This window comes from Hyla sarda, chromosome 1 (assembly GCF_029499605.1).
Source record: "Hyla sarda isolate aHylSar1 chromosome 1, aHylSar1.hap1, whole genome shotgun sequence".
Lineage (NCBI taxonomy): Eukaryota > Metazoa > Chordata > Amphibia > Anura > Hylidae > Hyla > Hyla sarda.
In genome coordinates this window covers 368,216,569-368,340,729 of record NC_079189.1, presented here as the reverse complement: position 1 = coordinate 368,340,729, position 124,161 = coordinate 368,216,569, and the positions used below count along the sequence as shown (strand labels likewise).

At 43.0% G+C, this 124,161-nt stretch overlaps 1 protein-coding gene and 1 long non-coding RNA gene across 2 annotated transcripts; one reads left to right on the top strand and one right to left on the bottom strand.

The window, feature by feature from the left end:
- Window positions 1-34,259: 34,259 nt before the first annotated feature.
- Window positions 34,260-96,634, bottom strand: LOC130275329 (annexin A1-like). Its single transcript, XM_056523195.1, has 13 exons — window positions 96,421-96,634; window positions 83,540-83,618; window positions 83,300-83,387; window positions 66,056-66,150; window positions 64,466-64,579; window positions 64,287-64,377; window positions 62,311-62,390; window positions 58,938-58,994; window positions 45,518-45,611; window positions 43,486-43,581; window positions 37,447-37,505; window positions 35,793-35,915; window positions 34,260-34,692 (listed from the first exon to the last, which is right to left on the bottom strand). The coding sequence occupies exons 2-13, from the start codon at window positions 83,603-83,605 to the stop codon at window positions 34,636-34,638; spliced, it is 1,020 nt and encodes a 339-aa protein (XP_056379170.1). The 5' UTR covers window positions 83,606-83,618; window positions 96,421-96,634; the 3' UTR covers window positions 34,260-34,635.
- On the top strand, window positions 71,039-85,985 carry LOC130275336 (uncharacterized). The gene is made up of 3 exons (XR_008844733.1): window positions 71,039-71,098; window positions 76,312-76,446; window positions 85,805-85,985. It is a non-coding gene; the product is annotated as an uncharacterized LOC130275336 (long non-coding RNA).
- Window positions 96,635-124,161: the final 27,527 nt, after the last annotated feature.

Sequence of the window (124,161 nt, the reverse complement as noted above, 5' to 3'; positions counted from 1 at the left end):
GTGATATCCAAACATCCCTCAGGCTACTTTCACATAACAATATATTGGTCAGTGTTTTGCATCAGTATTTGTAAGGCAAAACTAGGGGTGGGTCTAAAACATGAAAATGTAAGGTAATGTTTACACGATGGAATTTCAATGGGATTCTGCTGGACTGTTCACATAGCAGAATTTCTGTGCCAGAAACATCTGGTACGGAACATAAAATTGTGTCCGCAAAAGAATAAACATATCTATTCTTTCTGCAGCCTCAGCACAGAAATGGATTGCCATCTATGAGATGGCAAATTTCCGAGCAATCCTAATGCTGGTGTGTTCTGCTGGCGCTCTGCTGTCCGTGTGGACATTTCCCTGTGTAAACGTAACCTAAGTGAACTCTTTTATTTATAGTTTTCCTCTGTGATCGTTCTACTGCTGTATAAAAGTGGCCTCAAGTTTTTTGTCCACAAACATATTTCAATATACATCACTGAAATGACTTTCCCATGAATCCTCTCACTTTGCAGAGTGATTGGGTGAGGCTTTGATCATAACACCTGCTTCAGATTGCTAGTACTGGAGATCACCCAGGTGAACACATTAGATTCATAAGTAGGTTGGTGTCAGTTCACACTACATGGAGTTTTGATGTGTTTTCTTATATAAAGTGCTGGTGATGATGATGTCATTCTATAGTTCACAGGAATTTAGAATCTAGAACTTACCCCAGTTCTGGCCCATTAAGCACCGGAAGATTTGGAAAGTCAGATTGGTGATCCCATGACCAAGTTACTAAAAATAAGAAAGTTACCACAGCAATCCTTGTATGGTTTTAGAAAAGCTGCATCTGACTTTTATTGGTCAAAAGAAAAGCAAAAGTCAGCAGAACAGTATCAAGTACTTGATAAAGGCCGCACAGTGACAAGTGGTGGGGAGTCTGATAAGTACATTTCAACTAACTATAACATGAAAATATTGATTTTTTTTTCAGAATTTATTCTAAAAAATGAAGCTGTAGAAAAATTACATTTAATTATAAAAGTCCATAGAGGGTCTAAACATAAAATACCTATGTATATTGAGTCTGCTTTCAAAATAGTATGTGTCCTTTTTTTGTAAACTCTTGTTGCTGGTGCCAATGGTACCCCCATTCCCTCACTCCAGTTAATATACATAGCCTGCACCATGTCCCACTCAGATGGTCAGGTGTGTCCGCAGAAACAATCGTTTTTTTCCAGAAACAGCATTATGTCTGTTCATGAACTGTGTCTGCAATTAAAGGGGTGTTCCGGCGCTAAGACATCTTATCCCCTATTCAAAGGATAGAGGATAAGATGCCTGATCTCGGGGGTCCCGACATGGTCACGTACCCTCCCAAAGGCTTGCATTGAGGGTGGAGAGCGAGATGTCACACGGGGGCGGAGCATGACATCATTATGCTCCGTCCCCTTGATCGCCAGTAATCAGACTTCGGGGGCTAATTCTAACAGAGTGCGTTGTGGAAGATCACGGGGGTCCGCAGCGGCGGGAGCCCCGCAATCAGGCATCTTATCCCCTATCCTTTAAAGCTCAGCTCTATTGAAGTAAATGGGGTTGACCTACAGTACCCACAACCCCTACTGTAAGTTGTGACAGTAGTTTAAGAAGAAAGCAGCTATGTATTTCTTATTCTGTTCAACCCCTTTAACGTCTGATACAGCAGATTGTATTGTGTGAGACTGTGCCTGTTATTTAGGAAAAGGGTCTGAGCTGCAATCCTGGGAACACTCCATAGACAAGAGTGGTGCTGACCCTTTTTTCTAATTTCATACAACTCTTTTAATGGATCTCAGAATTAATTAAGAGGAATATATATATATATATATATATATATATATATATATATATATATAACCTTAAAATAATGTACACATAGAAAAACCTGTATTTCTCTACTTGCTAAGTCTTAAAAAAACATAATGATCTAATTCTGAAACAATGACACTTAGAGTTGTGGTAGTATGGGTGGAACTAAGAAACAATAAAGCAAACCAGCTCCTTATTTCTGCCCTAGGATTTCTAAATATTTCAACATTGCAATAGCATTCCTTACAATGCTTTTGTAGATGTGAATTGGCTGGATAGTCCTTGGGGACATTTAATTTATAATTGTCATTTGCTTCTGTGTCATAAAGCTATTGTTTTATTTAGTAGAATAGTACACCACGTGTCAGTGAAGTGTCACAATGACAGATGAACGAATTTACAGTAAGGCTAGGTTCACACTATGTTTTGTGTTACTGTTATACTGTTTCTGTTTCATTACAGTTGTGTTGTAGACTATGCTCTTGTATACAGCAAAAAAGCTAAAAAAGACTTAACGTGCAATCTGCCTTTGTTTATTTTTTGCAGACAGCAGCATTATTCTAGCATCCATTTTAGTTTTTTCTTTTTACCATAAAACGTATACATTAAGTGAACCCTAAACGCAATTCAGACCCAGCCTAAGTTCAGAATTGTTACTTTACTGAGCTGCTGTTACATTCTAAGGCTGGGTTCACACAACGTAAAATCTGCGTGATTTCCATGCATAAAATACAGTAAATAAAATACAGTACACACAATTTTACGTTGTGTGAACCCAGCCTAAGTGTTCTGATTGTGCAGATCAGTCTGTTATAATACTGTGAGGTCTCCAAAGACTGTATCATTAAAACTTACTCTAAATTGACCCATCTCTAGTCACAATATTGTTTTGACAGTGCTATTCATTTATCATAGTTATGACGAAAGAATTTTACAAGTAGGTGGTGGAGTTGGTAGAGCTAATAAATAATATAGACGAGTACAAAAAAGTAGAGTGCTATTGCTAAGGGCAAGCAACCACAGGCATGTAAGATGGAGAGATGTCCTATTGTCAAGAGGTTGCTTGCTGTGACCAATCTCAACAGCATGTGGCTGCCTTTAGCTATTCCTCTGTGGGCCTCCGTGAATTAGACTTGTCTTTGCAGCACATCCTACAAGTGATCTGGGGAATCTGGAGGCCATAGTGAGAGGGAAGCCAGCTTTCCAGTGGTCTTTATATAGTCCATAAGTGTCAATGCTGCTTACTGCGCTAGTCCTGGTCAGCAGTCGATTGATGGTTGGCTGCAAAAGATGTTTGGTCTTAGCTGAACCAGATCCACTTTGAAGTGTTCTTCAGGAAGTTGTAATAATAATGTAATGGTAAAATTTTAAAATATAAATAAATATAAGAAATAAAAATAACAAACAAAAACCACAGCTACAGCCCCTAATACAACAGCTCAAAATTATACCCCCCCCCCCCACAAAAATTACCATAACATGATATAAATTAAAATGTATTTTAATGTCGCTTTGTGAGATTATTTTCCTCTGATATCGCCATAAAATAAGCAACTCTCCTTTAGAAGGAACAATGCTTGCTTTAATGACACCTGTTTGAGGTAGCTTCCCTGTAAACTAAAGTCGACCCATGAAAAATCCTTAAGACATAATTCGGAATTTTCAGCCAAATCCGATAATCTTCTTTAAAAGGAAAAGTACCCAAGAAGCAGTACAAGTCCTATAAGACACAACAGTTTGGCCATCAGTGGGACCTGTCCTAATTACTCCTAACACCCCTCTGGCCCTTAATTTTTTTCCCCCAAGCTTTAAAAATTACTGTATAATACCTTTCCGCTTACTCACATTGTGTTGGCTCCCAGCAGGAGAAAGTGGGTGTTCCCCAGCAAGCGCAACATCACTGAAACCTGCGAGAGCTGTGCCTCGCCCTGCCCCACAAGCACTTCCTAAGTTTGGTCTCCTGCCAGTCTGTTCTGTTCTAACTGTTTGGGAACAGAACAGAGCCACCTAGTGGCTGTTTTTTAAATCACATTAAAAACATCAAGGTTGAGATGAACAGCAAGTAAATAGCAAAGTGTCTTATAATTACATAAGGAACAATATATAAAAAGTTTAGTTTTGCGACAGGTACTCTTTAAGTTTTATACACAAGGGCCTATTTTTTCCTTTAGACTATTCTTTAAAGGAAAACTTTCATCAGTGTCACCACACCAACCTGTTAGTACAAGCAGGAAGTGCAGGTGACACTGGTGATAACCATACATACCTGTCCCTGATCCGTGGTCCCATTGTCCTGCTATCTTCCTCCATTCCGGGGGCAGGCTTGGGGCACAGGCAGAGCTTCCTGATGTCACCAATGCTGTTTCCCCAAGCCTGCTTGCAGCGGGGACAAGCAGAAAAGCAGCAGTGATAACGTCAGGTAGGACCTCCCCTGCCCCAAGTCTGCCACCGGAACTGAAGGAATTTAGGAAGATAGCGGGAAAAGGGAACCACAGATCGGGAACAGGTAGGTATGGTTATCATCAGAATTACCCTCACTACCTGCCTGCATCAACAGGTTAGTGAGGTGACACTGATGACAGTTTTCCTTTAAGATCTTTTTTCTACTTTTGGCTGAACAAAATGGTTACAAAGCTGCTTAATTATGTATTGTATAAGTTATATTATTATTATTTATTTATTTAAAACATAGGCATAAAATAAAGTCTTGAAATTAAGCCAGGTCAGACCTGGCTTACAAAACTGCCTTTGGAGAGCACTTTAAAAAGTCTCACAGAAACCATACAAAATGGTGCTCTACAGTCATTTACAGTTTTCTTTGCTTACGTGGGCCAAGTTTATCAACCCCCCTTGATAGTATGATAAATGTGTGACACAGAAGCAAAACCAAAGTAAAAAAAAATGACTTCAAAACTCACTTTCCAAAGACAACAATAATAAATGTCTCCCATAATTTGACTATTGACTGGCATATACAGTAAATGACTATTGTTAAGAGTGTTCTGATGCTGGAGTAACAGCAACATAACAACAACCTGACTTTTTACCCCATCTGTAACTCTCAAATGATACAGTCTACAGGAATTTATAGCAATGGAACTTCTTGTTTTACCTATACAAAAAGAAAATTGACCCAAAGTTAGTAAGGGGCAAAAACCACTTTAAATCCAAACCCCAGGGCCAAAGCCCGGGGTAAAAAAAAAAAAAACCCTATGTGCACATCCCTAAAATATAACTTTTAATAGTGTCACTTAAAATATCACCAACGTGAAGGTTAAAACTGGCACATGACAGGGAAATACAGTGTAACTGTAAATTCAGAGAACAACTCTCTCAACATCCTATTTATAGAGGAAAGGTATGGACCTGTTGTAAGATTTTTCACTTTTTATTGCACACTTGCTATATAATATTATTTTGGGGCACAGAGCATTAAAGAACTCACAAAGCCTTATGCTTAAGAGACTTACGCATTTATAAGATTTGTGTCCAAGCTATTAACTGCCATCTTTGCTTGCACATAACGGCAGATAATTTTACCTGTAGTAAACAGTAAAGGGATAGAAGAACAGATTATCCTGTAGCACCAGACAGGTCAGATAATAATTGATCTTTAGTTGATCCTTATTTATCAAACTTGGAAGGACACCACTCAGTCTGACTATAAATATCTTTGTAAATAGATTAAGATCTGAATTTAGTAAAGATATCAGACGATGACTTGAATCTGAAGGGTCCTTTGCAGGTTTGGACACCGCACTACTGTACAAGTCCAACATATTTAAGGGAATTGGGGAAACAAATTTAATAAAGACTAGTGATGAGCAGCATTGGCCATATTCGAATTTGCGATATTTCGCGAATATATAGATGAATAATCGTCCTATATTCATAAATTTTGCGTATTTGTTATATTCGCATATTCGAGGAAGAAAACAGTGAGGGGGTGGGCAACTTTACTATTGGTTGCTAGGGATGTTGTTGATAACCTCTGACAAGTGTATTTACATCATTCTAATTGGCCCACAAATGAAAAGAAGGAATATGCAAATATGCGGAAAAAAAGTGATTATTCATAATTTTGATTATATAGCGAATATGTTCACAATATTACCAAATTCGCGAATTTGCGATATTCGCGATAAAAATTTGAAATGCGAATATTCGCGCCTAACACTAATAAAGACCATCTGGTCCTGGAAATGTTTGAGTTAACTGTTTGTAGCTCTGTATGTATCAGTTCAGGTACACCACAGGAATCTAAATAAGAGTGGATTTGGAGGGAGCCCATATTGTCAGGGACTTCGTTCTCCAGATCTTCTAGATGTCTTTGGGAATCATAGATACTTGCATGTTGTGCTGCAACTCTTGATTGCAAAGAGGAAATGTGTTGGTGTGTATTAATCATGATCTTTCTCTAGTGTTTCCATTCTTTGTGAGATGTGGTGCATTTATTGACATTTTGCAGCCAACTTTACCCAAAGAGTATCTTATGCCTGTGAAGAAATTGCAGAAGTATTCATTTGTGGAAAGGTGAGAAAGGGTATTTTTGCCATCCTCCTCCTTCATCATAAGGATCATAAGTGATCATCCATAACCGATCCAGATTTATGGAAAGACTAGCTTGATTGTCCCTGCCTTTTACATAGAGGTGAGGGTGAGCTGCCAGGATATTCGATATCCTAAGCAGATGTTAAAGATAGTAATCTTATAGTATGGTGAAGTTGATGTCTGGGGGAACTTTGTTCCTTTGGGATTAAGGTTTTACCTTTGTCTGTTGGGTTTCCAGTATGAGTTCCTTTTTTGTTGTTTTTAGTCTGATAAGACTGTCTATATCTGCCATGTCAGAGTTGATTTCATGGAGAAGGTTTTCTCTTTTCTCCGCTTCTGTGTCTTGTTGAGAGTCACTCATGTCAGAGTGTCTATGGAAAGCCTCTCTTGATGAGTAAGAATTGTGGTTCTAGTTAAGGTTCTAGTATATAAGCTTCAAGTAGGACAGGGGTGCTTTTGAGTGGCACGCGGGGCTCCGTGCGGAGTGGCGATCACTCCACTAATGGGGATCCAGGACACTTGTCCAGAATCCCCAGGCTAGCGAGTGCCGCTTTCAGCTTTGTGTGCACGCGCACACACAGCTTAACCCCTTAAGGACCATGGGTTTTTCCCTTTTTGCACTTTCATTTTTCCCTCCTTACCTTTAAAAAACCATAACTCTTTCAATTTTGCACCTACAAATCCATATGATGTCTTATTTTTTGCACCACCAATTCTGCTTTGTAATGACATTAGTCATTTTACCCAAAAATCTACAACGAAACAGAAAAAAAAATCATTGTGCGACAAAATTGAAGAAAAAACACAATTTTGTAACTTTTGGGAGCTTCCGTTTCTACACAGTACATTTTTCGGTACAAATTACACCTTTTATTTATTCCGTAGGTCCATACAATTAAAATGATACCCTACTTATATAGGTTTGATTTTTTTGTACTTCTGGAAGAGGAGATGATCCAGCGTGGGTCAATAGAAATCCAGACTTTATTAGAACTCACAGTAAAAGCAGTAAAAGCAACCAGCAGATCAGACGCGTTTCAGGCGCATGCGCCCTTCGTCAGTGATGTCATCCATCTGCACAAGTGTCAGTTAAATACCGACCAGGTAGTGGGTGGAGAGTTAACCACCAATTAAACTACACTTGGACCGCTGACAACGGTGCAGAGGAGGATACTAATACACAACATAGACAAAATGTTAGTAAAAGTACAAGAAGCTAAAAACAATACACTAATATGCAATTTTGCACAAATGGCTTGTACAACACAGGAAAATAACATGGTGATATGAAAAAAAAACATATAAAATGTACACCAGTTATAATCCGCTGTGAAAGTGGAACAAACGTGTGTGTGTGACTGCGGCGCTAATAATGGAACAGCAATTCTCTCTTTAAATTCAGACCCTTCGGTGCACTGGTGCCCAAAGTGAATTGCCAGAATGCCTCACGTTCCAACAATTTTCGCCGCACACAACCACCACGGGGTCCTATGTGAACACGTTCTATAGCATAAATTTGAAAATAGTTAATGTGGCCACCATGTACAGTTTTAAAATGTAAAGATGCTGCCGATCGGTTTCTTACGGCATTGCTGGTTATGTCATTGAGATGTTCCAGCGCTCTGACCCTAAGTTTCCTAGAAGTGGAGCCTACATATTTAAGTTGGCACTGCGAACACTCAATGACATAGACTACATTATGGTGGTTACAATTAATATAATCTTTTATCTGATAATTTTTGGTTTGCTCTGCATTGGAAAATTGTGTGCATAATTTAGCATAATTACAAGTTCTACAAATCCTACCGCCACATTTAAAAAATCCTCTATTACTCAACCAGTTATTTCTATTAACTGTGTTGGACAATACCAAGCTAGGGGAAAGAATATCTCCCAGGGTTTTTGCCTTTTTTGGGACTATGTGACAACCTTTAGATAATATTTTTGCTACAGTTTCATCCTGTCTCAGGAAATGGAGGTGTCTATTGATAATGTTCTTGACCTGTGTAAATTGGGGAGAATAAGTGAGTGCTATGACCGGTTTGTTCTGAAAATTAGAGCGACTGTGTTGTGAACAGTTAATAGGTGGAGAAATTAGACGAGAACGGTCCTTTTTAGCAACAATAGTTTTAGCTCTGGATAAGGTACGTTTAGTGTAGCCTCTATTCGCGAGCCTACGTGAAGCCTCACTGATTTGAGACTCGCAAGTAGAGGGACCACTACAATTATGCACCGAAGGGTCTGAATTTAAAGAGAGAATTGCTGTTCCATTATTAGCGCCGCAGTCACACACACACGTTTGTTCCACTTTCACAGCGGATTATAACTGGTGTACATTTTATATGTTTTTTTTTTCATATCACCATGTTATTTTCCTGTGTTGTACAAGCCATTTGTGCAAAATTGCATATTAGTGTATTGTTTTTAGCTTCTTGTACTTTTACTAACATTTTGTCTATGTTGTGTATTAGTATCCTCCTCTGCAACGTTGTCAGCGGTCCAAGTGTAGTTTAATTGGTGGTTAACTCTCCACCCACTACCTGGTCGGTATTTAACTGACACTTGTGCAGATGGATGACATCACTGACGAAGGGCGCATGCGCCTGAAACGCGTCTGATCTGCTGGTTGCTTTTACTGCTTTACTGTGAGTTCTAATAAAGTCTGGATTTCTATTGACCCACGCTGGATCATCTCCTCTTCTTGTTTGAATCCATGTGCACCGGGCTGGGTGCGGATCCGTGTCGGGGGCGCATTGGTGGAGCGAGCTGGATTTTTCTGAACTATACTTGCCAAGTTCTACAGCCATTCCGTGCTCACCATCTTCCAGAGAACTTCACAGGATTATAAGCAAGGTACTGTGTGCAACCCAGTTCACTATTGCGTTTTGCAGTCATGGCTAACTTGAACCGTTCTGCCAAAGCAGCCAATTTATTTGCTGCTACATGATCCCAGGAACCTAATCTGGTGAACCTTAAAGTATGCATGCATAATCTTGAACGCCTGCAATTCCAGGAAATGAAGCTATGGTGGGATCACACCACTCTTACGAATTATATAACTAAAGAAATTATTCCGAGAGGTCTACGGATCCGGAAAATTCCTAATGTTGTCTATTGTGATGAAATGCTGAATGAGTGGAATGAGGCTCTTACCATTTGTTCCAAAAGTATCATGAGGACTATTACTAAATTCGAGTCTCTTAGATTGGAGACCCTCACAGAGGACATTGATAAATTTAAGAGTGAAGCTGAATTGTATAAGGATTTACCTGAATATAAAGATTTCTTGGATAAAATAAATGAGCGCATTAATAAAATGGAAACCCACATCATGGAAACCAAAAAAATCAAGTTACAGCGGGACATACGGGACTATGAAACCAATCAAGTCTATGCGTGGGGCAAATGGGAATCAAGTGAACCCAAATCCATTCTCAAAAATAAAAATTATAGAAGAAGGAATCGCAACCGCAAACCGAAAGTTACATTCAGTTCATCTGAGTATGAAACGGAAGCCAATGGAGATAGCACAGAATCGGACACTTCACAGTCTTCAGCTGTTCAACAGCGTCATCTTTCAAAAAACTCCAAGCGCAAAGGAAACCCTCCCGGAGGGGGGGAAGAAAACACAACAGACGTGGCCACTCCCAGATTGAGAAGCCAAGTGACGAGAAATTAACAGTGTTAAATTTATCTAATAGGACACTCACTCCTGACCAAATCAGTGTCCTTAGTAGGGGAATGAATTTCTCCCCATCTAACGATCTGCAAATTTTTAAAATGTTATGTGAAATTAACAAGTTTGTACGAAATTTGACAATCAAAAAACATTTTTTCGCAGATGTTGTTATGGATTATGATGTACCTATCTCTCGTAATAATTATGTTAATGAATTTTGTGGATTACATTTCTCGGAGCAGGTAGCCTTATGCACATTACAAGATTTAGCTGGAGAACAATCAGATGCAGTTACCAATAGCAACCCTGCTCATAGAAATGCTAACCCTTATTTTTATCCTCTTCAATCTAGAACCAATGGTATGGATTTATTCCAAAATGCAGTGGAGGTGGATTTAATTGCATTGGGTAACAGTCGATTAGGACTGCCCAACAAACATCGCAACCTATCGCACAGTGAAAATGCCGCTCTCAATGAACTTGTTATTGCAGATGATATAGTCATTAAAATGTCTGATAAGGGCGGCACAGTCACTGTGATGGATAAGGCGATTTATATGCAACAAATTAATAATCTACTTTTGGATACAAATGTGTACAAAAAATTGGATTTTGATCCTACCGCCAAGTTTAAAAATGAGTTGGATAAACTACTGAGTGAGGGGGTTAGTTTGGGTGTCATTTCAAACAGGGATAGCGAATACATGCTGGTGGATGAACCCATTATCCCCATCATGTACGGCCTACCCAAAACCCACAAACTAATCTCACCCCCCCCTATGAGACCGATTGTATCTTCTTGCGGTTCCCTTTCAGAAAAATTATCCATATGGACTGATCAAATGCTTCAGCCCATGGTCCAAAGGGTCCCTGGGTATCTTAAAGATTCTAGAGATGTTCTTAGAGCTTTCGAACACCTAACATGGAGGCCAGAGCATAGTTGGTTAACTTGTGATGTTGTCTCATTGTACACCAGTATTCCCTGGCATGTCGCCATGGAGGCACTGATGTACCATTTGGACAACCACAGTGACTATACCTCTGATTTAAAAGAATTTATTAAAATGAGCACATGGTATCTCATGACACATAACTTTTTTTCTTTTGACCGCATGTTTTTCATTCAAACTAGTGGCGTTTCCATGGGCGCTAGACATTCACCTTCTTTAGCCAATCTGACTATGTCATATTGGGAATCCAAGTACCTCTTTTCCACATCCAATCCATTTGTTTCCCACGTGCAGTGGTATGGCAGATTCATAGATGATCTCCTCCTGATTTGGAGGGGTGATATGTCTGCCATACCACTGTTCCTGGAATACATTAATGACAATTCCTATAATCTTAAATTCACTCACCATTCACACCCATCCAGCATTTCCTTCCTTGACCTTGAATTCAGCTCAGCACCAGATCACATCATTTCTGTTTCAACGTTCCGCAAACCCACTGCAGGTAACACTATTCTCAGAGCTGATAGTAATCATCCGCCACATACCATCAGGGCCATTCCAGTAGGAGAATTCACACGGATAAAAAGAAATTGTAGTGGTCCCTCTACTTGCGAGTCTCAAATCAGTGAGGCTTCACGTAGGCTCGCGAATAGAGGCTACACTAAACGTACCTTATCCAGAGCTAAAACTATTGTTGCTAAAAAGGACCGTTCTCGTCTAATTTCTCCACCTATTAACTGTTCACAACACAGTCGCTCTAATTTTCAGAACAAACCGGTCATAGCACTCACTTATTCTCCCCAATTTACACAGGTCAAGAACATTATCAATAGACACCTCCATTTCCTGAGACAGGATGAAACTGTAGCAAAAATATTATCTAAAGGTTGTCACATAGTTCCAAAAAAGGGAAAAACCCTGGGAGATATTCTTTCCCCTAGCTTGGTATTGTCCAACACAGTTAATAGAAATAACTGGTTGAGTAATAGAGGATTTTTTAAATGTGGCGGTAGGATTTGTAGAACTTGTAATTATGCTAAATTATGCACACAATTTTCCAATGCAGAGCAAACCAAAAATTATCAGATAAAAGATTATATTAATTGTAACCACCATAATGTAGTCTATGTCATTGAGTGTTCGCAGTGCCAACTTAAATATGTAGGCTCCACTTCTAGGAAACTTAGGGTCAGAGCGCTGGAACATCTCAATGACATAACCAGCAATGCTGTAAGAAACCGATCGGCAGCATCTTTACATTTTAAAACTGTACATGGTGGCCACATTAACTATTTTCAAATTTATGCTATAGAACGTGTTCACATAGGACCCCGTGGTGGTTGTGTGCGGCGAAAATTGTTGGAACGTGAGGCATTCTGGCAATTCACTTTGGGCACCAGTGCACCGAAGGGTCTGAATTTAAAGAGAGAACTGCTGTTCCATTATTAGCGCCGCAGTCACACACACACGTTTGTTCCACTTTCACAGCGGATTATAACTGGTGTACATTTTATATGTTTTTTTTTTCATATCACCATGTTATTTTCCTGTGTTGTACAAGCCATTTGTGCAAAATTGCATATTAGTGTATTGTTTTTAGCTTCTTGTACTTTTACTAACATTTTGTCTATGTTGTGTATTAGTATCCTCCTCTGCACCGTTGTCAGCGGTCCAAGTGTAGTTTAATTGGTGGTTAACTCTCCACCCACTACCTGGTCGGTATTTAACTGACACTTGTGCAGATGGATGACATCACTGACGAAGGGCGCATGCGCCTGAAACGCGTCTGATCTGCTGGTTGCTTTTACTGCTTTTACTGTGAGTTCTAATAAAGTCTGGATTTCTATTGACCCACGCTGGATCATCTCCTCTTCTTGTTTGAATCCATGTGCACCGGGCTGGGTGCGGATCCGTGTCGGGGGCGCATTGGTGGAGCGAGCTGGATTTTTCTGAACTATACTTGAAAAAATCATAACTACATGCAGGGAAATTTATACGTTTAAAATTGTCATCTTCTGACCCCTATAACTTTTTATTTTTCTGCGTATGGGGCGGTATGATGGCTCATTTTTGCACCATGATCTGAAGTTTTTATTGGTACAATTTTGTATTGATCAGACTTTTTGATCGCTTTTAATTGATTTTTTTATGATAGAAAAAGTGACCAAAAATAAACTATTTCGGACTTTGGAATATTTTTGCGCACACACCAATGACTGTGCGGTTTAATTAACGATATATTTTTATAATTCAGACATTTCTGAATGCGGCGATACTACATATGTTTATTTTTATTTACAATGTTTCTTTTTTTAAATGGGAAAAGGGGCGTGATTCAAACTTTTATTAGGGATCTCAGGCACTGAGCAGTCATTTGGCAATCGGACAGCAAGGAGGCAGGTAGGGACCTCCGGCTGTCCTGTAAGCTATTCAGGATGCCGTGGCGATCCTAAACAGCTCCCTGAGCTAACCGGCAGTGCTTTAGTTTCACATTAGACGCGGCGTTCAACTTCGAACGCCGTGTCTATAGGGTTAATAGCGTGTGGCACCGCGATCAGTGCCACGCGCTATTAGCCACGGGTCCCGGCCATTGTAAGAGGCCGGGCCCGACCCGATTATGGAACGGGAGTGGACTCAGGACGTTCCGGTACGTCCTTGGTCCTTAAGTGGTTAAGCCTCCTCTCAGTGTGAGCCGCAGGACCTGCGGCTTCACTAAGAAGAGACCTGTGACCTCTGCCCCACGCAGTGCAGGCACCGATTATGTCACTCAGCGGGAGAAGAACGCAGCTAGCCTGTGCTGCCGAGGAGATCCCTGCATGGGAAATAGGTGAATAAAAGGTTTTTTTTTATAATCATCCTGGAATCTGAGCAGGGGAGGCAAGGTGATGGGGGGGGGGTGCAGGGTAATGATGATGAGGGGAGGGGGGTACAGAGTGATTATGATGATGATGATGATGAGGGGAGGGGGGTTCAGAGTGATGATGAGGGGAGGGGTGTGTGCAAAGTGATGATGATGAGGGAGGGTGTAGAGTGATGATGATGGGAGAGGGGTACAGAGTGACAATGATGAGGGGGGGTACAGAGTCATGATGATGAGGGGAGGGGGGTACAGAGTGATGATGATGAAGGGAGGGAGGTACAGAGTGGTGATGATGATGATGATGATGAGGGGTGGGGGGGTTCAGAGTGATGATGATGATGAGGGGAGGGGGTTCAGAGTGAGGATGATGAGGGGAGGGTGTGTGTGCAAAGTGATGATGATGAGGGGAGGGGGTGTTTGCAAAATGATGATGGGGGGTGCAGAGTGATGATGATGAGGGGGGTGCAGAGTGATGATGATGTTAAGGGGAGGGGGTGCAGAGTGATGATAAGGGGAGGGGGGTGCGAAATGATGATGATGGGGGTTGCAAAGTGATGAAGATGAGGGGGGTGCAAAGTGATGATGATGATGGGGGTGTAAGTGATGATGATGGTGCAAGTGATGATGGGGGTGCAAGTAATCATGGGAGGTGCAAGTGAAGGGGGTGCAAGTGATGGGGAGGGGAGTGCAAGTGAAGGGGGGGTGCAGGTGATGGGGAGGGGGTGCAGGTGAAGGGAGAAGGGGGATGCAGGTGACAGAGAGGGGGATGATGATTTGGATGTGAAGGAGCACTGGCTACTTTCCTACTTGGCTACCTACACAATTACCTGCCTGGCTACCTATCTTATTAATTTCCTGGTTACATACCCCTCTACTTAGCCACCTGGCTACAAACCTACATAGCTACTTACCTACACAGCAACCTAAGTACCTACCTACATACATACATAGCTACCCATTTACCTACCTTGCTACCCACCTATGAACTTACCTCCATATCTACTTACCTACCTGCATAGCTACCTTCCTACTTGGCTACATACCTACCTACCTATATCCAAGGAAAATCGTAGCTCACCAAAGTATAAAGTTCAGAATTCAGTGCAGTTTATTCCATTCCAAACAACCTTACAGAGCAGGCTACGTTGCCTCTCATATTTGATAAAGTCAAAGACAGGTTTCTGGAACGAAGCCTGCTCTGTAACACTGTTTAAAATGGAATAAACTCCACCGAATTCTGCTCTTCTGGAAAAATGCAGAAACTAAGATGTTTGTCCTGCAGATGCTGCAGTGATGGGTTTTGGCTGGAAGAAGTCGTCATGGTGATCTGAGCCAGATGGAGAAAATATATAAAATCAGCTTCTTTCCTTTTAAAAAAGAATAATGTAGAAAAAAGGAGTTATCCAGTGTCAAAAAATGTATCCCCTATCCACAGAGAGCCGGGGTGCTGGGCAGGAGATCGCAGTTGTACCCCACTGCACGATCACCCGCTGGCACCCCAGCTCTCTGCATTAATGCAGTGTGTCGACCATGGCACAATGCTATGGCCGACTCGCCCCTTGCATGCATCATTCATGTATTTCTGGCTCTCCCATGGAGATGTATGGGGGGGCGTGTCAGCCTCAGGTTTGTGCCGTGGTCGACACCCTGCATTCATGCAGGCAGCCAGACTACTCCTTTAACTATTAAAATATGTTGTTATTGATCCCGTGTAAAGAAAAAAAAAAGAAAAAACATCAGAATTGCTGTGTTTTGTTCTCATTATCAGAAAAAAAATCTATAAAAAGCGATCCAAAATTCCCATTTAAATGGACCTCTAGGTCTATTCCAGTGTGATGAATAAAGTGATATAGTTGTATAACTAAAATGGAAAGACTATATTAAACCTTTGGATTTAGTTTAATTGATGAGCTTATATCCCCCTTAAAATAAATTTATATGTACTTAATGAGAAAATAAAAGATAGGTATATACAAATAGACGTACTGAGTTAGCAGCAGCAGCACCCTCACTGCTACCCAGTAGAATATGCAGTTTAAAGCAATGAGTTCATATGTCTAGAAAATGAAATAGGAAATAGGAAAGTAATTGACCATATATTGTGGTCCACCTCTAATAAAAATTGCACTTACACAGTTATTAAGTCTAATAAAGTGCAATCCATGGAGCATATATGGCTAATGTCAATCTATGTGGATACTGGTTATGTCCACTGTCGGAAGGAAAGTACAGGTACAGTGCTGATTACTTCAGTGTTATATTAGAAATCATATATCTCTTATAGGGACCAGCCGTCATTGTTTAATGTTGAATCCTAAAAAGTAAGAAGCTGCAAGGAAAGATTATTTATAAATGAAATGTATCAGTCTGTTCCTGTGGTAAGATCACTGGTGTAAAGCAAATGTCTACTGTTCTTCTTATCTCCTATCGATATCCTGTAGTTGACTCCTAGGGAGGAGGAAGTATGGTACTATGCACCTCTCACCAATCCAATGTGCGATGTCCCTTGTCACTCTTCCACTTATCCCATAGCTCTAACTTTCTTGCACAGCCACTGCCAGTTGGCAGGTTGCCCACACTGGTAAGTCGGGGAGGGAGAGGTCCAATCATTGCAAGGTCCTGCCTGATGTGAAGACTGTGTCATTCTTCTCCTGTTGGGAGCACGTGCTTTTTTGGTGCAGTGGTGTTGAGATGCAATGGGTCAGCGCTGTAAGTGATGAACACGGGTCTCAAGGTTGAGCTAGATGCGTTTCAGGAATACTACTCCTTTCTTCAGTAGCTATAGTGTAAGAGGAACATATAAGCATTGGATCGAAACATTGGATGTTTCAGATAAGACATGTAATGGATCATCTTTAGGGAATCCGCCACTAATTGTGGCACGACTTAGTAAAGTTCCCCAGCATATCAGTTTTACCATAAAGTACACTGCATAAAAATTTAAGTCTCCAAAAGTTGCAAAATAATGTGTGTTTTCTTTTTCATTTCACCCCACAAATAATTTTTTTCAGTTCCCCTGCACACTTTATGGTAAAATGAAAGGTGCTGTATAATGCCAAAAATATCCCCAAACTACTGACCTACCCTGCTGCATTAGTCAGAGAAAAGACCATGTATAGAAAAGCAACTAGATATGTGACCTTAATTAGGAGTGGCAGTCTATGTTTCGTCTGGATGACAGATAATGTTATAAATATGATTTTGTATATGTTGAATTCGGGTCACTGTTTCCTTTGAATTTGTGGGATTTTTTTAATGTACTAAGAAAAGTTATATTGTTGATTTTGCAACTGGAGAAAAAAAATCTGTGATTCTTAGGAACCAGAGCCCGATCCATCTCTACTGTAGGATTGATATGCTTTGTCCTCAAGGCCCAAATAGGTTGGGTCATTTAAGGGTTAAAAGAAAACCAGTCTACTTTGTGATGTGCTTGATCACTGGGAGAACGCCTGAACTTGACCCCCCTCCCCCCTGCGCCCCCTTACCTATGTAGTTGCTGTGCAGCCAAGTTCCTTTATTGCAAGATATCTGCAATGTATTACTGTAAAACCAAGTAATGGCCTAAAGTAAGTGAGAAACCTCCTTACCTAGTCCTCACTCTTCTTGTCTGTACCAGTGCTGAAAGAAGAGTCTAATCAAAACATTGCTATCAGAATTTACTTGACAGGATTTAATTATAGACACAGCTTATAGGGTGTCACAACCAAAACACCTAGCTGAAAAAGTCCCCAGGGATGTGTTGGCACATGTCCACATTTTATTTGTGAAGGAGCACTAAATCAAGGCTGCCAAGAAAAAACCATGCCAACATTGTATACTGACTTATGTGTAGTTCCATTGTCCCCTTGCCATCAATAGGCACCAATCAATCAACAAAACTATGGAAGAGGTCACCAAAACTACTGTAACGGAGACTTACGCATACATGGTTACATAGTTGTAACTGTTTTTTTGTTTTACACTTATTGTGAAAAAGCTGAGGGTTTTGTGTCACTTTTGTGCACTTCCTAGGATGTCAATCCTGTTGCTACACCCCAAAATGGGAATAATTTTTCACAGCTTGTAAAAGCCATTGATTCTTCAGTTTCCAGACACAGAACCTGTTGCTACTCCCAAAAGGGATAATATTTGGACCACTTGGAAAAAGCCAATTCTTCTTTCCATACCTCTGAGTGCATATAAACTATGGCAGGAATCTGCCTCCAAAAAGGGATCATTTTTAGACATCAATTATAAAAACCATGAAAGTTTTGCTAGTGAAGTATGGTTTTATTCAACCTGTTAGTTACCACCGGGTACAATCCATTTACCTATAGCCATACAGGTTGCCATCATTTTGAAAATAATTTTACCTTAAAAATTGTTCAGATGTACATAGACACCTCCTGGATAACCTAACAGTGTTATACCAGTCTCTTAGGGCTAGTAGACAGTGTTATACACAAATTTTTGGGCTATTGGTAAAGTATAGGGTAGGACAGAATTAGTTTGGTCAGAAATAGAAATTTATGCCAGAATTTGGCAAACAGCAGAACCAAACCTTTGAAACGTTTGCTAATCTGTAAGGTTTCACATCTTGGAATAAGAAACTGTTGGCCATCTCACCCCTTCATAGTCTATAGTAGCTCTGCCACTGTGGATAAACAATTTCAAGACCTTACTGCAGATGATTGTTTCATTTGATCTATGAATTAAAGGGGTTATCCACCATAAAGTGATTTTAGTACTTACCTGCCAGACAGTAATGGACATGCTTATAAAGGATCCGTGCTTGTCTTGGGGCTAAATGGCTGTGTTGGGCTTCCACTATAATGCTGATGATTTTATTTTGTGAAATGGCTATTTCCTGTTGAAGTTCCCTCCCTCAAACTACATGTCCCAGAATTCCTTGTTGTAAGTGTGAGGTCAGTTTTCTCGCTCCCACACATCAGCCACCTCCCCCATTGAAACACAGGTGTGCTCTGCTCTTCAGTAATCAATAGACCAGTGTTTTCTGACAAGGGTGCCTCCAGCTGTTGCAAAACTACAGTTCACTGCAAAATGATCTCCTTCCCACCCTGCGATTGCTCCACCCATTGAAGCAGACAGGCTCCTTTGAACCCCTGACTTGAGATGTACTGTTTCGGGCAGCATTTCAACCCAGGAAAACCTGATATGACAGTCATTTTGTATGCTGTTAAAAATAAATATCATGGCAAAGATCACATAAGAATTACAAGACGACCATCACACACAGGTACAGACACTATATTATGAACTACACTAACTTTACAGCCCCTGTAGCATAGTCAATTAAAAAAAAATCCTGGAATACCCCTTTAAATTTTTAAGAACCCTTAGATCTTTTGACACCATAACTTATGAAGAGATCTGCAGGATCTCGAAAGATTGCTGTTTACTATCATGTATTTGTATATCAATTTGCAGTTACGAAAGTATCATAACTGCAAAACTAATATTTTGTTTCTCTACTAAATGTGAATAGTTGCATTCACTAACTTCATGCTTAAAGATTGAAGGTAAAGCACCATGTGATCATTTTCCTTGGCGTCAAATCTCAACATGCCAGTCCTCTTTATTATTGACAAATATTGCTATAGGCGTATGTTCTTTATCATGCATTTTATTGTGCAATTGTGTCATATGTAATTATTGCTAGGGAATATGTCCTAAGGGAGCATTCTGGTAGAAGCATACATAAATCAAAACTGGATATACTGCTATACCTCTTTTAGGCTATGCTGGGACAGCGCTGTGCTGGGAGCTGTCCCTGCAGAGATCGTGACTCAGCTGTGATGCAACTACAGAGCTGGGAGCACAGCTGATGGTAAGCAGTAGATATACGTCGTATATCTACTGCCCAGCAAGAAAGTGAGCCTGCGATGTGCATACACATTCATTTAACCCCTTTCTGAGCTGTGTGCGCCAGCCCAGCAAGAAAAGTGTTAACTTCCACTGCTGGACAGTGTAAGTTAACCCTTCGGGAGGTATACAGTATGTACAGCTCAGCTTTTTTTAGATAGTGTACATAGAAGAATACATTCACTTACCATCCTTGCTCACGTGCTGGCTTGGTCCATGTAACCCCACCCCCTAGTGATGACATCAGTAGGTGGCAGAGCTACAGACGGGAGCTGAGGTGGTAAATCTGAGGCTCTTGTCACATTGTACATTTTGTATGTGAACAGACCCTTCTGGCAGTGTCTTCCTAGGTTGTCTGGGGATGCTGGGAGTTGTAGTTTTGCAACTATTGGAGGCTCCCTGTTTGGAAAGACATTAAATTGTACTAGCTCAATTTTGTGTTTTTTTTTTTCTTCTCGTTTCAGATCCATGTATGCAGAGGATTACATGGACTACGGCAATGATCTGAATTTTTTTATATTAATAAAATGGCTAATGAGGGCTGTGGGAAGTGTTTTAAATTCTTTTACAATGTGTATTTTTTTTTAATGTAATTTTCAGGTTTAGTAGTGGAAGCCGCTTTATAGACGGTATCCATTTCTAAGCCGAGGCTTAGTGATAGCTCCAAAAACAGCTAGCGCTTACCCCAAAATATTACCTCAGTACCCACCACCAGAGGGAAACAGGGAAGAGCTGGTACCAACAGGCCCGGGGCATCAAAAATGGCGCTCCTGGACCTAGCAGTTACAGGCTGGCATTATTTAGGCTGGGAGGGGCCAGTAACAATGTTCCTTGCTCACCCTGGTAACGTCAGGCTGTTGCTGCTTGGTTGGTACAGTAGCGGATCCGTCTGCCCGCCCGCCCGCTCGCCCGCCCGCTCCCTAGCATGGTGGAGCCGAAGCTGTAAGCTCTCGCTACACCATTCACTAACCTTTCACACATGCTATGAGTACACAGCGTGTGAGCTGCGGGGATGCAATCCACTAAAGGCCGGCGCCTGGAGAACCTGTCCCCGCGGCCTGCATACTGTAAGTAAGAGTATGCTCAGGGTCCAGGGGATTAGGGAAACAGGATATGCGCCACTGTTAGGAGGAGGGGGGTCAGAGAAAAGGGAATATTTAATGAGGGGCTGCAGGGCAAAGCACAGGGGGCATTATATGTGAAGAGCACATGACAGGGGGGCCCCCTATCATGTGCCCTTCACATATAATGTCCCCTGTGCTGTGCCCCTCACATAATTCCCCCCGTGCTATACCACACAAATAAATTATATGTGTGGGGCACAGCACAGGGGGCATTATATCATATAATGCCCCCCTGTGCTGTGCCCCTGACATATAATGCCCCCTGTGCTGTGCCCCTCACATATAATGCCCCCTGTGCTGTGCCACACATATAAATTATATGTGTGGGGCACAGAACAGGGGGTATTATATCATATAATGCCCCCCTGTCCTGTGTCCCTCACATATAATGCCCCCTGTGCTGTGCCCCTCACATATATTGCCCCCTGTGCTGTGCCCCTCACATATGATTCCCCATCATGCGCCCCTCATATATAATGCCCCCATCATGTGCCCCTCACATATAATGCTCCTGTCCTGTGCCCCACACATATAATGCCCCCTGTGCCGTGCCCCTCACATATAATGCCCTATTATGCGCCCCTCATATATAATGCCCCCATCATGCGCCCCTCATATATAATGCCCCCTGTGCTGTGCCCCTCACATATAATGCTCCTGTCATGTGCCCCAAACATATAATTCCCCCTGTGCTGTGCCCCTCACATATAATGCCCCTTGAGGGGACAGGACAGGGGGCATTATATGTGAAGGGCGCAGCACAGGGGGCATTATATGTGATGGGCGCATGATGGGGGCATTATATGTGAGGGGCACACCACAGGGGGCATTACATGTGCGGGACCCATGATGGGGGCATTACATGTGCGGGGCGCATGATGGGGGCATTATATGTGAGGGGCAAAGAATGGGGGCATTATATGTGAAGGACACAGCACAGGGGGTATTATATGTGTGGGGCACATGACAGGAGCATTATATGGGAGGGGCACAGCACAGAGGGCATTATTATTATGTGGGGGGAACAGGACGGGTCATAATTATTATATGTAGGGGCACAAGATGGGGCATTATTACTATATGTGAAGGCACAGAGTATTTTGCCTTTCAGAAGTATAGTGTATATTATGAGGAATTTCTGGAGTGGTAAGTTTTTTAGGGGCCACAATACATTATGGTATTTTACTCAGAGGGTGCACTGCACAGCAAGTTATATTGAGAGAATGCAGTGTGTGATAGTATTAGATTTAGAGGGCACAGTGTGTGGTAGTATTATATTCAGTGGGTACAGTGTGTGATAGTATTATATTTAGAGGGTGCAGTGTGTGATAGTATTATATTTAGAGGGTGCAGTGTGTGATAGTATTATATTCAGAGGGCGCAGTGTTTGGTAGTATAAAATTTAGAGGGCACAATGTGTGGTAGTATTATATTCAGAGGGTGCAGTGTGTGGTAGTATTATATTGAGAGGGTGCAGTGTGTGGTAGTATTATATTCAGAGGGTGCAGTGTGTGGTAGTATTATATTTAGAGGGCACAGTGTGTGATAGTATTATATTCAGAGGGTGCAGTGTGTGATAGTATTATATTCAGAGGGTACAGTGTATGGCGGTATTATATTCAAAGGGTACAGTGTGTTGTATATTCAGGGGGTACAGTGTGTCAGAATTATATTCAGAGGGTGTGTGCCAGTATTATATTCAAAGAATACAGTGTTTGGCAGTATTATAATAATTATTGTTTTCATATAGAGGATCAGAATGCGCTGACATAGTGAAGTTCTGCAGAGAGAAGATTTAGCTGGAACAAATCCTGGCGGAATGTTCCAGCTGAATTAGATAAGGAAAGACTATAGAGAAGACGTTACCTGTAATTGTCACACCGAGCGCTCCGGGTCCCACTGCCTCCCCGGAGCGCTCACGGCGTTCCTCTGGCTGCAGCGCTCCGGTCGGTATTGCTGACCGCGAGCGCTGCTCTCTGGTCCCCGGAACGGACGCGATCCGAGGCACGGCTCGTGTCCGCCCTCGGGTCGCGCCCCGTCTCACTCACCTCACCCCGTCTCACTCACCATCTGCTTCCTCCCGGCGCGCGCGGCCCCGCTCCCTAGGGCCACAAATTGGTGCCTGGCCCAATCACTTCCTATCACTCCCTAACCTATAAAAAACCACTTCCCCTTCCTCTCCTTGCCGGATCTTGTTGCCTTCTGCCCTGAGAAAGTGTTTAAGTGTGTCCCAAGCCTGTGTACCTAGACCTTCTGCTGTTGCCCCTGACTACGAACCTCGCTGCCTGCCCTGACCTTCTGCTACGTCTGACCTCGCCTCTGTCTAGTCCTTGTGTACCGCGCCAGTCTCAGCTGCCAGAGAGGTCAAGTCGCTACTGGGGAACACGACCTGGTAGTTACTGCCGCAGCAAGTCCATCCTGCTTTGCGGCGGGCTCTGGTGAACACCAGAAACTGCTTAGAACCAATTCCCCAGTACAGCCCGCGTCATCGCCTCTCTGGTACAGGGAATCCACCTCCAGTGTCTTCACCAGCCACTAGTCCGGACCCTGACAGTAGATCCGGCCATGGATCCCGCTGAGGTACCGCTGCTAAGCCTCGCTGATCTCACCTCCGTGGTTGCCCAGTAGTCCCAGCAAATTGCTCAACAAGGACAACAGCTGTCACAGTTGACCGCTATGATTCAACAGCTCCTGCCTCCACAGCCTAAACCGCCATCTCCAGCATCTCCTCCTCTCCGAGCTGCTGCTTCTTCTGCTAGAGTCCGCCTGTCTCTCCCAGATAAGTTTGACGGGGACTCTAAAAATTGCCGGGGATTCCAGTCCCAATGCTCCCTGCACTTAGAGATGTTGTCGGACCAATTCCCCACTGAACGGTCTAAGGTGGCGTTCGTCGTCAGTCTACTTTCTGGGAAGGCCTTGGCCTGGGCCACGCCGCTTTGGGACCGCAACGATCCTGCCACTGCCTCAGTCCAGTCCTTCTTTTCTGAAGTCCGCAGTGTCTTTGAGGAACCTGCCCGTGCCTCATCCGCGGAAACTGCCTTACTGAACCTTGTCCAAGGAGTCTCTACCGTGGGCGAATATGCCATACAATTCCGGACTTTGGCCGCTGAGTTGGCCTGGAACAATGAGGCTCTCTGCGCGACCTTTAAAAAACGTTTATCCAGCCATATTAAGGATTGTCTGGCCGCACGAGAGATACCCTTCTCCCTAACCGAACGAATCCACCTGGCCACCCGCATTGATATGCGCTACATTGAGAGACGTCAGGAGCTCCGCCAGGAGAAAGATCTCGTTCGCACCAGGCGATATCCGCGCCTGGCTCCTCTCTTTCAGCATCCTTTGCAGTCTGTTACTGTGCCTCCCGCTGAGGAGGCCATGCAAGTGGACCGGTCTCGACTGACCAAGCAAGAGAGGACTCGCCGGAGGAACGAGAACTTATGCCTATACTGTGCGAGCTCTGAACATTTCCTAAAGGATTGTCTCAAAAAAGGTTTCATCAGGAAGTCTTCTCCTGCTGGAGCAGGATTCTTCTTTGTTGCCAAGAAGGATGGGTCTCTACGCCCTTGTATTGACTACCGCGGCCTCAATAAGATCACTATAAAGAACCGCTACCCTCTGCCACTCATCTCGGAACTCTTTGATCGGCTGCGCGGAGCAAAGATTTTTACCAAGCTTGACCTCAGGGGCGCGTACAATCTCATCAGAATTTGTGAAGGAGATGAGTGGAAAACTGCTTTTAACACTAGAGATGGTCACTTTGAATACCTGGTCATGCCATTCGGTCTTTGCAACGCCCCCGCAGTCTTCCAAGACTTTGTCAATGAGATCTTCCGGGACTTGTTGTATACTTGCGTGGTGGTCTATCTCGATGACATTCTAATCATCTCCTCCAACCTAGAGGAACACCGCCTCCATGTTCGCCAAGTGCTCCAGCGCCTCCGAGTTAACCATCTCTACGCCAAAATTGAGAAATGCCTCTTTGAACGTACCTGTCTTCCTTTCCTAGGATATCTGGTCTCTGGACAGGGCCTTCAAATGGACCCCGATAAGCTCTCCGCAGTCTTGGATTGGCCACGCCCCTCTGGACTTCGCTCTATCCAGCGATTCCTCGGATTCGCTAATTACTACCGTCAGTTTATCCCCCACTTCTCCACTATCGATGCTCCCATTGTGGCGAATCCGAGATCCTGGCCTTCCCAAGCAGAAGAAGCTTTTACTCGCCTTAAGGCCGCCTTCGCCTGCGCACCAGTCTTGACTAGGCCTGATCCACTGAAGCCATTCTTCCTCGAGGTGGATGCCTCTTCAGTTGAAGCCGGGGCGGTTCTTCTTCAGAAAAATGCTAAAGAAAAAAACGTCACTTGCGGTTTTTTCTCTAAAACATTTTCCCCTCCTGAAAAAAATTACGCTATTGGTGACCGAGAATTGGCACTCGAGGAGTGGAGGCATCTCCTGGAAGGGTCTCTCCACCCGATCACCATCTACACTGACCACAAAAATCTGTCATACCTACAGTCCGCTCAGCGCTTAAATCCTTGTCAGGCCAGGTGGTCATTGTTCTTCGCTCGCTTTAATTTCCAGATACATTTTCGTCCTGCAGACAAGAATGTCAGGGCGGATGCCCTTTCTCGTTCCACTGATGCCACGGAGGCAGAAACCTCTCCCCAACACATCATTTCCCCTGAGTGTCTGATCTCTGCTGCTCCGGCTTCCCTGGCACCAGTTCCTCCAGGAAAAACCTTTGTCCCTCCACGTCTTCGCCTCCGGACTCCTCCCACCTGGCGAGTCACGCTGGAAGCAAAAAATCCACTCAGTTGATTGCCAGACACTATTGGTGGCCTTCCCTTGAAAAAGATGTAACTGACTTCGTACGCTCCTGTACTGTCTGCGCACGTGATAAAATTCCTCGCCAAAGGCCCGCGGGTCTTCTTCTTCCTCTGCCAGTTCCTGAACAGCCTTGGTCACACATAGCGATGGACTTCGTCACTGACCTTCCTGTATCCCATGGCAACACTGTCATTTGGGTGGTCGTTGATCGATTCTCCAAAATGGCCCATTTAGTTCCACTCCCTGGCCTCCCTTCTGCACCACAATTGGCGAAGCATTTTTTTTTTGCAAATTTTTCGTCTTCACGGACTGCCTACGCATATCGTCTCCGATAGAGGCGTTCAATTTGTCTCGAAATTCTGGAGAGCACTCGGCACCCAATTAAAGATTAAATAGAATTTTTCCTCCGCCTACCACCCGCAATCTAATGGACAAGTGGAGAGAGTAAACCAAATCCTTGGTGACTACCTGCGACATTTTGTCTCCTCCCGCCAAGATGATTGGGTTGACCTGTTACCCTGGGCCGAATTCTCGTACAATTTCAAAGACTCTGAGTCATACGCCAAGTCTCCATTCTTTGTGGTGTACGGCCGTCACCCACTTCCCCCTCCCCATCCCCACTTCATCTGGAGTCCCTACCGTAGATGATTTGACCCGGGACTTTTCCTCTATTTGGAAGGAGACTCAAAGGTCGCTCTCGCTGGCCTCCTCTCGTATGAAGAAACATGCGGACAAGAAGAGAAAAATTCCTCCTGTCTTTGCCCCTGGTGACAAAGTGTGGCTCTCTGCCCTATATATTCGGTTCCGTGTCCCTAGCTACAAGCTGTGTCCACGTTACCTCGGGCCATTTAGGGTCAAAAGTCAAATCAACCCTGTCTCTTACAAGCTTCATCTTCCTCCTTCTCTTCGTTTTCCTAACTCCTTTCATGTTTCCCTTCTCAAGCCTCTCATTCTTAACTGCTTTTCTCCCAAGGTCACCGTTCCTGCTCCTGTCTCGGGCTCCTCTGACGTCTTCTCGGTTAAAGAAAGTCTCGCTTCAAAGATTGTCAGAGGTAAAAAAAAAATTCTTGTTGATTGGGAGAATTGTGGCCCCGAAGAGAGGTCTTGGGAGCCAGAGGACAATATTCTAGACAAAGAACTCATCTACAGATTCCTCGGTTCCAAGAAGAGGGGGAGACCAGAGGGGGGGGTACTGTCACGCCGAGCACTCCGGGTCCCGCTGCCTCCCCGGAGCGCTCACGGCGTTCCTCTGGCTGCAGCGCTCCGGTCAGCATTAATGACTGCGAGCGCTGCTCTCTGGTCCCCGGAGGGGACGCGATCCGAGGCACGGCTCGTGTCCGCCCTCGGGTCGCGCCCCGTCTCACTCACCTCTCGCCCCCGTCTGCTTCCTCCCGGCGTGCGCGGCCCCGCTCCCTAGGGCGCACGCGCGCCGACTTGCTTAAATTTAAAGGGCCAGTGCACCACTAATTGGTGCCTGGCCCAATCACTTCATATCACTCCCTAACCTATAAAAACCTACTTCCCCTTCCTCTCCTTGCCGGATCTTGTTGCCTTGTGCCTTGAGAAAGCGTTTAAGTGTGTCCCAAGCCTGTGTACCTAGACCTTCTGCTGTTGCCCCTGACTACGAACCTCGCTGCCTGCCCTGACCTTCTGCTACGTCTGACCTCGCCTCTGTCTAGTCCTTGTGTACCGCGCCAGTCTCAGCTGCCAGAGAGGTCGAGTCGCTACTGGGGAACACGACCTGGTAGTTACTGCCGCAGCAAGTCCATCCTGCTTTGCGGTGGGCTCTGGTGAACACCAGTAACTGCTTAGAACCGATTCCCCAGTACGGCCCGCGTCATCGCCTCTCTGGTACAGGGGATCCACCTCCAGTGTCTTCACCAGCCGCTAGTCCGGACCCTGACAGTAATCACTGATATCATTGTGTATTCTCCTCACTATAGAGAAGACATCACCTGTAATCACTGATATCATTGTGTATTCTCCTCACTATAGAGAAGACGTCACCTGTAATCACTGATATCATTGTGTATTCTCCTCACTATAGAGAAAACGTCACCTGTAGTCACTGATATCATTGTGTATTCTCCTCACTATAGAGAAGACATCACCTGTAATCACTGATATCATTGTGTATTCTCCTCACTATAGAGAAGACGTCACCTGTAGTCACTGATATCATTGTGTATTCTCCTCACTATAGAGAAGACATCCCCTGTAATCACTGATATCATTGTGTATTCTCACTATAGAGGAGACCCTCACCTGTAATCACTGATATAAGTGTGTATTCTCCTCACTATAGAGAAGACGTCACCTGTAGTCACTGATATAATTGTGTGTTCTCACTATAGAGGAGACGTCACCTGTAATCACTGATATCATTCTGTATTCTCCTCCCTATGTCCCATCAGAGCTGGAGTTACTTGTAAGTTCTGTAGTTATGATGGGTGAAACAACAACTCCCAGCATCCCCTTACCACTGCTTAGGTCATACTGGGAGCTGTAGTTTTAAATGGTAAAAATTTCTTTAGCACTTTCCCATTCTGTGGCAATTGGTATATTTGATTATTATTCTGACATATGAGCACGGCCTAAGAGTCTTAAACAAGGTTAGGACTGTATGATACATTTAATAATATTGTAATATTGTTCCGTAATCTTATTTTCTGTCCGCCAACACAAAATACTCTAATAGTGCTCCTCCCGAGACTCGACTCTGGATCTGCCCCTGGGTTGGTATCTGGCTGAGAATAAAAATACGGGGAACCTTATTTGTTTGTAGTTTTATTTATTTACTAGCTGAGTTTTCTTATCTAATCCTTGTGGGGGATGAAAAGCAACATAGGAGGAAGTACTTGTCCTCATATCTCGACCTCATATCCTGTCCTCATATCCCATCCTCCTATCCCCACCTCATATCCAAACCTCATATCCCATCCTCATATCCTGTCCTTATATCCCAAACTTATATTCCATCCTCATATCCTGTCCTTACATCCTGACCTCATATCCATCTTCATCTCCCGCCCTCATATCCTGTCCTCATATCTCATCTTTATATCCCATCCTTAGGTGGGGCTGAGTTGTGATGAAGAGGTTGTAGGCTGAAAATAGAAGGAGGCGTGGTTTTGTGGAAGTGGGCATGATGACTTGCAAGCCGGACCAATGCACAAAAAAGGTAAAAAATAAAAGGGGTGTGGCTTACATGGTGGGTGGGTCTTTGTAAGATGGGGTGTGGCATGTGGGAGGGGTGTGACCGGACTGACGCACCCACGAGGAGATGCAGAGCAGAACTTGAAGTAGGGTATTTGCATGGGACTTAAGACAAAAACCCCATCCTTCAAGTAAGGGTGTAGGTTAGGGTTTATTTAACTATTATATATTTTTATTTGACACATAAGCAACATGTGTACTAAGTTTCATCAAAATATCTCCAGCCATTTGGAAGTGATGGTAGACTTGCATGGGACTTTAAACAAAAAAAAACAACCCTCGAAAAATGGGGTGGGTAAGGGTTAATTTATCTATCCTTTGTTTGTAGTTAACATATTAGTAACATGTGTACCAAGTTTTATCTAAATATCTAAATATCTTCAGCCGTTTGGAAGTGATGCTGGAACATGCACACACACACACACACACACATATACACATTGGTGGAGGTTTATCAATGATTTTACCCCTTTTTGATGTTTATTTTTTGATGCATTATTTTGCGCAGTGTCACTCTTTTCCTCTTTATTGTGCGTCTTTTTAATGGAACATTTTCAGATGTAGTCTATTGTTCGTACACCATGGAGCGAAAAATGCAGTAGACACTAATTTATTACCTGCGCAAGGTTTGTTTACGCTGTCCAACTTTGCGCATTGCCTACATTTTTAACGCAAATATAGAACATCAAGGAGCACACGTACCAAAGTGTCAGATGCTTCTGCCACCATTCAGATTATCTCTGGAATACTTAAAACCTTTTCCACGTACCTTTTAAAAACAATGCCATGTTTCTGGACCACTTGTGATCACCCCTTCACCTGCAGTCTAACCTGATACTCCCGGTTATAGTGCGGGTGAAATGCTTCCCGGCACAGTTCAAACTTCCAACTGTGTAAAATTCAAACTCACTGCTGCTCTTTTTGAGAGCAGGAGATTGCACCTGTGTATTGTAACCATGGTAACCGTACAGCTGAGAATACCACTGTAATGTGCAGGGAGGGAGAAGGAGGTACAGCTGTTAGGTCTATGTATATGTGTGATTGTGTGTATGCAGCATAGTTGAGTGTGTGAGTGTGTGTATGTAGCAGAGAGGAGTGTGTCAGTGTGTGTATGTAGCAGAGCTGAGTGTGTGATTTTTATACGTAGCAGTGTTGATTGTGTTATTGTGTGTATGTAGCAGAGCTGAGTGTGTGAGTGTATATGTGCAGCAGAGCTGAGTGTGCGATTGTGTAAATGGAGCAGAGCTGAGGGTTTCATTGTGCATATGCAGCAAGGTTGAGTGTGGGAGTGTGTATGCAGCAGAACTGAGTGTGTGTGTATGTAGCAGAGCTGACTGTGTGATTGTGTAAATGCAGCAGAGCTGAGTGTGAGTGTGTATGCAGCAGAGCTGAGTGTGTGAGTGTGTTATGTAGCAGAGCTGAGTGTGTATGCAGCAGAGTTGAGTGAGTGATTGTGTGCATGCAGCACAGCTGAGTGTGTGACCACGTGTATGCAGCAGAGCTGAGTGTTTGATCAGATGTATGTAGCAGAGCTGAGTGTGTGTGTGATTTGTGTATGCAGTAGAGCAGAGTGTGTGATCAGGTGTATGTAGCAGAGTTGACTGTGTGCGTGGTCATGCTTACACATAATCACACATTCAGCTCTGCTCCATATCCATGTCTCACACAATTTTCTGCCACCAGGGTGCCTCCATCTTTTGCAAAACTGCAACTCCCACCATGGCAAGTTTTGGCGCAAACATTGACAATTTATGTGCCAAAATTGCCGATTTTGGTGCCAAACTTTCAATTTTGGTGCAAAAAAAGTCCAATATGGCTGCAAGAAAAAAAAATGTGTGCAAAAAAAGTGGTGCGAAAATGAAATTTCACATATTTTCATATCTTCAAAGCAGCAAAAGAAACCTTTGAAAATGTGAGGAGAAAAAAAAAACATGTGAATAATATCGCTGGAACAGAAATTACAGTAGTTTTTGAGAATCTCCCCCAGAATGTCTGAGTTTAAATAAAGATATAATTTTGCTAAACAATCTGTCCCCTTACCAACTAGAATGCCTCCAGATACAGCTATCTATAGATAGCTGTATATTCTGTATACCGCCCAAAGGGACTGTAGGAGCAGGGAGTCCTGTCAGTATAGTGACAGGATTCCCGGCTCCTGTATAGTATACAGGGGTTCACTATTGTCACGATTCGGCTAGCTGGATGTGGATCCTCTGTGTCAGCGAGGGATTGGCGTGGACCGTGTCGGTGGACCGGTTCTAAGTTGCTACTGGTCTTCACCAGAGCCCGACGCAAAGCGGGATGATCTTGCTGCGGCAGTAGAAACCAGGTCGTATCCACCGGCAACGGCTCAACCTCGCTGACTGCTGAGAAGGCGTGGGACAGAAAGACTAGACAGAGGCAAGGTCAGACATAGCAGAAGGTCGGGGCAGGCGGCAAGGTTCGTAGTCAATGTGGATCGCATCCCCGCCGGCAATGTCAGTGCAGCGCTCCCGGTCAGCGGGTCTGACCGGGGCGCTGCAGAGAGAGGAACGCAGCGAGCGCTCCGGGGAGGAGCAGGGACCCGGAGCGCTCGGCGTAACAGTCCCCCCCCCCTTAGGTTTCCCCCTTTTTTTGTCCGGCAATTGCTTCACGTGGGACGAGGACACTGGGAGCGATTGTAGGGTTTCCTCAAAGGCAGGCAGTTCAGCAGGAGTGGGAATGGGCACGGGGCAGAGTGTCACCAGGACGGGGGCTATGAGGAGGCACGGCCCAGTCCTGATAGGCCTTGGGGAGACCAGGCACAGGAGGAGACACTGAGGCCCGACAGACGGGACTGGGAGCAGAGGTGAGGCATTTCTTACGGCAAGCAGAACCCCAATTCTTGATCTCCCCGGTGGTCCAGTCAAGGGTGGGAGAATGATGCTGGAGCCATGGCAGACCGAGGAGGACTTCAGAGGTACAGTTGGGAAGGACGAACAATTCAATCTTTTCGTGATGGGGTCCAATGCACATTAAGAGGGGTTCTGTGCGGTAACGCACAGTACAGTCCAACTTCACTCCGTTGACCGAAGAAATGTAGAGCGGCTTGACGAGACGGGTCACCGGGATGCAGAACTTATTCACCAAAGAGTCCAGAATAAAATTTCCAGAAGCACCAGAGTCCAAGCAGGCCACGGCTGAGAGGGAGGAGTTGGCAGAAGGAGAAATCCGCACGGGCACAGTGAGACGTGGAGAAGCAGACTTCGTACCAAGAGACGCCACACCCACGTGAGCTGGGTGCGTGCGTGCGTTTCCCAGACGTGGATGACGAATAGGGCAATCCACCAAGAAATGTTCGGTACTAGCGCAGTACAGACAAAGATTTTTTTCCCTACGGCGAGTCCTCTCATCCTGGGTCAGGCGAGACTGATCCACTTGCATAGCCTCCTCGGCGGGAGGCACAGGGGTAGATTACAAAGGATGCTGCGGGAGAGGTGCCCAGAGATCAAGGTCTTTTTCCTGTCGGAGCTCCTGGTGTCTCTCAGAAAAACGCATGTCAATGCGGGTGGCCAAATGAATAAGTTCTTGCAGGTTGGCAGGAATCTCTCGTGCGGCCAGCACATCCTTGATGTTACTGGATAGGCCTTTTTTAAAGGTCGCACAGAGAGCCTCGTTATTCCAAGATAATTCGGAAGCGAGAGTACGAAATTGGATGGCGTACTCGCCTACTGAAGAATTACCCTGGACCAGGTTCAGCAGGGCAGTCTCGGCAGAAGAAGCTCGGGCTGGTTCCTCAAAGACACTACGGACTTCAGCGAAGAAGGACTGGACTGTGGCTGTGGCAGGATCATTGCGGTCCCAGAGCGGTGTGGCCCAAGACAAGGCCTTTCCAGAAAGAAGACTCACTACGAACGCCACCTTAGATCGTTCTGTGGGAAATTGGTCCGACGACATCTCCATATGTAGGGAACATTGCGACAGAAAGCCACGGCAGAGTCTAGAGTCCCCATCAAATTTGTCCGGCAGGGACAAGCGGAGGCTGGGAGCGGCCACTCGCTGCGGAGGAGATGCAGGAGCTGGCGGAGGAGATGGTTGCTGCTGTAGCAGTGGCAGAAGTTGCTGTAACGTGGCGGTCAACTGCGACAGCTGCTGACCTTGTTGGGCGATTTGCTGCGATTGCTGAGCGACCACCGTGGATAGGTCAGCGAGACTTGGCAGCGGCACCTCAGCGGGTCCATGGCCGGATTTACTGTCACGATTCGGCTAGCTGGATGTGGATCCTCTGTGTCAGCGAGGGATTGGCGTGGACCGTGTCGGTGGACCGATTCTAAGTTGCTACTGGTTTTTACCAGAGCCCGCCGCAAAGCGGGATGGTCTTGCTGCGGCGGTAGCAACCAGGTCGTATCCACCGGCAACGGCTCAACCTCGCTGACTGCTGAGAAGGCATGGGACAGAAGGACTAGACAGAGGCAAGGTCAGACGTAGCAGAAGGTCGGGGCAGGCGGCAAGGTTCGTAGTCAACCTCCTGCTGGCTGACGGGCTTTTAACCTGCACGTTGTGACACTTTGCTCCGAATAAAGGATTTTCGTTTCACCGCCACCTGCTGTGTGCCGTCCTCTTCTTCCCGGTCGTTCGTAGTCAATGTGGATAGCAGAAGATCTGGAACACAGGCTTTGGACAACACTAAACGCTTTCACTGGCACAAGGCAACAAGATCCGGCAAGGAAGTGCAGGGGAAGTGAGGTAACATAGCCAGGGAGCAGGTGGAAGCTAATTAGGCTAATTGGGCAAGGCACCAATCATTGGTGCACTGGCCCTTTAAATCTTAGAGAGCTGGCGCGCGCGCGCCCTAAGGAGCTGACCCGCGCGCGCCAGAATATGACAGCCGGGGGCCGGGACAGGTGAGTGACTTGGGATGTGATTCGCGAGCAGGCGCATCCCGCTATGCGAATCGCATCCCCGCCGGCAATGTCAGTGCAGCGCTCCCGGTCAGCGGGTCTGACCGGGGCGCTGCAGAGAGAGGAACGCCGCTAGCGCTCCGGGGAGGAGCAGGGACCCGGAGCGCTCGGCGTAACAACTATGCACCCCCTGTTTCCACACACACCAGAAAAAATGCCAAAATGCAGGAAAAAGCTGTGTCAGTTTTTCTGGCATTTTTTATGTTTTTTTTTCCAGGAGTAAAAAAATAAAAACAAGTGGAAACATAGACTTAATCTATTTGTATAGACCAGTGCTACTAAAACTATACATGCTCAAAGATGAGGTGCCCCCTATTTGTCAGTGAGGTGCAGCAATGGAGACAGTTCAGACGAATGTGATTATTTTCTGTATACTTTTCTCTGGTTTAAAAACATAATTGACTCAATTTATGCTTTTTTAGTGATCAAAATAATATTTTTTTTATTTTGGCGTGCAATTGCAGTTGAGGCACGACTACCATGTTCTGACTGTAAGACCCAAATAAAAACAGCCCAAGAACAGATCGAGTATGCAGTATTACTCCATGAACATTTGTAATTTATCTCTGAATTCTTGCAGTGAGGTTTTTTTTCAACTCTAAATGAAAAAAATATTTTTTTTTGTATATGTACTTTATTTTGCCCATCTGTTATTTCACAAATAGTGACTGTATTGACAAATTGTAATTTGGTGCAAAAAGCTATTATGTAAAATAAATTCCTGATACAAAACAGAAAATATAAATCATTTGTTATGGAATGTCAAATTGAGAGATATGTCCATAGTCTTCTGTCACGACTAAGTATTTGGTATTCTCCTTGTTTAATCACTTCCACACAGAGCTAACAAAATGGCTTCATAATCACCTTTGGTGTCATCCTGCAAATACACAAATGATGAAATACATATTAATACATATAAATAATTCTAAGGGCTCATTTACTGTATTCACAGACTGTGTATGGTGGCACACAGAGTCCCTGCAGATCTATATTAGAGACGTAAAGGGGTACTCCACTGGAAAACATTTCTTTTTAAATCAACTGATGCCAGAAAGTTTAACATATTTGTAAATTACTTCTATTTAAAAATATTAATCCTTCCAGTACTTATCAACTGCTATATGCTCCACAGGAGGTTCTTTTCTTTTTGAATTTCCTTTCTGTCTAACCACAGTGCTCTTTACTGCCACCTTTGTCCATTTTAGGAACTGTCCAGAGCAGGATAGGTTTGCTATGGGGATTTTCTCCTACTCTGGAGCAGAGAGCACTGTGGTCAGACAGAAAGCAAATTCAAAAAGAAAAGAACTTCCTGTGGAGCAAATAGCAGCTAATAAGTACTGGAAGGATTACGATTTTTCAATAGAAGTAATTTACAAATATGTTTGACTTTCTGGCACCAGTTGATGTAAAAAAAAAATATTTTCAAGTGGAGTACCCCTTTAAGGAACTATGTAGAAGAAAAGAAACATGAAACATTTAAACAGTGTCAACAAAAAGTTAAATGCATCAACATCCCTGAAACAGCACTGTAGCAAACAGTTATGGGAGGAAAAGATATAACGTTGTCTAGTGAACGACCAAAGTATTCAATAAGGACAGAACTATACTAGAAGAAGTTAAATTAAAGGGGTACTCCGGTGGAAAACATTTTTTTTTTTTTTTTTAAATCAACTGGTGCCAGAAAGTTAAACAGATTTGTAAATTACTTCTATTAAGAAATATTAGTTCCTGACACAGGCAGTGAGCACTGTGGACAAGACAAAAAAGAAATAAAAAAAATATATAGAGAATTTCCTCTGTAGCATACAGCTGCTAAAAAGTAAAACATTTTTAATAGAAGTCATTTACAAATCTGTTTAACTTTCTGGCACCAGTTGATTTAAAAAAAAAAAAAGGTTTTCCACCGGAGTACCCCTTTAAATATGTACTCTCTATGATAATATCTAGATTGTTTTTTTTTAATACTATTTTACGTACCAAAATTGCTTGACGCAGTGTTTTTCCGTACAGTCTCTTGTAGTGAGCCTTGATTTCATTCATGTCAATTTCTGAACGGGAAACCATAACTCGAATTAATTCTTTGTCCCTAGTCCCAGAGCCCTGGAAATGGTCAAAAACAAGTTTTGTATGAGAGCACATACATTCACCAGTTTATGTGCACAGTAAATATAGCAGCAATACAGTTAAAAACAATTCAACTCATGAACTTCTTTGTAGAAACCACCCAAAATAGCAATAAAAAGATGGTCTTCTATTTGAGTGATCTTATTAAATAATAGATAGCCACCATGCACAAACTGTAAATCTGTCACATGAAATCTGGTCTAGATAAAGGGGGTGGTCTTTTGCAAAATCATTATTGAGGGTAATAGATACAAATGAAACTATGTCAAAGAATATTTTCTTACACACAGATGCACACACAAACACAAATCTCTCTCTCTCTCTCTCTCTCTCTCTCTCTCTCTCTCTCTCTCTCTCTCTCTCTCTCTCTATATATATATATATATATATATATACATATAAAACTCAATGGGACTCATTTACTAAGAGTGTCGGGTTTTTACTAGTGGGAAAAGTTGCTTCAGACTTGTAGTCTATAGACTTTTACTATTGGGAAAAGTCGGGAACATTTCGGACCAGCTTTTTCTAGGTCGATATTTCCAGCCATTTACCCACAGGATTTTCTCTGAATTCAATAGTAAATCGGTCGGGTTGTGAAACCATGCCCATTTTCGGATAGACCACGCCCCTTTTGTGCAGACCACGCCCCTTTTCGGCTTTTCAATGTGCAATGTCGAGTTTGTTGGATTTTCCAGGCACACACTGTCGCACACTGGCGCAGACTGTTTCAGACACTCTGCGCCAAAATAACCAGACAAAAACTGGTTGGTTTCAGCTTAGTAAATGAGGCTCAATGGGGGAGATTTATCAAAACCTGTGCAGAGGAAAAATTGCCCAGTTGCCCATAGCAACCAATCAGATCTCTTCTTTCATTTTTAACAAGGCCTCTGTAAAATGAAAGAAGTGATCTGATTGGTTGCTATGGGCAACTGGACAACTTTTCCTCTGGACAGGTTTTGATAAATCTCCCCCAATGTGTGTATGTATGTGTGGATGTATGTGTGTGTGTTCCAGCATCATGTCCAAACGGCTAAAGATATTAACATGAAACTTGGCACACATGTTGCTTATATGTCAACAACAAACATAGGATAGGTAATTTAGCCCTTACTCACCCCTATTTGCCAGGGGCGGGGTTTTTGTTTACAGTCCCATACAAGTCTATGGGAAATATAGGTTACTGCATAACTTCCAAACAGCTGGAGATATTTTGATAATACTTGGTCACATGTTACTTATATGTCCACTTAAAATATAAGATAGTAGGGACAGTGTAGGGCATTGCAGCACTGTCCCATTTTCTATATTAACCAACACCTAGTTTCTGGTGCCTAATTCTTTCCAGGTCACAGAACAATGAATCTTGGATCACTCTGTGATGCTAAGATTATTGCCAAGATTAAGACATTCATTTGAAATGCAGGAATAGGCGGGTAAGATTATGTTGTTTTACAGGTTTTCTTTTACTGAAAAAGTGTCTGGACAAGAGCAAACAAGTATATTATACCTTCATTGACAAGTAAAGTTTTTCTGCAAAGTAGGCAGCTCTGCTCGTAGCACATTTCACTGTAGAAAGAAGAAACAAGTTATACATATACAGGTTATTTACTTTTTGCTTTTATATTTACTGCTAGGTACTGAGTAATATTAAAATGCATGCTTTATTTTAATATAATTCCTTAACGGCATACATTTTGTTTTGGAATTGATGTATAAGTTCTTCCAAGTAACCTGGAGTAACCATCAACTTCAGTCATAACATATGTAACTTGAAGCACTGTCATGAAAAGAAAAAACCCTTTTGATGTGTCATAGAAACCGTTCATGAGAACAGGACAGGAGAAGTAGTAAGCATTTTGACTAGTGAAGCATTTAAAGGGGTACTCCACTGCTCAGAGTTTGGAACAAACTGTTCCGGACACTGGAGCCGGCATCAGGAGCTTGTGACATCCTAGCACTGCCCCTAATGATGTCACACCCCCTCCCATAGACTTGCATTGAGGGGGCGGGCATGACATCATGAGGGGGTGGGGCTATGACATCACAAGCTCCCGGTGGCAGCTCCAGTGTTTGGAACAGTTTGTTCCAAACACTGAGCAGCGAAGTACCCCTTTAAGGCTTCAATAATGTCTGCATCTAAGGTTAAATTAGTGTCTACCAGTGGGAAGCAGCCCGAACATAGTCAATAAAGGACTATGTTTGGGCGATTAAAATGAAGGAAGTCCATTTGTGCTGGCGCAACGTGACTCTCACGTCTTCTTTTCCCTCCAGAAACACTTTGATAATATTTAAAAAGTGTGTTGCATTCTAAACAGGCTTTGCAAACTAATTTAAATGATGCATCGGTGAATTCACACAGGACAGGTTTACTGTGTGGCACCTACAGACATTAGATATAATAAGAGGTGGCACAAGTACTTATGGAGGGCATATGTAACAAGGATATATGATCTAAAAGTCAGACCAGTAGTATTGCATTGATTTAGCTATTATTCCAGATGAAACATGTTTTCACAATGATTTAAGGATTTTGCAACTTTATAAGAAACATATTTAAATAGGAAATATTTTTGGTGGGTGAAAACCTGGTTAACCTACACTTTAAATTTATTGTACAATCACTGCCAGCCTTTCAAAGTTTACTGAAATAAAAGATGATAAGAAGGCATTGGTATACCATTATCACATTCCAAATTATTCTCACATAATCCTCTTTAAAGGTAGGGTCACACATGGCCTATACGCACCGTATTTCACACTGCGCAAAATCTTCTGTGCAATGGGAAATAGGCTGTGTATTCTCCAATGAGCAGACACACATGGCTTTCCCCTTGCAGCCCTGTGTGTGCAGTGAGGTTTGACACTTGACAATCACATCGGCACACTGGCCCCACCTCTAAACCTCACTGCGCACACAGGGCTGCCGTGGGGAGAATATGCAGTGGATTTCCCACTGCTCAGGAAATACTCTGCATATACACAATGTGTGCACTTACCCTAAAAAAAAAAAAATTCACAATACCTTCTTGTTTCCTTGCAAAACTGAAACCTCTGAAGGGCTAATTCATCCACCAGTCAAATGCAGTGGTGTACCAAGGGGGGGGGGGGTGGGAGGGGTGGCCCGCCCCGGGTGGCCCGCCCCGGGTGGCCCACCCTGGGTGCTGCTCACAAGGGGGCATCCATGCGGGGTGACACCCTGTCGTACGTCCGACCGTCGGTGTCACTCACTGTTTCTGCGAGCTCTATCTGCAGTGCAGATGGAGCTCACAGAAACCATGTGAAATAATATTGTTATACCCACCCAATCGAGCCCCCACTGCCCTGCTGGACTCCGAAGGGGTTAACTTGTTCCTTGAGTCAATCTGTCACTGTCACTGATACGTGACATGACACCGAGCTGGGCGTGGGTGGAATGTGTCAAATGGCGGTGCTGCGCTGACGTCTATTACGTCAGCTGTCAGGACTGGTCCCAGGCCTACCAGTTCAGTAAAGCGCGCGAGGAACAAACAGGATGCTCAGAAACAACAGCGATGAGAGGTGCACCCTGCCGGGAGAGCTATGGGGGGAGAGGAGAGGGCGTGGTGGTGTGGTGTTATTATTGTTGTTTGAGAGACTGACATGAGGCAGACATGTGGCACAGTAATGGGGGGAGGGGGTTTGTTGATGAGGCAGACATGTGGCACAGTAATGTGGGAGTTGGGTGGGGGTGATGAGGCTAAAATGAATCATATCAACCTCATCACCCCCCCCCCAACACTCACATTACTGTGCCACATGTCTGCATCATCACCACCCCATTACTGTGCATCATGTCTTCACCCCCCCATTACTGTGCATCACGTCTTCATCACCCGCTTTACTGTGCATCATGTCTTCATCACCCCCCATTACTGTGCATCATGTCTTCATCACCCCCCTTTACTATGCATCATTTCTTCATCACCCCCTCCCCCCATTACTGTGCCTCATGTCTTCATCACCCCTCCCCCCATTACTGTGCATCATGTCTTCATCACCCCCCCATTACTGTGCATTATGTCTTCATCAACCCCCTCCCCATTACTGTGCATCATGTCTTCATCACCCCCCTCCCATTACTGTGCATCATGTCTTCATCACCCCCTCCCCCCCATTACTGTGCATCATGTCAGCATCAACACCCCCTCCAACCATCCCATTACGGTTCCTTCCTCATGTACTGCATCATCACTGTTTTTATGAGCTACCTGTCCAAGCTGTGGCCCTCCAAATGTTGCAAAACTACATCTCCCAGCATGCTACCAACATGCCTAGATAGCAATTTTCTGTCTGGGCAGGCTGGGATTTGTAGTTTTACAACATCTGGAGGTCCACAGTTTGGACATCACTACATATGTGGTATTATTATATTCATAGGGTACAGTGTGTGGCATTATTATATTCATATGGTACAGTGTGTGATAGTATTATATTCATAGGGTAGCATGCGTGGTATTATAATATTCATAGGGTACAGTGTGTGGTAGTATTACATTCATAGGGTACAGTGGGTGGTATTATCATATTTATAGGGTACAGTGTGTGGTAGTATTATGTTCATAGGGTACAGTGTGTGGTACTATAATATTTATAGGGTACAGTGTGTGGTATTATGATATTCATAGGGTAAAGTGTGTGGTAGTATTATATCCATAGGGTACAGTGTGTGGTAGTATTAATTTATATGGTACAGTGTGTGGTGGTAGTATTATATTCATAGGGTACAGTCTGTGGTAGTATTATATTCATAGGGTACAGTGTGTGGTAGTATTATATTCAGAGGGTACAGTGTGTGATATCATATTCATAGGGTACAGTGTGTGGTAGTATTATATTTATAGGGTACAGTGTGTGGTAGTATTATATTTATAGGGTACAGTGTGTGGTATTAGTATATTCATAGGGTACAGTGTGTGGTAGTATTATATTCATAGGGTACAGTGTGTGGTAGTATTATATTCAGAGGGTATAGTGTGTGGTATCATATTCATAGGGTTCAGTGGGTGGTTGTATTATATTCAGAGGTACAGTGCGTGGTAGCATTATATTCATAGGGTACAGTGTGTGGTATTATTATATTCATAGGGTACAGTGTGTGGTAGTATTATATTCATAGGGTAGTGTGGTAGTATATTCAGGGGTACAGTGTGTGGCAGTATTATATTCAGGGGTACAGTGTGTGGCAGTATTATATTCAGAGGGTACAGTGTGTGGCATTATATTTAAAGGGTACAGTGTGTGGTATTATAATATTTATAGGGTACAGTGTGTGATAGTATTATATTTATAGGGTACAGTGTGTGATAGTATTATATTTATAGGGTACAGTGTGTAGTAGTATTATATTCATAGGGTACAGTGCGTGGTAGTATTATATTCATAGGGTACAGTGTGTGGTAGTATTATATTCATAGGGTACAGTGTGTGGTAGTATTATATTCAGAGGGTACAGTGTGTGATATCATATTCATAGGGTACAGTGTGTGGTAGTATTATATTCATAGGGTACAGTGTGTGGTAGTATTATATTCATAGGGTACATTGTGTGATGGTGTTATATTCAGAGAGTACAGTGTGTGGCAGTATTATATTCAGAGAGCAGTATCTGACAGGGTTATAATAATAATTTTTTAAACATTGAGGAGGGGGTGTAATTAGAGGGGGGAAGGGAGGGGGGTGTAATTAGGGGGGGGGGGGGTGCCAAACAAAGGGTCCGCCCCGGGTGCCAAATGCTCTAGATACGCCCCTGTTCAGATGTGTATTGGTTATAATTGATAAGTGTAAGAAATCTGGCTGATCCAAACACTGCAGCAGAAATCTCTCTACTGCCCTTACCACAGACTGATTACTTCCACTAGATATTGTAACACAGCAATCCTGGAAAGCAGAACTGAGTCTATACATGTATGTTAACTTTGACTGTGCATGCAGAGATCTTCACAGGATTGTAATTAAATGGGATACAAGAAAACAGAGATCAAAATCAGTTGTGTAATTACAGAGGGGCGGTACATCCCAGGTGCCACTTGCCTGGGAGATGCCACGTCCCCCCCAATTTACCTTACCCAGAAGATTATAATGTGTGCGTTTTGGATAGGCATCCAAACTGCCCACTTTATAATCCGATCTTTAACTGGGGAATCCAGGACACCCGATGCCCAGTTCAGAGAGCTCCAGCTGTTGGTGTAGGCTACAGCCTGAAAACACTGGGAGCAAAGTGTGACCACTGCCTTGGCACAGGTGGTGACTGAATACTGAGGGGGCTTCTTGGCTTCCGGCGGGCAAGGAGGAATTACCTGTCTACTGAAGGGGTACTTGCCCACTGAGGGGATTGCCTAAGGCTAGCTGCATAATGAGGGAACTACCTAACAACTGACTGTAACAGAGCTGGATGTGGATCCTCTAACCTGTGGGGCTGATGACTTGGACCGTATAGGGGAGCGGAGTCTAAGGTGCCGCTGGTCTTCACCAGAGCCAGCCGCAAGGCAGGATGGGCTTGCTAAGACAGGCGACGCCCAGGTCTCTACTCCCGACATGGCACAACCACACAGGTAGCATGGCAAGGAGAGGTACCGAATGATAAGGCAGTAGCATAGTCAAAAGAAGCAGAAGGTCAAGGCAGGCGGCAAAGGTGCGGAGTCTTAAAATGTAGCGGAAGGTCTGGATACAAGGGTAAGGCAAACAGGCAATAAGGAACGCTTAATCTCAGGCTAGGGGCACTGAAGATCCGGCAGGGAAGTGTGGGAGGTGCATGAACTTATAGAATGGTACACAATAATTATAGGCATACTGGCCCTTTAAATTTTTGAGCTCCAGTGCGTGCCAGAGTTGAGACACCTTGGAAGCAGAGAGGTGAGTGACAGGCTGGGATTCGCATGCGGGAGCGTCCCGCGATGCAAATCCAAGCCCCGTCGGCAGCTGGGGACAAGGGAACAATTCGCTCGTGGCCTGTGCAGGTGGCCGGAGCATGGAGCGTGACACTGACCTACCTAGCTTATGGGGGAACTACCTAACTGCTGTGGGAGACCTGGGGGACCAGGGGACATTATTACCATTTGGGGTTCTATAGATTGTATATACAGGTGGGATGCAAGTTAAAAAAGAAAAGACCCTATGATTTATTTGCCACATTCTGTAAAAAAATGTTTTATGCAGTAACAATATGGCTCTGGGCAGGGTGGGGTAGGGATACATGGGGGTTGGACAGCAACTATTGGATCTGCCCCAGGTTCCAAAAACACTATGTATGTCTCTAATCAAATATCCATACAGATTTGTTGCAACTTACATTATGCTATTATCCTATAACATTTTAAGCAATAAAAGTTGAACTACCAAACGTTTTTATGGAAAACAATGAAAACAGTTTTGATAAACATGGTCTGTTAGTACTTTACCAAGTAGTTTCTCTTGTTATTTTACAGTGATTAAAGTTTAATGTAGACAATACACACCTGGATACACACCTTTAGTTATCAACTGAGTCTATAACCTTTCAATCTATACTAGTTCATCCATTAGTACATACCTATGGCAGTAAGACAATTTTCAATGTCTCCTTTCATTTCCAGGTCCAATGCTTTGCTCATATCATGTTTGCTGTATGATGTGTACTTTTGAAAAACTGCAATTTAAACATTGTAAATGGATTCAGACATAAAATATACTTCTAAGAATGTAAGCATTCAATCGATAAGCTTATGAAAAGTGAAGATGTGTGATTCTTTTAGGAATTTCCTCTATAGTAAAGCAGAAATCAATGTGTGCACGTAAACATTCGAGAGTAACTCTTCAAGTTACAGTAAGAATAAAGACATAGATGTGCATGATGATGATTTGGATAAATATCCCTAGGACTACCCTGACCCAGGGAGAATACAAACAGAAAGTTGTGAGAAAACTGAATTGAAGACTAATGATGAGCGGCATAGGCCATACTCAAATTTGCGATATTTCGATGAATATTTGTCCTATATTCACGAATTTCCAATATTCGTTCACTTTTTTTCATGCAAAATTTGTAATAAAATTAGCAACATGCACCATTATATCTTTCAACTAACTACTTTCCTATTGGTTGCAAGGGATGTTGCTAACCTCTGACAACTGTATTTGCATCCTTCTCATTGGCCCACAATCTTAAGGAAGGGAGGGATCAGTGTCCTCTGGAAGTGCCAATATTCGCATAAAATTTGCATTCGCATGTTCACCTTCTTAGGACCACACATTGTACTGTGTACTGTGGAAAAAAAATTCTAAATCTCGCTATTCGAATATTCGAGCTCAACACTATTGAAGACCTATTCTTTTGAACTTACTGAACACATACAAATCTAGTCAGAGCTGAAGATATCACACTGGCATGACATTCCAATGTCACAACACATCAGCGCAACATCTTTACCCTGACTACATTTTGCTTAGGGTTCCTACCACATTTTTGCAATACAGTTCCCGTATACGTTTTCAATTTGAAAACCGCACAGAACCGTATTGAAAACCGTATGCATTGACTCTCCATTGAAAACCGTATGCCAAAAGATGCATCAGGTTGTTTCCGCTTTGCATCCTGTACGGTTTTGTCAGTTTTTTCCAGTACCCAAAACCATAGCCTACCACGTTTTTTTGGTCCGGGTGAAAAACCGTATAGAAACGTATACATTTTATTTTTTAACATGGGAGTCAATGGGAACCGTACAGAACCATATATACTCACAGTTCCATACGGTTTTCAAAATATCGATTTTGACTTTGCACAGTTTTTTTCTTGGAATTTCAATCAGACAAGTGAAACTTTATTCCTAATGGAATGAAAAGTTAAACTTGTATACCTTTTTTTCTTAAAGAACGGATGCAACCGGACATAATTTCCACCATATACGGATTAAAATTTGTACACATGTTTTGATACAGTTTAGTCAGGTTTTGAGGAATACTTTTTTTTTTTTTTTTATCAATAACCTGATACGAGAACTGTATTGCAAAAATGTGGTGTGAACCCAGCCTTACAGCTAAGCTGTGTACTGCAGAATATCTGGGCTGGGTACAGGACAAGGTAAGCTAGTGCTGCCTTTACTACAGTACTTCTACTGAATATCACAGGGCTTCCTGGGCAAAAAGCACAGGGTGAGACAGATTTTGGCACAATATCTTTTTTAAAAACTTATTTTTGACCTATTAGTGAAGTTATCTTCTGGCATCCATTGCTACACAGAGGCTTAGTGTTAACCCAAAAAATGGCTAGCACTTATTATCCCAGTACCCATAGCAATCAGGGGTACTGGAAAAAGTAGGGCACAGTCCTGAGCATTATTAGTGTGAAAAGGGCCTAAATAAATGGTCCTTCCCATTATCATAGTACTGCTGCTTGGTTTGTAACAGTTTTTTTTTTTTTTTTTTTTAATAAAGGAAAAGACAAATAATTTTACCACAAATGATACCAATAGAAATAACAATTTCAGGCTGGAATCACACATGAAGATTTCTCTCTAGTGGTTCTAAATTAAGAATCCCCAATTTCTCTGTATTTGATCTGTGTTGCTCTACACTTGTAAACTTACCTTTCTGGAGGTGGGGAAAACTGCGTGTTGTAAGGATACTGATGAACACTGAAGCATCTGTACCTTTTCTTTTTTCACCTGCTTCATATAAGGCCTAGGAAAAAATTAAAATATAAAAGAATAAACATTACAAGAACTGATAGTAACAGAGAATTAGTAAATTGTATGGAGAGGAACTCTGAGCGTTCACGTAAATGCACCAGTTACATAAGTGTTTTTTTTGTGCTTTCTTTTGGTAAGAAAATTTTAGCAAAAAGAAAACATGTGAAAAGCTGTACAAATGTTAAATGGGAATATAGCCTTACAGTCACATTTTACTATATGTCTACATGTAAGAATTGTAACTTCTTAAGGACTCAGGGTGTACCTGTACACCCTGAGCCCAGTCCCGGCTAATAGCGAGCGGCACCGATCGTTGTGCCGCACGCTATTAACCCTTCAGATGCGGTGATCAAAGTTGACCGCCGCTTCTGAAAGTGAAAGTGAATGCTTCCCGGCAGCTCGGGCTGATCTGGACATCGCGATAAAATTGCGATGTCCCGATCAGCTAGGACGCGAGCGGAGACCCCCTTACCTTGCTCTGTCGCGTCCAATCGGGGTTTGATTGCTCCAAGCCTGAGCTACAGGCTTGAGCAATCGAGACCCTATCTCGCTGATCCATGCAAAGCTATGACTTTGCAGGGATCAGGGTAAAAGATCAGTGTGTGCAGTGTTATAGGTCCCTATGGGAGCTATAACACTGCAAAAAAAAACTGTAAAAAAAAAGTTACCAAAAGTTACCCTTCCCTAATTAAAGTTTGAATCACCCCCCTTTTCCTATAAAAAAAAAACTGGATAAATTAAAATTAAAATAAACATATGTGGTATCGCCGTGTGCGTAAATGTCCGAACTATAGAAATATATCATTAATTTAACCGCACGGTCAATGGCGTACGCGCAAAAAAAATCCAAAGTCCAACATAGCGTATTTTTGATCACTTTTTATGTCATTAAAAAATTTATAAAAAGCAATCAAAAAGTCCAATCAATGCAAAAATGGTACCGATAAAAACTTCAGAACATGGCACAAAAATGAGCCTTCATACCGGCCAGTACGCAGAAAAATAAAAAAGGTATAGGGGTCAGAAGATGACAGTTTTAAAATATAAATTTTCCTGCATGTAGTTATGATTTTTTTCAGAAGTATAACAAAATCAAACCTACATAAGTAGGGTATCATTTTAACCGTATGGACCTACAGAATAATGATAAGGTGTCATTTTTACTGAAAAATGCACTGTGTAGAAACGGAAGCCCTCAAAAGTTACAAAATGATATTTTTTCTTCAATTTTGTCGCACAATGTCACCGCAAAGTAGAATTGGTGGCGCAAAAAATAAGCCATCATATGGAATTTTATGTGCAAAATTGAAAATGTTATGATTTTTAGAAGGTGATGAGGAAAAAATGAAAATACAAAAATGGAAAAATGCTGAGTCCTTAAAGGGGTACTCCGGTGAAAAACTTGTTAAATCAACTGGTGCCAGAAAATTAAACAGCTTTGTAAATTACTTCTATTAAAACATCTTAATCCTTCCTGTAGCGGAAATTATTTTCTTTTTGAAACACAGAGCTGTCTGCTGACATCATGAGCACAATGCTCTCTGCTGACACCTCTGTCCATTTTTTTTTTTTTTTTCACAATGCGAGTTTATTAATTTTTCAAAAATAAACAAGAAACAATAACAGTAATTGCAAGCTTTGCCAGTGGGGAGCAATATTTGCAACATGGATGTCATTAATATACGGCATGACAGAAACATAGGCAGGGGAGTACTCAGCAAGTATAACTGTTCACTCCAGGGTTTCAATTGAGCATCGAGGTCACTTGCAGTAAGTTCGGAAAAGAGATAGGAATGGACAACCCTGCGTGGGGAGTAGAGGTACAAGGGTTGAAGTCGCTCAGGAGCCCTCTGTCCATTTTATGAACTGTCCAGAACAGCATATGTTTGCTATGAGGATTTACTTTTACTCTGGACAGTTCCTAAAATGGACAGAGGTGTCAGCAGAGAGCACTGTGCTCGTGATGTCAGCAGACAGCTCTGTGTTTCAAATGGAAAATAATTTCCACTGTAGTATTCAGCAGCTAATAAGTACAGGAAGAAAAAAGATTTTTTAATGGAAGTAATTTACAAATCTGTTTAACTTTCTGGCATCAGTTGATTTATAAAAATAAATAAATAAAAATAAGTTTTTCACCGGAGTGCTGACCAAATTCATACACAGCATATAGTAGTTAGTGGTTACGTTTGCCTTATACTAATATCAACAACATTCTTGCCATCCCGCGATCAGACATCTCATCCCCTATCCTTCGGATAGGGGATAAGATGTTTAGTGGCGGAGTGCCCCTTTAACTCCTTAAGGACCAGGCCATTTTACACCTTAAGGACCAGAGCGTTTTTTGCAATTCTGACCACTGTCACTTTAAACATTAATAACTCTGGAATGCTTTTAGTTATCATTCTGTTTCTGAGATTGTTTTTTCGTTACATATTCTACTTTAACTTAGTGGTAAAATTTTATGGTAACTTGCATCCTTTCTTGGTGAAAAATCCCCAAATTTGATGAAAAAAATGAAAATTTTGCATTTTTCTAACTTTGAAGCTCTCTGCTTGTAAGGAAAATGGATATTCAAAATAAAACATTTTTGGGTTCACATATACAATATGTCTACTTTATGTTTGCATCATAAAATTTATGAGTTTTTACTTTTGGAAGACACCAGAGGGCTTCAAAGTTCAGCAGCAATTTGGAAATTTTTCACAAAATTTTCAAACTCGCTATTTTTCATGGACCAGTTCAGGTTTGAAGTGGATTTGAAGGGTCTTCATATTAGAAATACCCCATAAATGACCCTATTATAAAAACTACACCCCCCAAAGTATTCAAAATGACATTCAATAAGTGTATTAACCCTTTAGGTGTTTCACAGGAATAGCAGAAAAGTGAAGGAGAAAATTCACAATCTTCATTTTTTACACTCGCATGTTCTTGTAGACCCAATTTTTGAATTTTTGAAAGGGGTAAAAAGGAGAAAATTTTTACTTCTATTTGAAATCCAATTTCTCTCGAGTAAGCACATACCTCATATGTCTATGTTAATTGTTCGGCGGGCGCAGTAGAGGGCTCAGAAGGGAAGGAGCGACAAATGGTTTTTGGGGGGCATGTCACCTTTAGGAAGCCCCTATGGTGCCAGGACAGCAAAAAAAAACACATGGCATACCATTTTGGAAACTAGACCCCTCGGGGAACGTAACAAGGGGTAAAGTGAACCTTAATACCCCATAGGTGATTCACGACTTTTGCATATGTAAAAAAAAAAAATGTTTTACCTAAAATGCTTGGTTTCCCAAAAATGTTACATTTTTAAAAAGGATAATAGCAGAAAATACCCCCCAAAATTTGAAGCCCAATTTCTCCCGATTCAGAAAACACCCCATATGGGGGTGAAAAGTGCTCTGCTGGCGCACTACAGGTCTCAGAAGAGAAGGAGTCACATTTGGCTTTTTGAAAGCAAATTTTGCTCTGGGGGCATGCCGCATTTAGGAAGCCCCTATGGTGCCAGAACCGCAAAAAAAAAAACACATGGCATACCATTTTGGAAACCAGACCCCTCTGGGAACGTAAAAAGGGGTAAAGTGAACCTTCATACCCTACAGGTGTTTCACGACTTTTGCATATGTAAAAAAAAAATTTTTTTTTACCTAAAATGCTTGGTTTCCCAAAATTTTTACATTTTTAAAAAGGGTAATAGCAGAAAATACCCCCCAAAATTTGAAGCCCAATTTCTCCCGATTCAGAAAACACCCCATATGGGGGTGAGAAGTGCTCTGCTGGCGCACTACAGGTCTCAGAAGAGAAGGAGTCACATTTGGCTTTTTGAAAGCAAATTTTGCTCTGGGGGCATGCCTCATTTAGGAAGCCCCTATGGTGCCAGAACAGCAAAAAAAAAAACACATGGCATACCATTTTGGAAACTAGACCCCTCGTGGAACGTAACAAGGGGTAATGTGAACCTTAATACCCCACAGGTGTTTCACGACTTTTGCATATGTAAAAAAAAAAATTTTTTTTTACCTACGATGCTTGGTTTCCCAAAATTTTTACATTTTTTAAAAGGGTAATAGCAGAAAATACCCCCCAAAATTTGAAGCTCAATTTCTCCCGATTCAGAAAACACCCCATATGGGAGTGAGAAGTGCTCTGCTGGCGCACTACAGGTCTCAGAAGAGAAGGAGTCACATTTGGCTTTTTGAAAGCAAATTTTGCTCTGGGGGCATGCCGCATTTAGGAAGCCCCTATGGTGCCAGGACAGCAAAAGAAAAACCACATGGCATACTATTTTGGAAACTAGACCCCTCGGGGAACGTAATAAGGGGTAATGTGAACCTTAATACCCCACAGGTGATTCACAACTTTTGCATATGTAAAAAAAAAAAAAAAAAATTTATGTTGGTTTCCCAAAAATTTTAGATTTTTAAAAAGGGTAATAGCAGAAAATACCCCCCATAATTTGTAACACAATTTCTCCCGAGTATGGCGATACCCCATGTGTGACCCTAAACTGTTGCCTTGAAATACGACAGGGCTCCAAAGTGAGAGCGCCATGCGCATTTGAGGCCTAAATTAGGGACTTGCATAGGGGTGGACATAGGGGTATTCTACGCCAGTGATTCCCAAACAGGGTGCCTCCAGCTGTTGTAAAAGTCCCAGCATGCCTGGACAGTCAGTGGCTGTCTGGTAATACTGGGAGTAGTGGTTTTGCAACAGCTGGAGGCTCAGTTTTGGAAACAGTGGCGTACCGGACGTTTTTCATTTTTATTGGGGAGGGGGGCTGTGTAGGGGAATGTGTATATGTAGTGTTTTTTACTTTTTATTTTATTTTGTGTTAGTGTAGTGTTTTTAGGGTACAGTCGCATGGCCGGGGGGTTCACAGTAGTTTCTCGCTGGCAGTTTGAGCTGCAGCAGAAAATTTGCCGCAGCTCAAACTTGCAGCCGGATACTTACTGTAATCCTCCGCCCATGTGAGTGTACCCTGTACATTCACATTAGGGGGGGGGGACATCCAGCTGTTGCAAAACTACAACTCCCAGCATGTACGGTCTATCAGTGCATGCTGGGAGTTGTAGTTTTGCAACAGCTGGAGGCACACTGGTTGTGAAACACCAAGTTTGGCAACAAACTCAGTGTTTTGCAACCAGTGTGCCTTCAGCTGTTGCAAAAGCTACAACCCCCAGCATGTACGGACAGCGGAAGGGCATGCTGGGTGTTGTAGTTATGCAACAGCGGGAGGCATACTACTTTGGCTGGGGATGCTGGGGATTGTAGTTATGCAACAGCTGGAGACACACTGGTTTGCTACTTAACTCAGTGTGCCTTCAGCTGTTGCAAAACTACAACTCTCAGCAGTCACCGACAGCCAACGGGCATGCTGGGAGTTGTAGTTATGCAACCACCAGATGCACCACTACAACTCCCAGCATGCACTTTAGCTGTTTGTGCAAGCTGGGAGTTGTAGTTACACAACAGCTGAAGGTACACTTTTCCATAGAAAGAATGTGCCTCCAGCTGTTGCAAAACCATAAGTCCCAGCATGCCCATAAGGGAATGCTGGGAGTTGTGGTGGTCTGCCTCCTCCTGTTGCATAACTACAGCTCCCAGCATGCCCTTTTTGCATGCTGGGAGCTGTTGCTAAGCAATAGCAGGAGGCTGTCACTCACCTCCTGCTGCTTGATCGACGCTGCAGGTCAGTCCCGCCACCGCCGCCGCCGTCGTCGCTCCTGGGCCCCCGATCCCAACATTAACGCCGGGGATCGGGGTCCCCAGCACCAGGGGTGCACGTCCCGCTCACGTCCTCCGGAAGAGGGGCGGAGCTGGTGCGGGAGTGACACCCGCAGCAGGCGCCCTGATTGGTCGGCCGGGAATCCGGCCGACGAATCAGGGCGATCGTGAGGTGGCACCAGTGCCACCTCACCCCTGCAGGCTCTGGCATAATGACCCCCCTGGGCGATATGCCGCGATGCCTGCTGAACGATTTCAGCAGGCATCGGGCACCGACTCCCCTCCGGCTAGCGGCGGGGGGCCGGGAATGGACAGGACGTACTCCTACGTCCTCGGTCCTTAAGGACTCGGAAACGGGGGCGTAGGAGTACGTCCATTGTCCTTAAGGGGTTAAAGGGGTACTTCCGTGGAAAACTTTTTTTTTTTTTAAATCAACTGGTGGCAGAAAGTTAAACAGATTTGTTAATTACTTCTTTTAAAAAATCTTAATCTTTCCAGTACTTTTTAGGGTCTGTATACTACAGAGGAAATGGTTTTCTTTTTGAAACACAGTGCTCTCTGCTGACATCTCTGTCCATTTTAGGAACTGTCCAGAGCAGCATATGTTTGCTATGGGGATTTTCTCCTACTCTGGACAGTTCTTAAAATGGATAGAGATGTCAGCAGAGAGCACTGTGGTCATGATGTCAGCAGAGAGCTCTGTGTTCCAAAAATAAAATAATTTCCTCTGTAGTATTCAGCAGCTAGTATTGGAAGGATTAAGATTTTTTAACAGAAATAATTTACAAATCTGTTTAACTTTCTGGCACCAGTTGATTAAAAAAAAAAAAAAAAGAAGAAGTTTTCCACGGTAGTACCCCTTTGAGCACTTTCAGGTTTGATGAGGGTGGGTGTAAGCCCATTTCAGGTGTGGAAGAGAACTGGTTGTTTCAAGTGTCTTTTAATTTAAAGCTGTCCAATAAAAAAAACTTTAGACATGTCTTTCAGACAAGTCAGATGTTTAGATTGCACCAGTTCTCAGTCCTGAGACCTGCTGATTGTGAGTTAGGGTGGGTTCACACTACGTTTTGTCCCATACGGGAGCGCATACGGCAGGAGGGAGCTAAAAGCTCGCGCTCCCGTATGTAACCGTATGCGCTCCCGTATGCCATTCACTTCAATGAGCCGACCGGAGTGAAACGTTCGGTCCGGTCGGCTCATTTTTGCGCCGTATGCGCTTTTACAACCGGACCTAAAACCGTGGTTGACCACGGTTTTAGGTCCGGTTGTAAAAGCGCATACGGCGCAAAAATGAGCCGACCGGACCGAACGTTTCACTCCGGTCGGCTCATTGAAGTGAATGGCATACGGGAGCGCATACGGTTACATACGGGAGCACGAGCTTTTAGCTCCCTCCTGCCGTATGCGCTCCCGTATGGGACAAAACGTAGTGTGAACCCAGCCTTACAGATGCTGAAGCGTCCTGGGCATGCTTCACTCCCTGGCAGGACACTCTTTTCTACTCATTTATTGCAGAGACTAATGTTAAATTTGATTGACAGATGAAGTACCTTTTAAACTAGCCGGCGTATAACTTGCATTCACATCAGGTCTCAGAACTAATACCCACTGCAATTAAAATTTTGACATGTCTAGATGAGTCAAAAGTTTTTTCAAATGACAGTACTTCTTTAAGAACTATGGAGACCACTGTGTTCTTGGGAACTTTCAGTGCAACACACATTTTTTTGTACCATTCTCCAGATCTGTGCATAATCTCTACATAATCCTAGAAAGATTTAAAAAAAAAAAACAACAGGATGCGCTCCGTAGTGTGATACCTTGAGACAATTGGTAACACTGGGTATGAACTGCGCTTACCAAGGAGAGTTGTACTGCGAACCAAGTACAACAATGGGGTAATGTGTATAGAAATGCAGGTCTCTGCAGCCGCTCCACACCAACAATCAGCATAGAAACAAAGAAAACTCCTCCAACACACAACGGGATGGATCAGGAGCTGAGATCAGAATACGGTAAGGGAATTTTATTACCCACAATGCAATGCCTCCTTAACCATTCCGAGAAAGTGGATTCTCCGTGAAACGCTTTGCATAGTGGGTAATACAATTCCCTCACCGTATCAGCTCCTAATCTATCCCGTTGAGTGTTGGAGGAGTTTTCTTTGTTTCTATGCCCAACATAATCCTGTCTCTAAGCTCAACAGGCAGTTCATTCTACCTCATGGCTTGGATTTTGCTGTGATATCATTGTCAGCTGTGAGACCTTATATAGACAGGGCTGTGTATTTCCAAATTCTGTCCAATCACCTGAATTTACCACTGGTGACTTCAAACAAGGTGTAGAAACATCTCAGAGATGATCAAGAATCTCAAAGTCAAAAATGTCTAAGTCTGAATTTTTCAGGGACCAGTCCAGTTTGAAGTGGATTTGAGGGGCCCTAATGTTAGAAATCTCCCTAAATGACCAAGTTATATAATCTGCACCCCTCAAATTATTTAAAACAACATTCAGAAAGTTTGTTAACCCTTCAAGTGTTTTATAGTAATAGCAGTAAATTGGAGGAGAAAAGTCAAAACCTCAATTTTTACCCAATTTTTTCATTTTTTAAAAGGAGTTAATGGAGAAAAAGCACTGTTAAATGTTGTGTCATGCTTTAAGGAGCCATTTTAGGATTTTGGAGGGATGATTTGGCTGGAATTGAATTCGGGGGCCAAGTCGCTTTTACAAAACCCCCATAGTGCCAGGACAGGGGAAATCCCTCACAAGTGGCACCATTTTGGAAACTATACCCCTAAAGGAACATAACAAGGGGTACTGTGAGTTTTAACACCCTCCAGGTGTTTGCCAATTTAATTTGAAATGTTTTTTTTCTACTGGAGTACCCCTTTAATTTATCTCTAATGTCTATCAGCATATAAATGTCCAATAGACTTTATCAGGCACAATAGCAGATTTTCCCACCATTTCACAATACATCACAGAGTGCAAATTAAATCCAAGACTAACAATGTAACAGAGCTTCTGTAGCCTGTGAAAAGTAGTAGTGTACAGTTATGATTTTTTCTTTAAAAATCATATAAAAAAAAAAAAAAACACCATTTGTGAAGAAAAAAATACTATTACATTGACAAATAATAAATTAATCCATGGTGTATATTTTAGGTAACAACATCCTTGAAAACCGTATTATTGCCATTTCGGTTTAAAGCTACAAAAATCCATTGCGTTGATCTTTTTTGTTTTATTTTATTCCAGTAGGTGGCAGTGTTGTTATATGATACACTGCTCAAAAAAATAAAGGGAACACTAAGATAACACATTCTAGATCTGAATGAACGAACTAATCGTATGAAATACTTTCGTCTGTACATAGTTGAATGTGCTGACAACAAAATCACATAAAAATTATCAATGGAAATCAAATTTCTCAACTGATAGAGGTCTGGATATGGAGTCACACTCAAAATCAAAGTGGACATCCACACTACAAGCTGATCCAACTTTGATGTAATGTCCTCAAAACATGTCAAAATCAGTGTTGAGCACTAATATTTGTAATGCTAATTTTTTTTCTGAATATTGGCACTTCGCTATTTTACGAATATTTAGAATATAGTGCTATATATTCGTAATGACGAATATTCAGTTTTTTTCATGCAAATTTTTATGCAAATTTTCTATTTTCGCATGGAAAAAAAGTGAACGAACATAGCGAATATGCAAATTTTGCGAACCTAATAACCATCAATATATTCGCAAAATATCGCAAATTCGAATGTGGCCCCTGCCACTCATCACTAGTCAAAATGAGGCTCAGTAGTGTGTGTGGCCTCCACGTGCTCGTATGACCTCCGTACAATGCCTGGGCATGCTCCTGATGAGGTGGCAGATGGTCTCCTGAGGGATATCCTCCCAGACCTGGACTAAAGCATCCGCCAACTCCTGGACAGTCTGTGGTGCAACGTGGCGTTGGTGGATTGAGCGAGACATGATGTCCCAGATGTGCTCAATTGGATTCAGGTCTGGGGAAAGGGCAGGCCAGTCCATAGCATCAATGCCTTCCTCTTGCAGGAACTGCTGACACACTCTAGCCACATGAGGTCTACCATTGTCTTGCATTAGGAGGAACCCAGGGCCAACTGCACCAGCATATGGTCTCACAAGGGGTCTGAGGATCTCATCTAGGTACCTAATGGCAGTCAGGCTACCTCTGGCAAGCACATGGAGGGCTGTGCGGCCCCCCAAAGAAATGCCACCCCACACCATTACTGACCCACTGCCAAACTGGTCATGCTGGAGGGTGTTGCAAGCAGCAGAACGTTCTCCACAGCATCTCCAGACTCTCCAGACCTGTCAAGTCTGTCACGTGTTCAATGTGAACCGGCTTTCATCTGTAAAGTGCACAGAGCACCAGTGGCAAATTTGCCAATCTCGGTGTTCTCTGGCAAATGCCAAAAGTCCTACATGGTTTTGGGCTGTAAGCACAACCCCCACATGTGGATGTCGGGCCCTCATACCGCCCTCATGGAGTCTGTTTCTGACCATTTGAGTGGACACATGCACATTTGTTACCTGCTGGAGGTCATTTTGCAGGGCTCTGGTAGTGCTCCTTCTGCTCCTCCTTGCACAAAGGCAGATGTGGCAGTCCTGCTGCTGGGTTGTTGCTCTCCTATGGTCTCCTCCATGTCTCCTGATGTACTGGCCTGTCTCCTGGTAGCGCCTCCATGCTCTGGACACTATGCAGACAGACACAGCAAACCTCCTTGGCACAGCTCGTATTGATGTGCCATCCTGGATGAGCTGCACTAGCTGAGCCACTTGTGTGGGTTGTAGACTCCGTCTCATGCTACCACTAGAGTGAAAGCACCACCAACATTCAAAAGTGACCTAAAACATCAGTCAGGAAGCATAGGAGCTGAGAAGTGGACTGTGGTCACCACCTGCAGAACCACTCCTTTATTGGGGGGTTTCTTGTTAATTACCCATAATTTTCACCTGTTGTCTGTTCCATTTGAACAACATAATGTGAAATTAATTGTCGATCAGTGTTGCTTTCTGAGTGGACAGTGTGATTTCACAGAACTGTGATTGACTTGGAGTTACATTGTGGTGTTTAAGTGTGTTCTTTATTTTTTTGAGCAGTGTATAATATAGTGGATTTTTTATTACTTTGTATTTGCTTTAGAATCATAGTGAATTCCTGTTCAGTCTAATCAAGTATTTCCACACTTGGATAAATAGAGAACTAATCTTCTTAAATACTTGATAAATTATATTTTATCACAATTTTAAGACAATTTCTTTATGAATCTTAGGATTCAATATGGCATTTTGGATAGTAGCACATAAATATACTACAAGTGGGTTAAAACTTGTGGCTGTAATATAACATATGACACACTGTAACAAACCTCCCACTTTTGTTATTATTTTACTACTGGGGTGACAGACTGTAATAAACTTTATCCTCATGTAATCACCTGGGGTGACACACTGTAACAAACCCCTCCTCATGTAATCACCTTACTACTGGGGTGACACACTGTAACAAACCCTCTCCTCATGTAATTGCCTTACTACTGGTGTGACACACTGTAACAAACTCCCTCCACCTGACTACTGGGATGACACACTGTAACAAACCTCCTCCACATTTAATTACCTTACTACTGGGGTGACACACTGTAACAAACCTCCTCCTCATGTAATCTCTTTACTACTGGGGTGACACACTGTAACAAACCTCCTCCTCATGTAATCTCCTTACTACTGGGGTGACACACTGTAACAAACCTCCTCCTCATGTAATCTCATTACTACTGGGGTGACACACTGTAACAAACCTCCTCCTCATGTAATCTCCTTACTGCTGGCGTGACACACTGTAACAAACTCCCTCCACATGTAATTACCTTACTACTGGGGTGACACATTGTACCAAACTCCCTCCCTTTACTTCACTTCTAGGATAACACTGAGGTACAGATTTCTTCACACAGAACAGGATAGTAGTGGCTTTCAGGAATCATGTGATCTCCACTTTAGCTCAGCCCCGCCTCCTCCACAGCATCGCCAAAGCTCCTTCAGCAACTATTTCTCCTATTCTGTATGTTAAAGCTCTGCCCCCAACATGTAACTGGTCATATGATGGTAACATCACCAAAGGTCCTTCACGTTAAATGGGCACCGTCAGATACAAAAACTTTTAATATTTTGTAAAGCATGCAAAACCAATAGGTTTTGCGATTGCTTTCATTAGACAATTTTCTGTATTTCATACTGAAAAAGCCAGTCAAACAACTGCCCCCCCTGCCTGCTTGGACAAATACTAGTCCTGCTGTGTCCATGCATCATCACCTATGGCATGGACACACTTCCTTGATTGACAGCTGTGAGTGCAGGACTCACAGCTCGAGGAAAAATCCTCTCACTGTCAGCTTGTGTGCCACTACTCTCAATGAGGACAAGCTGGGAGTTGTAGTTTTGCTAATACTAGGGGAGATGTGAGCAGACAGCATACTGAGGAAGGGGGCGGAGACCTGCACAGTGAGGCCACGCCTCTTCCCTTTGAGAGGAATTCAGACTAGTGAGCTAAATTAAAAGTATAATAAAAAAATTTATTAAGGTGCTAAACACAAAAGATGTACATGGTCAGGATTAGGTACTGAGTGATATATAAAAAAAAAAAAATGTGTTGGATCTGAGGGGTACGCTTTAAGCATCTAGTCGGCCCAGCTGAGGGAGGAGGTGAAGGAAGGGAGGGGTAAGCAGATTTCTAGGGTCGGCCCTGCATAATAGTAGAGGAGCGTGCAGCGGCGGTGCAGGAGCAGCACTGTCACATCATATAAAGAGTAGTAATTACTGTGTATGTAATGTGACAGTTTTGCTCCTGACAGCCGGATAGAGGAGACAGTGCAGCATCGGCGACTTCACAAAAAAAAACTGGCCACAGTAGGAGCCCTCACGAAGATAGCTCTCTAGGCAGAAACCTATTTTGCCTATGGCAAGAGCCATCCCTGCCAAGGGTGTTCTATTGAATTGAGATCTGGTGACTGTGGAGGTCACTGGAGTACAGTGATCTTGTCATGTTCAAGAAACCAGTTTGAAATGATTTGAGCTTTGTGACATTATGTATTATCCTGCTGGAAGTAGCCATCAGAAAAAGGGTACACTGCGGTCATAAAGGGATGGACATGGTCAGCAACAATACTCAGGTAGGTTGTCCTGTTTCCACAATGCTCAATTGGTACTAAGGGGCCCAAGGTGTGCCAAGAAAATGTCCCCCACAACATTTCACCACCCCCCTAGCCTGAACCGTTCAAACAAGACAGGATGGGGCCATGCTTCTATGTTTACGCCAAATTCGGACTGATAACATGAATTGTGGTTAGAAAGGTAAAATGGATGCCAACAAATGTAGGTATGTTGTACCAGACATTTTATATTTAGCTGTAAAAATGGTTCGGGAACAGATGACATATAATGTGCTGTATAAGGTTGTTTACAGTATATTGTTCTAGAGTACACACACTGTCATCCTTGTTCATTGACATAGACATAACACAGAATTGTCATTAAAAAAAGATGCACTTACCCTGGCGTCATTATCCACAAGTTCACTGTTTACACGGGCATCTTCACTGCGGTCACCCTATAATATATGCACATTTGTGTTATCACTAGACCAGAAATACAATAGAAAGAAAAAGCATTCCAGCACAATATTTCCATATAAATGTATCCTGTACACACTACTAGATAAGGCTTAGGATATGTACCCATGCAGTTTAGGTACAGCTGTCTACAGATTTATCACCTTGTGTATTAGGGACAGCAATGATCCGAAAGGACAGCAAACGCTTGTTTATCAGCTGATCAGACCTGTCCAAAAAAAAAATAATCTCTCCATTTAAGGGTACGTTCACATGTAGATCTGCAGCAGAAAATATGCTTGTGTGAACATACCCTTATAGGGGCTATGTGGCTGATGTCTGATTGCAGGAATGATCCAGCGATTGTTAATATGGCCCTAACTGATTGATACTCAAGTCATATAAAGGCACTGTAAGGGTACGTTCACATGTACGCAGATTTGATACGCAGGATTTTCTGCTCAGATTTCAATGTGAACTAAATGACTGATCACAGCTTCTTATCGGCAGTTACAAATCCTGCGCATCAAATATGCAAAGAATACTGTATGCGTGAACGTACCCTAAACAAGAAACTCATTTATTTTAGAGCATCAGGTCATATAATAGGGCCCTCAGCAGTCCAGTTACTGCAATTCTTTGGATTAATAATCACCTGAATAAAGAAAGTTTCACCAACATCCACAGTGTATTCTTATTGGGACCTATACATAGACACCAGAGATAAGCGAACCGAATCCATAGTGTGCCGTCCCGGTGCGGAACACACCTGTATTTTGGACCTCTCAGGTGGAAGTCACCTAGCGTGTCTGCTCCGGGCCCACTACTCAGGTGTAAATATTTAATTTATTGCACTGTGATATATTGTCAATTTACTTTTATGCTTTTTTGTGTAAAGGGTTAACCTGTCTGTGCAGGAAGATGCTGAGGGGATTACATGTCTGCTTCATCCAATCAAGGCTGCAACCCTGCTGCCCAAAGTCTGGCTAGACCTGAGTTTGGAGTTTGCCTTCCAAACAGCTATTCCAGCCAATCAGGAGGCAGTATAGGGGTGACTTCAAAAGCACTATAAAAGCCTATGCACATAGCTTCAGCAGCCATTTTAGAGATAGCAGTGAGGTAGGAGACGAACCACACATATACAATAATTGTAGTAAAGCAGCACTGCATGTTCTGCATGTTCTGCATGTTCTGCATGTTCTGCATGTTCTGCATGTTCTGCATTTGTTTTGTCAGTGCAAAATCTATTCTAACTGATGGCAAATTTTTGTTACACACTTATTGTGAAAATGCAGTTCTTAGAGGGTTTTACGTCACTTTTGTGCACTTTCTAGGATGTCAATCCTGTTGCCACGCCCGAAATGGGAATCCTGTTAAACAGCTTGTAAAAAAACATTGCTTCTTTACTTTTCTGGCACAAAATCTGTTGCTACTCTCAAAAATAGTTTTTAAACGGCTTGGACAAAGCCATTCCTTCTTCCGATACCTCTGTGTGCATATAAACGCCAGCAGACAGCTACCTCCAAAAGGGACCATTTTTGAAAATCATTTTAGAAATCATAAAGAAATCCCCTAGTGCAGTGTGTTTTTATTTGACCTGTTAGTTACCACTATTTACCCTACTTTGAAATTAACTCAGAAAAGCATGGATACATTTCTAGGTGATCAATTCACAACACAAAGACCCCATGCATAGGTCAATATTTGATGTCTATAGTATGTATACAGCATATACACCTCTTCGTAGATTATTGCAAGATCATATACCTGGACTTAGTCCTATATTCATATGAAGCCAGCTTTACTCTAGATTCTCACAGCAGGAGAAAGGGGGAAAAACCCTTTTATCTACAAGCAGACATCTTGCACAATCCACGTCTGCCTCGCTGAATGCCAACAGTGAACAGAAGGCTCATTGCAGGAAAGGGCGGTGGTTACTGGCTGTGTCTGTTACTGACTCCACACATATTGTATTACATAAGGCCCAATTCCTGCAGGCGGCCTCTTAACTCATTCAACGCCTGTTGAATTTCAAGGCTTGTGTCTGAAAACCACAGTGCAAAGAAGTAAAAGTGACCACTGCAGAGTGTCCCCACAGAGACTTAGTGCTGGTGATGTACAATACATAGAGAGGAAAGAAAGGAGTAGATGGGTAACCAAATCTACAGTATTTGGCCATAGGGTGACCTTCCCTGTGCCCAAGAAGCTTTCCATGAAAGTCATGAGGTGTCCACGGGGCTCAATATGGCTTTCCACCCAGTCTCCCACCAGAACAAAAAGGAGATTGTTAGCTGATAAGATCAAACTGTACCTTTCCTGGAGCTGATGGTGGTTGTCAAAGTTTAAAATTAGCTTTTTATTTCTCAGCCAAGTGTCAAGGAGGGGGAGCTAAGCTGCTGAATGGCCACAGTTGGCACGCCTCCACGCCCCTTCTTGATTAGCGTACAGGTTATTTGTGTTAGATAGGTGTCTGTTCGCATGAGGTCAGACCACTGGGCCCAACTACCTGCCAAAACCCCAGTCACCCTCCCCCCCCCCCCCCCAATTCCCCAGCTTGAAGCTTCCTTAGCCTAGTACAGCTTTTACAGGAAACACCAGCTTTACACTCAACATTGTTCATCAGCTCCTACCTACAGGGATCCCTATGTGAGCCCCTGCTACCTTCTTAACAGGAGCTTGACGCAAGAAGTGTTGTCCCTTCACGTACGTTATTAAATTTTGTGAAATATAATAGAAATGCATTATCTGATGTTTGTTTTATCCTTCACACCTCTTACATGATCATGTTTGCAAACAGTGCAGTTCCTCTGCAGCTGGAATTTCCATGATCATGAATTTCTGTCCAGAATTAAACATAAAATTCTGCTAGAAAATTCCACAAAATTTACTGCAAATTAATTTCAAAGGGGATTCTAGTGTCTCATTTACACAGTGGAATTTCTGCATACTGGATTCCTCAAAATTATAAGATATGTTTTTAAATGTTGTGGAATTCCGTTCAGAGCCCCATTAATTGGAACAGAATCTGTGTTTTGAAATAACAGAAATCCATCTGAATTCCACTGGAATTCCACTTAAATTCCACAAAATTGTAAAAAATCAGCAGTCTGCTTTTCTGCAGCATTTGAGTGGAATAGCAGTATTTTCTGCTGTGTAAACATAGAAAGGGGAGAATACTGCACATGTTCTTGATATCCAGGAACAATAGGGATTCTACCAACATTTGCTAGGCCCACTCTTACCAACAGTTCCATACCATGGATTTACTCTATGGCACATATGTACATATTGCAGAAATCAATATAGAAGAAATACCTTTGCAAGTGCAAGCAATGCTTTTTGGAAATCTCCAGATGTATCTGAGGTTATATCCTTCGACAGATCATTCTTGTATACTGGAACAAAAAAGTTGTTTTATACTTAACACAGTGATTAACACAACATTAGAAGCAATGAATTAATGAAATGTTATATATATATATATATATATATATATATATATATATATATATTTTTTTTTTTTTTTTTCTTTTTGTATAATCACCCTTAACTTATATAACATGGAAAAATTATTATACACTTATATTAACCACAGACGGATAGCTTATCATTCTCCTATTTTTCAAAGAAAAATCAGATATGGTAAATGTGTTGCAGAAAGTTGTTTAACTCAAAATCAGTTCCATTAATCTGAATTAAGCTGTTCTGCAGCAAGCATGCAATTTTCTGCATTCCCCATTCACATGACACAGTCCCAGAAATGTTGAAACAAATCTGCAAAATCTACCCTGGGTTCACACATTCCATAAAAATTACTTTGGAACAGGGCTAAAAGTCTGCACTAAAATCATTGTGTATTTAAGGTTACATTCACACCTGCGTATTTTTGCTGCAGATCTGCTGCAGAGCTGTCTGCCCATTGACTTCAATGGGTAGCAAAAGCTGCTACAGCAAATCTGCAACAGATCTGCAGCAGAAAATACACATGGGAACGTATCCAAAGGGTACATTCACACGCGCGGATTTTCAGCATATTTTCCGCTGCAGATCCACTGGTGAAGGCCCGCTCCATGCTGGCTTTACATGTGCCTGCTCATAGCGGCAATACACCAATACCAGCAGGCACACTGCTCTCTGCCTAGCTCAGAGCAGGGAGAGTGGCCGCGATGTACATCGCTGCACTGTGTCTGCTGGTAGCGGCGTATTGCCGCTACCAGCAGGCACATGTAAAGCCAGCATAGAGCGGGGCCTTCACCAGCGGATCTGCAGCTAAATAGGCTGCGAAAATCCGCACGTGTGAACGTACCCTAAGGGTACGTTCACAGGAGCAGACCCACAGTGTATTTTACGCTGCAGATCTGCCCCTAAAGGACCACTGCAGGGTGGTTTTACATGTGCCTGCTTGGAGAGGCAATACGCCGCTACAAGCAGACACACTGAAGCGATGTGCGAGTTGCACCACATGCACGGTGTATTCGCACACATGGCGGCCACTCCCCCGGCTCCATGAGCTAGACCGAGAGCTGCGCGTGCTGCGACTTGTAGAGGCATATTGCCGGTCCGAGCAGGCTCATGTAAAGCTACCATGCACCAGTCCTTCAGCGACAGATCTGTAGCGTAAAACACGCTGAGGGTCCGCTCGTGTGAATGTACTCTAAGGGTACATTCAGACGAGGGGTTCCACAGCATATTATGCTACAAATCTGCCACTGAAGGACCTCTATAGGGTGCCTTTAAATGTGCCTGCTCGGAGCAGTACTACATCGCTACAAGCAGACACACTGCTGCGATGTGCGAGTCACACATCAAGGCTGCTCCCCCTGCTCCCTGAGCTAGACCGAGAGCAGCCTCAATGTGCGAGTATACTGCGCAAGCACGTGGCGACTCGCATATCGCAGTGTGTCTGCTCGTAGCAGCATATTGCCACTCCGAGCAAGCACATCTAAAGGCACCCTGTGGCGGTCCTTCGGCGAAGGATCCGCAGTGTAAAATACGCTGGGGATCCGCTCGTCTGAAACTACCCTTAGTGTGGATTTAGCTGCTGAATTCACGTATTGAACTGTAATAAATTAACTCCTCATTGAAATTCTACAGCATGCCCATAGCAGATAAGGTAAGATGGGGATGTGAAAACATTCTTAGCATAACGCCGCTTTCACTAACATTGCAATATTGTTACAGAATTTTGGTAGATTCCACATCTAAAGTTTTACAGCAAGTATGTCATATATTTATATACACCCCAGAGTAAAGAACCTCAAAAGATTATGCCAATAATTGGCAATACTTACATTCTCTGTAAACCCTATTGATATCTCTGAGCTCCTTGTTTGTTCTTGATACTAAGATTTCAATAAGAGTATCCTCATCAGTTCCCAGCCCCTTTAAAGAATAAAAGTTTACTAGTGGTTACATGGATGTCTTATAGTCCCTGGCAACAATGAAACACATAGCATGTTCCATACTGTACCTTGGTGGCATGTTTAAGATTTTGAGCATCAAATTCAGCTGGGGTTTTCAGTAAAGACAACACAACCTCCTCATAGCGCCCAGACAGGGCCTTCTTCAAATCTTCTTCTAGAGGCTATAAACATAAAATGCATGATAACAAACCTATTTTAATACAGCAACATATATTTTGTTATTTCTTGGTATGTTCTTTGACATTATAGCTTTTTAAATTAAATCGTTTTTATGTTAGATGGAAAAAATGTGTTCCATGTATTGCTCTTTCTGGGCTGTGCTCTCTGGAAATGTCTGGAAGTTAAAAGGAATGTGTCATCAGATGACCTATTGTTTAAATTCAGTTTTTATGTCATTTGGACAGCTCCTCACTATTGTCACCTGTGACCATAAAAATGCACAAAAAATTATAGAAAATTACAATCAGAAAATAAGAACAGATTACAAGCACATGTTTCAGTATCTGGCTTTAACCAGCAAAACAAATCTAAATGGTACGTTTCTTTTGTAGCGGAATCTCTGAGCAGAATTAATTCCGGTAGGAAATTCAGCTTGGAAATTCCTCTACAGCAGAGTCCATTTGATTCACACGGTGGAATTTCCTGATTCCCTCATCTGCAGAAAGAATAGTGTTGTCATTCCTTTCTGGCGATTCTGCTCGGAAATGCATTGCAGTCTATGAGAATTCTCATTCCTGGTCCTAGCACTGGCTGAAACTGTTATGTGTTTGGAATGTCCACCTGTATTTTCCTAGCACGGAAATAACCGTGTAAACCTAGCCTAAGGATTTCACACAATGTAGAGAGGTATATCATTTATTGTGCTCCTTAAGCCTACTAGTTTTTAGTTTTATTATGCCACAACACGGGTCAATGTACTGTACATTTTAGTGGGAAATGGGAATCAATAGATCAATAGATCATCAATTGTAGAGAGTGCTTTAGTTGTATTTAGATTCTACAGAAACTGGCAGAAACTGTGCCAAATTTATATCAACAGTGAAGGACAGTGTAAGACTTGGCAGATCTTGCCAGACATGTTGGACACTTTTCTCTTACTCATGCCAGCGCTAGGTGGGCTTACTATGTATTTATACCAACATTTTGTGTCAATTTAATGGCACTCAACATTAATATATCTTGACACATTACTACTGTGTTATTAATTCACACACCTTCTAAAACTGTCTAGGTGTAGAACGTGTCTGAAACAGATAATATATTTAATGCATAATATATACCTCAATTTTATTGGTGGATTTTAAGCTAGAATTATGTTGCATTTTGCTTAATAAATCTTCATAAATTATTTTTAGTGATAATTTTAACAGTGGCTGTGGGTGTATGGTCAGTCGGGATGTCCTCTCGGTTTGTCCTCACATGTCCTCACATGTCCTATGTCATCTTTCTGCAATTTTTTTGATTATGTGATTTCCCCATTGTTCTCTGGTTTCCGTAATGGTTATTTGACTCTTTGCAGAACCTTGTCTACATTATTGGGTTTTACTGACATTTTGCTCGGCTGTTTGTAATTTCTTTATGCTTGATTTTCTAAATTGTTTATAAATAAAGCCTTATTAAAGATTCACTGCACTTACCTTTCCAGCAGAGCTCAGATATGCTGCCTTAATAGCCTGGCGCTGAGCATTGTTCCTTTTGGTCAAAACGTCAGTTATTGTTGCTTCATCGACACCTACCAAGATGACAACATGGCATTGTATGAACTGCAACCTCCTTTGGTAAACATCACAGAAACACAGTATGTGACTATTCAGTTATGAATTGTTATGCCAACATGGGAACAAGATCAAGCATAAAGTGTAAAACCATAATATGTACACCATTTGGCCCCATTAATATAACTGTATTAACCCATTAACCCCTTAAGAACGCAGCTAATTTTCACTGTCACTTTAAGCATTAATAACCCTGGGATGCTTTTACCTTTCATTCTGATTCCGAGATAGTTTTTTCGTGAAATATTCTACTTTAACATGGTGGAAAATTTTTGTTGTTACTTGCATCCTTTCTTGGTGAAAAATCCCAAACTTTCATCAAAATTAAAAAAATTTAGCATTTTTCTAACTTTAAAACTTTGAAAGCAAAATGGATATTCCAAGTGAATTATATATTGATTCACAAATATATGTCTACTTTATATTGACATCATAAAGTTGACATGTTTTTACCTTTTGAAGACATTAGAGGGCTTCAAAGTATAGCAGCAATTTTCAAAGTTTTCACGAAAATTTCAAAATCTGAATTTTTCAGGGATCAGTTAAGTTTGAAATGGAAAATACCACTTCTATGAGAAATACCCCATAAATGACCCCATTTTAGAAACTACACCCCTAAAAGTATTCAAAATGACATTCAAATAGTTTGTTAAACCTTTAGGTGTTTCACAAGAATAGCAGCAAAGTGTAGAAGAAAAAACTAAATCTTTATTTTTTACACTAACATGTTCTTGTAGCCCCCTTTTTTTATTTTTAAAAGTGGTGTAAGGAGAAAAAGCACCCCAAAATGTGTAGCCCAATTTCTCTTGAGTATGGAAATATCTCATATGTTGACATAAAGTGCTCTACGGGATCACAACATGACCCAAGAGAGAAAGAGTAACTGTAAGATTTTCTAAAACAAATTTTGCTGTCATGGTTTTTGGGGGCCATGTTGCATTTAGGAAGCCCCATGGTGCCAGAATAGCAAAAAAATAAAATAAAATAAAACACATGGCATAATATTTTGGAAACTACACCCCTTAAGGAACATAACACGGGTTATAGTGAGCCTTAACACCTCACAGGTGTTTGATGACTTTGCATTGAAGTTGGACGTGAAAATGGAAAATTTTATTTTAAACACTAAAATGATGATATTACAAAAACATTTTTTTTTCACCCCCATGGTGCCAGAACAGCAAAAACCTCCCAACATGGCAAACTATTTTGGAAACTACACTCCTCAAGGAATGTAACAAGGGGTATAGTGAGCCTTAACACCTCACAGGTGTTTGAAGACTTCGTGTTGAAGTTGGGCGTGAAAATGGAAAATTTGATTTTTAACACTAAAATGATGGTGTTACCCCAAATTTTTATTTTTCAGAAGAGGAAATAGGAGAAAATGGACCCCAAAATGTAAAGCCCAATTTCTCCTGATTAAGTAAACACCCCATATGAGGACATTTAGTGCTCTGCTGGCGTACTACAATGCAAAATTTGGCTTCTTGAAAGAGAATTTTGCTGAAATGGTATTTGGGGGGCATGTTGCATTTTGGAAGACCCATGGTGCCAGAACAACAAAAAAAAAAAAAAACATGCCATACTATTTTTGAAACTACACCTCTCAAGGAACGTAACAAGAGTATAGTGAGCCTTAACACCTCACGGGTGTTTGATGACTTTGCAAGTTGGATGTGAAAATGGAAGATTTGATTTCTAACACTAAAATGATGGTGTTACCCCAAATTTTTCTTTTTCACAAGGGGTAATAGGAGAAAATTGACCCCAAAATTTAAAGCCCAATTTCTCCCGATTAAGAAAACACCCCACATGTGGACATTTAGTGCTCTGCTGGCACACTACAATGTTCAAAAGAAAAGGAGCAAAATTTGGCTTTTTGAAAGAGAATTTTGCTGAAATGGTTTTTGGGGGGCATATTCCATTTAGGAAGCCCCCATGGTGCCAGAATAGCAAAAAAATAAAATAAAAAAACACATGCCATACTATTTTGGAAACTACCCCCAACAAAGAATGTAACAAGGGTATAGTGAGCCTTAACACCTCACGGGCATTTGACAACTTTGCGTTGAAGTTGGACGTGAAAATGGAAAATTTGATTTTTAACACTAAAATGAATGATGGTGTTACCCTAAATTTTTCTTTTTACAAGGGGTAATAGGAGACAATTGACCCCAAAATTTAAAGCCCAATTTCTCCAGATTAAGAAAACACCCCATATGTGGACGTTAAGTGCTCTGCTGGCGCACTACAATGCTCAGAAGAAAAGGAGCAAAATTTGGCTTTTTGAAAGAGAATTTTGCTGAAATGGATTTTGGGGGGCATGTTGCATTTAGGAAGCTCCCATGGTGCCAGAACAGCAACCCCCCCCCCCCACATGGCATACTATTTTGGAAACTACACCCATCAAGGAATGTACCTAGGGATATAGTGAGCCTTTTCACCTCACAGGTGTTTGACGACTTTGCGTTGAAGTTGGACTTGAAAATGAAAATTTGATTTTTAACACTAAAATGATGGTTTAACACTAAATTTTTCTTTTTAACAAGGGATAATAGGAGAAAATTTACCCCAAAATTTAAAGCCCAATTTCTCTCGATTAAAAAAACACCCCATATGTGGACATTAAGTGCTCTGCTGTCGCACTACAATGCTCAGAAGAAAAGGAGCAAAATTTGGCTTTTTGAAAGAGAATTTTGCTGAAATGGTTTTTGGGGGGCATGTTCCATTTAGGAAGCCCACATGGTGCCAGAATAGCAAAAAAAAAAAAAAAAACACATGCCATACTATTTTGGAAACTACACCCCTCAAGGAACATAACAAGGGTATAGTGAGCCTTAACGCCTCATGGATGTATGACGACTTTGCGTTGAAGTTTGATGTGAAAATGAAAATGGGATTTTTAACACTAAAATGATGGTGTTACCCTAAATTTTTCTTCTTTACAAGGGGTAATAGGAGAAAATTGACCCCAAAATTTAAAGCCCAATAAGCCCAATTTCTCCAGATTAAGAAAACACCCCATATGTGGACATTAAGTGCTCTGCTGGTGCACTACAATGCTCAGAAGAAAAGGAGCAAAATGTTGCTTTTTGAAAGAGAATTTAGCTGAAATGGATTTTGGGGAGCATGTTGCATTTAGGAAGCCCCCAAGGTGCCAGGACAGCAAACCCTACCCCATGGCATACTGTTTTGGAAACTACACCCCTCAAGGAACGTACCGAGGGATATAGTGAGCCTTATCACCTCACAGGTGTTTGACGACTTTGCATTGAAGTTGGACGTGAAAATGGAAAATTAGATTTTTAACACTAAAATGACGGTGTTACCCTAAATTTTTCTTTTTTACAAGGGGTAATAGGAAAAAATTGACCCAAAAATTTAAAGCCCAATTTCTCCCAATTAAGAAAACACCCCATATGTGGATGTTAAGTGCTCTGCTGTTGCACTACACTGATCTGATGAAAACTAGCTAAATTTAGCCTTTTGAAAGAGAATTTTGCTGAAATGGTTTTTGGAGGCATGTTCCATTTAGGAAGCCCCCATAATGTCAGAATAGCAAAAAAAAAAAAAAAAAAACATGCCATACTATTTGGGAAACTACTCCCCTCAAGGAACATAACAAGGGTATAGAGAGCCTTAACACCTCACGGGTCTTTAACGACTTTGCGTTGAAGTTGGACGTGAAAATGGAAAATTTGATTTTTAACACAAAAATTATGGTTTTACCCAATTTTTTTTTTTTACAAGGGATAATAGGAGAAAATTGACCCCAATTTTTAAAGCCCAATTTCTCCCGATTAAGAAAACACCCCATATGTGGACGTTAAGTGCTCTACTGGCGCACTACAATGCATAGAAGAAAAGGAGCAAAATTTGTCTTTTTGAAAGAGAATTTTGCTGAAATGGTTTTTGGGGTGCATGTTCCATTTAGGAAGCCCCCATGGTGCCAGAAAAGCAAAACTCCCCACCCACATGCCATACTATTTTGGAAACTACACCCCTTAAGGAACATAACAAGGGTATAGTGAGCCTTAACACCTCACAGGTGTTTGACGACTTTGCGTTGAAGTTGGACATGAAAATGGAAAATAGTATTTTTAACACTAAAATTATGGTGTTACCCCAAAAACATTTTCACAAGGGGTAAAAGGAGAAAATGGACCCCAAAATTTGAAGCCCAATTGCTCCCAATTAAGAAAACGCCCCGTATGTGGATGTTAAGTCAAGTGCTCTGCTGGCGCACTACAGGTCTCAGAACAGAAGGACTGTTGGAGAGAGAATTTTGCTGAAATTGAAGTCGGGGGCCATGTGCATTTTCAAACTTCCCATGATGCCAGTACAGCAGAAACCCCCCACATGTGACACCAGTTTGGAAATTAGACCCTTGCAGGAAGGTAACAAGGATTACAGTGAGTACTTACGCCTCACAAGTTTTTTGAACAGTGGTCCGTAAAAGTGAAACATTTTATTTTTAACCCTAAAATTATGGTGTTAATCCAAATTTTTCATTTTCACATGGTGTAATAGGAGAAAATGGACCACAAAATTTGAAGCCAAATTTCTCGCGATTAAGAAAACATCCCATATGTGGACATTAAATAGGCACTGTCAGATATAAAAACTTTTGATATGTTGTAAAGCATGTAAAACCAATAGATTTGCAATTGCTTTCATTGGAAAATTTTCAGTATTTCATAGGGAAAAAGCCAGTCAAAGAACTGCCCCCTCTGCCTCCTGGGATGTGAACACTGCTTCGTCCTGGACTCCAGGACGTTTTGGAGGGGGGAGGGGCTGTACACACTGCAGAGACTCATGTGAAGAGAAGGGGAGGGGGAGGGGCAGGAAGCCTGCACACAGCAGACATCAATGAGAGAGCCAGAAACATGCATTGCAGACGAAAAAGTAAGTGTCCAAGCATGTATCTATGTGTTTGTGTGTCTGTGGATATATGTGTATGTGTGTATATCAGTGTGTCTATCTAATGTGTATGTGTAAGAATATATGAAGCCTGTGTGTGTGTGTATGTGTGTGAGATGAAGGGGGATTACCTCCAGCTGTTGCAAAACTACAGCTTCCAGCATGCCCACATATCATTTGGCTGTGCAGGCATGCTGGAAGTTTTAGTTTTGCAACAGCTGGAGGCACCCTGGTTGGGAAGCACTGGACTGAGGAGAGGGAGGAGGGGGAGTAGTTATCACAGTGAGTACCCGCCCCCCCTGCTTCTGGGGGATAAAATTAAGGTATTTCAGAAATAAAGCTAATTCTGTGAGAAATGTAGGTCACAGACACATACAAAGTACATGTACATGATTAGGATGAGATACTGAGCAACATATAACAGTTTAGTTTTTTTGAGTGATCTGACGGGTATGCTTTAAGTGCTCTTCTGAGGCACTACAGGTCTCAGAACAGAAGGAGCACCATTAGACTTTTGGCGAGAGAATTTTGCTGGAAATGAAGTCGGGGCCATGTTCATTTACAAACCTTCCATGCAGCCAGAACAGCAGAACCCCCCCCCCCATGTGACACCATTTTGGAAACTGCACCCCTTCAGGAATGTAACAAGGGTTACAGCGAGTACTTACACCTCACAGGTTTTTGATCAGTGGGCCGTAAATGTGAAACATTTTATTTTTCAGACTATATTGATAATGTTACCCCAAATGTTTCATTTTCACATGGGGTAATAGGGCAAAATGGCCCCCAAAATTTGTAGTGCAAGTTCGCCTGAGAAAGAAAATACCCCATATGTGGATGTAAAGTTCTCTTCGGGCGCACTGCAATGCTCATAATAGAAGGAGCGTCATTGGGCTTTTTGAGTGAAAATTGTGTTGGAATTGAAGTCGGGGCCACAAAGCCCCCATTGTGCAAGAACAGCAGAAACCCCACACGTGGCACCATATTAGAAACTACACCAGGGGCGGACATATCACTTGTTCAGCCGGTTCGGCTGCACAGGGGCCCAGCGTGTTAGGGGGCCCCCTAGTAGCCCAGGTCACAGCCTGGGCCTCACAGTCTGGGCCCCTGCAGGGCCCCCTGCCAGTACTTCATACTAAATGCTGCAGCAACAGGTCCCGGACCTGCCGCTGACAGCAGTAATTTACCTCGGCCGGGCGAGAGGACAGGCCAGGGGCTGATGGGAACAGACGTGCCCCGCGCAGGCACGCACGTCTGTTCCAAGCCCCTGACGTCACGTGTCATGGCCTCTGATCCCGGCAGAAGCGACAGGAGCAGCAAACCCTCCCGCCTCACACGGCCGCATCGCTGAGCAGATAAGGTGAGGAGAGTGACGGTCGGGTGCAGGGGGGTGGGGGGAGGGGATTGTAATGATGATGAAGAGGACAGGAGGGGTGTTGAAGAGGTTGGTGGTGTAATGATAAGAAAGATTGGGGGTCTGGGAGAGCGTAGTGTTGATAAGGAGGACCAGAGGGGGGGTCAGGGGGGTAATGATTAGGGGGTTTAATGTTGATGAGAAGGACTGGGGTGGGGGGTGTCAGCTGTGTAATACTGATGAGGTGCTTAAGGTATATGGGATGATGAGGAGACTGAGGATGGAGTGCATGGGGTGATGAGGAGACTGAGGATGGAGTGCATGGGGTGATGAGGAGACTGAGGATGGAGTGCATGGGGTGATGAGGAGACTGAGGATGGAGTGCATGGGGTGATGAGGAGACTGAGGATGGAGTGCATGGGGTGATGAGGAGACTGAGGATGGAGTGCATGGGGTGATGAGGAGACTGAGGATGGAGTGCATGGGGTGATGAGGAGACTGAGGATGGAGTGCATGGGGTGATGAGGAGACTGAGGATGGAGTGCATGGGGTGATGAGGAGACTGAGGATGGGGTGCGTGGGGTGCGTGGGGTGATGAGGAGACTGAGGATGGAGTGCGTGGGGTGATGAGGAGACTGAGGATGGAGTGCATGGGGTGATGAGGAGACTGAGGATGGAGTGCATGGGGTGATGAGGAGACTGAGGATGGGGTGCGTGGGGTGTATGGGGTGATGAGGAGACTGAGGATGGGGTGATGAGGAGACTGAGGATGGAGTGCATGGGGTGATGAGGAGACTGAGGATGGAGTGCGTGGGGTGATGAGGAGACTGAGGATGGAGTGCATGGGGTGATGAGGAGACTGAGGATGGAGTGCATGGGGTGATGAGGAGACTGAGGATGGGGTGCGTGGGGTGAATGGGGTGATGAGGAGACTGAGGATGGAGTGCGTGGGGCGATGAGGAGACTGAGGATGGGGTGATGAGGAGACTGAGGATGGAGTGCATGGGGGGATGAGGAGACTGAGGATGGGGTGCGTGGGGTGATGAGGAGACTGAGGATGGAGTGTGTGGGGTGTATGGGGTGATGAGGAGACTGAGGATGGAGTGCATGGGGTGATGAGGAGACTGAGGATGGGGTGTATGCGGTGATGAGGAGACTGAGGATGGAGTGCATGGGGTGATGAGGAGACTGAGGATGGAGTGCGTGGGGTGATGAGGAGACTGAGGATGGAGTGCGTGGGGTGATGAGGAGACTGAGGATGGGGTGCGTGGGGTGTATGGGGTGATGAGGAGACTGAGGATGGGGTGATGAGGAGACTGAGGATGGAGTGCATGGGGTGATGAGGAGACTGAGGATGGAGTGCGTGGGGTGATGAGGAGACTGAGGATGGAGTGCATGGGGTGATGAGGAGACTGAGGATGGAGTGCATGGGGTGATGAGGAGACTGAGGATGGGGTGCGTGGGGTGAATGGGGTGATGAGGAGACTGAGGATGGAGTGCGTGGGGCGATGAGGAGACTGAGGATGGGGTGATGAGGAGACTGAGGATGGAGTGCATGGGGGGATGAGGAGACTGAGGATGGGGTGCGTGGGGTGATGAGGAGACTGAGGATGGAGTGCGTGGGGTGTATGGGGTGATGAGGAGACTGAGGATGGAGTGCATGGGGTGATGAGGAGACTGAGGATGGGGTGTATGCGGTGATGAGGAGACTGAGGATGGAGTGCATGGGGTGATGAGGAGACTGAGGATGGAGTGCGTGGGGTGATGAGGAGACTGAGGATGGAGTGCGTGGGGTGATGAGGAGACTGAGGATGGAGTGCATGGGGTGATGAGGATACTGAGGATGGGGTGCGTGGGGTGTATGGGGTGATGAGGAGACTGAAGATGGGGTGTGTGGGGTGTATGGGGTGATGAGGAGACTGAGGATGGGTTGTGTGGGGTGTATGGGGTGATGAGACTGAAGATGGGGTGCGTGGGGTGTATGGGGGTGATGAGGAGACTGAGGATGGGGTATATGGGGGTGATGAGGAGACCGAGGATGGGTTGTGTGGGGTGTATGGGGTGATGAGACTGAGGATGGGGTGCGTGGGGTGATGATTAGACTGAGAATGGGTTGTGTTGGGTGTATTGGGGGGATGAGACTGAGGATGGGGTGCGTGGGGTGTATGGGGTGATGAGGAGACTGAGGATGGAGTGTATGGGGTGATGAGGAGACTGAGGATGGAGTGTATGGGGTGATTCAGTGGTGTATCGTGGTTGGCAGTATTATATTGATAGAGTACAGTGGTGGGCAGTATTATATTCAGGGGTACAGTGGTTGGCAGTATTATATTCAGGGGTACAGTATTTGGCAGTATTATATTCAGGGGTACAGTGGTTGGCAGTATTTAGGGAGTACAGTGGTTGGCAGTATTAAATTCAGGGATACAGTGGTTGGCAGTATTCAGGGGGTACAGTGGTTGGCAGTATTATATTCAGGGGTACAGTGGTTGGCAGTATTATATTCAGGGGTACAGTGGTTGGCAGTATTCAGGGGGTACAGTGGTTGGCAGTATTATATTCAGGGGTACAGTGGTTGGCAGTATTATATTCAGGGGGTACAGTGGTTGGCAGTATTATATTCAGGGGTACAGTGGTTGGCAGTATTATATTCATGGAGTACAGTGGTTGGCAGTATTATATTCAGGGGGTACAGTGGTTGGCAGTATTATATTCGGGGGTACAGTGGTTGGCAGTATTATATTCAGGGGTACAGTGGTTGGCAGTATTCAGGGGGTACAGTGGTTGGCAGTCTTATATTCAGGGGGTACAGTGGTTGGCAGTATTCAGGGGGTACAGTGGTTGGCAGTATTATATTCAGGGGGTACAGTGGTTGGCAGTATTCAGGGGGTACAGTGGTTGGCAGTATTATATTCGGGGGTACAGTGGTTGGCAGTATTATATTCAGGGGTACAGTGGTTGGCAGTATTATATTCATGGAGTACAGTGGTTGGCAGTATTATATTCAGGGGTACAGTGGTTGGCAGTATTATATTCAGGGGGTACAGTGGTTGGCAGTATTATATTCAGGGGTACAGTGGTTGGCAGTATTATATTCATGGAGTACAGTGGTTTGCAGTATTATATTTAGGGGGTACAGTGGTTGCCAGTATTATATTCGGGGGTACAGTGGTTGGCAGTATTATATTCAGGGGTACAGTGGTTGGCAGTATTCAGGGGGTACAGTGGTTGGCAGTATTATATTCAGGGGGTACAGTGGTTGGCAGTATTCAGGGGGTACAGTGGTTGGCAGTATTATATTCAGGGGGTACAGTGGTTGGCAGTATTCAGGGGGTACAGTGGTTGGCAGTATTATATTCGGGGGTACAGTGGTTGGCAGTATTATATTCAGGGGTACAGTGGTTGGCAGTATTATATTCAGGGGTACAGTGGTTGGCAGTATTCAGGGGGTACAGTGGTTGGCAGTATTATATTCAGGGGGTACAGTGGTTGGCAGTATTCAGGGGGTACAGTGGTTGGCAGTATTATATTCAGGGGGTACAGTGGTTGGCAGTATTCAGGGGGTACAGTGGTTGGCAGTATTATATTCGGGGGTACAGTGGTTGGCAGTATTATATTCAGGGGTACAGTGGTTGGCAGTATTATATTCATGGAGTACAGTGGTTGGCAGTATTTTATTCAGGGGTACAGTGGTTGGCAGTATTATATTCGGAGGTACAGTGGTTGGCAGTATTATATTCAGGGGTACAGTGGTTGGCAGTATTCAGGGGGTACAGTGGTTGGCAGTATTATATTCAGGGGTACATTATTTGGCAAGGTTATAATGATTATTGTCATCATACAGAGGATGAGGATCTACTGACAAATTAAGGAACCAATGATGTCCAGGTGTCAGACTCTGCAGAGAAGATGGAAGAAATCCTGGTGTCTGGACCAGATGAAGAAGAAAAGTAAAGACAACAGAGAAGACGTCACTCAGGTCAGTGATATCATTGTATATTTTCCTAACTGTCCCATCAGAGCTTTAGTCACTGATATCATTGTGTAGTCTCCTGACTGTCCCATCAGTTGTAGTCACTTCAGACATGATGGGAGTTGCAGCTTTCCAACATCTCGGGAGCCACTTGAACCAAGGTGATTGGTGGGGGTCCCATGAGTCAGACCCCCACCATAAAAATGGGCTGTTTATTTTAAAATGCCTGGGCCTATTTTTGGTCCCAGTCTGGCCCTGCCTGTAAGTCACTTCTATCATTAAGGATAAGAAGCCAAGGAACCAGGGGGTGCCAAGGGGTGTCGTGCTAAGTCCAGGGGTGCGAATGTAAAGGGGAGCACTGCCCTCTGCCTCCCAGCTAGATACGGGTCAGGCTGACCTGGGGGAGTACTCACTGGGCCGCACACTGAGAGGGACAGGGGCCACCCGGAGCCCACCTCAGGAGTCGTTCCATCCACCTGTGGTGGACAAGGCAAGTGGCGACACTACACGCGCGGGGTAAGTGGAGGCCCCCCCGGTGGGGTCTAGGTACATGAGGGGGCACAGTGCTGGGGGGGGGCCCAGGCACATTCTTTGCACAGGGGCCCTCTGCTGTCTGTGTCCGCCCCTGAACTACACCCCTCAAGGTACATAACCAAGGGTTATAGTGAATACTTACACCTCACATGTTTTTTGAACTGTGGGCTGTAAACTTGAAAGAATAGATTTTTAACACTGAAATGCTGGTATTAACCAAAATTTTTTTTGTTTCACAAGTAGTAACAGATTTGTAGCCCAATTTCTCCAGAATAAGGATATACCCCATATATGGCAGTAAAGCACTATGCGGGTGCAAAACAGGGCTTAGGAGTGAGACAGCACTGATCAGATTTGAGGCAAGTGGTGGTTAGCACTGCAATGGTTGAGGTTCTGGCATAAAATCTAAAAAACAAAGTGTCCACAATTTTGAAACTACACCCCTCAAGGAAGATAACAAGGAGTACTGGGTGTACTTACACCTTACAGTTTTTTAAAGTGGGCCATACATTTTTAAATTTTATTTTTTTTACAATAAAATGCTGGGGTTACCGAATTTTTTACATTTTCACAAGGGGTAATGGGAGAAATTGGGTTACATTTTTTGGAGGGCTTTTTCCCCTGACTAAGGAAATACATCCACATATGGGGTAATGTGCTGGGCGGGAGCACAACAAGGCTCAGAAGTCATAGAGGTCTGTTTGCATTTGTGGCCTATAGCATATCAGTAGCTGACGGTTACATACATTCGGAGGAAGATACACAAATGAAACACCCACATGTGACACAATTACAGAAAGTACCCACCCTGAGGAATGTGTATAGGGGTAAAGAGGACATTTTGAACGTACGGATGTTTCCTAAATTTATTTTCAAGGAATGAATGAAGGGTGGTTTTGGAAAATTGCAATTTTCAACTTATGCTCTGCTTCATCATTCTGTGAACAGCTAACATGTGACTCTGAATTGACGCCTGGAAATACGACAGAGCTCATGAGCGAGAACTCTTCACATTTGAGGCTGATGTTTGTTACAGACCTAACAGTTACATACATTCAGAGGAAATTACAAGAAAGGAACACCCACATGTGAGTCTATTACAAACAGTACACCCCCTAGAGAAGGTGTATAGGGGTAAAGTGGACATTTGGTAACGGGTGTTACCTAAATTAATTTTCCAGAAATGGAGGAAGTGTACTATGGGGGGGGGGGGGGGGGGGGATGAAAAGTGCAATTTTAATACTGATATGCCAATGACCAGAATGAGGACTCGGAGTATAGCCGAAAGGAAAAATGATGCCCGCCCCAAACCCTATGCTGTGAATAATCATTCTGGGTATGAGATGTGTGTGGCCTTCCCTATTCTGTTACCTCAAATGCGCTGTGCTGCGCATTTGAGGCAACTGCAAACCCCCAATGCTGTTGACTCTGTGTCCCATGACCCATTTTTTGGGGTAAAAAAAACCTGGGGGTATTGGCAAAGGGTTTTTTGTTTTTGTTTTTGTTTTTTAGGGAGGGGGGGTGTTTTGGTTTTAAATTTGGAAGACAATGTACTCTGGACTGGTACATTGGAGTAGAATTCTGGGGAATGAAAATCAGGTGAAAGGATTAAAAATGTAGAACTCCATGGAAGTGTGATACTCCCTGCAGCAGTTTTTAAAGCAGAGACCCGGATTATTTGGTCAAGTGTCGCATTGAGTGGTGGTTTCCTTCTGAATCCCCCTCTTGCGACGCACTCTGAATTTTTTCTGGGATCGTCCCTTCTTTCCAGTGTGGGGGACGATCCGGGGGCCCACAGTTCCAGAGGTGGTCACCAAAGTTTTTGTACCATGCCCGTGTTTTGGGCATGGCATTATATGGCTTGAGGACTTGATCAGAAAGATCAACTCCCCCCATATACTGATTGTAGTCCAGAATACAATCAGGCTTAAGGACCGATCCCTCGGTACCTCGCACAGGGACAGGGGTGCTGCCGTTCCCATGAATTGTGGTGAGCATAAGGACATCCCTCTTGTCCTTGTTCCAGACCAGCAACAGGTTTTCACGGGAAAAGGCACGGGACCCACCCCAGGGGATAGGAAGGAAGGCCTCTTTGATTGTTCCGGACTGTCCCACAAGCGAGCCTGGATCTGGCGGCAAGGGATGTGAAGAAAGGGATACTAGTATCAAAGTTATCCACGTAAAGGTGTACCCTGAGGTACTCTAGCAAAGTTTATACATCTTCACGCCATACCGCGCTCGCTTGGTTGGGATGTATTGGCGGAAGCTGAGTCTCTCCTCAAAGCTGATGAGAGACTCATCAATAGCAACCTCCCTTCCAGGGACATAGGCCTCCCGAAATTTGGCTCTGAAGTGATTGATGACTGGATTGATTTTATACAGGTGGTCATATGCAGGATCACTTTGGGGGGGGACATGCCGCATTATCAACATGATGCAAACATTTCCGAATAGCCTCGAACCGGAGACGTGCCATAGTCATATTGTAGAGTGGGATCTGGTAAAGGATGTCCCCACTCCAATATTGCCTGACACTGGGTTCTTTGACCAGGCCCATATGCAGCACAAGGCCCCAAAATGCCCTAATTTCGGCTGCATAAACTGGGAACCAGCCATTGGGCCCAGCCAAAAGTGAGCCCGGGTTTGCAGCGACGAACTGTTGGGCATACAGGTTCGTCTGGTCAACCATCAGATTGACAAAGTTGTCACTGAAAAAAAAACTGTAATAGTCAATTTCAGTGAATCCGACGATGTCAATCTTGATTCCTGAGTCGCCAACAAACTCAGGAATCACGGGCTCATGGTCCGCTGGATCCAGGCAAGTTCTCCGGAATGGGGCACTTGGTGGTGGCAGGGGGTGCAGGAGTCAGTGGGGGTTGGGCCACTCAGCCCAGAACAGTGGCTGGGGACACGTACACAGACCATATTCAAATTTTGGTGGAAATTTTTTGTCGATACTTGTATAATTTCCAGGTGAAAAAGTCCAAAATTTGATGAAAAATTTGAAAACTTTACATTTTTTTTATTTTGAAACTCTCGGCTTATAAGGAAAATAGACATACCAAATAAATGATATATTGATTCGCATATGCAATATGTCTACTTTATATTTGCATCATAAAGTTGACATGTTTTTACTTTTAGAAGACATCAGAGGGCTTCAAAGTTCAGCAGCAATTTTCTAATTTTTCACAAAATTTTCTAAATCGGAATTTCTCAGGGACCAGTTCAGTTTTGAAATGGATTTGCAGGGCTTTCATATTATAAAATCTGCACCCCTCAAAGTATTCATAATGACATTCAGCAAAGTGAAGGAGAAAATTAAAAATCTTCGTTTTTTACACTTGCATGTTCTTGCAGATCCAGTTTTTTAATTTTTACAAGGGGTAAAAGGAGAGAAATCCCCCTAAAATGTGTATCCCAATTTCTCTTGAGTAAGGAAATACCTCATATGTGTACGCAAAGTGCTCTGTGGGTGCACTACAAGGCTCAGAAGTGTCAAAGGGATTTTGGAGAGGGAGTTTTTCTGAAATGGGTTTTGGGGGGAATGTCACATTTAGGAAGCCTCTATGGTACCAGAACAGCAAAAAAAGAAATAAAAAAAACACATGGCATACTATTTTGGAAACGACACTCCTCAAGGAACGTAACAAGGGGTACAATGAGCCTTATCACCCCACAGGTGTTTGACGACTTTTCGTTAAAGGCGGATGTGGAAATGTTTTGTTTTTTTTCACTAAAATGCTTTTTTCCCCCCAAATTTTACATTTTTTCAAGGGGTAATATGAGAAAATGCCCCCCCCCCAAAAAAAAAAAAAATTGTAACCCCATCTCTTCTGAGTATGGAAATACCCCATGTGTGGAAGTCAAGTGCACTGCGGGCACGCAACAATGAGAAGGAGTCACATTTGGCTTTTAGAAAGCAAATTTTTGGGGGCATGTCGCATTTAGGAAGCCCCTATGGTGCCAGAACAGCAAGAAAAACTCCCACATTGCCTACTATTTTGGAAACTACACACCTCAAGGAATGTAACAAGTGGTACAGTGAGCCTTAACACCCCACAGGTGTTTGACTACTTTTCGTTAAATTTGAACGTGTAAATACATTTTTTTTCCTCAAAAATTCTGGTTTTTCCCCAAATTTTACATTTTTACAAGGGATATTAGGAGAAAATGCCCCCCAAAATGTGAACCCCAACTCTTATGAGTATGGAAATACCCCATGTGTAGACATCAAGTGCACTGTGGGCACACTACAATGCTCAGAAGAGAAGAGTCACATTTTGCTTTTGGAAAGCAAATTTTGCTGAAATGATTTTTGGGGGGCATGTCACATTTAGAAAGCCCCTATAATGTCAGAACAGCAAAAAATATCACATGGCACATGATTGGAAAACAACACCCCTCAAGGAATGTAACAAGGGGTACAGTGAGCCTTAACACCCAACAGGTGTTTGACAAATTTCCGCTAAAGTTGGATGTTAAAATGAAAAATGTAATTTTTTTTCCCACTAAAACGCTGGTTTTACCCCAAATGTTTCATTTTCACAAGGGGTAATAGAATAAAAAGCCTCCCAAAATGTTTAACCCCCATGCTTCTGAGTATGGAAATACCCCATATGTAGATGTAAAGTGCTCTGTGGGCGAACTACAATGCTCATAAGAGAAGGAGCACCATTGGGCTTTTGGAGAGAGAATTTGTATGGAATGGAAGTCAGGGGCCATGTGCGTTTACAAAGCCTAGGAGACTCTTTCCTAGAACTGTATACACCTTTTCCAGCCCACCGGAGCACCTGAAAGCTGAACTAATTTATGCAGGATAAGCCATCAACTGCCGAGCCGAGAAGTTTGTGATGAATCGAATTTACTGTAAATTCGCTCATCTCTAGCCCCCATGGTGCCAGAACAGTGGACCCCCCCCCACACATGTTACCCCATTTCTGAAACTACACCCCTCACATAATTTAATATTTAATGGGGCAACACCGGAATGTTAGTGTAAATTTTTTTATATTTTTACAATAACAAGCTGGAGTAGACCCCAACTTTACCTTTTCATAAGGGGTGAAAGGAGAAAAAGCCCCCCAAAATTTGTTAGGCAATTTCTCCAATTTCTCCAGAGAATACCCCATATGTGGCCCTAAACTGTTGCATTGAAATATGACAGGGCTCCGAAGTGAGAGAGCTTCATGCGCATTTGAGGACTAAATTAGGGATTTGCATAGGTACAGACCCAGATGCAAGAATTACACTTGCCTCCGATACCAAAATTACCCTACGGCAGTGTTTCTCAAACTGGGTGCCTCCAGCTATTGCAAAACTCCCAGCATTCCTAGACAGTCAATGGCTGTCCGGCAATACTGGGAGTTGTTGTTTTGCTACAGATGGAGGCTCTGTTTTGGAAATACTGCCATAGCAGACATTTTTTTATTTTCAATGGGGGGGGGGGAGGGGGGGTAACTATGTAGTGTATATTTAGTGTTTTACCCTTTATTTTGTGTAGGTGTAGTGTAGTGTGAATGTACCCTGTACATTCACATGGGGGGGGGGACAAGCCTCCAGCTGTTGCAAGACTACAACTCCCAGCATGCTCTTTGGCTGTCTGTGCATGCAGGTGGTTGTAGTTATGCAACAGCTGATCCACTCTGATCCAGCTGTCGATGTCGGGAATCGGGGGCCCCCCTTCAGGTACATACTCCCAACACCCGTTCTCGCCCTCGGGAGCAGGGGCGGAGCGGGTGCCATTAGGAACACCCCCACAGCAGGCGTCCTAATTCTTCAGCCACCTCACTCCTGCTGCTAAAGGGTGATAGGTGCCATGTCGGACGGCACCTATCACCCTTTTTTTTGGGTCACCAGGGACCTGATTGGCCCAGAATCGCTGCAAATCGCTGATCTGAATTGATTGGCGATTTGCGGCGATCGCCAATATGGGGGGCCTCAGGACGATGGGGTTTACACTGGGTGCCTGCTGAATGATTTCAGCAGGCATCCTGGTCCCCACCCGGCACGCTGTAAGGACCAAAATTCCCACGGGCGTACCGTTACACCCTGTGTCCTTAAATACCAGGATGTCAGGACATACCTGTATGCCCTGTGTCCATAACGGGTTAAAGATCCTTGCCATATGGATCTGTAATATGACCCCAATATTCTGCTATCAGCCCAAACAATGGAATCTTTCTTATGAAATGCCAAAAATGAAAATAAGGTAAAAAGCAGAAAAAGTTATATTTATTATTGATTTATTGATTCTATTTGGAATAATGTATCACACCTCTTCACAATGAAACCCAAATTATGATACAAATTACTTTAAAATTACCTTTAGCTTTGATGGCCTTGACTAAGGCTAAAGCATCTGCAGGAGCATCATAAGTTTGAGCACCCTTAAGACCTCCAGAGGCTTGTTGCTGAAAAGTAAGAAGTTATCTATTATAAGACCTAATCAGAGCTTATAAAACAATGGTGTTAGCAGGTCAACTACAACTATTAATCTTTACTACACTTCAGAAACACGAGAATTGAAAAAAAAAATGCTTATTAAATAACATTGAACACTTACATTTGCATATTCAGAATGGTTATCCAGGAACAAAGCCTGCTGTAGGAACTGCTGTATAAAAGACATGGTGAACCAGCCTCTGTAAAAATGAACAAGTAAATAATTATTAAAATAAACCCCTTAAAGCGTACCTGTCAGATCCCACAAAAAAAAAAAAAAAAAAAAAATGTAATTTGTTACTCGGTGCCTCAGCCTGATCATGTACATGTAATTTTTATGTATCTATCAGCCATTTCACACAAAAAATAGCATATTAACAGTTCTCACTGTTTTTTCCATCTTGTCCAATGGAAGGGTGTGTCCTTCTCTTGCCTGCACTGTGATAACTCCTTCCACTTCCTCACTCTGCTGACTCACTGCTCTCAGAAACAAGCCTGGCAGCCCTGCTCGGTAACCCTTTCCTCTCTGGTTTTATGCTGTACACGCACACACACACACACACACACACACACACACAGGAGATTGCCTGTACTCTACCACCAAATACAATATGGTGAGTGTATAACTTACATCTTACTAAATTAGTGCAAAGGTTTAGTGCTAAAAGTACAGTGTTTTATTATACATGCATGACATATGTCATTCATGAGTATCATCCTTTGCCAGTCCTGTAATGCTGGGGCATGTAGTTTTTGAATAGCTCTTTTTTGCAGCAGTGTTGCCTTCAGCTGTGTGCCTACAACTTTTGCAAAACTACAACTCCCAGCATGCCCAGACATCCTTTGACTGTCCAGAAGTTGTAGTTTTTCAACAGCAGGAGGCACATGTTTGGTAGAACTCTGTGTTACAGCAGTGTTGCTGCAAGTTGTGTTCCTCCTGCAGCCTTGTCAATCAGCCATCTTGTGTCCATGACCCTTGGACAAGCTCATGCGGCTGTGGGACTCATCAGTGTCCCAGGAGGTATGAGGACCCCTAGTGGTGGGTTTTTCAAAGGCAGTTTTCTTAAATAAAATGTGAAAACTATTTAAAGATGTATATTAGAAAAACTATCCTTTTGCCAAGATGTGCAACATATAAAAAGTTTTTATATCTGACAGTGCCCATTTAAAGACCGAGCCAATTTTCTTTTTTTGCAGTCTTTGTTTTTATCTACTTGCTTTCTAATATCTATAACTCTTTTATAAGTAATATGCTTAGTAACAGAGTAGTATTCATTAGCCCTACAAAAAAAAATTCCACTACCATCTATAGTTTTTATTGGCACCATTTATTGACCATTCTGGTCAGTTTTTATAAATTTTTGTCTGATATACAGTGGGGCAAAAAAGTATTTAGTCAGCCACCAATTGTGCAAGTTCTCCCACTTAAAAAGATGAGAGAGGCCTGTAATTTTCATCATAGGTATACCTCTACTATGAGATATAACAAGAAAAAAACAACCATAGAATCACATTGTCTGATTTTTAAATAATTTATTTACACATTTTGGTGGAAAATAAGTATAATAACAAAAGTTCTGTTGCTGGTATTATGCAAATCTCCTCTAGAGCAGTGATGTTTTGGGGCTGTTGCTGGGGAACATGAACTTTCAACTCTCTCCAAAGGTTTTCAATGCGGTTGAGATCTGGAGACTGGCTAGGCCACTCCAGGACCTTGAAATGCTTCTTTTGAAGCCACTCCTTCATTGCCTGGGTGATGTGTTTGGAATCATTGTCATGCTAAACTACCCAGCCACATTTCATGTTTCAATGCCATCTTTCATCTTCACAGTAGGTATGGTGTTCTTTGGATGCAACTCAGCATTCTTTCTCCTCCAAACACAGAGTTACAGGTCTGTGAGAGCCAGAAATCTTGCTTGTTTGTTGGTAACAAAATACTTATTTTTCACCATAATTTGCAAATAAATTCTTTAAAAAGAATGGATTTTTATGGATTTTTTTCTCATTATGTCTCTCATAGTTGAGGTATACCTATGATGAAAATTACAGGCCACTCATCTTTTTAAGTGGGAGAACTTGCACAATTGGTGGCTGACTAAATACTTTTTTTGTCCCACTGCATGAAGCAACCAGAAAAATGCATTTCTGCTATTTGGTATTTTTTTTGTTTACACAATTCACTGTGCATTATATTTTAAAAGTTTAGACATACGGGGATACCAAATATGTTTATGGTTTTCTTTGTGAGTGTTTTTTTAATTGGTAAAGGGGGATGTGAATAGAATTTTGATTAGGGGAGGCACTTTTTATATTTTGAAAAAAATTGCGCTGATGGGGTGTAGAGAAAACCACTGAACACACTAGCAACTTTCATTTTTACTTTCAGATGCCGCAATCATCATGGATCGATGCATCAAAAGAGTTAAATGACAAATATCATTAAATTAGAAAATGTTTTTCCCTTTAAAGCATGCTGAATGAACAGAAGGGAAAAAGAAAATGCCATAAACAAACCAAACAAACAAAACATAACAAAAGAATATCCTTTAAATAAAATATAATTTGGTAACCATTTTGTATTTTTTGGACTAGGTTCACACTTCAAATGTAGCAAAATATTAGTGTATATGGGCCTAAAACACTGACAATTACCCTGTGACACTGTAAAAATGTTGTCTATACGGAATGCCGTATAGACACCCCGAGGGACATGCTTAAGCAGGAGCTTAAATGCATAAATAAATTTGAACAGCAGAGCTGTTTGGTAACTAGCATGTTGTTCTGTCTTATCACGTTATGTTATCTGTGTTCGAGTAATGATAGATGATGCCAGATGTCATGTTCCATCTTGTAACCCACTGTGTACATTTGATAAACACCTGGATTAGAGAAGGGGATTAAAAAAAATCATATATGTACAGTACAGACCAAAAGTTTGGACACACCTTCTCATTCAGAGTTTTCTTTATTTTCATGACTATGAAAATTGTAGATTCACACTGAAGGCATCAAAACTATGAATTAACACATGTGGAATTATAGACATAACAAAAAAGTGTGAAAATATGTCATATTCTAGGTTCTAGCCACCTTTTGCTTTGATTACTGCTTTGCACACTCATTCTCTTGATGAGCTTCAAAGGTAGTCACCTGAAATGGTCTTCCAACAGTCTTGAAGGAGTTCCCAGAGATGCTTAGCACTTGTTGGCCCTTTTACCTTCACTCTGTGGTCCAGCTCACCCCAAACCATCTTGATTGGGTTCAGGTCCGGTGACTGTGGAGGTCAGTTCATCTGGCGCAGCACCCCATCACACTCTTTCTTAGTCAAATAACCCTTACACATCCTGGAGGTGTGCTTGGGTTCATTATCCTGTTGAAAAATAAATGATGGTCCAACTAAATGCAAACCGGATGGACTAGCATGCCGCTGCAAGATGCTGTGGTAGACATGCTGGTTCAATATGCCTTCAATTTTGAATAAATCCCTAACAGTGGATGATGCCGTTTCCCTCCTGAGGACGTTACTGTTGTAACGAAACGTGTAGAGGGGGTTTTACCAGCAGTCCTGATGGTGTGTCTATACAATTACCAGGGTATCTGCAGGCCACTGGGGATTGATAACACATGCTAACACAGCAGTGATATATACATATTAAGAAACAGACTAAAGGACTGTGTTTTTAAGTGACTCACTATTTTATTCTTTATTATTTGATATTAAGCAGCTTAATAAAAGCTAAGTTTAAGGGGTGGGCAATAAACAAGGGTATTAGTGACTCCCCTTGGTTATAAGGTTTTTGTATGAATTTGACCCTAACCCATCCTGGGGATTCTTTCTATGGTTAAATCCCCAACAGTGTCACCAGCAAAGCACCCCCCACACCATCACACCTCCTCCTCCACACCAGCACACCTGTGAAGTGAAAACCATTTCAGGTGACTACCTCTTGAATCTCAACAAGAGAATGCCAAGAGCGTGCAAAGCAGTAATCAAAGCAAAAGGTGGCTACTTTGAAGAACCTAGAATATGACATATTTTCAGTTGTTTCACACTTTTTTGTTATGTATATAATTCCACATGTGTTAATTCATAGTTGTAATGCCTTCAATGTGAATCTACAATTTTCATAGTCATGAAAATAAAGAAAACTCTGAATGAGAAGGTGTGTCCAAACTTTTGGTCTGTACTGTATGTATGTATGTATATATATATATATATATATATTTAATATACCTATATAGTTAGTCATGGCCGTAAATGTTGGCACCCCTGAAATTTTTCAAGAAAATGAAGTATTTCTCACAGAAAAGGATTGCAGTAACCCCAGATTTTGCTATACACATGTTATTCCCTTTGTGTGTATTGAAACTAAATTAAAAAAAGGGAGGAAAAAAAGCAAATTGGACATAATGTCACACCAAACTCCAAAAATGGGCTTCACAATTTTATTGGCACCCTTTCAAAATTATGGAAAAATAAGATTGTTTCAAGCATGTGATGCTCCTTTAAACTCACCTGGGGCAAGTAACAGGTATGGGCAAAATAAAAATCACACCTGAAAGCATATAAAAAGGAGAGAAGTTCACTTAGTCTTTGCATTGTGTGTCTGTATGTGCTATACTATGCATGGACAACAGAAAGAGGAGAAGAGAATTGTCTGAGGACTTGAGAACCAAAATTGTGGAAAAATATCAATAATCTCAAGGTTAGAAGTCCATCTCCAGAAAACTAGATTTGCCTTTGTTCACAGTGCGCAACATTATCAAGAAGTTTACAACCCATTGCACTGTAGACAATCTCACTGGAAGAGAAAAATTGATTAAAGGTGTCAATGCAGAATAGTCCGGATGGTGGATAAGCAGCCCCAAACAAGTTCCAAAGATATTCAAGCTGTCCTGCAATCTCAGGGAGCATCAGTGTTAGCGTGAACTATCCTTTGACATTTAAATGAAATTAAATGCTATGGCAGGAGACCCAGGAGGACCCCACTGCTGACACAGAGACACAAGACTACATTTTGCAAAAAATAAATTGAGTAAGCCAAAATCCTTCTGGGAAAACATCTTGTGGACAGATGTAACCAAGATAGAGCATTTTGGTAAAGCACATCATTCTACAGTTTTTTTTTTCCTGAAAACAGAATGAGGCCTACAAAAAAAAGAACACAGTACCTACAGTGAAATATGGTGGAGGTTCAATGATGTTTTGGGGTTCTTTTGCTGCCTCTAGCACTGGGTGCCTTGAATGTGTGCAAGGCATCATGAAATCTGAGGATTATGAACGGATTTTGGGTCACACTGTACAGTCCAGTGTCAGAAAGCTGGGTTTGCGTCCGAGATCTTGGGTCTTCCAGCAGGACAATGACCTCAAACATAGGTAAAAAAGCACCCAGAAATGGATGGCAACAAAGCGCTGGAAAGTTCTGAAGTGTAAGATTTAAACAACAAGAAGAAAAAACGTGGTCTCAAAAAGCAGGAGGTGCTCAAACCCAAATGCAGTTATGCATTTATGCTGGGAGCAGATCCTGCGCTTGTGGTTCATTGCTAAGGCCAATCCCCAGCATAAAATGCATACAATAGGGGATGCCTGCAGCAGACTACAAGTGCCACAATGGCATCCTACACCAGATAAATGGTGTGGATGTGTAATATATAGAGTAATACATAAATCTAGGTGCACTACTGATAGATGTAGACAGTGACATATGGCTAACCCTCAAACTGATGTTAAAATTGAGACATTAGCCAGTATATCCTTATATGAAGGACATACCTGAACCCGCACACCAACGCCAAGGTTTCTCAAGTGGTATCAGTTTAACATCAGTTTGAGGGTTAGCCAAATGTCACTGTCTACATCTACCACAGTAGTGCACCTAAATTTATGTATAACTCTATATGTTATACATCCATACTATTTATCTGGTGCCATTGTGACACTTGTAGTCTGCTGTAGGCATCCTCCATTGTATGCATTTTATGCTGGGAATTGCCCTTAGCAACAGACCACAAGCGCAGGATCTGCTCCCCCAGCATAAATGCATTTGGGGTTGAGCACCTCCAGCTTTTTGAGACCACGTTTTTTTTCCTGTTTAAATCTTATAATTGGAGGTGTGTAAACTGCACATTTAATGTGCCTTGATTGCTTTCTAGGCATCATTAAGGTTCCCCTGTGAGGTCGGCAACACATCAGCCAACTTGGGTGGGGTTTATAGTCTGCCTCCCTCCTCCCATTGTATGTGTGCTCAGTCACACTGGAGGTAACTAGGAGGAGGCTGTGAGCCGGACCTAATGCTGCTGTAATTGCCCACTGGCCCCTGGTATTGCCCATATGGCACAGGTTGGTTTAGCATTAGGTCCCGTGCCACTTGAGAAACCTTGGCGTTGGTGTGCGGGCTCAGGCATGTCCTTCATATAAGGATATACTGGCTAATGTCTCAATTTTAACATCCGTTTGAATGTTAGCTATATGTCACTGTCAACATATACCACAGTAGTGCACCTAAATGTATGTATTACTAGAGTTTTGAAGTGGCCAGCAATGAGCCTAGATCTAAATCCCATTGAACACCTGTGGAGAGATCTTAAAATTGCTGTTGGGAAAAGGCGCCCCTTCCAATAAGAGAGACCTGGAGCAGTTTGCAAAGGAAGAGTGGTCCAACATTCCGGCTGAGAGGTATAAGAAGCTTATTGTTGGTTATAGGAAGCAACTGATTTCAGTTATTTTTTTCCAAAGGGTGTGCAACCAAATATTAAGTTACGGGTGCCAATAATTTTTACAGCCCATTTTTGGAGTTTGGTGTAACATTATGTCCAATTTGTTTTTTTTTTTCTCCCATTTTTGGTTTAGTTCCAACACACAAAGGGAATAAACGTGTATAGCAAAACATGTGTTACTGCAATCCTTTTCTGTGAGAAATACTTCATTTTCTTGAAAAATTTCAGGGGTGGTGAAATTTACGGTCATGACTGTGTATATATATATATATATATATATATATATATATATATATACAAGAATTGGCATGAGACAGCACCGGGGACCAACCTCTGTGCAAGTGAAACACCCAGGCAGCCAGCCTAGTATTAGTATATGCAAAGTCCAGAAATCACAGCAACGACAGGTCGAGGATCTTCATGAACTGGTTTCTTTATTCACCCCAAAAAGTTACAACGTTTCGGCAATAGTAGCCTTTATCAAGCTTGATAAAGGCTACTATTGCCGAAACGTTGTAACTTTTTGGGGTGAATAAAGAAACCAGTTCATGAAGATCCTTGACCTGTCGGTGCTGTGATTTCTGGACTTTGCATATATCTATATATATATATATACCAACTGTATAGGGAGAGGAGCATCGTGATTAGGATTCGAGATCCGGCTGGGTGCTCAGCTCCGGGAACAGACCAATTCCCAATTAATAGCAACTGAAGGTAGAAGCGACACTCCAATCTTGATTGAATCAAACTGTGTTTTTATTCACACATCTGTGCAAAACAGCAACGTTTCGGCTTAGCAATAAAGTCTTTCTCAAGCAAGATGCTTGAGAAAAGCTTTATTGCTAAGCCGAAACGTTGCTGTTTTGCACAGATGTGTGAATAAAAACACAGTTTGATTCAATCAAGATTGGAGTGCCGCTTCTACCTTCAGTTGCTATATATATATATATATATATATATATATATATATATATATATATATATATATATAATGTTCAATCAATCATTGAATTCAGGTGTTTCATTGAGTCCATTGCTATGGATGTATAAAATCCACTGATGTATAAAATCCAGCACCAACCAATACATTTGCCTTTACAAATGGTTGTGAAAGAATGGGTAATCCTAAAAGACTCACTAAATTCCAGCATGGTACTGTTATAGTTTGCCACCATTGCAACATGTCAGTTGTTTAAAATTCTTCCCTTCTAGATCTTTCACCATCAACTGTGAGTGGTAAAATTGAAAAGCGTAAACACTTAGGAACCATAGACATGAACGGAGGTGGCGTTTTCAGAATGCCACAGCACAGGCCTTGAGTTCGCGGGGGGGGGGGGGGGGGGGGGTCCAAGCGGCTGGACCTCCCGTGATCAGACATGTTATTCCCTATCCTTTAGATAGGGGATAACATGTCTAGGGGCAGAGTACCCCTTTAATGGAAGGATCCTTGTGGTCTAGGGCAGTCACAGGGTTAATATAAGGATTAAGGATCCCTGGTGATTTAGTCTGTCAAGTGGTTAATTTTAAAATCCCTGGTGGAGGCCAATACAAGGGTTTTTTTTTTTTTATACCTGGGGTCCAGTGGTTACTAACCTTTCCAGACTCAAGCATTGTCCTAGGTGTAGCATTCTGTATTTTTCCTGCACTGATCATACAGATTAGTGCATGGAGGGAATGGAGAGGGCTGTGCAGCTGAACAGTTCTGCCTGAGAATTCATGGAAGAATCAGCATTATTGTGGTGATGGGGGCCAGTGGAGCCCCTTGGCTTAGGGAAATGGTCGCAAGTGTGATTGCTGCAAAGTCTATAGCTACAAAGTACATGTACCCTCTGGGGGATGCACTGATATCAACATTACAGTGTTTTTCTAACCACTTAGATGTCATGGTTACAGTATCTCTAATCTAAGCAATTTTAGCAGTGTGTCAGCTGTAATATGCAGCGTGCACTCTCAGCGGTTGGTAAAGTCACAGCTTTTGGGCCTGCACCATCACTGTGGCATATATCTACTGAACTTGGCACCATATACATGTCAACAGCACTATAAATGAATGGTGGATAGCACCAAAGGGTTAACTATCAAGCTACAACTGTAGTCCATAGGGATACAACCCGGTAGACTGCAGCAGTTTTTTAATAAATCAAAACGATCACTAGTGCTTCTCAGTTCACACTGCATTAACTTACATTAACTTCAGCAACTTAACAAACATGAAATGCACTATAGGCTCAGACAGTTAGCAAATTGAAAACCGGCTAATAAATTGTAACCAAATGACTGAATTTCTCATCCCATATAAAGTAAAATGTGACAGTCCCCTAACATAGCTGTGCTGCATATAGTGACTCATTTCCTGTTACAAATATTGTTGTGGCAGACTAGAAACTATTTAAAGTCGTATGGACATTCTAGACAAAAGTTCAACTTATGGAAGAAGAAAAACTGAGTTATTAAAATAATTGTCCAATGTCTTTGACCCTCTAAAGACTAGGAAACTAGAAACTCGATTTTTACAGTAAAATGGATTTTTATCAAGTTTCTTACGGATGTTGGCAAAGTTCCACTATTGTGTAAGAAGACTACCTTTGCATCAGGTCTTTTCAAATATTTGGGCAATAGCTTTAGGGAGATGGCAAAGAATAGATTGTTTTCTTCAGCTGTAGAATAGCTATCATTCTTTCTTGCGTACAGTAAAAAATCACTGACTATAAGATGATGACATTAACAAGAATAACTGTTTACTTCCTGGTCTCCATGGATCAGGTGAAGGCATTATAGGGGTTATCCTTTTAAAACTGATGGCCTATTCTCAGGACAGACCATCAATATTAGGCCAAAAAATTAATATTGATGGTCTGTCTGGTAGATAAGCCCTTAATTTAAACATGAGCACAAATCGTTCACACCTATACACCTCATCACCTATACACATCATATTTGTGAAAAATAGTCAAAAGGAAGTGAATAAAGGCTCCTCTGATAACCAGGATAAATGCTACGGATACTTGTAACATCTTTCTGGGCTGAGCACTATGCTCCAGCTCAGCAAGGAATAAATTAATTAGTGCTACTGAGCAGTGCTAGTTAACTCCTGGGGGTTGTATACATTATACAGCCATATATATGTCTGTATAATGTATGCAGTGAAGAGAGTGATACTTACCATCTTGTCGCTGGTCTGGGCCTCTTTGTAGCCATGAGGGGGCAGAACTAGCCAAGACCAGCTACAAGATAGTAAGTATCACTCCCTTCACTGTATAAATTGTATAGCCATATAAATAGCTGTATAATGTATACATTCCCCTCCCCTTAAATATTTATTTGGTGCTACTAACAGCACTAATTAATTCCTTGCTGTATTGGGCTGAGCTGTACTTGTGGTTGTCAGCTTTGAGCACAGCTCAGCCCCTACATTGACAAAGTTTTGATCAAATCCAGGTTTAGGGGCTTGGCTTGCTTAACTCTATACATGACCATGCAGAGGATTTGTATGCTAAAAGTGTAATTATTTTTAGGATGAAAACATGAATTTTCAACATCTGAAGTTTTTCTATATGTTAGCTTAAAAAAGCATTTTTAACATCTCATTGTGCCAGCAAATTAAGGTGAGTATTTTAGGTTTCACACATCCAGAATCCCTGTACATGCTCCTCACTTGACACTCACTTGCAGTGCATGTCACACCCTGTCTAGCAGAGAACATATAAATTCTTCTTCGGTATCATCTTTCAATACAATCCTCATCTTATGCATTACAAAATGCATTTACTGATCAACCTTTTGTATGATTGTCAATCATTTTAACATTTTGAGGGTTCTTAGTTCCCCCTCTGCATATGCGTCTACAAGAGCTCAGGCAATGTGTAAACCCTATAGTCATGTAAATAGGCAAAAATAAATGTGTTTTAATGACTGTACTGATACACAGAAGCAAGTAATAAGGCTACATGCTTGAAGAATACCTGTGCATAACCCTTGTCCGACTTCAGGGGCAGCCACACTACTAATGCAGAAGGCCTACAAGTCATTCTTGTTTAGAACCTTTTTTATATAATCCTTATGCACACTAGAATGTTTGTAGTCACTAGCCTTTTGTGTTGCTGTCAAGGATTTCAGGTTTTTTTTACGGTAAAGGTATAATAGTACAACAATGAGATTATTAACAGTCTTTAGTTTTAAAAGCAGACTTGACAAAAGTTGTCCAGATCCTGAAAAACTGGTTTATAGAATCACAGAAAAGTCTACTTATAAAGTTTGTTTTTACAGCGTTTATGCAGTTATCCATCTGCTTTCATTTATTAACCCAGAAAGTGCAGGCAGAGAACCAGGATGTGGAATATGCCATAGAAGCATGGAAAATACAATTGTCCTCCATACAGTGTGGGGCCAGAGGCTAGATGTGACTCACAGCTTGGCTTACTTTCCAAATATGTTCTATGGTGAGAAAACTGCAGGGACAGGAGCCAAAGTCAGTTTACTAAACTGCACTCCTTATACTTTTTGTGTACAGAATTTATTGTAGTCATTAAGTTATAGTAAAACGTATAAAAAACATTTCAATTATGTGTAATTTACTCTTAAGCAAAATCTGATCACATTTACAAGGCTCAATGTAAAGCTTATAATTCCTCATATAGTCACAGACATCAAACAGGAAGACCTTTCAAATGGAGAGAAAATGACATATATCCCGTGAGTAGGAGGTAGACATCCTGAGGGGACCGCACCCAATCAAAATGATCAATTGTATCAGACCTGATAGCCACATGCTCTTCATAGAATATAAGGCCCCTTTCACACTATAAAAATGCCTCCGTTATAAATGTCCGTCATAAAAATATTAAAAATCGGCCGTTGAACGACCATTAGAAAATCACATTATAGTCTATGGCATTTTTCTAATAGCCGCTTTAACCCGTTATCGCCCGTTATTAATAACGGCCATTATTTTGTGACGGGCGAATGAACAGAAGAAAGGTGCTGCTTTTATTGAGAATTTAGATAGATAGATAGATATGGAATAGATACGGTAGATAAATGTGCAATAAATAGATAATAGATAGAAAGAATTAGCTACACTGTCTACATTGACAGATAGATAGATAGATAGATAGATAGATAGATAGATAGATAGATAGATATGAGATAGATATGAGATAGATAGATAGATATGAGAGAGCGATAGATAGATAGCTAGATAGATATGAGAGATAGATATGAGAGAGATAGATAGATAGATAGATATGAGATAGCTAGATAGATAGATAGATAGATAGATAGATAGATAGATATAAGGGAGATAGATATGAGATAGATAGATAGATATGAGAGAGATATATATATTTATGAGATAGATATGAGATAGATAGATAGATAGATAGATAGATAGATATGAGAGAGATAGATATTTATGAGATAGACAGATATGAGAGAGATAGATATGAGAGAGATAGATATTTATGAGATAGACAGATATGAGAGAGATAGCTATGAGAGAGATAGATATTTATGAGATGGATAGATATGAGATAGATAGATATGGGATAGATAGATAGATAGATATGAGATAGATAGATAGATATGAGATAGATAGATAGATAGATATGAGATAGATAGATAGATAGATAGATATGGGATAGATAGATAGATAGATATGGGATAGATAGATAGATAGATAGATATGAGATAGATAGATAGATAGATATGAGATAGATAGATATGAGATAGGTAGATGGCTATGAGAGAGATAGATATGAGATAGATAGATGGCTATGAGAGAGATAGATATGAGATAGATAGATAGATATGAGATAGATAGATAGATAGATAGATAGATATGAGAGAGATAGATATGAGAAAGACAAATAGATAAACAGACATATATTTAGAATTTTAAGACTTCATCTAACATGCTTGCCAACTGCCCCTGAGCAAAATTAAATGTGAGAACATTGTATGCTTTCAAAATTCCGGTTTACCTCCCCGTCTCAGTCTACCATGTATTTACTTCATGCTAATGTACTTTTTTCTTGCTTTATGCTGTTTATCTAAACTTATTTTTCAATATGTACAGCATGCTGAAATTCATGGTGGTTTAAAAGGAATAAAAAGAATACTATAATCTATACTCTATTGCAGTATACCTTTCTATGTTTTATATGTCTCACAGATTAATAGAAAGCATATGCTGATAGCTTTGTGACGTTTATCTCTGTATTCAGCCACAAAGATAAAAGTAAGAAAAGTATTGAAGCATTAAAAGTAAATAACAAAGTTAAAACTTACTGGTCAAGAAAGTGTCTGCAGAGCGGTCTTACAAATACTAAGCAGAAGAATGCAGCCTTGGGCTGATTTTTATAAGGACATTACGAAACCACACCTAGCAACACAAGGATATTTTCTGCTGCACGACCATTGGCTGTCTGGTTGTGAAGATGACACATAGATCACTTTCTGCAAACTCAAAGACATCTTGTTCTCCCAAGCCCGAAGCAAGCTGGATGAAGGAATAGAAATGCAGTACATTACTTTTATATGCTGTACTTCATGCTGAACAGTTAATGTAGCTGTACGGGGATTTTATGTCGGATATCACAAAATGCTTTCTGTTTGCTATAGGAGTAGTAGGTGGTTCAGTGGTTTAGTAGGTGGGACTAAATATGAAACCACATTTCGGAAAAGGGACTACTACGACTGGGGCAGCACAGTGTTCCAGCAGTTAGCAGTTCTGCCTTACAGTACTGGGTTTGAAACTGATCAAATAAGCAACTCCATAGAGTTTAAATGTTCTCCCAGTTTTCATGTGCTCTTCTTATAGATCCTATGGTTTGCTCTTACACTCCCAGCAACATGCACCCAGATTCTGAAATGAGAAAGTGTAAGGAAAAGGACCAATGCAGGTTTACTTAAAGTACAAAGTTATAGGATAGATTGTTGCTTTATAAAAATGCGAAAGAAAAAAGGAAACAACTATTTGGACAGGATAGAATTAAAATATCTTGCCACTGGCCAATGATTTGGACAATGATTCCATTGGCTTAAACCAGCAGTGATCAGCTATTATTTCCTGGGACCATTGCATGAGTAATATAGCTTAACCTGGTAAATGTATGCATAATAATCTAATCTAACATCATAATTAGTGATGTCGCGAACATAAAATTTTCGCAAATGTTCGCGAACTAGGTGAACCGCCATTGACTTCAATGGGCAGGTGAATTTTAAAACCCACAGGGACTCTTTCTGGGCACAATAGTGATTTAAAAGTTGTTTCAAGGGGACTAATACCTGGACTGTGACGTGCTGGAGGGGGCTCCATGGCAAAACTCCCATGGAAAATTACATAGTTGATGCAGAGTCTGGTTTTAATCCATAAAGGGCATAAATCACCTATTATTCCCAAATTCTTTGGAATAACGTGCTTTAGCCCCCTTTAGGCAGCACATAAAGCCCCCCTTTAGGCATCACATAGTTAGATCCCCCCTTTAGGCAGCTCATAGATTCTCCCATATTAGGCAGCACATAGTTAGAGCCTCCCTTTAGGCAGCACATAGGTAGAGCCTCCCTTTAGGCAGCACATAGTTAGATCCCCCCTTTAGGCAGCACATAGATTCCCCCATGTTAGGCAGCACATAGTTAGAGCCTCCCTTTAGGCAGCACATAGGGCCCCCTTTAGGCAGCACATATTTAGATCCCCCTTTAGGCAGCACATAGATTCCCCCATATTAGGCAGCACATAGTTAGAGCCCCCCTTTAGGCAGCACTGGTTTTATTTCACAGCCAAAATATTTTTTTTTAACAACTTTCACACCAAATGTGATTTGCACTAGTGTGACAATGAGCAAAAAAGGTTGCCAGCGGAGTTCCCCTTTTAAGCAGAGGTCCCCAACCAGGGTGCCTCCAGCAGTTGCAAGACACACGGACTGAACTTATAGCCCTTTTAATACTGTAGTTAGTTGCTTGAAGGAACTTAAGTTTTATACTGGAGTACCCCTTTTAACCAGCGGTCCCCTCCCAACCAGGGTGCCTCCAGCTGTTGCAAGACACACGGACTGATATTTGAGCCATAAAAGGGGCTTTTTTGGGTGCTGTCCTTAAAGCAGATGTTAGACTAGTTCTTTAGGAGTAATGTGGACCCTGAATACACCACCTAGCAGCAACCTAGCTATCGCTTTCCCTATTACAGCAGGAGCAGCTTCTCTGACCCTCCACTTCCTAAGCCTGCAGCATGCTGAATGAGGCTAAAATGGCATCTGTGCAAGAGGTAGGAGGGTCTGGAAGGGAGGGACTGCTGCTGATTGGCTGTAATGTGTCTGCTGACTCTGACTCACATGGTAAAAGTTTACCGCAATGTTAAAGTATAGTGGGCGAATCGAACTTCACATATGTTCGCCCGGCGATGTGAATGCGAACATGCTAAGTTCACCGGGAACTGTTCGCCGGCGGACAATTCGCGACATCTCTAATGATAATAATTACTCCTAAAAGAGCCATTGCTTGCTGTAGAGCAATATAACTCTCAAGTTGGGGATCCACTTCTATACCATTCACGTGGTGTAATAAGACAAAGTGACAGTGGTTTTCAATGTCCCTGTACCCATCTCCCAGTTGCTAAAGTCTAAGGTTGTCAGGTGGCTGAGGAGTTTCTCTCACCAAGTATCTAAATCTTTATCATGGTATTGTAAGTCTCACATGCATAACTTGCCATTTTATTTGTCATGCTGCTATTTCTGCACACACTGTGGTATTTAGGATCTGTAAGGATTATTTTGTTCTTTATTGCCCCCATTGGTGGATTACATATGTAAAGTATGCATGGAACTTTGGTCACATGACCTTCCTTCAGATTAGTTTCTACTAGAAAGGAGAAGTCTCCCCAAAGTGCTGGAACCAAACCAGTTTAATCTGGCCCAAACCAGATAAATGTCAGCATTTAGTCAGACTGTGTTCTGCTAGGTCATGTGAGGAAGTTAAGGCCTAGTTAAGTTTCTCCTTTCCACTAAGCCTGCTGTGAAGCAAGTTAACCAAGCCCCGGTTCTGCCAGAGAATCTCAATCCAGTTGTTGTTGCTAAAGTCTATCCTGAGTCAACTCTGGGTCAGTCACAGGGATTACTGCACAATATGGTGTTTCAAGAGGTACCTGAGTCTTTCTCCAGTCCACACTGTGAGGGCATTAAAGCGCAACTGTCAGGAACTCAGGGCTATATAACCTACAACACCATTTTAACCTTATTTCTGCCATCTTTTAGCACCCCAAAAAATGCTTTTGATTGCAGCCACACACAATCAGATAGGCGTGGCGCGAGGTACGCTATGCCCCGCTGCCGCCACGCCCACCTCCCCATAGGTCAGCGCTGGGACTACTGTGTGATTGATACACAGGTCCGAGCTCATGTGCCCCTCAGCTCAGCTAACGTGCGAGTCAAAATCAAGTTTATTCAGATATGCACCTTTTATAATTTATGTACTGTACTATGTGCCTGCTATTCTCTTGCTTCTTCTTTCTTCTCTTCTGCAAAGGCGCACAGGACAGTCCTCATTACTAGAGGCAGAAAGGACATGCGCTCTCTGCCTCTAGCACTGCACAAGCGCACTGAGGAGGTAGGCAGCGGGAGTGAGTGTCTGCCTGGATACCATACGCCACGGCGCTTGTTAGCTGAGCTGAGGTGGGCATGCGCTGGGACCTGTGTGTCAATCACACAGTGGTCCCAGTGCTGATGTACAGGGGTAGGCATGGTGGCAGCGGGGCAAAGTGTACCTTGCGCCACGCCTATCTGGCTGTGTGTGGCTGTGGATCAAAAGCATTTTTTGGAGTGATAAAAGCCAGCAGAAATAAGGTAAAAAGGTGCTGTACTCAACATCTGCACACAGTACAAAGGCTGTGTGTAGGTTATATAGCCCGGAGTTCATGACAGTTGTGCTTTAATCTCTACTATCCTGCTACAACGGAGAGAATCATCTAGCCAGAAAAGGGAATAGCTGTGCAAGGACTCTTCTGTTAACATTAATCTATTTGTGGGCTTTCAGCCAGAGATAGGGCTGTATGGCTTATTCGTCATGATCATCTTTATCTTATGCCTTGTGATAAGGAATCATATTACCTGCAACTATGAATACAAGTGTTTCAAGTTTATTCACTACAGTCATCCAAACTCTGTAGACCTACCTCAGTATATGCTAATTGGACTGCATACATTTCCAATAGTAACACCAAAGTATTTAATGCATTTAAAAATAATTTATGTCAGTATAACTGCTACTTATCCCCTTAAGGATGAAGGGCATATGGCTACACCCTTGTGTCCTGGTACTTAAGGATCAGGGGCATAACGTGGGGAAAAAAAGTATTAAGTCAGCCACCAATTGTGCAGGTTTTCCCACTTAAAAAGATGAGAGGTCTGTGATTTTCATCATAGGTATACCTCAACTATGAGAGACATAAGAAGAAAAAAAATCCATAAAATCTGAGTTCATCCCAGTACTTTGTTATATACCCTTTGTTGGCAATGACAGAGATCAAACATTTTCTATTAGTCTTCACAAGGTTTTCACACACTGTTGCTGGTATTTTGGTCCATTCCTCCATACAGATCTCCCCTAGAGCAGTGATGTTTTGGGGCTATCTCTGGGCAACACGGACTTTCCACTCCAACTCAAGTTTTCTATGGGGTTGAGATCTGGGGATTTGTGCTGCTTTAGCTGCTGGTAGCACCCCTTGCTGTATATATTTACCTTCGGTTGAGCCCTCCCCTTTCTTGTTGCTCCTGAGATCTGGGGACTGGCTAGACCACTCCAGGACTTTGAAATGCTTCTTATGTTGCCTGGGCGGTGTGTTTGGGATCATTGTCATGCTGAAGGACCCAGCCACGTTTCATCTTCAATGCCCTTGCTGACGGAAGGAGGTTTTCACTCAAAATCTCTTGATACATGGCCCCTTTAATTCTTTCCTTTATATGGATCAGTCGTCCTGGTCCCTTGGCAGAAAAACAGGAGAACAGAGGAAACTTTAAAGAAGTTACAGGTCTGTGAGAGCCAGAAATCTTGCTTATTTTACCGAGGAATTTACCAATTAATTCATTAGAAATCCTACAATGTGATTTCCCGTATTCTTTCCCCCCATTCTGTCTCTCATAGTTGAGGTATACCTATGATGAAAATTCCAGGCCTCTCTCATATTTTTAAGTAGGAGAACTTGAACAATTGGTGGCTGACTAAAGACTTTTTTCCCCACTGTACCTGTAACCCTTTAGACACCATGATCAAAGTGAAATAGCAATGTCCCGATCAGCTGAGGTCCCTTACCTGCCTCCTTGCCGTCCGATCGGTGATCCTCTGCTGTCTCCAGTCTCCGCAAGCTGGAGCAGTAGAGCATCGAAAACACTGACCAATGCTGAGCCAAAGCTCAGCATTGAACAGTATATTCATTTGCAAGATTGCATGGCAAAGCCCCCTCTAAGGGCTAAAAAAAAAAAGTAAAATGTGTAAAAAATATATAAAAAAAGTTCATTAATGTGAATAAGCCCCTCCCCTAATAAAAGTTTGAATCACCCCCCTTTTCCCATTTTTTAAATAAAATAATGTAATAAAAAAATAATCATAAACATATGGTTAAACTGCACGGTTGATGGCGTACACATAAAAAAATACCAAAGTCCAAAATTGTGCATTTTTGGTCACTTCCTATACCATAAAAAATTTATAAAAAGTGATCAAAAAGTCCTAACTAAACAAATATGGTACCAAAAAAAACTACAGACAACGGTGCAAAAAAAAAATTTGCCCTGTATGTGGGAAAAATAAAAAAAGTTATGGGGGTCAGAAGATGAAAATTTTTTTAAATACTAATTTTGGTGCACGCAGTTATGATATATTTTATAAAGTAGTAAAATAAAATAAAACCTACATGAACTGGGTATCCTTGTAACCATATCCTTGTAGCCTAATAAAGATAAGGTGCCACGTTTACCAAAAAGTGCGCTGCATAGAAATGGAAGCCCCCAAAAAAGGGGGCAGTTATTTTTTTATTTAACCCCACTAATAAGTTTCTTTTTGTTTCCCCACAGATTTTGCTATAAAATAAGTGAAGTCCTTACAAAGTACAATTAGTGATGCAAAAAACAAGCCCTCATATGGGTCTGTAGGTGCAAAATTGAAAGCGTTATGATTTTTAGTAGGGGAGGAGGAAAAACGAAAGTGCAAAAATGAAAAATTGCCTGGTCCTTAATGCCAAAATGGGCTTTGAATATTTAACCCCTTAAGGACGCAGTCCTTTTTCACCTTAACCCCTTCCTGCTACAGGACGTATGCATACGTTCCAGCTGCTGACAGGTTCGTGCAACTGGACGTATGCATACGTCCTGCATTAATAGCTTCACTGTGCAGCTCTACACAGTGAAGCCTACTCAGCAGTCCGCTATCACCGTCCGTCGCCCCTGTGTCACCTGAGTTTTCTGTCTGCTGTCATCTGAGAACGTCGCCCCTGTGTCACCTGTGATCATCGCCCGTGTCACCTGTGATCGTCACCTCCTGTGTCACCTGTGATCGTCACCCCTGTGTCACCTGTGATCGTCGCCCCTTGTTATAAAAAGTAAAAAAAAAAAAAAAAGTAAACCCTTTCCTGTCACCCCTTTGTGGTCACCCCCTGTTTTTTGTGTTGTGTACACCTAAGTGCACAACATGTCAGGCACATCACAGTGGATGTATTCGCTGGAGGAGGCCTATGAATTTTTGGCCTCAGAAACGGAGTCTGTGAGCGATGATGGGGACCCTATATTCCTAATCTCATCCTCATCTTCATCCTCATCAGACTCGGACGTGCCACCCCCAAGGAGGCGATGCAGGCGGGCACTGCAGCGGCCGCTGCGTTACCAGGCCCATCAAGGCTTTCTGAGCCCTCGGAGCCCTCTGACTCCATATGGGTAGACCCAGGCCAATTTACACCCCAAATTCCTGGGTTTACAGGGAATGCAGGGATGCAATTCCCATTTGCTGGGTTGGCAGAAAAATACTTTTTTTAAGTTCTTTTTCACCGATGAGCTGCTAGAGCATTTGGTTGCGCAAACAAACATCTACGCCAACCAATATATTACTGCACACCCCACCTCTAGTTATGCTCATCCGAATAGGTGGACCCCTGTGACCCCATCAGAGATGGCAAAATTTTGGGGTATAATGCTGAGCATGGGGCTTCTGAAGAAACCCAGTATCCGCTCATACTGGAGCCACGACCTGCTGTATAACACCCCCATGTACCGCATGGCAATGAGCAGCACACGTTTTGAGCAGATAATGAGGTTTCTGCATTATAATGATAATGTCATTTGTCCACCTAGAGACCACCCTAGCTATGACCGGCTATATAAAATTTGTCCGCTTATAGACCACCTAAATGCCGTGTTCCAGGCGGCATAGGTCCCAGAAAGGGAAATATCAATTGACGAGTCCCTGGTGCACTTCAAGGGCAGGCTACAATTCCGCCAGTACCTGCCCAGCAAAAGGGCACGGTATGGGGTAAAGATGAACAAGCTCTGTGAAAGTGCATCAGGATACACGTACCGGTTTCGTGTATATGAGGGGAAAGACTCGTCAATTGAACCCCCAGAGTGCCCCCTGTCCTGGGAATTACAGGCAAGATAGTATGGGATTTGGTGCACCCCATACTAGACCAGGGATACCACCTCTACCTGGACAATTTCTACACCAGCGTCATCCTATTCAAGTGCCTCACTGCACGTGGGACAGTAGCATGTGGCACTGTCCGTAAAAACCAGAGAGGCTTCCCCAAACCTCTTCTGGCACACCCCATGCGGAAGCATGAGAGCAGGGCACTGTGCAGCGATGGCATATTGTGTGTGAGATACAAGGACAAGAGAGAGGTCCTTGTACTCACCACAATACATGGCCACGCCACCACCCCGGTTTCTGTACGTGGGGCCCCTACAGAAATCTATAAGCCAGACTGCATCCTGGCTTACAATAAGTTCATGGGAGGGGTGGACTTGTCTGACCAGGTGCTAAAGCCATACAGCGCCATGAGAAAGACAAGGGCGTGGTACAAGAAACTGGCTGTGCATATGGTACAGATGGCCTTATATAACGCCTTTGTCCTGTACCGACATGCCGGCCAGAGGGGAACGTTCTTGGAGTTTCAGGAGGTGGTCATAAGGAACCTCATATTTGAGGACCAGGAAGATGCAGGCCCCAGCACTTCCGAGTCCTCACGGATTGTGCCAGGGCAGCATTTCCCCAGTGAAATCCCCCACACTGGGAAGAAGGGGAGGACCCAAAAGAAGTGCAGGGTATGCTATAAAAGAGGGATCCGCCAGGACACTACGTACCAGTGCGAGACCTGCCCCACTCAGCCGGGACTGTGCATCCCATGTTTTAAAATTTATCACACATCCCTGCAATTTTAATTTGATCCATCTTAGCCCCCGTGTATCACATCACATGCCACTGTTTTTTCTTAGTTAATTCCCCCCCCCCATTTTATTAGAATCTGTGGCCTAGTGTGCCACCTATTATTTTTCTTTTTACCCCAAAACCATTCCAGCAAAATATGTGGTACAGTGTGCCGCAAATTATTTTCATTGTACCCCAAAATCATTCCAGCAAAATATGTGGTACAGTGTGCCGCAAATTATTTTCATTGTACCCCAAAACCATTCCAGCAAAATATGTGGTACAGTGTGCCGCAAATTATTTTCATTGTACCCCAAAACCATTCCAGCAAAATATGTTGTACTGCAAAACCATTTATTTGGTAGTGTGCCACAAATAATTTTCTATATATCCTTCTGTTCGGAGACCTGAAGTGCACCAACAGAGCACTAAATGTCCACCTATGGGGTGTTTTCTTAATCAGGAGAAATTGGGCTTCAAATTTTGGGGTCCATTTCCACCTATTACCTCTTGTATAAAAGTAAAATTGGGGGTAACACCATCATTTTAGTGTTAAAAATCTAATTTTCCATTTTCATTTCCAACTTCAACACAAAGTCGTCAAACACCTGTGAGGAGTTAAGTCTCACTATACCCCTGGTTACGTTCCTTTAGGGGTCTAGTTTCCAAAATATTATGCCATGTGTTTTTTTTTTGCTGTTCTGGCACCCTGGGGACATGCTAAATGCAACATGCCCCCAAAACAATTTCAATAAGGCAAATTTTGCTCCTCCTCTTCTGAGACCTGTAGTGCGCCAGCAGAGCATTTTTTACCCCCATATGGGGTGTTTTCTGAATCGGGAGAAATTGGGCTTCAAATTTTGGGGGGTATTTTCTGCTTTAAACCTTTGTAAAAATGTAAAATTTTTGGGAAACCAAGCATTTTAGGTAAAATTATTATTATTTTTTTACATATGCAAAAGTCGTGAAACCCCTGTGGGGTATTAAGATTCACTTTACCCCTTGTTACGTTCCCCAAGGGGTCTAGTTTCCAAAATGTGATGCCATGTGCTTGTTTTTTTTTTTTTGCTGTCCTGGCACAATAGGGGCTTCCTAAATGCAGCATGCCCCCAGAGCAAAATGTGCTTCCAAAAAGCCAAATGTGACTGCTTCTCTTCTGAGACCTGTAGTGCGCCAGCAGAGTACTTTTCACCACCATATGGCATGTTTTCTGAATCGGGAGCAATTGGGCTTCAAATTTTGGGGGGTATTTTCTGCTTTAACCCTTTGTAAAAATGTAAAATTTTTGGGAAACCAAGCATTTTAGGTAAAAAATTTTATTTATTTTTTACATATGCAAAAGTCGTGAAACCCCTGTGGGGTATTAAGGTTCACTTTACCCCTTGTTACATTCCCCAAGGGGTCTAGTTTCCAAAATGGTATGCCATGTGTTTTTTTTTGCTGTCCTGGCACCATAGGGGCTTCCTAAATGCGGCATGCCCCCAGAGCAAAATTTGCTTCCAAAAAGCCAAATGTGACTACTCCTCTTTTGAGACCTGTAGTGCGCCAGCAGAGCACTTTTCACCCCCATATGGGGTGTTTTCTGAATCGGGAGAAATTGGGCTTCAAATTTCGGGGGGTATTTTCTGCTTTAACCCTTTGTAAAAATGTAAAATTTTTGGGAAATCAAGCATTCTAGGTAAAATTTTTTATTTATTTTTTACATATGCAAAAGTCGTGAAACCCCTGTGGGGTATTAAGGTTCACTTTACCCCTTGTTACATTCCCCAAGGGGTCTAGTTTCCAAAATGGTATGTCATGTGTTTTTTTTTGCTGTCCTGGCACCATAGGGGCTTCCTAAATGCGGCATGCCCCCAGAGCAAAATTTGCTTCCAAAAAGCCAAATGTGACTACTCCTCTTCTGAGACCTGTAGTGCGCCAGCAGAGCACTTTTCTCCCCCATATGGGGTGTTTTCTGAATCGAGAGAAATTGGGCTTCAAATTTTGGGGGGTATTTTCTGCTTTAACCCTTTGTAAAAATGTTAAATTTTTGGGAAACCAAGCATTCTAGGTAAAACATTTTATTTATTTTTTACATATGCAAAAGTCGTGAAACCCCTGTGGGGTATTAAGGTTCACTTTACCCCTTGTCACATTCCCTAAGGGGTCTAGTTTCCAAAATGGTATGCCATGTGTTTCTTTTTGCTGTCCTGGCACCATAGGGGCTTCCTAAATGTGGCATGCCCCCAGAGCAAAATTTGCTTCCAAAAAGCCAAATGTGACTACTCCTCTTCTGAGACCTGTAGTGCGCCAGCAGAGCACTTTTCTCCCCCATATGGGGTGTTTTCTGAATCGAGAGAAATTGGGCTTCAAATTTTGGGGGGTATTTTCTGCTTTAACCCTTTGTAAAAATGTAAAATTTTTGGGAAACCAAGCATTCTAGGTAAAAAAATTTATTTATTTTTTACATATGCAAAAGTCGTGAAACCCCTGTGGGGTATTAAGGTTCACTTTACCCCTTGTCACATTCCCAAAGGGGTCCAGTTTCCAAAATGGTATGTCATGTGTTTTTTTTTTTTTTTTGCTGTCCTGGCACCATAGGGGCTTCCTAAATGCGGCATGCCCCCAGAGCAAAATTTGTGTCACGATTCGGCAGGCTGGAGGTGGATCCTCTGTGTCAGAGAGGGATTGGCGTGGACCGTGTCGGTGGACCAGTTCTAAGTTGCTACTGGTTTTCACCAGAGCCCGCCGCAAAGCGGGATGGTCTTGCAGCGGCGGTAGCAACCAGGTCGTATCCACCGGCAATGGCTCAACCTCTCTGACTGCTGAGATAGGCATGGTACAAGGGATAAGGCAAGAGCAAGGTCGGACGTAGCAGAAGGTCAGGGCAGGCAGCAAGGATCGTAGTTAGGGGCAACGGCAGGAGGTCTTGAACACAGGCTAGGAACACTCAAGGAAAGGCTTTCTCTGGCACAAGGGCAACAAGATCCGGCAAGGGAGGGCAGGGGAAGTGAGGTATAAGTAGGGAGTGCACAGGTGGAAACTAATCAGGGAGATTGGGCCAGGCACCATCATTGGTGCACTGGCCCTATAAATTGCAGAGACCCGGCGCGCGCGCGCCCTAAGGAGCGGGGCCACGCGCACAGGGACAACACAGACGGGGAACGGGTCAGGTACGGGAGCCGAGATGCGCATCGCGAGCGGGCGCGTCCCGCATCGCAAATCGCTTCCCGGCTGGGAGCAATATCGCAGCGCACCCGGTCAGCAGGTCTGACCGGAGCGCTGCGAATAAGAGAACGCTGAGAGCGCTTCGGGGAGGAGCGGGGGGACCCGGAGCGCTCGGCGTAACAATTTGCTTCCAAAAAGCCAAATGTGACTACTCCTCTTCTGAGACCTGTAGTGCGCCAGCAGAGCACTTTTCACCCCCATATGGGGTGTTTTTTGAATTGGGAGAAATTGGGCTTCAAATTTTGTGGGGTATTTTCTGCTTTAACCCTTTGTAAAAATGTTAAATTTTTGGGAAGCCAAGCATTTTAGGTAAAAATTTTTATTTATTTTTTTCATATGCAAAAGTCGTGAAACCCCTGTGGGGTATTAAGGTTCACTTTACCCCTTGTTACATTCCCCAAGGGGTCTAGTTTCCAAAATGGTATGCCATGTGTTTTTTTTTTGCTGTTTTGACACCCTAGGGGCTTCCTAAAGGTGACATGCCCCCCAAAAACCATTTCAGAAAAATGTTCTCTCCAAAATCCCCTTGTCGCTCCTTCCCTTCTGAGCCTTCTACTGCGCCCGCCGAACACTTTACATAGACATATGAGGTATGTGCTTACTCGAGAGAAATTGGGCTACAAATACAAGTAAAAATTTTCTCCTTTTACCACTTGCAAAAATTCAAAAATTGGGTATACAAGAACATGCGAGTGTAAAAAATTAAGATTTTGAATTTTCTCCTTCACTTTGCTGCTATTCCTGTGAAACGCCTAAAGGGTTAAAACACTGACTGAATGTCATTTTGAATACTTTGGGGAGTGTAGTTTTTATAATGGGGTCATTTATGGGGTATTACTAATATGAAGACCCTTCAAATCCACTTCAAAACTGAACTGGTCCCTGGAAAATATCGAGTTTGAAAATTTTGTGAAAAATTGGAAAATTGCTGCCTAACTTTGAAGCCCTCTGGTGTCTTCCAAAAGTAAAAACTCATAAATTTTATGATGCAAACATAAAGTAGACATATTGTATATGTGAACAAAAAAAAATTATTTTGAATGTCCATTTTCCTTACAAGCAGAGAGCTTCAAAGTTAGAAAAATGCAAAATTTTAATTTTTTTCATCAAATTTGGGGATTTTTCACCAAGAAAGGATGCAAGTTACCAACATTTTTTAGCACTGTGTTAAAGTAGAATATGTCACGAAAAAACAATCTCGGAATCAGAATGATAAGTAAAAGCATCCCAGAGTTATTAATGTTTAAAGTGACAGTGGTCAGATTTGCAAAAAAGGCCTGCGTCCTTAAGGTGAAAATGAGCTGTGTCCTTAAGGGGTTAAAGGGGTACTCCGATGAAAAACTTTTTTTCTTTTTTAATCAACTGGTACCAGAAAGTTAAACAGATTTGCAAATTACTTCTATTAAAAAATCTTAATCCTTCCTGTACTTATTAGCTGCTGAATACTACAGTGGATATTATTTTCTTTTTGAAACACAAAACTGTCTGCTGACATCACGAGCACAGTGCTCTCTGCTGACATCTCTGTCCATTTTATGAACGGTCCAGAACAGCATATGTTTGCTATGGGGATTTCCTTTTACCCTGGACAGTTCCTAAAATGGACAGAGATGTCAGCAGAGAGCACTGTGCTCACGATGTCAGCAGACAGCTCTGTGTTTCAAACGGAAAAGAATTTCCACTGTAGTATTCAGCAGCTAATAAGTACAGGAAGGATTAAGATTTTTTAATAGAAGTAATTTACAAATCTGTTTAACTTTCTGGCACCAGTTGATTAAAAAAAAAAAAGTTTTTCACCGGAGTACCCCTTTAAGGACTGAGCCCTTTTTCGCAATTCTGACCACCGTCGCTTTGCGAATTAATAACTCGAAAACGCTTTTACCGAATATTCTGATTCTGAGAATGTTTTTTCGTGACATATTCTACTTTATTTTGGTGGGAAATTTTCGCCATTACTTGCATCATTTTTTGGTGAAAAATCCCAAAATTTCATGAAAATTTAGAAAATTTTGAATTTTTCTAACTTTGAAGCTCTCAACTTGTAAGGAAAATGGATATTGCCAATAAATTTTATTTGTATTCACAAATACAATATGTCCACTTTATGTTGGCATCATAAAATGGACATATTTTTGTTTTTTGAAAAAATTAGAGGGCTTCAAAGTAGAGCAGCTATTTTCAATAATGTCAAGAAAATTTCAAACTCTGAAGGGACAGATGTAACAGAACTACAACTCCCAGCATGTCTGGGCAGTCTAGGCATGCTGAGAGTTGTATTTTTGAAACATCTGGAGGGCTACCGCTTGGGCACCACTGTTACAGTGGTCTCCAAATTGTGACCCTCCAGATGTTGCAAAACTACAACTCCCAGCATCCCCAGACAGCCTTTGGCTGTCTGGGCATGCTGGGAGTTGCAGTTTGGCCTTCCTAGTGGTTGCCACAGTAAAGATCACTTTACTTTCACTTTAATTCCCCCCCCCCCCACACACACCGTAGTTTCCCTACCTGAGCCAGGATCTAGCAGTCTCCAGCGACGATCGGGGGTCCCCAGGCATCTTTTCCTCCAGGTACCGGCCTCCATCTTCTCCCCATGTTCCCCTCGACATCCAGGGGTGGGCAGAATGGGGGGTTGCCATCGGGGGTCCCCAGGCATCTTTTCCTCCAGGTACCGGCCTCCATCTTCTCCCCATGTTCCCCTCGACATCCAGGGGTGGGCAGAATGGCCATGGCAACCCACTGTCCTGCCCTGCCATTGATCAGAATCAGTTCTGACCAATGGCAGGGGATAGGAGGACCTGCGACCTCGCTCCTAGCCCTCAGGATGATCGGGGCTGTCCCTGACAGCTCCGATCATCTCTATTTTCTGGGTGATCGGGTCACCAGAAACTTGATCAGCCCGGAATAGCAGAAAATCGCATGTCTGAATTGACATGCAATTTTCTGCAATCGCTGACATGGGGGGGTCTCAGGACCCCCCTCGGCGATGTGCCGGGATGCCTGCTGAATAATTTCAGCAGGCATCCTGGTCCGGTCCCCAACCGGCTAGCGGCGGGGACCGGAATTCCCACGGGCGTATGCATACGCCCCACGTCCTTAAGGACTCGGGATGCAGGGCATATTTAAAGGAAACTGTGACCAATTTCCAAGCACCAATCTCAAAAAACTGTGACATCATCACCCTTTGTTGTAAAGTAACATACATCATTTAGATGTGCACAGTGGACTTCCAGGCTACACTTGTACAGCCCCAGACACCTAACCCAAGTGTACCCCTGGTTCGGTGGACTAGCTACTGTTGTGCAGACCCATATTAACAAAATGTACAATTTTCTAAAGGGAAGCATGCAAGGTTATCCAGCCACAAAGTCATCCATGACCACACTAGAGATAAGTCCTATGGGACTACTACCTCAGCTGTCCTAGACTACTTCTCCTATCTTCCTCATGGGCACCCTAGGTTGTCCTAATGGAACAAATAATTGAAAGAAGTGGGATTTTGTTAAAATATCAGACATGTTAAATGGGTATTTCTGTGAATTTTTTTGTCACTGGAATACCAGACTACTGGCTTATAGAATTAAAGGCCTTTTAAATGGTGTACTACTGGGGTGATATACCATTCGTGATGCCAGGGTAGCATGAACCACCACTCCCCAAGGTTTAGACAGTTCTCCTGGGCCAAGCGCTGAGGACAATAATGCAGGGTTACAGAAAACTATCTTTTACTGAGGCAGGAATGATGGTAATATCCTTTACAGTACAGATCAGAGCGGGGAGATGCAGATTATTCCTTGGGAGCCTGTTACCTTGCTGTGACTTGTAGTTGCTTTCGCTTTAGGTATTATGGTTGCTGCAGATTATATAGTTTAGCTTAAGACTTGTGATAACCCATGCTGACTTTAGATTGAAGAATATTCCCCCAGAGCTTTTAGCTTATCACCAGGCTTGGAACTGTATCCGTGCGACGGGGTTCTTGGAAATTGCGTGGCTGTAAAATTAGTGCAGTTCATAATATAGTGTCTGTACCTGTGTTGATGGCTGGTCTTGCAAAGTTCATTTTTAACAGCATACAAAATGAGTGTTGTCTCAGGTTCTCCCAGGTTACTGTGCAGCCCCAGACATTACATCATTAGTCAGGTGATGAAAGGGAGCCTGTCTTTACTTCAGTGGGTGAAGCAATTGCTGGGTGGGAGGGAGATCATTCTGCAAGGAATTGTAGTTTTGCAACAGCTGGAGGCACCATGGTTTGAAACTACTGGCATATTGTTTACAGCACAGCGTAGAGGGAAGCTCACCTGTGCTTCAATACGTTGGTGGCTGATGTATGGGAAGGAGAAAAGTGACCTCAGACTTACAAACAAAGAACAATGGGACATGTAGTTGGAGGAAAGGAATTCCAACAGAGAATAGCCAATTCACAAAAAAGTAGCACCCTTATGGTTGACTTAGAACATAGCCATTTAGCTCCAAGACAAGCACAAATCCTTCCTAAGCATGTCCATTACTACCTGCCAGGTAACTACAATTAGTGTAACAGGGGGATTGTGCAGCTCGACTAGGTAGAAAATTAGATAACCGAGGTTAACTGTATAGCACCTAATACCCATGGCTAAAGACATGAAGTGGGAAAATAAGGTAACAGTCCTCAAGTGATCTAGTAAGAGGGGGAGAGGGTGCAAAGAGGAGGAGGGAGAGGGGAGGGGAAATGGGAAGATGTGGGAATCAGATAATAGAGGTGAGCAAAAAAGAGAGATTAGACCATAGAGTAATAATTATATGAATTTAATGAAAAAAATTGATAAAATACAAAAAGTACAATTAGCTTATGGTGGATAACCCCTTTGAAACCTGCCAAAAATTGTGTAGGTGCCATCAATGAAATGCTCACAAATATACCCAAACAAAAGCAAACAAGAAGCATACATGAGAATGCAAACCCTAATAAATAAAGTAGAGAGTATTTGCACCTAAAAATTCCTACCTGGCGTAATGTAGGAGAGACAGAGAAGTGCAACCATAAACTTCACCCACACCACTGTCCATATACCGTACCTACTTGGATTTCCTGTCTTAAGTAGTGGCTGGGTGACGGTCCTTCCATACTAAGTGTGCAGGACCTAGATTGATAGAAGGGAGAATAGTCTAACTAACCATATCAGAACTAGTCAGGCACTAGAAGTGAATCGAAACCAGAAACAGCCAGAAGAAAAAGTACCAAGGTCAGTAGCCAGAATCAGAACCAGGAGAGAATGCCAGTAATACAACAGAATCAAGCAGCAGTGATCCATGGGAGGATAGTCATACCAATCTAAGGTGTCTGTGGCTAGTAGACACCTGCTCAAACCTGGCTAGCATCGGATACATGGACAACAGAGTTACACTACCAGGGTAAAATAGGTAATTTATTTTTTACCTTCCCTGCCTAACAATACTACCCTACCAACACCTGATGGTACCTGTTTTTTACTGGTACCCCTAGTTGCATTGTGTACTAGGATAAGTCCCTGCTTATTAATGGACACCATCTATCAGACGGCTCCACCACTAAGCCTGTAAAGTGAAATACAAAACACACACAGATTACACTAGTGACCATTTTATTTAAATTGATGTATCCTCCTCATCAATTTTGTTTACCGAATCCGACATTGCCCAAGACGAAAGAAAAAACAGCATGTTAGTAAATAAAGGGCATTCTTCAATGTGCACTAGCAACTTTGGCTAGCTCATGTGGTTGTGAATTGCCGGACAGACCTTGCCTTTTCAATGTATGGGCAATTACACTCAGGAGCAAAATGTGCACACCTTCTGTTCTTAACCCTTTATGGACCAGGCCAATTTCCACTATAGGACCAGAGCATGTTTTGCACATCTGACCACTTTTACTAAGCAGCAATTTTCCAATTTTTCCCAAAATTTTCAAAATTTTAATTTTTCATCGTCCAGTTCAGGTTTGAAGTGGATTTGAAGGGCTTTCTTATTAGAAATACCCCACAAATTACCCCATTATAAAAACTGCACCCCTCAAAGTATTCAAAATGACATTCAGTAAGTGTGTTAACCCTTTAGGTGTTTCACAGGAATAGCAGCAAAATGAAGGAGAAAATTCTAAATCTTCATTTTTTACATTCGCATGTTCTTGTAGACCCAGTTTTCGAAATTTTTACAAGGGGTAAAAGGAGAGAAATTCCCCTAAAATTTGTAACCCAATTTATCTCAAGTAAGGAAATATCTGATATGTGTATGTCAAGTGCTCTATGGGTGCACAAGAGGGCTCAGAAGGGAAGGAGCGATATTTTGGAGAGTGAGTTTCTCTGAAAGGGTTTTTCAGGGGCATCTCACATTTAGGAAGCCCCTATGGTGCCAGAAAAGCAGAAACCCCCCCACATGGCATATCATTTTAGAAACTACACCCCTCAAGGCATGTTACAATGCATCCAGTGAGCCTTAACACCCCACAGGTGTTTGACGACTTTTCGTCATAGTCAGATGTGTAAATGAAAAAAAAATGTTTTCGCTAAAGTGCATTTTTTTCCCAAATTTACAATTTTTATAAAGGGTAATGGGAGAAAATGTCCCCAAACATTTGTAACCCCATCTCTTCTGAGTATGGAAATACCCCATGTTAGGATGTAAAATACTCTGTGGGTGAACTACAGTGCTCAGAAGAGAAGGAGTCACAGGCTTTTGGAAATTTTGCTGAAATGGTTTTTGCGGGGGCATGTCGCATTTAGGAAGCCCCTATGGTGCCAGAACAGCAAAAATACCCACATGGCATACTATTTTGGAAACTACACCACTCAAGGAACGTAAGAGGGGGTACAGTGAGCCTTAACACCTCACAGGTATTTCACAACATTTTGTTAAAGATGAATGTGTAAATGAATAAAAAAAACTTCACTAAAATGCTGTTTTTTCCATAAATGTTACATTTTTACAAGATGTAATAGAAGAAAATAACCCCCAAAATTTGTAACCCCATTTCTTCTGAGTATGGAAATACCCCATGTGTGACGTCAAGTGCTCTGCTGGCACACTGCAATGCTCAGAAGAGGAGGAGCGCCATTGAGCTTATGGGAGAGAGAATTTGTTTGGAATGGAAGTCGGGGGCCATGTGAGTTTACAAAGCCCCCCCCCCCCCCCCCGTGGTGCCAGAACAGTGGACCCCCCCCCACATGTGACCCCATTTTGGAAACTAGACCCTTCACAGAATTTAATAAGGGGTGCAGTGAGCATTTACATCTCACTGGCGTTTGACAGATCTTTGGAACAGTGGGCTGTGAAAATGAAAAATAAAATATTTCATTTTCATGGACCACTGTTCCAAAAATCTGTCAGACACCTGTGGGGCGTAAATGCTCACTGCACCCCTTAATACATTACATGAGGGGTTTAGTTTCCAAAATGGGGTCACATGAGGCGGGGTCTACTGTTCTGGCACCACGGGGAGCTTTCAAAACACACATGGCCTTCAATTCCGGACAAATTTTTTCGTCAAAAGCCCAATGGCGCTCCTTCTCTTCTGAGCATTGTAGTGCCCCCGCAGAGCACTTTACATCCACATATGGGGTTTGTTCTTACTCAGTAGAAATGGGGTTACAAATTTTGGGGGGCTTTTTCCCTATTTTCCAGCATTTTAGTGAAAACATTTTTTTTTTTCATTTCCCCTTCCAACTTTAACGAAAATTCGTCAAACACCTGTGGGGTGTTAAGGCTTACTATACCCCTTGTTACATTCCATGAGGGGTGTAGTTTCCAAAATGGGGTCATATGTGGGTATTTATTTTTTTGTGTTTATATCAGAACCGCTGTAAAATCAGCCACCCCTGTGCAAATCACCAATTTAGGCCTCAAATGTACATAGTGCACTCTCACTCCTGAGCCTTGTTGTGCGCCTGCAGAGCATTTTACACCCACATATGAGGTATTTCCGTACTCAGAAGAAATTGTGTTACAATTTTTTTCCTTTTACCTCTTGTGAAAATAAAAAGTAAAGGGCAACACCAGCATGATAGTGTAAAACTTTAAACATTTTTACACTAACAGGCTGGTGTAGACCCCAACTTTTCCTTTTCATAAGGGGGTAAAAGGAGAAAAAGCCCCCCCCAAATTTGTAGTGCAATTTCTCCCTAGTACGGAAATACCCCATATGTGGCCCTAAACTGTTTCCTTGAAATACGACAGGACTACGAAGTGAGAGAGTGCCATGTGCATTTGAGGACTAGATTAGGAATTGCATAGAGGTGGACATAGGGGTATTCTACGCCAGTGATTCCCAAACAAGGTGCCTCCAGCTGTTGCTAAAATCCCAGCATGCCTGTACAGTCATTGGTTGTCCGGAAATGCTGGAAGTTGTTGTTTTGCAACAGATGGAGGCTCCGTTTTGGAAACACTGCCGTACAATACGTTTTTCATTTTAATTGGGGGGGGGGCAGTGTAAGGGGGTGTATATGTAGTGTTTTACCCTTTATTATGTGTTAGTGTAGTGTAGTGTAGTGTTTAAAGGGTACATTTACACTGGTGGAGGTTTACAGTGAGTTTCCCGCCAGGAGTTTGCGCTGAGGTGAAAAATTTGCCACAGCTCATACTTGAAGCAGGAGACTCACGGTAAACTTGCCCGTGTGAATGTACCCTGTACATTCACAAGGGGGGGGGGGGAGAAACCTCCAGCTATTTCAGAACCACAACTCCCAGCATGTACTGACAGATTGTGCATGCTGGGAGTTATACTTTTGCAACAGCTGGAGGCACACTGGTTGGAAAACCTTCAGGTAGGTTCTCTTACCTAACTCAGTATTTTCCAATCAGTGTGCCTATAGCTGTTGCAAAACTACAACTCCCAGCATGTAGTGATCGCCGAAGGGCATGCTGGGAAATGTAGTCATGCAATAGCTGGATGTACGCAACTACAACTCCCAGCATGCTGAGACAGCTGTTTGCTGTTTGGGCATACTGGGATTTGCAGTTTTGCAACATCTGGAGGGCTACAGTTTAGAGACCACTGCACAGTGATCTCCAAACTGTGGCCCTCCAGACGTTGCAAAACTACAAATCCCAGCATGCCCAGACAGCAAACTGCTGTGTGGGCATGCTAGGAGTTGTAGTTTTGCAAGATCTAGAGGGCCACAGTTTAGAGATTACTGTACAGTGATCTCCAAACTGTAGCCCTCCAGCTGTTGCTAAACTACAAATCCCAGCATGCCCACACAGCAAACAGCTGTTTGGGCATACTGGGAGTTGTAGTTTTGCAACATCTGGAGGGCTACAGTCTGGAGACCACTGGGAGCCAGCCGCACGACATCGCCGCCCACCGATCACCATCGCCCGCAGCCTCCGGATGGGTAAGTGGATCTTCTACCGCCAGTCCTCTTTCGGTTTCCCCATTCTTCCCTGCCTAATGTGGGAGGGCAGAACGGTGAAACCGAAAGTTAACCCCCCTGCCCCCGATCTGCTATTGATCGTCGCTTCTGGCGACCAACAGCAGGGATAGGAGGGGTGGCACCCCTGCCATCTCACTTCTATCCCTTCAGGGGGATCGTGGGTGTCTTAGACAACCACGATCCCCTTTATATTCCGGGTCATCGGGTCACCATAGACCCGCAAGATCCGGAATCGGCGCAAATCGTTGGTGTGAATTCAAATCGTCGGTGTGGTGACCGCCCTGGGTATTTGCGCGGAGTGCCTGCTGATAGATATCAGCAGTCATCCCGGTACGCCCTTGGTCCTTAACCCCTACAGGACCCATGACATAACGTTACGTCCCGACACCCTGGGTCTTAAGGACCAAGGACGTACAGTTAGGTCATGGGCAGTTCTGGTCCTCGCGGTGCGCCGGGCGGGGATCGGACCGGGATGCCTGCTGAAATCATTCAGCAGGCATCCCGTGCAAATGCCCAGGGGGGTCATTAGACCCCCCCCATGTCGGCGATCGCAGCAGATCGCATGTGAATTCACACATGCGATTTGCGGCTATTCCGGCGATGACCCGCTGACCCGGAGATACAAGGTGATCGGGGGTGTATGATACACCCCCTATCACCCACTGTATCTATGGGGAGGGGGCGATTTCGCCACCCCCCCAGGATCGCTGCTATTGGCTGGACGATCGTCCAGCCAATAGCAGCCGGCAGGGGAGGAGTTAACAGCATCCTCCTGCAGCTCCCACGGCTGGCTGGGTTCAGTCAGCGGTCAGAGCTGCTGGAGGAAGCCGGGGACCCCCCCTCTGCTGAGATCGGAGCCCCCAGAGAAGAAAAGAAGCCCCCCATAGATCAGGGAAAGCATACAGCCCAGGGAAAGGTGGGGTAAATAGTAAAAAATAAAGTTAAAAAAGTTTTAAAAAAATTCCCCCCCTGACCCTCTAATAGGTCCCCAAGGGTCTTCTGCAGTTTTTCAGTGTGACCCGGGCCCTATTATGGGTTCAGGGCGCTGCATTAGCCCCCCCATTTTTTTTTTTGGCTACAGCATTTTTTATCACAGCATTTCTAATCACACACCGTTATATATAGTATACACCAAGCACACACACAGTACATAACCTCCCCCTGACACACACACACACCCTCCCTGGCCACCGCTCCCCCCCCCATAGAAAAAAGGCGATGGCTCGTCGGGCATTTTCGGTAGTGGAGGCATACGCTTTTCTTGCCTCCGACTCCGAATCTGTCAGTGAAGATGATGAAGATCCAACATTTCTGTGTTCTTCATCGTCCTCCTCCTCATCTAGTAGTGATGATGAGCCCCCTGCACGGCGGCGGAGATGCCGCCAGGCGAGGCCACGCACCCCCCATGATAGTGGCCCACTGGCCGGCACTAGTGTGAGTGGTGATGCCGCTCGTACTAGGAGTCAGACCCCCCAGACAAGTTTACCGGAGCCCCCTTCCAGTGAACCTGTCTGGAGACCCCCAGAGAGTTATCAGCCACGGGTTCCAGAGTTTGTTGGCGACTCCAGAATCCGGATTGACAATTCTGGATTCGCTGAAATTGACTATTTCTGTTTTTTTTTCAGTGACAGTTTTGTCAATCACATGGTGGAGCAGACCAATCTGTACGCCAGGCAGTTCATCGCCCATCACCCTGATTATTTTTTGGCCAGGTCCAATGAATGGTGCGCCATTGATGCAGCAGAAATGAGGACATTTTGGGGCCTCTTGCTGCATATGGGCCTGGTCAAAAAGCCCAGTGTCAGACAGTACTGGAGCGGGGACATCCTATACCAGACCCCACTTTACAGTATGGTCATGACACGGAGGCGGTTTGAGGCCATTTGGAAATGCCTGCATTATGCAGATAATGAAGCATGTCCACCCCGAGGTGATCCCGCCTATGACCGGCTTTACAAAGTGAGGCCGGTCATCGATCACTTAGGGGCCAAATTTTTGGAGGCCTATGTACCCCTCAGGGAGCACTCGGTTGATGAGTCTCTTATCAGTTTTAAGGGGAGACTCATCTTCCGCCAGTATATTCCCTCGAAGCGGGCGCGGTATGGCGTGAAGCTCTATAAACTTTGTGAGAATACCTCCGGGTACACTCTCAAGTTTAGAGTTTATGAGGGACGAGATTCCCGTATGGAACCCCCAGATTGTTCCCCCACTCTGGGTGTTAGCTGGGAAAATCGTTTGGGAGCTTGTGCATCTATTGCTGGATAAGGGTTACCACGTGTACGTGGAAAACTTTTATACCAGCATCCCTCTGTTCACATCCCTTGCCGCCAGATCCATGTCCGCTTGTGGGACCGTGCGGAAAAACCAGAGAGGCCTCCCTCTAAATTTTGTTAAGATGCCTATCCCCAAGGGTGAGTCCCATGCCCTTGCCCATGAAAACCTGTTGCTGGTCAAGTATAAGGATAAAGAGGGCTGTCCTTATGCTGACCACTATTCATGGCAACGGCAGCTCACCTGTCCCTGTGGGAGGTACCACAACACCGGTCCTCAAGCCCAATTGTATTCTGGACTACAATCGGTATATGGGGGGAGTTGATCTTTCTGATCAAGTCCTCAAGCCATATAACGCCATGCGGAAAACATGGGTATGGTACAAGAAAGTTGCGGTCTACATGGTACAGGTTGCCATGTACAACTCTTTTGTACTGTCCCAGTACGCTGGCAACACAGGAACATTCCTCCAGTTCCAAGAAGAAGTCCTAAAGGTCCTGATCTTTGGCTACCAGGAAAGAGCAGGCCGGACTTCCCAAGGAACTGAAGTAATAGGTGCGAGGATCGTCCCAGGCCAACACTTTTCAGGTGAGGTCCCCCACACTGGAAAGAAGGGACAAGCCCAGAAAAGATGCACAGTGTGTTACAAGAGGGGGATTCGGAAGGACACCACCACTCAATGTGACACTTGCCCAGATAATCCGGGCCTCTGCATTAAGAATTGCTTCAGGGAGTATGACACTTCCATGGAGTTCTAAATTTTCCCTCTTCATTTTAATTTTCCACAATTTGACCCAAATGTACCAAGTCCAGAATACATTCCAGGTTTTAACCCCATAAAACCACTAAATTGCCCCAAATTTTTTTTAATCCCTTAAGGACCAGGCCATTTTACACCTTGAGACCAGAGCGTTTTTTGAACATCTGACCACTGTCACTTTAAGCATTAATAACTCTGGAATGCTTTTACCTATCATTCTGATTCCGAGATTGTTTTTTCGTGACATATTCTTCTTTATGTTATTGGTAAAATTTTGTCGGTACTTGCATAGTTTCTTAGTGAAAAATTCCAAAATGTGATGAAAAAATTGAAAATTTTGCATTTTTCTAACTTTGAAGCTCTCTGCTTGTAAGGAAATTGGATATTCCAAATGTTTTTTTTATTCACATATACAATATGTCCACTTTATGTTTGCATCATAAAATTTACAAGTGTTTACTTTTGGAAGACACCAGAGGGCTTCAAAGTTCAGCAGCAATTTTCCAATGTTTCACAACATTTCCAAAATCACAATTTTCATCTTCATCTTAGAAATACCCCACAAATGACCCCATTATAAAAACTGCACCCCCCAAAGTATTCAAAATGACATTCAGTTGACATTTTAACCCTTTAGGTGTTTCACAGGAATAGCAGCAAAGTGAAGGAGAAAATTCACAATCTTCATTTTTTACACTCGCATGTTCTTGTATACCCAATTTTTGAATTTTTACAAGGGGTAAAAGGAGAAAATGTATACTTGTATTTGTAGCCCAATTTCTCTCGAGTAAGCACATACCTCATATGTCTATGTAAATTGTTCGGCAGGCGCAGTAGAGAGCTCAGAAGCGAAGGAAGGACAAGGGGATTTTGGAGAGTACGTTTTTCTGAAATGGTTTTCGGGGGGCATGTTGCATTTAGGAAGCCCTATGGTGCCAGAACAGGAAAAGAAACCCACATGGCATACCATTTTGGAAACTAGACCCCTTGAGGAACGTAACAAGGAATAAAGTGTGCCTTAATACCCCACATGTGTTTCACGATTTTTGCATATGTAAAAAAAAATGTAAAAAAATTCACTAAAATAAGTGTTTCCCCCCAAATTTCACATTTATGCAAGGGTTAATAGCAGAAAACACCCCCAAAATTTGTAACCCCATCTCTTCTGAGTATGGAGGTACCCCATAAGTTGACCTGAAGTACACTACGGGCGAACTACAATGTTCAGAAGAGAAGGAGTCATATTTGGCTTTTTGAGAGCAAATTTTGCTTGGGGGCATGTCGCATTTAGGAAGCCCCTATGGTGCCAGGACAGCAAAAAAAAAAACACATGGCATAACATTTTGGAAACTAGACCCCTTGAGGAACGTAACAAGGAATAAAGTGAGCCTTAATACCCCACAGGGGTTTCACGACTTTTGCATACATAAAAAAAAAAAAATTCACTAAAATGTGTGTTTCCCCCCCAAATTTTACATTTTTGCAATGGTTAATAGCAGAAAATACCCCCCAAAATTTGTAACCCCATCTCTTCTGAGTATGGAGGTACCCCATAAGTTGACCTGAAGCGCACTAGGGGCAAACTACAATGCTCAGAAGAGAAGGAGTCATATTTGGCTTTTTGAGAGCAAATTTTGCTCGGGGGGCATGTCACATTTAGGAAGCCCCTATGGTGCCAGGACAGCAAAATAACCCCCACATGGCATACCATTTTGGAAACTAGACCCCTTGAGGAACGTAACAGGGGGTACAGTGAGCATTTACCCCCCACTGGTGTCTGTCAGATCTTTGGAACAGTGGGCTGTACAACATTTTTAATTTGCACAGCCCACTGTTCCAAAGATCTGTCAGACACCAGTGGGTTGTAAATTCTCACTGCACCCCTTATTACATTCCGTGAGGGGTGTAGTTTCCGAAATGGGGTCACATGTGGGGTTTTGTTTTTTTTGCGTTTGTCAAAACTGCTGTAACAATCAGCCACCCCTGTGCAAATCACCTCGAATGTACATGGTGCACTCTCCCTTCTGGGCCTTGTTGTGCGCCCCCAGAGCACTTTGCGCCCACATATGGGGTGTCTCCGTAGTCGGGAGAAATTGCATTACAAATTTTGGGGGGCTTTTTTCCCTTTTACCTCTTGTCAAAATGAAAAGTATAGGGCAACACCAGCATGTTAGTGTAAAACATTAATTTTTTTACACTAACATGCTGGTGTAGACCCCAACTTCACCTTTTCATAAGGGGTGAAAGGAGAAAAGCCCCCCAAAATTTGTTAGGCAATTTCTCCCGAGTATGGCGATACCCCATATGTGACCCTAAACTGTTGCCTTGAAATACGACAGGGCTCCGAAGTGAGAGCGCCATGTGCATTTGAGGCCTGAATTAGGGATTTGCATAGGGGTATTCTACACCAGTTGCAAGTTGCAAGCTGTTGCAAAACTCCCAGCATGCCTGGACAGTCAACGGCTGTTCCGCAATACTGGGAGTTGTTGTTTTGCAACAGTTGGAGGCTCCAGTTTGAAAACAGTGGCGAACCAGACATTTTTAATTTTTATTGGGGAGGGGAAGGGGGCTGTGTAGGGGTATGTGTATGTGTAGTGTTTTTTACTTTTTATTTTATTTTGTGTTAGTGTAGTATAGTGTGGTGTTTTTAGGGTACAGTCACATGGGCGGGGGATTGCAGCGCTGCGAGTTTCCCGCTGCGAGTTTGAGCTGCCGCACAAAATTTGCTGCATCGCAAACTTGCAGACTGTTACTCACTGTAAGCCCCCTGTACATTCACAGGGGGGGGGGACCTCCAGCTGTTGCAAAACTACAACTCCCATCATGCACAGTCTTTCAGTGCGTGCTGGTAGATATAGTTTTGCAACAGCTGGAGGCACACGGGTTGGGAAACACTGAGTTAGGAAACAGACAATGTTTCCCAACCAGTGTGCCTCCAGTTGTTGCAAAACCACAACTCTCAAACATTCTCAGGCATGCTGGAAGAAGTAGTTTGGCAACATCTTTAGAGCCAGATGTTGCCAAACTACAACTCCCAGCATGCTTGGAGTTGTAGTTTTGCAACATCTGGAGGACTACAGTTTGCAGACCACTAATACAGTGGTTCTCAATCTGTGCCCTTTCAGATGTTGCAAAACTACAACTCCCAGTATGCCAAAACTGTCCAGGCATGCTGGGAGTTGTAGTTCTGCATCATCTGAAGGGCCAGTTGTTACAGAACTACAACTCCCAGCATGCCTGGACAGTAAGGGCATGCTGAGGATGTGTAGTTTTGCAACATCTGGAAGGGCACAGTGGTCCCAAAACTGCGGCCCTCTAGATGTTGCAAAACTGTAAGTCCCAGCATGCCCAGATGCCAAGGGCTGTCTGGGCATGCTGGGAGTTGTAGTATACAGGGTCCCAATACAGCAATGCATGTCGCTTTACGGCGACATGCATTGCTGTAAAGGGCCCGACCGCGGCTGAAGAGGAGCTCACCTGTCGCCGCCACCGCCGTCTTCATCGCCGGGATCCGGGTCTTCCGGACTTCCAGGGGCCAGGCAGGGCGGGAGGAAGTAACCCGCCCCCCGCGATTGGTCGATTAGCTAACCGACGGATCGCAGGGGGTAGGAAGAGGTGGCAGGCTTGCCACCTCGCTCCTAGCCTCCAGCATGGTCCTGGCTGTCTGTGACAACCGGGATCATGCAAAATTACCGGGCGATTTCCCTTGGGATTTGCGGCGTTGGCCCCCCTCGGCGTTTGCCCTGGATGCCTGCTGAAGCATTTCAGCAGGCATCCGCTTCCGATCTCTGCCCGGCAAGCAGCAGGGACCGGAAAATGCCATGACGTTGTGGGACGTCATTGGTCCTTAAAGCCCAGGGTGCCATGACGTTCCACAACGTCATTGGTCCTTAAGAGGTTAATCCCAAAAAAAAAAAAAAAAAAAGAAAACTGATAAGACCTCTGGGGGTATTTTTTTTTTTATAAAAAATGGGTCATGGGTCACTGAGTCACTATCATCGGGGACTT

Coding starts and splice junctions, on each gene's coding strand:
- LOC130275329 (XM_056523195.1), bottom strand. CDS start 83,605: ATGTCTTTTATACAGCAGTTCCTACAGCAGGCTTTGTTCCTGGATAAC. Junction 83,388..83,539: donor ACCATTCTGAATATGCAAAT/GTAAGTGTTCAA, acceptor CTTACTTTTCAG/CAACAAGCCTCTGGAGGTCT. Junction 64,580..66,055: donor ATCTGAGCTCTGCTGGAAAG/GTAAGTGCAGTG, acceptor TTATGTTTATAG/CCTCTAGAAGAAGATTTGAA.